The sequence below is a fragment of the Trichosurus vulpecula genome, chromosome 1 (genome assembly GCF_011100635.1).
Source record: "Trichosurus vulpecula isolate mTriVul1 chromosome 1, mTriVul1.pri, whole genome shotgun sequence".
Taxonomy (NCBI): domain Eukaryota; kingdom Metazoa; phylum Chordata; class Mammalia; order Diprotodontia; family Phalangeridae; genus Trichosurus; species Trichosurus vulpecula.
Genome location: NC_050573.1, coordinates 512,068,825 through 512,213,003, shown reverse-complemented (window position 1 = coordinate 512,213,003; position 144,179 = coordinate 512,068,825). Strand labels below are relative to the sequence as shown.

At 36.4% G+C, this 144,179-nt stretch overlaps 1 protein-coding gene across 2 annotated transcripts; it reads right to left on the bottom strand.

The window, feature by feature from the left end:
- Positions 1 to 27,666: 27,666 nt before the first annotated feature.
- SPIN1 (spindlin 1) lies at positions 27,667 to 142,294 on the bottom strand. Of its 2 annotated transcripts, none has more exons than XM_036740894.1 (6): positions 142,189 to 142,294; positions 85,125 to 85,333; positions 60,310 to 60,358; positions 42,506 to 42,759; positions 39,909 to 40,142; positions 27,667 to 31,562 (listed from the first exon to the last, which is right to left on the bottom strand). In XM_036740894.1, the coding sequence occupies exons 2-6, from the start codon at positions 85,174 to 85,176 to the stop codon at positions 31,363 to 31,365; spliced, it is 789 nt and encodes a 262-aa protein (XP_036596789.1). In that variant the 5' UTR covers positions 85,177 to 85,333; positions 142,189 to 142,294; the 3' UTR covers positions 27,667 to 31,362. The 2 variants fall into 2 exon arrangements, with proteins under 2 accessions (XP_036596789.1, XP_036596788.1); XM_036740893.1 differs by lacking the exon at positions 142,189 to 142,294 and adding an exon at positions 141,773 to 142,143.
- Positions 142,295 to 144,179: the final 1,885 nt, after the last annotated feature.

Here is a 144,179-nt window from a genome sequence, read left to right as displayed (position 1 = left end):
CATAAATGGACCAAGAAATACAGAATGGGTAGCAGAACAAGGGGATGGAAAACTATCTCAGGCCATAAGCTACTAGTAAAGAGATTGTAAGCACTTGGCTTCTGCTTTTAGATAGTATTTTTGCATATATTTTGGAGGAGTGATGCTCTTTGAGTACTTCTGGTTCGGGTTGCCAATTTTCTATTTCTGGTTCCTAAACTCCTGGTGCTGTTTTCGATTTTCCTTTGGCTCAACTGTGATCCTCCTACCAGTTTATGATCTGATGACACTATAGGCTTGTTCTGTATGTGGGAAGTGGTTGTAATTTTGCCTTTGGCAGCTGAGGTCTCCCAATCCTCAACCTTTGGTTGAGTTCCCCTTATACGTTGCTATCCTTGGGTGCTTTATGTGTTAGTACTCAGAACAGAGATCAGGATTATTTACCACTACGTATAGAATATGGTCTCTATCCAGGTGTGTCCACAAGAAAACAGAGAGCAAGGGATGGAATGTCTTAGACATTATTCTGTCCAGGTCTTGGGGCCTAACGGATTGCTAGGCTACATGGCATTAATGATTTAAAGTATACATGTAAGGTTTAGTCATGGAAACCCAGATTGGGGATAGACTAAATACACTAATTTTTGCTTTTGGGGGATAAAATTATTATAAAATTAGTAGCAAGAAGGAAAGGCTTTGGCAAATTATTCCTAAATAGGCTGTTCTTGACATGGGTGTATCCTCAAGGATGGGAACCTAGAGAGCTGCACCTGTATATCCTTGTTGAGTGCTTATCTCTGCTTTGTGTCTAAGTTTTCTCAAGTTGTTTCATTGATTCAATCTTTAGATCCTGAATCTGCATTTGGGGTTAGTGTACAACACTCTACACAACAACGGTGTACAAACAGTAAGACAAATGGCGTTTGGGGTCCCTCAGGCCAGAATAATTTCACATGGTACCAAGACGTGAGGAAATGAGGCAACCCACAAGATGCCCTGCACATGCTCTTAGCTTCCAATCTCTGGATTACTAGGCAACCCATCAAAATTCTAAAATGCAAAAACAACAAAAACATTCTGGGATAAAGCACTATAAAAGTGGAAAAAAAACCCACATACAATTTAGGTGCATTTTAATATTAAATATTTGTTTTGTGAAAGTCGAACTTTCGGAGGAAAATAATGCTTCTATTTCCTGCCTCAAATTGTTGTTTTGAAACTCAGATGAATAGTGTGTATGTATGTATATATGTATGTATGTACAGACGTATGTATATATCCCTAATTTTTAAGCAGCCTCTCTCACAAAGCTTTTCTTAAATTTTTTTTTTTCAATGAACAAAAATTTATTTTCTCTTACTTTTACTTGGGGGAGGGAAGAACTCTTGTAGCAACTACGCATAGGCAAAAAACAAATAAATTCCTAAACTGGTAGTGTCCTAAAGAAAAATCTCATTCTTCACATTGAGTCCACAACCTTTTTTGTCAAGAGGTGGGTAGGATGTTTCATTATTTGTCCTCCAGCATCATGTCGCAGAGACTTTGGAATAAAATGTTTGTAAGTTATAATTTAATTTACTATTTAGGGGAGAGTTAATGCTCATGGCTAGAGAGAGATTGTATGAGACACCCAGAGAACTGACAGAGAACTTACAGAGAACTTCTTTCCTGAGAGACTGAGTAAACTTAAGGACAAGGAGGCAGAAAAAGTATTTTGAGAGAAATGAAGTTAACTCATCCTATGGAGAAGGGTACAATATTCTGAAGAGAGTTCTTAAGACACTTCAACTACCATCCTGAGAGAAGTGAAAGGTGGGGCTATGATTCTAATGTCTATTTCCCCAGTGGTGGTGAAGTCTCTGGTTGGAATTCACAGTTAGAGGTCATTCTGGCTGTGACCTTTCTCACAGCTGTGTTGAAATATTTAAATGTCTTTATGTTATTTATTACACTGTTAATGAAATCTGTAGCCAGTCAAATTGATGTTTATTTAAACTGATGAGACAAGAAGTGATATGCTAGAAATTTACAGAAAATGAAAACAAACTATGTGGAACCTCTATTTCTGGTGGAGTAAGTGATGAAAACACAATATACCATTTTTTCTAGCATTCATTGTGACTTAAATTAGTCATCTATGCAGTCCAAGTTCTCCACAACGAAAAGTCTGCAGTACAAAGAAGAAGGGCAAATATTCTCTAAAATTTTACAGAATTCTCTCTGACCCAGGCAGATCTTCCCTCTATCATTTCAGCCTCTTTCCACCTCTAGGATCATGGTTCTTCCACAGTCTAATAAACAAGGTTATTTTTCCTCCTTGCTTAGCACTAAGGTCCTTATTTTCCCATTAGTATCTAGGAACTGAATTAGCTTAATATAACACAGTATTAAACCACAGTAACCGTGCTTTTTGCACTGTTTGAAAATGGGTTTCTGAATCAGGGCTTTCTCTGCAGGTCCCTAGATAGACTATCTCCTTCGTTTTAAATTATCTGCAAGTCCTTAAAGCCTCTGTTCTTAAATTCTCTCCAAAGTCAGAGGACCTTCCTTTGGAAACACATTTATTTTTCCCACTTAATCAATACACCCCAAATATTTCTACTTGCATCTTCACCATTGGCTAGATCAAGTAGGGTCAATCTGTTATTGAGTCACTAAGTCCCAGGGCTGTAAGTGTGCAGCCTCACTCTTTCATGAATCTTAATCACAATACATTGCAACTATGGACCCAATTACACTGGACACCAATAAGTCAGAAGTAAAAGAAACAGCATCCTTTTAGTGGTTGTTCTTTTTATTCATTTTAGTTGTAACCATACAATTTCTGCGAAATAGAATAGAGTAACACATAAGACTTCGGACAAACATTTAGTGGGGTTTTTTCTGTACATAATTCAGTCACGTCTCATTGATATTCAGCTAGCATATAACAGGAACAGATAAGAATAACAAATCAAATAGTCAAAAGTCTGAAACTTGTATATCCCTTAATTAATTTAAGGATTAAGGTGCAAAGGGAGGGAATTATCTGGATACAATGAATTTGAAACAAGGTTTCAAACTGCTGTAAGCAAGTGGAGACTTTTTTGGTTGCCTCATCTAATCCACTTCCACTAATACTTTCCTATAACTTTTATGACCTGTACAAATCGAATAACTAATTTTTAAAACATTTACATTATATTCCCAAATATGAGATAAGTACTTGAAATTTTATGTAATGATATGCTTTTCAGTTGTGTGCACAGCATACTAAAGAAGCAAAAATCTTGCAACAGAAGTGCAGTTTATGCCTTTGCATCATTTTAATCTTGAATTATACAGTTAACACAAAGGAGGCCTAACTATAGTTATAAGAAGCTGGCTGTTTCACTAACGGGACCACTGAGCACAGAGATCATTTTTATCTGAGTCCCATCACCTTCAGTGAATACCATTTTTCCTCAAATCTTCAACATATATTAAAATCCCCAAATAGTAACTTTTTTTCCATAGTGATTTTGGTTTATATCCCAGAAAAGCATATGAATGTAGAAGCATAACTTCACAGGACAAGACTATGACAGTGTGTCTCCATATGGTGCTGATGACATGGAGAAGAAAGTCATAAAATTAAAAAGATAACTGGAAGGCCTATAGAACAGCTTGAAAGATCTTGTAAAGACAGCAATTAAAGAATATTATCAAAGGTTTTCACACTGGCAAACACTGAGAAAGAAGATTAGTCTCCTTATCGCTATCTTCACTCCTCCCCTCGAGGAATAAAGACCTAAAACTAAAAACTCAAAGGGAAAATTGTGAAGAAAAAAAAATTCTACATAGCAAAAAACAATTAAACTGTGACAGTGGTCTTGAAGGGACACATGAAAGTTGCAAATTTTATTTCACAGGATTGCCCTCTTTTGGGAAACATTTCCAGATTAGTGAGGGACTAAGACAATAGTTCTCTTCCACTTTTAATTCTTGGAACTCACTTTTGTCTCTTCCCTTGCGTTTAAACATAAAACAACTTTTTCTTTTTTTGGTGTTATCCTAATTCCTCCAAGTATACATTATTATAACCCTGAAACATTTTGAGCTTTCTCCTTCACAGATTTTTTTTCCCAAGCATACTTTCATAAGATTTTTTCCTGAAACCTAACCTCCAAAATTATCTATTTCTTTTTATGCACTACAGTCCTGCTAGAGATCATTGCTGATCGTAGGTCTTCACATAAACTCATGAACACAAACATACACACAACACACACACAAAGCTCTAAAACATTTAAGTACAACATTTATCTAACTCTAGTATTCAGGTTCCTAAATCATTTTTTGTTCTCTATTTTTCACTATATGCCCTTCAAAAGAGGTGAGGAAACTGACAATTTGGGATCAAAAACAATTCCTCTATAAGCTGTGTGTCAATTCAAAGGTGGTGAAAGAACAGAATTTATAAAGATAGAAATACTGACAGTTTGATAGAAGGCCAAAGCATTAAAAAGCAAATTATCCCACAATGACACCACCTTGCTCCTGGCTCCACTGTTGCTACCATCTGAGTTAAACTCATTATCTTAGTTTTGCAATAAAGCTCTTTGGAAAAGTTTGTGGATGGTATTTCTCAAAAAATGTACAATTTGAATTTGTGCTTACACTTAAAACTACATTTTAGTGGTATCAGATGACCATTTACATAGCCTGGTCAAGAAGTCTTTAAAAATTTGTAAAATACAAGAACAAATGTCCATTCCCTACCCCCTCCCCACCACTGGCTCACTTAATGTACTGATTTATCCATATATTCCTTTGTCATTTTTGCCTCCCATTTCATAAACAGCTAGATATACTCAAGGGTCCCTCACAAACACAAAGATTCACTGAGTTTTGGAACTATTGCCCTGGGCTCAGGCTATCCTGACTGGGTAGGGCACGGGCACCAACTCACATGGGCCACTACGGTAAGTTGGCCACAGCCGTGCTTCACATCCTCACCAGCTCTCCCTTCACTCCCCTTTTCTTTCCTCTCTACTGTTTTCCACCTTTTCCTCTGGAAACGATAACCAATTAAATCAATGTTGCCATTGCTACAGGAAAGCATATGCCAATCAACTCCTTTAGCATTAATCAATAAACATTAAGTACCTGCTTTGCTTGAGGGACCGAGCTAGGTACCAGGGATACAAAACAAAAGCAAAAGTCTGCCTTCAAGCAGTTTACTTTTAATGAGGAAGGAAACATACATATATGTAGGAACATGGAAAATACATACAAAGATATAAGGGAAACTTATAGGAGGATGCACTAGAGCTGGTTGGGACATGCACGCACACATGCACACGCACATGAAAAGCCTCATGCAGAAGTTGATGTTTAAGCTAAATCATGAAGGAAACAAGGGATTCCATGACACAGAGATAAGGGACTGGACTACATTCCTCTATCCCTGGGGTATTGCCTACATGTGCTGTCTTAATTACTCCTAAGAAAGCCCCTGGAGCACAGGGACCATTCTCAATTTTATATTTATATCTCCAATACTTAGTACAGTGTTTGGCACATAGTAAACATAATAAATGCATTTCTATTAATTCATTTATGTATTCATTCTTAACAGGGACAACAGGAAGGAAAGAGCAGATGAACAATCCATAGTTACCCACATTAATTTTGGTCCAGACAACAAAACAATAAAAGGTAATTACTTTTGTAAAGAATTACTTCATTTGACAGCATCCTATGCAAGGAGAGAGGGTGAGCACATGCAAAAATAAGATTTCATTCAGGTTTATCAGTTGGTTTCTTTGTGGGTCAGGCCCATATGCCAATCAGCATGGCTGCTCTAGTAGCTTTTTAACTGTATCTAGAGTGTTCAGTGGTAAGGTTTATATCGAAGAGTTTGTCATTTCTTCAAATTCTTAGCGTCCATTTCATCTTGAACTATTTCCAGTGCTAAAACTGGGCTTAAACCAGCAAATAACAAAACCACAAAACCTCTCCACTCCTATCCATAAGATGACCAATTATCTGAGGTTACCAAACATTTTCAGTCAACCAGTTTCCTCACGTAGAACCATTTTTAAGTAGCGTGTGAGTAATGAAAGGTAAATATAAAATGATATATCTGAATGAAAACCAGCATGGCAAAATGTAAAGAAGATTGGCTTTTGAGTAACGAAGACGTGTGTTTGAGGCAGACTACCTGTCTGGGATGTGGGCAAGTCAGTCTCTCAGTGCTATAAACTGCTGAGAAGGTTCTGACCTGCTTTGATACAGGGAGATTTCTCATCTGGGACTTCCTTATAACAAGGAAACCACAGGCTCATTCCTTATTCCTATCCCTATCTTATAGCGAATATATCTGGAAGACATAATGAACCCAAACAAAAATAACCTTAACTTCTTAGGCATTAAGCTCTTGTATTCTGTATTATTTTTATTTTTACCCCATCCTAACCTCAACAAACATCAAATACAATGAGCATTTTCATTTACAAAATAGAACATAAAAGAGGATTTGTACATGAATTTTCAAACTTTTATTACATATAGCTTGCTTTTCCTTTAAAGTATGTATATATTAAATTCATCAAGTAATTTTCAAAAATGTCCTGCTTGTCTATGTTTCCTTCTACCCTTTTTCCTATTTTCAGTATTATTTTTCAAGACAGAAAAGATAAATTACAATTAAATTTTTTTCATCCTAGTGACTACATTAAACATGACTATGTGTATATACATACATATATATGTATAGACACACACATATATACTTTAATTACAATACTGTCTGTCTATAAATCTTACAGAGTTTAAAGAGACAATCAGATTAAAATGTTACACGATGCACTGTTTTTGTTAATGTAATCTACACTCTGTCAACTTGTTTGGGTTAGATTTATGTAATGTGAAAACTTTGCAAATACCTTAAAAAAACAAAAGTGAAGTGACAGAATGGTTCAGATACAAGTTTATTTATATGTACAAACCTTAAAATATTTAGCTTTTCCTACGGGGAAGTAAAAAAGACCTCATTAAGCCACAACTTGGATTCTGCCCCACTTTTCCACCTCGATTGATAAATTCACATACTAAACTGAGAAAAGACAGCAAAATTTCAAGCAATCCTATCTATTTCTATATTATGGAAGAAAATGTCTGTACTCTCTGTTTTATCCACTTATTAATATATAAGCATTCCTGTGTAGAGAAGTCCACAGTTCTGCATTTCCCTCCCATTGGAATTCTCTCATCCCCAAGCAATTTCTACTTATATTTTATAGTAATCCTGAGACAAAAGACAAAATTCCACAGGAAAATAAGAAAAAAGTTAGTAGTTTGAGTTTAGTATTTTAATTTATTTAAATATACCAATAGTAATGTAAACGCTGGTGTATCCAAAGAGGAAAAAATCTCTTTAACCACTCTCTCCTGTCAATCAGGTTTAAAGTAGATTAAACAAAAAGCCATTCCCACTTTTAGTTTGGTCTCCATAAAGAAGACAAATTCTAATAATCCTAGTTTCAGGGAATCAAGATCCCTCCCTGGAAATGATTAAGTTTTCTATACAAAGAAGACTAATTAGATTTTTGATTCAAATGAGTCCAAGGACTTCAGACTAGGACATTGTTAAAATATTATTTCTTTAGATTTTATAACACATTAAGCCCTAAGCCTTTTGCTAATGTGATTGTTTTATATCATGAATGATCCCATTGCTTCTTTCCACAGGCAGTATTTGATATGTCTAATTGAAAAAAAGATCAGACTGTTAACATGTGAGATACTTGGTTTAAAAAAAAAATACAATTAAATGATAACTTTCCGAAGATTTAGAGTTACTAACTTTTCAATGTTTGTCTACTAAACTACATTTTACACTTACCTGTAGAATACTTCTAAAATAAAAGAAATCATTATTTATTTAGTATGTCGCTCAGTATGATAGTTATTAATATTTTCAGTTGTTTGAGTTGACACTGAAGGGTTAAACAAAGTATATGTTGTTGGTGTTGGGTGTGTGTGTGTGTGCGCGTGCGCGTGTGTGTACACATAAAGAAAGCTTGTATTCTGTAATTCAATTAGCTGTGCTTATGATAAAACCACACCATAAAGCAGAATACAAATCAAAAGCAGCCGTCCCAATCCCAGGTTCTACAGTTCTCCACTGCTCTTTAATGAAGAAAACAGTCAGTGAAAATTTAAGGGAAGATTTCTCTTTTAAAGATTACATGCCTGGATTCAAAGGTTTTCCGCACTTGATCTTCTTCTCCCCTGCAGTACTCAAAGACACTGCAAGCACATCTTTCTACTACTCAGCTGATCTCACCTATGGTGGGAGGAGATTTCAAGTACTAGTTATATATAATTGAAATAAATTACAGGTGCCTACGGTCACATTACTTAAAATGCCGAAATGGTTAAGTGTTTCTTCAGTAGGCACTCTTTGTTGTCCTACTTTCTGGCCTGCTAAGTTTCTAGGATGTTCTTGTGAGTATTCCCAATTTAATAGAATCACAATTCCTCCTACCATTGTTGCTCCATCCTGTAAACTGGACTACCAAAGGTCATGCTTGGGAGGAGCTAAGTCATTGATTCTGCACGCCTTGTGACCATGTATCCTCATCTTTACTCCAACTATTTTCTGCTCTGCCACCCAATCTAGTCTTGGCACCCCCTGCCCCTTCAATCTCTTTTTCTAGCTAACTGTTATCAAATTATAGACCTTTAGAAAGGGCATGCTAATAAACTCCACTCTTGTTCCATTCACCATTTCTCAGACCAAAACTCCTTTTCTTGGCCAACATACTCTGAATGAGAATTTAAACTCTCAGAGGGCAGAGACTGTTTCATGTGCTAAAATTATGTCCCCTGTGCCTGGCACACTGCTTGGTGTAGTTTAAGCCTTTACTAAATACTTTTATTATTCATTCATTCTAAGAATTAGAAGGAATCCAACTTCATACCTGAATAAAAATTGCCTCTGCAACATACCTGACTACAGTTAGAGCTCTGTGTTCAGTTCTGTGAAATGAATTTTTAAAAGGAGAGTAATAAGCTAGAGAATATCACAGGAAAGGCAACCAAGATAGCGAAGGTCTGAAAGTTCATGCCAGAAAAAAAAAAGGGCCACATTAGGCAGATGGTAGGGTTAACCCTGGGCTGGGGGTTGTTTGTCAAGCTGCGAACAGTGATAGGAGTAGAGAAAAGGGGGACAAAAAATTAGTGGAATTGATCAACCATAAAGCTGGGCAAAGGATTCAAGTGAGGCCAGAGCAGGGGGTGATACACTGGGGGAGCAACAGGATGTTAGCATGAGGACAAAGGACTGGTTTAGAAAAAAATGTGGCAGAAAGATCAATACAACAATGAACGGTTATGATCCAAAAGAAAAATTTCAGAATTCAAGACATTCATGGGAATTGAAAACAAGGAGAGTCAATGGACTGGGAGGCTCTGGTGCTCAAAATACATGATGATGTTCCTTTGAAGGTCCTGAATATGAGGGAAGGGATTTTGGTTAAGACTCATTTCCATGACTTCATGATTTGTGAGCTATGTTCTAAACTCCCTGAAAAAGGAGAACAATTTGCAGGCCAGTAGATGACTGAAAAATATTTGACCCAAGTGATACAGATGAAATGGAGTAAACTTAAAGGGAGGGCTGATGGTTGGTGATGGTGAGCAAGATGGTCTGGAAATGGCAGTAAATAGCAATGAAGGCGCTTAGTCATTCCCCTCATCCAGGGTGCTCAGGGACGTGACAAAAGGAGCACTCAGTATCGAAGAGGTTGGTCAAGGACATAGCCAAGTTCCCCTGAACACAAGAAGGTGGAAGCAGCATAAGATGAAGAGGTCTGGAATGAAGAGGAGTTTGTTAACAATAGCACAGGAGCTTCAGGAGGCATAATAGATATGGCAGTAGAGCTGGATGTGTTCTCATTCATTCTCTCTCTCTCTCTCCATCTATATACACACACACATACATATACATATATACACACATACATATACGTATATATATGGCTATACAGAGATATCTGGGGAAAAGTTTCATTTCTATTGTATTCATGGGAAGGGTCTTAAAAGAACTAATGAAGACCAAAGAAGTATAATGCACAACTTTTGATAGTTCTTGAGTTAAAGAAAGCTAGCGAGATTAACAAATGTTGCATGTACTTTCAGTTTCTTGTAACGGACTTGCAATCAGGAAGACAACCTGAGTTCAAGTCCTGCCTCAGACACTTAGCTGTGGGAGCTTAACAATCCTTTCTGCCTCAGTTTCCTCATCTGCAAAAGCATAATAATAGCACCTTCCTTTTAAGTCTGTTGTGAGGATCAAATGAGAGATATAAAACACTTTGAAAAACTTATGGTACTATATAAATGCCTAGCTATTATCATCAATTTTTTTTTCCTTTTGGAAATCAGCTAGACGCTCTATAACTGACATTATATAAGAGTCAGCAAGAGCCCGCTCAGGATAGCTACACTGGAGAATAGTCCTCAAAATAATCCACGGTCACTGAATTCTTAAAATACTACCTTTTATGAACAAAAAGATGAGTTATGATTCAAACTAAATAAAAGTCAAAATAGGATTAGAAAACTAAACTTACTCATTTTCTGCATCTCAAGCAACGCCTTCAAAAAACAAACAGTGATAAATAGCTACTAGGAAAAATGTATAAAAGCTATCTGATGCCACCATATCTATATCTCAGGTTCTAATAGTCAGGAGTACATTTCCTCATTGCCCTAAATCAGGATAATAATCAATTACTTGATTTTCTCTCAAGACCCTTAATGTGCTGGTATACTGGGGGGTCTGGTGCACACATAAAGTACTTCTAAACAGGGCTATTTAGTAATTCTGCCCATGCATTAATTTCCTATATTAATCACTTGTCCAACATTGTATCCAAATAACTATTGGCAGAAATGACTTAGACCAAAAAATTTTAAGATCTGCACATCGATGTTAATACTATCCCATAAAGGTAAAATGGAATTATAGAAAAGAAGCCTGCTTTTACACTTTTGTATTTTGATCCCCAAGCAGTTCTGAAATATTTCATCTAGTCCTCCTGTCAATGGAACAATCAACTCTGAGCTTTCCTCCAGATCTTTATCATTTAATAATTTAAATGCATATAGCTTCTTGTTACTATATAAATTCTTTTAGTAGAAAATACTAGAAAGTCACACCAAATAAATTTTCATATATAATCATCTCTTGATTATTATCTGGTAGATTAGTTTCAAAGCAAGATTAGTATCATTCCCCCAGTTTACTTAATTAAGCACTAAGTTAACATAAATGGGATTCAGACAGGTGAAAAAGACAAAAGCCTATTAAACATGAATGAAGCCTTTGACTCTTTTGGCCTTTAGAGAAATTCCAAAATTTTAGAAATGTACATTTGTAAAATCCTTTCCTTTCTAGGTCCCATGTTTTATTACCCCTTTTGGTTTCAAGTTGAAATCATTGCTCTGAGAGTCACTCACTTTCCTCATTCAATGGACAGCCTCCTGGGTTCTTTCTACAAGCAATGCCTGAATAAAAAAGCTGTCCCATTTGTATGACTTAGTCTTTTTGGTTTCACTGAATTAAGTAACCTATCTCATTCCAAACTTCTTAGGTTCTCTTACTAAAAGTTCTGGCCTTCTTGTTTCCTTTCTCTCTCTAGAGGGCTATTATTCCAATTCCTATACATTAAAATAACTCATCGTGGCTTCTCTTTGCCCTCACCATTTTTAAGAGCCCTATGTTTTTCCACAACTCCATCTTTGGGCATCATCAGTTCACAAAACACAGGATAAAGACCTCTTTCCCTTGTTGGAGGTGTGGGAGTAATTTACTATCTGAATTTACTAATCTGAATATCATGTATTTACTAGCTGAAATACAATACACACTAGCATATTTTTGTTCTATGAAATCTGTTATTTTTATCCATTATATGTTTAAGACTGCACTTCAACCAAAATAAGCCCCAAATATACACATGAGCTACAATGATATATAAGATCACATCATACACACACACACACACACACACACACACACACACAAATTAGAAGAGCAAGAAGGTTATCTTCTGGATATGTGGACAGGGAAGAGTTTATGGCTACACAAACTGAAGAGCATCACACAGGATAAAATGGACATTTTGATTATATAAAATGTTAAAGTCTTTGCATAAACAAATCTAATTAAGTTAAAATTATAAGCAAAATAGGTAATAAAAAAACCTTTGTAGCAAGTTTCTCCGATAAAGGTCTCTCATATCTAAGATATATAAGGAACTGATTCAAAATTACAAGACTAAAAGCCATTCTCTAACGGGAAAATTATATGAATAGGTCAAAGGATATGAACAGGAATTTTTTTGAAGGAAGAAATTCTAGCGATTAACAGTCATATTTTAAAATGCTCTAAATCACTAATGACTGGGAAAATGCAAATTACAGCAACACTGAAACTCCTTTTCATACCCTTCAGACTGATAAAAATGACAAAAGAGGGAAATGACAAATATTAGAGAGGCTGTGGGAAAACAGTTACACTAGTGTGCTGTTGGTACAGCTATGAATCAGTCCATCCCTTCTGCACTTTATAAATGTCACGTAAACCTCTAGAAGCTGCCATTGTGAGTCACCCTTCAATTAAAAATCAATTTCTTTATAGGGAAGATGTTTTTGTTATAGTAACTGCAGAAGAATGCTACACAAGTACATATAAAGGAAACAATACAGTAATATTTACTTGATTTATAATTTAAAATTTTATATATAATTTTAACTGAATATATAAAAATTCTTTAAAATTCAAACTAATTTAATCAGATCCTTCACCTAATATATTTCACTACTGTCGCTACAGGATATATATTTGTTTACCCTCATATTTGCCTTTCATTTCTCTAAGTCATTTCAATATTGATTTCTGAATTACTAAATTTACCACAAACTAGAAGTCTCATGCAATGCATTAAACAACAGATTCCATTTTGGCATGATGATACAAACTAAGCTTCTAGGTTGGCTTAAAGAAAAGTAAAGTATGTAAGAGTAATAAAATGCTATTTTACTTACCATATGAAGAGATCCTGAATAAATGGTCTCTAGAGTCACAGGCTTATGGCTGTACATTACATTTTATTGAAGATTCAGTGTAGTAAGCTCAGAAAAGGCTGCAATGCACCTTTCAAAGCCTTAGATATCCAAAGTCAATTTAGTTTCTATTATGTTGCTTAGGCACCAAAGAAAAGGAGTGATTTTTCTGTGGAAAAAATTTAGCAAGTTCTAGTTATTAAAAAATAATTATTTTTTTCCCTTAAGAAATCCCTTTCAATGATTACTTACTCCATTAGATTTCGTAAAGTCAACTCCCTCAAGACGACTTAAAAAATACAGATTAATTTTCTGTGGAAATTAAACTTCTAAATTCAGATTACAAACAACAGTTTTTAGCAATGAAAAATCTAACCAAGAAACTTGGTAAACCTTATGGAATTAATAGTTCTTTCTCTACCAGGGACAAAAGAGGTATCCAGGAATGAAAAATACATTGCTGTGACCTACAGTCAATCCCATGCCATGTAGATGAAAAACACTTGGAAGGGGTAGATGGCAAAATAAGCATTCCTTCAAAGATGATGATTTCTATGGAATAGCCAGTAATCTGTGGGCTAATCACAGACACCTAGTACCAAGAAGAGCGCCTTTGGAAAACTGATGGTTTTCTATGGTGAAGCATAACCATCTTTCAAAGATACAAAATGATAACACATCTATCAAGAAATAGACTACAGCCTAGCAGGTTGATGGAGCATTTATTGCAGGACTGAAAGTGAAGAATCCTAACATGGTTCATAGCTATCATATCAATTCAATTCAACCCAACCAACATTCATTTTATCTACTGTGTTCAACAGACTGTGCTAGATAAAAATGAAACTGTCCCTGTCCTCAAAGAGCTTGCATTCTAGCAAAAAGATACAATGTGTTCATAAGGAATTAAGCATAGGATGTTCAAAGTGATTGAGAGAGGGAGAGAGAAAGAGAGAGGAAAAAGATGGGGGGAGGGAGGGAGGGAGAGAGGGAGAGAGAGAGAGAGAGAGAGAGAGAGAGAGAGAGAGAGAGAGAGTGAGTTAACAACTAGAGGAATTAGCAAAGATCTTCTGTAGAAAAGTGCCTTTGAGCTGTATTTTGAAGGAAACTAGGATTCTAAGGGATAAAGGTGAGGAGTAAATGGATCCCAGACAAGAGGGACTAATCACAGATGCGGGAAATGTAACACTGAGCACAGACAATGTAGTGAACAAGCCAACTTGACTAGACAGGAGAGTGAGTGAAGAAGCTACATGAAGTAAAACAGAAAAAAAAAGTGTGATATATTATTTTCCATGCCAGGCTGAGAATTTTATTTTTTATTCTAGAGACAACAGGGAACCATTTTTTGAGCAGTGAGATTGACATGTTCAGATCTGTGTTTTAGGAATATTAGTCTGGTAGCTGCATTGGAAGATAGATTGCTATGGGAAGAGACTAAACAACCCATTAAGAAGTTGCAATATTCCAATAGTCTAGGCAAGAAATAGTGTGTAAATGAACTAATGTAGAAGCTTTGAGTGGAAAGAGGGGACAGATGAAAGAGATTCTGTAGAAAGTGGATTGACAAGACTAGACAACTGATTACATAGAAGTTAGAAAAAGAAATCAAGGATGAATCCAAGGCTGTGACCCTGAATGACTAGAAGGCTGGCTGCTCCAATAATAGAAAGAGAAAAAGGTTTGCTAGGAAACTCTGTCTTAGATCTGCTGAGTTTGACATTCCTATCAGTCACCCTGGCAGTTATTTAGTAGGTAGTTGGTAATTCAAGATAGTAGTTTGAGATTAGAGCTAGATAAATAAATGTCATGTGCATAGAAGTAAATTAACCCAGAGGAGCAGATATCACAAAAGAAATAAGTAGGAAGGGAAAAGAGTTTTGGTATGCCCACCCTGAGTGGTTGGGAGAACAATGATAAAGCAAAAAGAGACTTAACAGGAATAATAAGGAGATCCAAGAGAAAAGTGCCACTAAAAGAAGGAAGGGAGAATATACCTTACATAAAGAGATCATAGATCTAGAGGCAGAAGGAACCTCAGAAGCCATCAGTCCAACCCTTTTCACTTTACAGATAAGGAAACAGAGGCCTAGGAAAGTTAGAGCCTTGCCCAAAGTCACATCAGAAGTAGGATTTGAACCCAGGTCCTCTAACCACAGAGTCAATGTTTTACAATTTTAAAAGATGCGAATAAGTCAGTTAGGATGAGTAAGTAAAGGAAGATTTTGCAGTTAAGTATCAAAATTACAGCTGAGAAAGAAAATACGCTACAGGCATTTATAAATGTTATTCAAATTATATGAAATGACATTGACACCATTAATATTCTATGTCTTAAATTTATTTTCCTATGATAATTCTTTAGTTGTCTGTCCTATGGCACTTCTTTTTACCCAAGTTGACAGAAAGTGAAGTAGCAGATTTAGGATTCCTAGACAGGTTGCCTGACTTCAGTGCTGTTTCAATCAAAGGATTAAAGTCTCTTCCAGTCACATTTGAAACACAGTAATTCATTGGCATAAAACAAGACCTCAATGGGTAAGTAGTCAAAGATGATGAACATACAGTTCTCCAAAGAAGTGCAAACTACTAATAACCATAGAAAAAATTATTACTAATTACTCATGCGATTAATATAATAGGAAGTAGCCTCAAATTATAATAATAGGAATAATAGGGAAAATATTAGGAAAAATAATAAGAAATGATAGAAAAAAATAATAGGAATAATAGGAAAAATGCACACAACTTTGGGGTTTCCTCTCTCACCTAGCAAACAGGCACGGACAAAAAAAGAGGGAAATAGTACTAGAAAGATCATTGAAAGATAAGGATACCAAAACAACGTTAAGAGAATTATAAATTGGTCCAACCATTCTGGAAAGCATTTTCAAACGACTCTAAGCAAATGACTAAAATATGCCTACCTATAGAACCAGAGAACTCACTGACAAGCATATACGCCAAGGAAGTGAAACTGAAAGGTCCCAGACACACCAAGATGGTCATCATAATATTTTTTTGCACTAGATAAGAACTGGAAAAGATGTGTCCATTGTTTGGGGAATGATTAATTATGATGCATGAATGAAATTGAATGTTATAACATAACAATACAGAAGCACATGAAGACAAACAGATATAATGTAAAGTAAGCAGAGGTAGAATGTAACACAGGTAAACAACAGCAAAAATGGAAACTGAACACTGTGTAATTATAATATTCAAGTTTGATCTGAAGAAGACATAAATATTCTTCCCTCTTCCCTTATTTTAGAAGGGGTAGGCTATGAGTGGGACAATGATACTGTAAGATTTTACTAATGTGTTTGTTTTACTGAACCGTTCTCTTTCCCCATATATTTTATACTTTGTTAAAAGAGATGTTTTTTGTTTGGGGAGTGGGGGAGGAAGAATATATTTGGAACTGAAGGAGATGTAAAGACAAAAACTGTTAATATATTAAGGACAAAAATCACGATTTCTTGAACCATAAGCTTCTCTTGTCCATGAAATGGTATAAAGATTGCATAAACTATCTTAGTACTTTAATGGTAAAAAAAAAAAAAAAGTTTTAGATAACTCCACCTACAGTTGACAATTGACAAAAGGGAAGCATGAATATAAAGATAAGGGTAAAATTCACTTCTGCCATAAGTTGGACTAAAGAATCATCTCCAAAAACTGGCTCTACAAAAATTTGCAGATTGTGCATGGGGCGTGTGTGGGGAACATCAATCCCCCTGTAAAGAGTGTAAAATAGTGATTAAATTTTCTAAAAAGGCTTTTGGCTTGTATAGTTCATTATTCTTGAGATCATTTGTGGAAGATGACAGAAAAAGAAATAAAGAGGCTGAAACGAAAAGTAAGTTTATGGAAGAGAAAGCAGAAAAACAAACTGGACAGAATCTCGGGGAATGCCCTCCCACAATCCAACCGCTTATTTGTGCTATAAACACTAACAATTGATTTATGCTGTAAATTTTTCTACTCTCAGAATCAAAGAATATTAGACCTGGAAGGGATTTTAGTGATTATCTAGTCCAACCCCTTCATTTTACAGATGAAGAAAATAAAGCCCAGAGAGAGCTTTCCCAAAATCATAACAACGGCAAAGCCAGGACTTAAATTGTACCCTAGATGAGTATACTGTTCTGTCTACTACTACATCATTCTTCTTCCCCAGCTGGCTTTTAAGATAATAGAAGTGGTAGATCATGAATGGCCTTCATCTCTACTCCTACTCTTTAGTTAATGAAGAAAATCGCTGATAAAAGAATTAGATCCTTTGACAATACCTAGATATGATGTGTAAGTTAAAATAACTCTGGCTTTGGTGGTTGAAAAATAAAATTTTTCTTGATGGCAATTCACATAAACACACATCTCTCAATATACCAATCCCTGATTAATTGCAAAATCTGCCAGAATATACATGAGTCTGATTGATTACCAATCCTGTTATCTCTAGTGTTGTATGTTTGGTTCTTATTTTCATTTTATGACTTTGTAAATCAGCTAAGCACCTATAGAGATACCCTGTCTGGTAACAAGGCATTGCACTTCAGAATGCTATCCCCAATCCAAGCAATTCAAATCATTTTAATTCAACAAATATATACTAAATGTCTGTTGTGCAAGGCTCTAGAGATCTTTTCAAAAGACCAAATAAGATAACATTTCCTGACCTAAAGGAGCCAATTTTACTTCCCTGTTTCTCTAAATGTTTCATTTTCTGGCATTCTTTCTGCAAGGATAATTGTACACTAGAAAGCAGCTCTTCTACTGAGATATTTTTGTAAATTTTACTACTTGTTTCTCCCAACTGTCTACAAACAACAATGTTTCAATTCCTGAAATTCCAAGGTATAGATCCTATAGAGTGATTATGTACAAGGGTGGGCAGTTGACAGAGCTATTCCAGTATTTGAAAGAGCTACTCAACATGCCAGTAAGGACGTAGAATGAGGAAAGTTTTATAATTTTTTACTATAACCTGGATTTGGATACCCTCACTATTTTTTAGGATTAGAGTTGATTTCCTTCCTAAGAGACCTTGTTAAATTCACCTGGGAGTTAAGTGATTTAATGACTAAGTTACTACTTTCAGCTCAATGAAGATTTGGTATCAAAATATAGGTCTCCATGGATAGACTGGTAGAAAACTTGCCTGATTCAAGGTTTACTGTCGAAATCAATTATAAATTGTATATATTTTTTTAAAGACAGAATAATAACTCTATAATCAGCATAGACCTAAAACTGTTTCTACAGATTTTGACAATCTCAACTGAAAAATTTTTTTGGAAGAGTGGAAATTATTAATATCCCTCCAAATTTGAATTTTTATGATCCGAACCTATAGCACGAATCAAGGCAAGCATGAAAAAAAATGCTAGACCTACTTCATAACTCTAAAACGACTACAACTCTGCAACCTCTGATCTTTAGAATGATTTTCTACAGGAGTAGAAATGAACCTTCACACTAGTTTTAAGGTAACCCCTAACAGTGTGGTGAGCATGAAAAAATAATAGTTTACAATTCAGTAGGCAGAGCCCTCCTGATCTGACAGAGCTCAAACAGATAGCCTAACTAGTATTTGCCTTGCTTTGGGGGGACAATCTTTAATACAGTAATGGATCACTTGTTCATGGATGTTTTAGACTTTAGAAACAACCTAGATATTTTCATACAAGCTTAAATATAAAGGTTCTTACATAATAATAAAAAAAAAGACAACCAAGAAGTTCACTACTTTTTGGATATTGGGAGGTACTTTTCGGATAGCTTTTTGTGAAATAATTCTCTGGTGTCTTAGAAATTCTCTCTTTAGATATATAAGCATATAATGTAGCCTGTGGTCCTGGAAAAGTTAAAATCATTTTATTTTCAAGTTTACTACTTTCAGGGAGTTTTCACTGTTGCCGTCCATATGCTCAAAACATCTCCCTCTCTAAGTCTATACCACTATCAATAATGAAAAAGACAGGTCAAAGTTTTTAATGTTCGTTTTAATGAGATTTTCAGAGGGGGGATGTCAGGGCAGTTGGGGTTAAGTGACGTGCCCAAGGTCACACAGCTAGTAAATGTCAAGTGTCTGAGGCCAGATTTGAACTCAGGTCCTCCTGACTCTAGGGCCAGTGCTCTATTCACTGTACCATCTAGCTGCCCCCATCTTAATGAGATTTTTAAAAATCTTGCTTTGCAAGAGTGCAAAAAAAAAAAAATCCAACCAACTATAAAGTCAGAATGTTGGGTAGTAAAAGCAAAACTTCTAGTTTCTTAAAGTCAATTGCTTAATTTGGCTTAGTAGATTACAAAGGTAAAAAATTTTGGTTATTATGTATATGTATGTATACATACACACAAGGATTTATTCAAAGAGATGCTAAACTTATAAAGCAAGTCTAGATATGTCTCTGATGGACTCCTTTTGCAGAATAGGTTGGCCATAATAAAAAATTATTAAAGTACCCTCTTAAAACATATAGCATTCCAAAAGTCTTAGTGCAGTTTTAAGCTTTAATAGTTTGTGTCTTTATCAATGAATTTCTAAATACTTTATAAATGATAGTCCCATTAAGGCCCCAGTAAAAAACGTAAAGACAGTTTCAACCTATTATTTAGAGGAAAAGGAAGAATTAAAACATACAGGTGATGAACTAGCTTAACTCAGAAGTCTACCAAAAAGTGAGTCAGAGTCCAAACTAAAACTTAGATCTTATGGTTACTCCAATGTTTTGCAGAGCTTTCTGACAGGGGCACATGAAAAATGATTTTAATAATAGATATTATCAAGCTCTCCAGCATTATGGGGTTCAGTCACAACAACTGGAGATTAGGGAAAAAAATTATGGGTATGTCTTACAATAACAAAAAAAATTTTAAAATCTGACCCTGAAAAGTCCAGATGGGTCAGGGGGTCAATTTACAATTTTTCAAGGAATATTAGCCACATACTCTGAGAATAAGGATATGAAAATATACAAAGACCGAGTATCTCACCAAAACTTAAAGGACTCAGCAAGTAGTATATAAATAACATATACTGGCTCAGATTCAATCTTGCTCTGTAGATTGAATCTGGCCTGCTTGTGAAAACAAGCATCACAAATGGTGAGATTTCTTAAGACTACCCACTATGGCAAATCTTTAATAAACTGTCTTTTTCTTTGGCTGAGAAAAACAAATAAATAAATAAATAACGTATGCTTTTGATTTGAGGGCAAAGAACTAAATAAACTTCTACGGTGTTTTAGAGCTTGCAAAAGTTTCTCATTTATCATTACATTTGACCTTCACAAGGCTGTCAAATACATCTTAATGCATATTAAACAGGTGAAAAAAGTGAGGTTCTGAGGGCTGATTTTTGTCACATGTCTAGCAAGTTGGAGAACCAGGATGAGGATAGATTTCTTAGACCCCCAAGTTTTTTACATGAAGCAGATTGACATTTTACTTTCTTAATACATATAATACCATTATATTTCTCTTTAAGAAAGTTTTTTCATCATTTTCATTATTTATGACAGCATGTGTTTGGGCTACCCACTTAAATCTTAATGAAGGAAAAGACAATTCTAATGACCTACATCATTTATACTTCAAAACTCACATATAGTGATCTTAAAGTTTTAGCCAATACCAGTGCTGACCTAAACTTTCTGGTAACAAATTTAATCAAAACAAACAAACAACAAAAAAAACCACTTGTCAAATCAAAATTCAAGGACTCAATCAAATATGTAAATCCTTAGCATATCCTTATTTTGGAAGGGATGGAATTCCATATTATTTAAGGAGAAAACTGAGGTATAGTGAGGCTAAAATTAATAATGGCTACTCTGCAATTTTCTAGAAAATTATAATGTAGTACTATAAAACTTCAGAACATAAATTTATCTCTTCAGAGGGCAGGAGAGTACTGAAGACGTATGCCCAGAACTACCACTTATCTGGGGGAAAAAACAGCTGGAAAACAAGAATAGGAATTTTAAAGCTTATGAGTGATTTCCAAGATAAAATTAATGCCATTTACAACCATATAAATAAGATATTTCATCACAGAAGATGGTAAGAATTACTGATTTCTGTTGTCTCTCAATTTGCATAAATCTTGAACTATACCTGGGTTCAAGAACCTACATTACAGCTTGATTTTAAGATTATTCCATTTCAGGATACTAAGTAATGAAATTCTACTCTAATGCAATTTTCTATGGAATAGTTGTAAAAGTCATCGTGGCTGCTAACATTTATTGGTTATTCACAATTTACTACATAATGTCTTTATTGGAAAATTCGAAGTGTGTACATTCTTTTTCTAATTTTCCAATGAAATTGGCAAGTTTGGGGGACAGTGGTGTCTGCACTATGGCATTTTTTCCTTAAAGAAAAAGTCTGTTTTTTAACCTGATCCAGAACTGATACCTCCACCAATGATAAAATTTCAGAACACTACCTGGAAGACTATAATACTGAATCATGTCATATATGACAATTTCTAAAGACATCTTTCTAACAGCTGTTTTGAACGTACTTTAAAAACAAGCAGTTGTTTTCCATGAATATTTTCTTAAAGGAAGTTTTCTAAAGACAAGCAAACATGAAAACTCCAATATTTTAATGTGTGTGTAAATACATACATATATACACACACACATATGTGTATATGTATACACTATGTGTTTAAATATATATGTACATGTGTATAGACACATATATTTATACATATTTAGACACACACATACATGTATGCAATACATGTATAAAAAAACAATTTGAGATATCCAATAATTAGGCTGAATTTCCTGGCTATTTTTAATAACAGCCAAAGACAACCATAGCAGTTAAGTGAAATTGTTAAACTCATAACCTAAAATGATCCTAAATTCTTTTCAGATGAGCATAAAGGATAAAAGTGTATCTTTATCAAAATAAGACCCTTCAAAGTATATTCTCCTTTGCCAGGAAAATAAAGAATTGTTAACAAATTAATAAAGAAATACGTCAATACAAATAGAAGTATAAGAAGACCTATCAACTGATGCAAAGTAAGCAGAAGAAAAATATGCATAAAAATGTAAGTGGGAAGAATAGTGACCCACTTGAACATGAATAAGAGATGTGAGACTGTATCTTGTTGCCTTTAACACTTTTGAAAAATCTAATTTCTAATAAAGTATCAGTGAAGGAATGGTAATGAACAATATGTTAACATTTATTCAGCATATAGTAAGAACCAACATACTGGATTAATTAAAACTTATTTTGACATGTGCATGATGATATTGGCTTTAAAAAGTCAAGTTTTTCAGATTTATGTAACTAATCAAATGTAGAATAAAGAAGACTTAAGGATCTGAGGCTAGAGAACTATTAATAAATGAAGAGCCAATGAGATGAAAATCAAAAATCCATCACTAAAAATATTACTAGATTCTACAAATAGTGTTTTTAAAAAAGACTACACACAAGTCACTTCGTTCAAAGCTATTAGTTTAGTTTTATATTCCAAGTTTAAAAATCCCTTGGGAAGAACTTTTTAATACTAAAATCAAACTAGAAGGAAATTAGACATGATCTAAAGAAAAATGCCAAGAAAATGCAATGTGCAGAAATAATGGATGGACCATATAATGGCCCATAAAAATGAACAGATTCATTAGTGAAGACAGAAGATGAAATTTTTGATAAACCACATAAATGGGGAATTTTATCGAAGTGTTAAATCAACAAAAATAGACAAATAAAAACTTATACAATGTTAAATGTTATACATTCTCTTGGCATCATCTTTCAAATGCCTACAAATGGTGCCATGTCATATTGGAATGCAGTTCATGGCGAGTTCTAAAATCTTTGCTATGGTAAATGCTAACTTTTCCATACTTGGAATGTATTTCTTCTTCCTCATCTCTGGGTTTAAGAATCCTTAGCTTCCTGCTCAGTTTAAGTATCACCTTGTACAGGAAGGGCCTCTATTGACACCTCTAACTGCTAGTGTCTTAGCCTTCCAATGTCACCTTAAATCCATCTTTAATCAATCAAACATTTATTAAGTAGTTATTATGTGTAGCTATGCTCAGCTGCAGGCTAACAAAAACAAACACAAAAGTCCCTGACATCAAGGAGCTTCTATTCTAACAGGGGAGATGACATGTATTCAAGGCACACAAAGCAGAAACGAGATAGGATAGGCACCCATACTCAGATGGGTCAGGAAAGGATTCCTGCAGAAGGTGGTGCTTGAACTGACTCTTGAAGTAAACCAGATGCCAGCTAGTAGAGGTAGGAAGAGAGAAGTATCCAAGCATGGGGGAAGCCAGCATATAAGCAAGGAGATGGAATATAGAGCTGTGTGAGGAACATCAAAGAGTATGGCTGGATTGGGGGTGTCGAAGGAGAAGACTGGAGAGGTAAGAAGGGCTTTAAATAAACAGGAGCCTGCATTTAATCCTTGAGTTAACAGGAAACTATTAAAGATGTTGAGAGGGCAGAAGAGACATAGATTGGTGCTTTAGGAAAATCATTTTGGCATCTTGTGTAGAAGAGAACGGGGAGACATGAGGCACAGACACCAAATTTTGTATACACTTCTATTTTTACATGCAGTCTCCCCCAGTTAAAACTGTAAGCTCCTTGAGGGCAAGGACAATTCCACTTCTATGTATCCCCCATGCTTAGTGCCTAATAGACACTTAATAAATGCTTATTTATACATTTCTGGTTAAAATTTGAACCACATTATTTGAAGGGCTTTAAACTTTCCAGGAAAAAAAAAACCCAAAACACTGACTAGCCCACCAAGACAAAAGGTTACAAGTTATCCATGGTAAAATAGCCATCATGGGGCAGAGAGAGGAACAGAATCCTAGTCTAACTCTGGTCAGCTTTCCAGCCACGACTCCACACTGCCTCCAGTGAGGTGAAAAGTGGGATTCTAAAAATGGCTACACTTCATAGACAGGTCTATAATGACAATTGCCCTTTCCTTCCTATTTTACCAAGTGAATGGATTTCTTTGGTGATAATATATAAAGGTTGAAAGAGTGAGAATGAAAAAGTGACTACCAAGTTAATGGCAAACCTCAAGTAAAATGATTAGGGTCAGGCATGGGGTACTTTTTAATATTTTAGTTATTATTCCCTATTCTTTTCTCACTTGTATATTTTCATTTGGATTTCAAGAAAATTTCCTCAAACACTTTTATTCACACATTTTCTTCACGTTGACTTTTAATTCTTTTAGTATCTTTTTCACCCATTTGAGAGCTGATCTTGAGATAGTAAGTAGTTTCCTTTTCTTCCTCTGTTGTTTCAAGTAATTCAATTTGCTCAGGGACTCTACAGTATTATAAAACTTTATAACATCCTTCTAGGTTTGCTAATTTAAAAATTTGGGGGTTGTTTTAAAAATTTTTGGTGTGGTCTTTCAGCTGTTCACTTTGATGTTTCTCTTTTTCTTGGGAATGTGTGTGTGTGTGTGTGTGTGTGTGTGTGTGTGTGTGTGTGTGTGAGAGCAAGGATACCTTTAATCTCCTTCATTCTGGATTAATACTTTTAATGATATTTTAACAGCCTCAGTTTGTGAATGCAATTATGGAAACAATGTTAAAACACAGACTGCAGTGTTAACAGTCATTTCTAAATACAAGGGTTTAAAAATTTTTTTTTCCTTAACTCTTTCCTCTTACTTACCATAGATGACAAATTCAGTTCCAACAATTCTATCGGTCATAAAATATTATTTCTGGAAAGTACTTACATCATTTACTTCAAACCTGTCATTTAGCAAATGCGAAGGGAAAAAAAAATCAGTACCATCAAAATGTGTCAAAGTTGTCAAATGACAACTCAAAAAAATAAAACACTGGATGGTAGTCAATTCACCAATATGGAAGTTATATGTCCAGGTTGGTTAAATAAATAGCGAGAGAAAAAATGCTAAGACCAAGAAACTAAAAACGCTAAAACATAGCTATATCTATCACTGATTAACAACTGGGTCCATTTATAACCAGATGACCAGCCAAAGAATGCTCTCACCATGGAAGTAACCATGGGTCGTGCAATATGCTTCATCTGTTCATTTGTTTACATGAAACAAAGACATTAAGGTAATCTTTTAATTTGCAAGTAGAAATTAAAGAATCTATTAAAGCTACAACTACTCTGACTTATTAATTGATTCAGGATTATTTAAGATTGATCCTTGAGATGGTCTCTCTCATTTATTTCATTTCTCCACTTTTTTCCCCTGAAGAAAAATCAGATTTCAAAGGAAATAACTTTGAATTTAAGATATGAGAACACTAGTATCAGACACTCTTATATTGAAAAAAAAAAAATTCCAAAACCTAAACTCTAGAACTCTTAAGATTCCATGACTCTATAGCCATTTAATCCAATACGTACCTATTCAAGAATTCTAAGAAATATCTGATGATTAATCATCCAATCACTGCTAGAAGGGACTTCACCAGATTCTAAGGTAGAAATCACAGCCAGAGACTAGAAGAACTTTTATACCACTGATAGTTTTTTTTTTTTACATGGAATCTTAATCACTTTCTGTCAACAACTGCTTTCAGTACTATAGCCCATGAAGCCAACTAGAAAATGCCTATTCTCTCTTCCACATGATAGCCTTTCAAATACTTGAAAATAGATATTATGCCTCTCTCCCACAATCCTAGGTTTTCTTTTCTCCAGGCTAAGTATTCAATAATAAACATTCAATAAATATTAACCAAGTACCTAAAATGTGTAAAGCACAGGGCTAACTGGTGGGGATGCCAAGACAAAAATGAAAAACATTTATACTGCCTATGTTCTACCAGGAAATCCCAAGTAATCTAGTCTTGCAACAACAGATTCACATAAGGTACTATCTCAAGACTCAACACTACTAAATTTCCATAGTTTCATCCTTCATAAAAAGTAGCATTCAAAAATGAACAACTTAATATACCCTAAGATCCCATTAGATTTTTTTGGCTGCTAAATCACATTGTTGGTTCATGCATCTAATCCACTAAAATTCTAAAACAAATTTTCAAACCACTATTTAAACAAGCTTGCTTTGTCATGTATTTGTGAAGCTGATTTTTAAAATGTCTAGTGTAAGACTATATTTGTTTATGTTCAATCTCATTAGATTCAAGCCTTTCAATCTTCATGTCAGGAGATCTTGACTATTTTGTTTCATGGACTCCTCTGGCAGCCTGGTAAAAAACCCCTCTCTTGGAATGTTTTTAAATGAATAAAATAAATATACAGAATTACAAAGGAAATCAATTCTATTGAAAAAGAGTTGTCAAAAAAATTTTTAAGGACTGTAAATTTTAAGAATCCCTGTTCTAGATCTGTATTAGCCATTGATTTCTAAAATTCCTGTTCATGATTTTTTAATGTGATTGAATTCTTTGTTAAGCTAGGATTAAAAATATCCCTTTTCAGGGGCAGCTAGGTGGCGCAGTGAGTGGAGCACTGGCCCTGGAGTCAGGAGAACCTGAGTTCAAATGCAGCCTCAGACACTTGACAACACTTACTAGCTGTGTGACCTTGGGCAAGTCACTTAACTTGCCTTCCTCCCTCCAAAAAAAAAAAATATCCCTTTTCAAGTGAAAAAAGAAAAAACAACAAACCTAAGAGCTACCTAATTTCCCGTGCTTTCTTTTATGAGCAATCTCTCTAGTTATCTCACTGAATCATGGAATTTTAGAGCTGGCAAAGGCCTAGAGATCAAATTCACATTTTATAGCTGAGGAAACTGGGACCCAGAGAAACTAGCTTATTTTGAAGATCCAAGGCTAGCAACAAGGCTAGGAACCGAGGTATCCTAAACTCTGTGCTCTTTCCACAAGTAAATCACATTTAAAAATCTTGTAACATAAAACTTCTAATATTTCATACAAACAAAAAAATTCATAACCATGAGCTCCTATGACAACACTGGGCAGTAAAGCTGATGTGTGGACAAAAGGATTAACTACTAAAGGCACATAAAGCCAACTCTCGATTCTGTTGACTTCATCATGGCAAAACATAGTAAGTCTAAAGTAATAACTGAAATGCAAAACTTAAGAATACACATACATGGAAAGTGCTACAATTACTTTCACTGATGCTTCTTGTCTTTACACTTATTCAGCATTTGAGAAGCACTGAACAATTTTCCCTTTTAATGTTACTGGTCAGAATTTAAGTGAGTAAAAATATTAAAGATTTATAATATTATAAATATTGATTTAAAGCAGGTATAGATGTCAATGTCTAAACATATCACTAAAGTACTGTGGAGTGTAACATCCTATTTATGTTTATTTTTAAAAGGTGAACGTTAATTTTTACATTTATGTTTATAGTTTAACTCAGATATTTCAGTATTCAATTTTTTTTTAAATGGGGAGACAGAATGGAAGATTATTTTTTACAAAGTACAAATTTAAATGCCACGCCTCCAGATCAAAAGCCAATTCCTTCCTATGCTTATATTTTTAAAAATTGACATTCATACTTGCTTGGTTAAAAAAATAAAAGGAAAATTGATTACTTGCTTCAAATAAGCAATTAATTCCAAAATATGGTACGATTATATATTGTTCAATATTAAAACCAAGTCGTACTTTAATTACAATAATTGAAGAAACTATCTTCACAGTTTTAATGTCACATTTTGCTCATGAGAACAAAATTTACAGTCATAAGTTGCACATAAAGGGTTTATTTTAAATGTTTTAAGGATAGAGTTACATAATAATTATAAAAATTACTTACAGAATTAAGTAACAGATTTAAAGTGTTTATACTTCTAAATGCAGAGAACAGGGAACTGTCTACATTGTTTAAAATAAAATGAAATTAAAAAATGAAACCAAGCTCTAAAGATGAAGTCATTTACCTAATTTTAAATGTGAACACGAAGACCTTTGAACTATACACATACCAAGAACGATCCAAATTGCACTACTGATGTAAAGTACAAAAAGCACAGCATTTCCAAGGAACCACAAACTGCTTTAATCATAATTGTTTTCCCTGAAGTAATTTAAATTATTTTACCTTAGGAGAACCTTCATTTTTAAGGACAATTAGCTTAAGAAGGCTTTGGGGCACTGCCTTTTGTGACAATGAAAAAGCTAGTTTTCTAATATGTCCATAGTTTTATTAAAAAAAAAATCTACTCTCCAGTGCACTTTAGGGTTTGGCACACAAAAGAAAAAAAAAGTAGGTTTTCTCAGATGTAACTGTGATTTTATATATGTATACATATTTTAACAATGCATGGTCCCTTCAAATGCTGCATGACACATATAACTGGAAATCACCTTCCGTTGGCACTATGCTCGCCTCACCAGTGCTTTTTTAATTCTACCAACAACCATTAAAACAGCACAGTAAGCAAATTCACACAAAACTAAAAACAAAATCAAAAAAAGAAAACAAAAAACCTAACATTTTAACATGCAACTTTTGTTTGTTACGCTGAACATTCTACTTCTAAGCATGCAAAAAGGATGGTCTGCATTTAAATTTTTTTTGTTTGTTTTTTAAAGTTTTACATGGCAGCCTGATATCACACGCACAATACAACAATACTACAGCAGGTAAATGAGAAAGGCCAATAAATTTTATACACAGATCCATTGCTTGTGTCGTCACAAGCCCCATGATAATTTTGGAAAGTAATGTTGAACCCCTAGAACAAGGAACCAACATTTTGGTTACCAGGGTAACGCAAGCACTGCATGCAGATCTGAAACATGAGCCTAAAACGAAGCCCAAAGTAGATGGGCAGGGAGTGGGATTAGTTTCAGCCTCAATAAAGGTGGTTTAAGCTACCAAAGGGGGGGAAACCCTCCCCCCCCAAACCCTAAAAGCAACAAGTGGGACAATTATTTAAAAACAGAACCATAATTTACATAGTATAGCTAGTCATCCTTAGATTGGCAGATTATATGGTATATTAAAGTGGCTTGCAGAAAAACCACAAATACAAGCCATAAGTAATGCTAAAAATGTTTCAGTAGACCCAAACGTCAACAAATATTTCAAAATGAACACTTTATTCTTCAGATGTATAGCCCCAAATTCACTGTATTACATATGTATGCACATATTCTGTGTATATTTAATACACTCATTCATTCTTGTGCCACAAATATCAACTTGGGCTCATGGAGCCAGGCTCAGCTTTGAGATTTACATGCAGGACTCTTAAGAGTCAATAGAAAAACACTTAACAGATCTGCAGGATGAAACACTGTGTTGCAAATCTGCTCACTTTGTTCAAAAACACAAAAAACATTTACGACTTAGGTACTTAGTGCTTAAGGACTGCATTGAGAAGCTATTTACTGAAAAGACAAAATAGCCTGCCTTTGGTTGCCCAAGATGAAATACTGGACAAAATGCAATTGTAGCAATGGGCAAATAATTAAGGTACTGTATTTATATGATGAGTACTTGTTACCATTCAACAGCATAATGAGGCACAAGCCTTAAGGCTAAAATATGAATCAGGCAAAAAATGGATAGAAAGGGGCTTAAACCACTGAGTCTTCAACATCGAGAATACCCACAAACAAAGGTCATCTGGACCTCTGAAATTTCGGTAGTTGAACATCACCTCTGGCCTTTCACAAACTGTAAGAATGGATTTCTGGGTATTCCTTCCCCCAAACTGATGATTGGCTTCATACACCATATTTCTAAGAAGCAGGGCTTTTCAATTTGTAAAGCTCTGCCACTATAATGTGAAATGACAATTTTGCTATTGCATTGACCATTTTTACAATTCTGATTACTCTTTAAAGCTCCACATTATAACTACCTTGGTTTTAAAACTACCTTGCAAGATTAAAACTGTGAAAGGATTCTGCTGCTATGGGCTGCTATTATTTACATCCACAATCTAATGCAGATGATTTAACCACTGAAAGACTGCCTATAGCTTTCATTAGATAGTAGTACACCACTGGCATGCAGAATTCTAGTGTCCATTGAATGGAATTCACATAAACAGCATACCTTAAGCGAGTACATACAACACCACAAAAGGCTACAACAGATTTAAGCTGTAGGCTATTTGTTAGGACATTCCTTGTGGGGGGAAAAGCCAGAAATAAAAATATTAATAAATGCCTTCTTGGACCATAATTATAACAGTAATAAAAATAATAACAATAATAGTAATAAAAATAAAGGGAATCCCAGAGAACCTATAAAGAAGGCAAGACATGCTTCTCTTTCCCTAAAACCTAAATGTCTAATAAAAAAGAACTGTGTTGTTCCAGGAACTTTTGGAAACAGCAGGTAAAATTCTTAGCCTTTTAGTACTATCAAATCCAGGCTGCTAATTTAAATGTCAAATAAAGGGCCAAATGTCACTGAAAATTAACAAGTAGTAGTATTGTGTAGCATTGGGCTATCATGGCACCAATTACTGAGGTTTGCTAAAAAGTATCAATGAATAAAAATGCCACTCGCCCTCAAAAAATGCTTAGAACTAAAGGCAGCCTTTTAGCATGTTTTGACTGGTTGCTACAACTTATAAACATGGATTAGCAATGTGTGCATTTCATTTCCAACTGTTCATTTGGTTGATTAATATCCTCTTTTGTAGCTTCAAGCCTCCAGAACAAAAAGGTGCATAAACAAACACTTGCATATTACCACTGGGTTTCTAAAATGCACATACAGAGTAATTTCCATGTGCTCTTTGTTTTACAAAAGGTAACTTTAAATAAGAAGTAGAAACACAGTAAATAGTTTGATGCAGCTGGGGTCAGGCATTCCTATTAAACTGGGAGACTCTTTAGGCCTATCTTTTAGCTTTGACCCAAACCTCAGAACAAGGACTGCCAATAGCCAAAAAATTATGTTTAATATCACAGAAGGCAATACAAAAAATACCAAACTACACTTGCATGTGAGTACGAGATTGAAGGGGAAAAATGGTTAAGACCTATTACATTTTTAGGTTATTGATTAATGATACTAGATTAATTTTTTCCACAGCCTGAATTTGTAGCTGTTCTTTCCTTTAACTCCCCCTCTACCAAATAGACTGACTTCTTACAAGGGGAGGAGTTCCTTACACAAAATGTGTCATGTTCACATAAATCTACTATTCCGAACAAAACAGTTTTTGCTGGCAGAGATTGTGGGTTCGCAGGGACATTTAAGCTTTCATTAAACTGGAAAGCAGTCAAGTCTTTGTGTCTACAAATTTTACATTTAATAGTTCCACAAATTTGGCAAAGTTCATGATGACATCTAGGATGTTTTCACCAAATCGTAGACATAAATATGGAAATCATCATCAAACTTGATGAAATAGACGGAGGGTTTGGCTTCTACTTGATGAATGACCATGCCAGTCCTTTTGGAGCCATCTTCTTTGGCATATTCCACTTGTTTGCCTACCAGGCTGTCTACAACTTCTCCTGGTTCCCGTTCAGCTGGAGGTGAATCATCTATATTTATATGGGGGGGAAAAAAGAGTTAGGAGCTTTAGGACTCTGTTCAATCAGACATTTCATATATTTTAACATTTTAAGTGAAAATCCTCAAATGCAGTGAAGTAAAAAAATACTGATTATACTAATGAAGGGCAATAGTATAAGTAATTTTTTTAAAGTAGAAGACTAAAGAAGACACCTTTAAAACAGAACCTTGGCTGATCAATCAGCTGCCATGCTGCTGAGACCAGCAACCAAGACAAGAAGGACCTAACATTTCATGCCTTGACCTGCTTCCCTGGGAAGTAACTTTTCGTTAGTGGCTGCTACAGTAGTCTAGCACATCTTAAGGCAGACTCCCACCATGCTTCACATCATTCCCTGGACATCTCAACAGTGTAATATTGCCATTTATGTCTCCTCCCCCATCTCCGCTACCACCATCCCACCCATAATCAAATTTGATTGATAATCAAATTTATCACTGACACTGGAAAGGAGGTGTCAATCCACTACCTTAGGGCTCTATCACTGCAGCTTTTCAAACTAAGGTTACCTCTGGTCATGACTATATCTCCCCCATTAGAATGGAAACTCTTTGAAGAAAGAGACAGTCTTATCTGTAACCCTAACACTTAGTACAATATTTCGCATATAGCAAGAAGTTATTAAACTATTTTTCATTTGTTTATTCATTCATATTATTGTTTGTTTGTTTGTTTGTTTTTTGGGCAGGGCAATTGGGGTTAAGTGACTCATTCATATTATTTAATGAGACTGCATTTTGGCTGAATAGTTGATAAGGTAACTCCAAAAAAGTGGCAGACAAGGAAAGAGAAACAGCCTTGAACCCAAGAAGAAAATGGTAGAGCTCCCTATATGCAAAATTACAAGTACAAAAAGCAATAACTGTGACAAAACGTTCACAGTTAAGATCAGAAGGAATGAAATTAAATACTTATCTATACCTAATATCTATACCTAATATGGTATAGATCAGAGCTGTCCAAAATGCGGCCTGCAGTGCAATTTATGCAGCCTGCCTACAAGCATAGAAATTTACATAAATGCTTTAGTAACAGAAGCCAAGCTACCGCAGAGCTCTCACTAAAATGGCAAAATATATTGTGTATTGTTTCAATAAAAACCTAAGGCCCTGGTCTAGCTCATCTCTGAAATATCCAGGGTATTACTATTAACAAGGTCAGATTTTCACTTCTATGAATAATTAATTCTACAAGCTATCTACCACTCACCAAATGCAGAGATATTTCAGTATCTCTGGGTACCAACATCAAGTAATTCATTTTTAAAATGCCTAATTCTGTGTTATTTGCATTGTAGGTAAAATGAAAATTGCTGTGTGAGATGCTATCATTCTGTCAACAATTGCCTGTACTCCTTTCAAAACATTTGAAGATGCTAATCAAACTCTGTAAACAACACACCAAACCATGCAAATAAAATTAGGAGATGCGTGAAAGAAAGGAATAAGGAGGGAGAAGGGAGACAGTGGATGTAGATCACCTCTTTATTTTTCTTACAAGGTTAAAAGTATTTGTTCCATTTCCTACTTCTCTATAAAAAGACAGTCACAGCTCCTTATAGGCTGGGAACATATTTTCACAATGTTCTCAGAATGACAGAATTTCAGAGTTGGAATAGAACACATTTAGTGTAACTCATTACCTAAAAAGGAACCTCATTATAACCTGTATGTGTAAAAAACAAAGCTGTGTATTCACTAAGAACACTGCCATATATGAAACAAATTATATTGCTAACAAGCTAGTCAAGTCAATTGTCATGTTTCATCTACAACATCCATTTGGAACTTTCTCCGTAATATCCTACGGACCAACATAATAAAACCATTCAGTGACTTATTCAACCACCATTTATCATGTAACAGAAAGAAGTTTGATCATCCAATTTTACAGATGAGAGCCTGAAATGTGAAGTGTTATGGCCAAGATAATATAGCTACTTAGGAACCACATAAGGACTAGAACCTAGATGTAGTGGTCCTCAGGTGACTGCCCTTTTCATTAAACCATGTTGCCATATTGTTTTCAAAGCAACAATCTAGACAGAGTAAGTTTTATTTAAAACATCCATTATGTGCACACACACATATTCAAAATAACTTTTAGAATTTATTATACATTTTAGTTTCTTGGTCTTGCCAGTTCGGTAAAAGTCTATTTTGTCCTAAGTGAATATGTAGATGTTTTCTTTCCTTATAAGAAATTTTGTTCAATTCATGAACATCTGTGTTAGACATATAGGATACAAAGGCAAAAATGAGATGGTGCTTGTCTTCAAGAAGGTTACATTCCATTGGAGGAGACAATGTGCACATAAGTATATTTTTTAAAAGTATATACAAAACAAAGTAATTTAGAATGGGGAAGACTGGAAGGAATCAAGAAAGGCTTCTTGTAGGAGGTAGTATCTGATCTGGATTCTGAAATACAAAAGCTTGCCATTCAAAAACTCTTTTTAAGTCCACAGAACAAATCCTCTTAATAATAGGATTTGTTCTGTAAAACTCAGATTCAGTCAAAAGGCCACACCCAAGGACCTACAAGGTCACAGGTTCCCACCCCTGGCTAGCCTCTTCCTACCTTTCCATTCTTCTTCCACCATACTCCCTACCACTTAACCTTCAACCTTCAATCTAGTGATACTGGCCTCCTGGCTGTTCCTTGAAAAAGCCACTCTACTTCTTGGTTCTGGGTGTTTTCTCTGGCTGTCTCCTATGCCTGCAATGTTGCCCCTCTTCATCTCTGCCTACTGGCTTTCCTGGCTTCCTTTAAGTCCCAACTAAAATCCCAACCTCTACAAGAAGCCTTTCCCAGCCCCTCATTGCCTTCACTCAGTTATTACCTCTTAATCTTTTATATAGCTTTATATAGTTTGTATATGTTTGTTTGTTGTCCCACCCCCACTAGATTGTGAGCTTCCAGAGAGCAGGGGCCATCTTTTGCCTCTTTTTGTATCCCCACAGTGCCTGGCACATAGGTATTTAATAAATGTTTACTGACTGACTGAAAGAAAACTGGGGGTGGGGGCGGGGTGGTATATTCCAAGCACAGATGATAGATAGCATGAAGGGCAACAGGAGATAAAGAGCAAGGAGGCCAGTCGGGCTGGACAAGAGAATGAATGAATAATGCATATTATAGGGTGGAAACGAAGGTTGAAGTCAGGTTTTGAAGGGTTTTACATTCCAGTCAGAGGAGTTTATATTGGATCCTGGAAGCAGTAAAGAACCACTGTAGTTTATTGAATAGGAGAATAATATAGTTACACAATGCATCAGGAAAATAACTTCAATCAAGCTTCATTAAGAATGGACAGCAATTGGAGAGGTGGGGAGTAAAGATGTGGTATTTAGGACTACTGAAATAGTTCAGGCTAGAGGTGATGAGGGTCAGACCTGAAGTGATGATTATGTGGGTACAGAATTTGGGACAAATGCTATAAAGACATAATCAATAAGATTTGGAAAATAGTAGAATATGTGGGGTATGAGAGAATAAAGAAGGATGACACCAAGGTTGTGGATACCTGGTAACGGTACTGATTTTGGGGGACATAAAATTACTTTCTGTTTTAGACCTGTTGAACTTAGAAATATCCAACAATGATGGGGCAGGAATAGAGCACAGGATAGAAACTAGGGCTACATGTCTGGGAGTCATCAACAAGAACACAATTAATGAACCCATGGGAACCTATGACATTAACAAAAGAGAATGCAGCAAGAGGAGAAGGTCCAGGACTGATTAGGATAAAGATTAGGATACAGTTGATGATCTGACAAAGAAGACTAAGAAGGACTGGCCAGGTAGGAAGGAAATGAAAAAAGTGAGTAGTATGTTAAAACCCAAAGAGGAAAAAGTATACAAAAGAAGGAGAGTAGTCAACAACATCAAATGCTAAAAATAACTATTTCAAAAGAGCCATCAGATTTTGATCATCGGTATCTTTGGAAATAGTAGGTTCAGTTGAGTGATGAGGTCAGAAGCCAGATTTAAAGGGTTAAAATGTAAGTGAGAGAGGAAATGGGGGCAATAATTATATACTTTGTTTTGTTTTCTAGGATTTGGGGTAAAATGGGGAATAAAGACACAGAACAGCAAAGTCTAGAAGGGAGGTAGGGTCAAATGGAGTTTTTTAGGGGGAGGTTTTGAGTATGGGGGAACAGAGAGAGATCATGGTGAATAGCTTTTTTAAAAAAAGTAACGAATGAGTGAAGTCTCTCTGATGACTGGGATGGGGAAGGCAATGGTGTGGGAGACATAAAAAAAGCAAGTTTGAAACAACCTCTTCAGGGACACAAAAATAAGTCAATCAGGGAGGAGTACAAGGATTGCCTTGCTGAAGTGAAGGATCCAGTGACCATGGTTTCATGACTCTCTAAAGCATCTTTAATAGCACGTATAAACTGAGGAGACGGGTGATGAGAGAAATTCAGGATCTGACAAGGCATGACAAACAGAAAGGGAGCAAGCAATTCAATAGAGAACAGTATAAAATGATCTGGCTAACTACAGAGTCAAGAGTGGGAAGAGAGGAAGAGCCAAGTGAAGCCGCAACAAAGGTGGTGACAGGGGATGTCCTAGGTGAGTAGTGAGAGGGTGGAGGGATTAGGGGACACAACAAGAACAAGGAATAAGTTTAGGAAGAACGATGACTAGGAAGGGGTGGAATAATAGGTTATCCGAGATAAAGGAATTTTAGAATTTTTGATCATGGCAGTATAATACCTGTGGATGATGGTTAGATTCAAGGGTACGATGGTCCCTGTGGCTAAGGTAGAATGAGAGAGCAGGTCATGAGAGATTAAGGAGGGAGAAAGAGCTGGTGGCCAAGAGTTTTTCTGCCACTAGAATATGAATTAGGCGATACATCTTGATAGAGTGAAAAACAAAGAAGGAAAAGGTTGGTGACTAAATGAAGTAGAGAGAAGTTTGGAAAGTTTTAATAGTAAAAAGGAGCACACTGATTCCACCAATTGCCTTTAGAGCTAGTATGTTTTTTGAAAGAAGGTGTAAATTGTACCGGAAAGAATGAACATAGATACAGTCAGACAAGTTAGAGGCTGAAAAATGTTTTGGTGAAATGACTGCACCTGTTAAATGTTACTTATGCAAAGGGTATTTAGCATGACAGGATCAGCATGTACCATCAATCTGGTCACTATCATGCTGGGTTTGGAGTAAGAAGATCTAGGTTCAAACCCTACTTCTGATATTTACCAGCTATGTGATCATGGGGAAGTAATAACCACAGACTCAGTTTTCTCATCTAAAAATAGGAATTAACACCACCTTACGTAACTATCTTAGGTTTGTTGAGGGACTCAAATGAGAATGGTAAAAGTTCTCTATAGAACACCTTAAAACTATGTCAGTTATTGTTATTATGACAAACAATCTAGCTTATTGTTAGAACTAGGTCACTCCTGAATCTGATCATCATTAAATTCAATCTCAGCCTCAAGTTCAGAATAGTGATTTAATTTTTCCAAAGGAAATCACTATACCTTAAAATAAGAAATTCAAAATAGAAGAAATGAATATATTATCAGAGAATCATAAGATTTAGAGTTGGAAGGTTAGACATCATTTAATTAAATAACCTCATAAAACAGATCAGGAACAGAGAAGGGATTTGCTCAAGGTCATACAGCTGGTAAGTCAAAAGGGCTAGGATTTTAACTCAGGTGCTCTGACTTCAAATCCAGCATTCTTTCTGTTAGGTCATGTGGCCTCCACTCATCAAATTCCCAGCAACTTCATTTTTCTTGACTTTCTATTTTTTGTTACTTAAGGAAATGATTGTTTAAATTAGCATGATTTCCCATAAGCTAGCTAGACAGACAGATAGCTATATATGGGATACAGAGAGATATGGGCTACAGATACAGCTATAGAAATAACAGCCCACACATTTTTTAAAAAGAGATGGTTCTCTCTAATAGTCAAAGGTTACAAACAGGCAGTTCTCCAGGGAAAGAATCAAAACTACCTACAGATGTAAAAAAAAATGCTCCAAAATACTAATAATTAGAGAAATGAAAATTAAAGAAACTCAAAAGATTCTATTTCATATCCATCAGATACAATTTGACAAAAAAGAAATATGACAAACGCTGGAGGCATTTTGGGAAAACTGGCACACTGATGCTCTATTGGTAGAGATGTGAATTGGTCCAGTCATTCTGGAAAACAATTGGGAAGCATGTCCAAGAAGATACTACACTATGTATATCCTTACCCAGAGTTATCACACTACTAGATCTATAGTTCAAAGAAATCAAAGAAAGAGGAAAAAGTCCTATATATATAAAAATATTTATAACAGCTCTTTCTGTGGTGGCAAATTGCTGGAAACTAAGGGGGTAGCCATCAATTGAAGTATAGCTGCATAAATTATGATATGAATGTGATGGAATATGAACGTGATATATAAAGAAATATAGACATAATTGCAGAAAAACCTGGGAAGAATTATATGAGCTGGTACTATAATATCAACATTGTAAAAACGAACAATTTTCAAAGACTTAAGAACTCTGATCAATGCAATTAGTCAACCATGATTTCAAAAGACCAATGTTGAAAAAAACTACCTATCTCATGACAGAGTGGTGAGAGATCTCCCAGTGAGGAAAGCAGGAGATAGGAGGAAAAAAATTAAATTTAAAAAAAAGAGGGAGAGAGAAATTCTTAAATTACATAAAGTGGGAACCAATGGCAGAATTTTGTAGTATCTCGCTGAATACTCATTTTGCCACCAAACTGGTAATGAAAGCTTTGAGTAAACAGTTCTGGAAATGATTGTTGCCTAACCTGGAACACTGCAAGAGTCCACAGGTTAGAAGATGACACTTTGGAAAGCATGGAGAGATCACAGACTACAGCTGTAGTCTGCTAAGAAGTGGACTTATTTTACCATAGGTTCATAGATCTGGAGCTGGACTCTCAGGGGACATCTAGTGCAACCTTCATTTTAAAAATGAAAAAACTGAGGCCCAAGAACTATAAATGACTTGTTTAAGATCACACAGGTATGAAGTGATAGAAACAGTATATATGAGACAAAAATTAAAGGGATATCTTCTGACTAACTGGCTGGACATAAAAGAACAAAAATGTATCGAAAAAAGGGAATACTCCAAGTTTAATCAGATGCCAATAGGAAGATTTAGCCAACAAAAAAAAAGGTTTAAATGTTACTTTAAAACATTAGCCCTTATTTTACTTCAGAAATCTGGTAAAGTTTAAATATAGAATTCTAGTTCTTTTCCAGTAGCTATGACATTATTTGGCCAAAGGCTACTAATTTATCATTAGCTGTGCTGGCTGGAAGAATTTTCTATTTCATGCCTTTAACTATTAACCTGTGCTCCACTGCTGGCTCAGAATGTTTGAAAAGAAAACAATCCTTTCCCCTTCTTCCCCAAACAAAGCCTCAGGGACCTGGCCCTGAGATGAGATTTCGATATACGATTAGGGAAAAAGCAGGGGTGACTTAGGAGAAAGGCCATTTCCCAACAGTCAGGCACACAATGGTGGGTGGGTGGGTGTGTGTGTGTGTGTGTGTGTGTGTGTGTGTGTGTGTGTGTGTGTGTGTCTGTCTGTCTGTCTGTCTGTCTGTCTTTTCTTTCTATCATTTATCTCCTCTGGGTATAATCCAGGAGTAAGATCTCTGGATCAAAGGGAATGGACAATTTAATAACTTTAAAACTTGATTTTTATTTGGATTTAGCTGACACATTTCCTAATTTTATATGAATTATTTTCCTAGTTTATTAATAAATTTTGATAGCCAGGGCTTTTAGATCTATCTGGTTTTGGGGAAACAAAAAAAAATCTGCAAATCATGTGAATGTCACAGCAAGGAAAGATTTATTGTAGGAAACCTTGCTATCTCACTGTTCAAAACACCATTAAATAATAAGGGGTCATCCTTTGAGCCTTGGGTCACAATGGCCACAAATATTATATGATTTCATTCAGTTAGCCTTTCTCATAAGCTACCCAATAGACATTGCTGGCATCATACTATCAAAATTAAAGCACAGTCCTTTTTGTTAGTAATCTTTAAATTACAAAAGTCAAAAGTGACAATGTGTAATCAGCAACAATCATGTTATTAAGTTTTGTTTAAATGTTTTGTATAATGTACCTTTTATACAGCAGTGGTTGGAAAGTCTTTATCCTTTCAAAACAAAACATAACTGATACCCAAATTGATTATTTTTTAATCTTATTTTAATAACATTTCTTTTTTTTCTTAACCTGAATCAAGAAAAACAAACACATCCCCCAACCCTAAGATACTTACTAGAATCTGGCATGATACGGAGGTCACCTTCTTTATAGTCATCTAAAAGCTGGTACATGTACAAGACAGGATCTTTCTCATAGGTAATATAAAACCACGTGTTCATTATAGGAGCTCTAGCTAAGACCATTCCCCTCCATTCGTCCTTTGAGCCATCCTCTGTTTCAAACATATGTTCCACTGCTTTTCCAATCATTGTATCTGCCAAATGGGCATCACTGATTCGAGAAGATGCTGAAAAAAAAAATCAGTATTTTATAATGTATGTTTAATGAATGCTTTTTGAGTGTCTTATTAAGAGTTTACCTGACACTGAATGTTTTCTCTATTCAGTTCTGAATTTCAAACATTCTTTCAGCCACAGATCCAACTCTTAAAAACAGCACTTAGTTTAAAATAATATTTCAAATACTTCCAATTTAAAATTACTTGGCAGATCAACTGCTTTCAATAGTGTTAAAACAATGCAAATGAAGGATTTTAAGGATTTTTAAGTTTACATGTTACTAAAAAACAATCTAATTCTATTCTCCCAGTGGCTTGAAATGCTAGATCCTAGAATGCCTAATTCCTTTTCTCTTGATTGTGTTGGCGTTAATTTTAACATAGTAGCTTAGGAAGATACATTTCCTCCTCTTCCTTTTCCCCTTCCCAAATTATAATGTATTCCACAGATCAATGTGAGCAATTTGCAACAATATATAACCTACGTGACTATTCCTTCATCGACTGCAAAGAACTGACAATTCGTTGTACTTTTTGAATTACAGATTTAATATAAGTGCTAAGATCTTCAAATAATGATCAAAGAATTAAGACAGTATATTTTAATCTGTATAAGACAGATTTATGTTCTTTGTGTTTATGTGATTATAAAGTAATAAGACTCATATAAAGCTTCTACAAGCAAAAGGATGAGTAATCACAGCAGGCATCATCTGAACCACAGATCTTACGTTGTGGCAGTATTTTCAGTCAGTCTTGTGCTAGCAGCCTGGGTGAACAGAAATACATACTCTTTCTTGTCAGCGAAAATAGTGACTATTATCTAGTGTGAAGAATGTCACATTTATTATAAAGTCAGAAAAATAAAGTCAAAAATAGATTAAATTGAGATTATGAGAACGAGGTAAGGTCAACTCTTGACAAGTGTTTTTAACTAATGTACAAGGAACCAAGGAAGACAGTCTGCAATAATATACAAACTACATTTCTGACAAAGTAGTTAAGGAACATGGAATTTCCAAGTTGTTTTGAAAAATCTCCTCAAAGTCTTCAGCAGTAGGAGTCTTAGAAATAATAATTCAAATTTATCAAATCTTTTAAGCACTTTACCACCCAGTAAGTTAGAGAAGTAGGTGTGACTACCAAAGTAAAAAAGCTGTTAAGTCTACGTTCAGGAGAGGTTACATATCAAAAGAAAGAACCAAATGGGGCTTCCCTAGAAATTCTGCCTGTTTAATACCTGCACAATATCAAAGGAGTTACTTTCAGCAATGCCCTGACTTTCTGGAAATAATTTAATTAAAAATGCTATTACCCATCTTTCTTATTTAGCAGACTTAGAACTGAATGACTTTGTTTCCAATCAAACCCAATAATAAAGATTTATTATCACTTTAAGTTCGAAAGAATAAAGCATAGCTACTACAGAACAAGTGACTTATTCTAAAGGAAATGATGCTCATTTTAAGGTGTATGTTGTATTGGTTAACAAACCAGTCATTACTTTACAGATTTTATTCTGTTGATTTTGGAAGGCTTTTGGAAAAGTCATAATAAAATATTTTTCTCTATTAGGTTATCGCAAAAGGGCTTTTATTTTATATAAACACACCACACAAACCTTAAATCTAATTTTCTAAATACTTTACCTGTCAATTATCAATTATTTTTAAGCAAAAACCTATTAAATACAAAAAGATGCAATTCTCAAAAATACCAAAATAAACAGTAAAGACAATCTCTTTAGATGTTGACTATTCTCTAACACAGAGACTAACATTAAATGAGCAGATGACAGAATCATCCATTAGATTAAATAAACTAAGTTTTGAACAATTCATCAAAATCTAATTGTAAAGCAGTTAAAAAAAGACTCTTGGAAATTCTTCAAAACTAAATATTACTTTAGTCTGGAATAATTGTTCTTTTCTAGCCTCAAATCCAGTAAAAAAGCAAGTTCTTTTGTGTGCTGAGATTGTTTTTAGTTGTTCATTGCATCTCTAAAACATTTTATAATGTCTTACAGATTAGTAGGTACTTAATAAATATCTGAAGTTTTTTTTATTGGATTCATTCAACAAATACTCCTTTACTGTTGAATTGGTCATTTTTTAAATGACCTGAAGATTCTAATTAAATTGCTCACAGCATTCATTATACTAAGGATTACAGGAAAATAAAAAGCAAGGTTGAAACCAGGGACTTGCCCTAAAAGGATTATGATTTAACTGAGGAAATAACAGGAGTGCTTCATTTTTTAAAAAGTTCAAGGAGTAAGGATGCATAAGTATACTTGGAGGTATACTCCTCAAATTATTTACCTAAATGTCCACTTTCAAAGTATACCACATACACACAACAAAAAAACTTACCAACTCTGTCAGGAAGAACTTCAAGTGCTGAAACTCGTTCATCTTTGTGAAGTTCTAGTCCATAAACACAGTCAAATCCATCATATTTTATAAGATAGAGAGAAGGATTTACAGGAACCTGATCCAGAACTGTCCCTTTCCACTGAGTTACAGGTCCACTCCCTTCCTTCCATCCATGTTGAATTCTACATCCTACAATGTTTCTCCGGGGCTGAGAAATAGGTTTGCTGGGTCCCACGTTGCTTCGATGTTTTCTGTATACATATACACACACATATATACACATAATATACCACTTCAGGAATATGCATTTTTATACAGCCAAGTTTTTATAACATGCCCCCTCAAGGCAGCGACATGCACAGTCTACACAGATAAGTTTCACCAATTTAATTTATTCACATGGCATGAAAAATTTTAATGTCTTACAACAGCTAATACTTTAAGTATAATTTTTCAAGCTTTTATAGTTGCTAGCTTAGCTTCAACTGGGTTGAGGAGGTGCTCAAATATTTTGACATAAAGAAACTATTCATTTCAGCGTGTCTATTCAGTTGTTTCAGTCCCATTTAATTCTTTGCAATCTCACCTGGTCTTGGCAAAGACACTGGAGTGGTTTGCCATTTCCTTCTCCAGCTCATTTTACAGATGAGGAAACTGAGGCAAACAAGGTTAAGTTACTTGCCCAGGGTTACAAAGCCAGTGTGTCTGAGGTTGAATTTAAACCCAAGCCTTCCTGACTCCAGGCCCTGCACTCTACTGTGCCACACCTAGCTTCCGCTTATTTCAGAGTGCTCTGCAGAACTGGTAACGATGTAAGGTAGTTCACTGTATTCAATTTTATACATATATGTATATGTGTACACACACACACACACACACACACATCAAGAGAAAGACAGAGACGGGGGTAGGGGAGTGGGGAGAAACAGTTTAGCAGTGAATAAAGCATTGGATAAGGAGTTAGAGACACACGAGTTCTCAGATAATTATTGCCTATGTGACCCGGAGCAAGGCACTTAAATTTCTCTCAGCCTTAGTTTTCTCATCTATTAAAAAAGGGATAATAATAGCACTTACCTTACAGAGTTGTTGCAAGGATCAAATGAGATAATATATGTAAAGAACTCTACAAACCTTACATCAAGCTCAAAATTACATTAAAATGTAGAATTCCATTTTTTTCCTGCCTGCCCTCAAGGATCATACATTTTAATGGGAATACAGTTGGTTCACAATTTTTATGTGTAAATACCTTAATAATATAACATTTCTCCCATAAATGTTAGTGCACACTCCCACAAGTACATATATACTTAGAAGGAAGAATGGACTTTCATAGAAATTAACTACGGAACACCAACACATGTGAACACATGGGATTTGATGTGTGACAGGAAGGCAAATAAAGGAAATGTGTGTGACCAGAGGACCGGGGGGCCATTCTCCCTCTGACCTGCTTGCCGCCGATCTTGCTTTCTATTGCTCCCCAATCAGTGTATCTTTTCCACTTTTCCTTGCCATGTATTTTGCTCAGTGATGTATCCCTACCAGGCACGCTCATCACTCTTGTTGGTTGATCAGGAACTCTCATTATTTTTAGACTTAACTAATGCCCTCCAACAATATCCAATAAGTACATTGTGGTCACGGTTCTCTCCCCTGCTCTCGATCAGTCATCTTCCACATCCACTGAGTGGTACTGTGGTTGAAAAGTCTCTTCCCTGAAGAGGACAGGCTATCCACCTGCTTTATCTATCCCCTGTTAATGTGTTATCTTCAGACTCACCTCCGTTTACTGGAGGTGCTGCGATTAGTAAGTCTTTCCCCTACAGGGAAGTCTAAAGCGATCATTAATCAGAATCCTCAGTCTACGAATATTGCTTTGGCCATCTCAACCAGGGTTCTCAATCAATAATTGGGAAGCCCTGTTCTCTTCCTCCACTTTACACACTGGGGTGGAGACTTGCTTTTTCAAGTCTCTTTAAACTTCTTTTGTTAACTGCTTCTCTTCTTATAAACTCTTCTACGAAATGATTGTATATGTTTGTCTCACCAGGGCCTCTCAGTTCAACTGAGAGGGCAGACAGGTGGAACAGCGGACAGAGCCCTGGACCTGGAGTCCTGGAGGAAGACTTGAGTTAGAATTCTGCCTCAGACTAGCTGTATGACCCTGGGCAATTTTCTTTTATTTTTCTTTTAAATTAATATATTTTTAGTTTACGACACTCAGTTCCACAAGCTTTTGCGTTCCAAAATTTCTCCCCCTTCTTCCCCCCCACCCAAGCAATCTGATATAGGCTCTACATATACATTCAAAATGTAGGAACTCTTAAGAAGGGAAAGGCAATGAAACCCAAACAGAATTGAAAGAATCGTGAGATTGCCTGTATTTTCATTGCAGAATGTACCATCTCCCTAAAACACTTACACAAAGTACTCCTCATGCTCCTCTGTTTGGTGGACAGGAGTAAGAGTAGGATCAAGGAAGGAGATAGAGTAAAAGACAAGATTGGGGGGTAGGGGGAGAGATCCCTGAGTTTTAATATAAAAACAGAAAAGAGTAACAAAGCAACAAGGAACTGGGAAGAAATGTGAAGGCATTTATATTTTCTCCGGAGTCACTTAAAATAGTGATAACAACAGCTGATACTTATAATGCTGGAAGATTTGGCAAAACACTGTGCATAAATTATCTGATTTGAGTAATCACAACAACCCTATGAGGCAGATGATGCAAGCATTATTATTCCTATTTTATAGTTGATATAAAAATCCCAGAGGGGGCCATGGCCTACCCATAGCGAAAGATATGAAGTGCCAGAGTTGAGATCTGAGTCCAGGTTTTGCTGACTCCAAGCTTTACTGACACCACTACACTTGAGAATATAAGACCAGTTATATATTGTATTTGCACCAGACATTTAATATGAAAAATCTAACGGCTAAACATATGTGGGCCCATACATACACAACTGCTAGAGGGAAAAATGAACTAAAATGTTAGAAAATCATTCACAGCCTAAGGCAAGACCTAGTAACTTCTAATGTCTCCACAAACCTAAGAATCTTTATAGCAGTTGTCTAATTCAGGCTTCAGTTTCAAGCTGCAAAAATAACTTTGCATCTAACACAGCAGGAAAACCTTCTTCTATCTTTACATGACTAAAGCTCCTCTCTGGAGATGCTTCTCTGAATAAAAGATACTAGAGCATAAAATATGTAGTAATGAACAATATAAATTTTACATAAATTATTTTACTACAAAATAACTTTTTAAAACCCAGAAGTATTGGGATAAAAGTACTAAGTATCTCTGTATAGGATTACTTTTCCCCAGACCTACTATAAGGTAAACACAGTGGGGTGTTTTTTTCCTAATATCAATAAATGCTAGCAAAACCTGAAAACTAAGCAGCATGTCTTAAAGAATCCCTTTAATGAGAAGTAATTAATATACTATTAAAACTCAATGAGCCTTAGATGAAAACTAAGTTTTATATGATGCTGACTAAAAGGTATACCAACTGAAACAGATGAAATAGTGAACAGTGAAATAGTTATTCTAGCTCAACAACTTGGCTACTATGGAAGTTTAGACAAATAGTTCAAGGCCATTTATTCAACTCCTGTAACGCATTCTAAGGTTTTATTAATATAGGCAAGCAGTCACAGGAAAATCCTTAGGACAAATGGCTATTAAATTAACTCTATTACCTCCTTAGAAATGACTCTTGGAATATTCAAAAGTATTTACTTTTGTTCTTACCAAACTTGGCATAAGTAAAATACATTCTGAAACTCTTGACCCACAGCAAATCTGCCATTGTTCATCAAGAACTGCTACTTTGTAAGATTAGTCTTTAAAGAATCAATCTGATTCCCAAAACCAGTGTGAAAAGGGCAAACTTTACAAATGGAGGTACTCAAATCAACTGCTGCCAAAACTTTATGAGAATAAAGGAATCAATTAACTGTTTGCTCACCTAATGTGGAAGGTAACCATACTTTAAAAAGATCAAATTAAAAGATGTTTTTTATTATTTATAAATTTATAAATATTATGATTATAAATATTATAATTCTGTATAAAATGCAAAATTCCTGAGGGGAAAAAAAAAACCTTTTTTTTTTTTTTTGCAAATTATCTCAGGGTGTTCCTTGCTTCATTGTCTTGGGTAATAAATATTTTGTAAAATAAAATTAGGAAGCTTATAACGGAAAACAAATTTTTATCACCTAGAAGTATAATAGTACATTTTCCAAAGTACAAATTTATAATACAAGTCCCAGTATTCTGAGGGAGACAATCTACTTCACTATCAAAGAGCTGGTAAAACTAATATAAACAGTCTTTTTTAAAAGTCAAAGAATGTGTATAAGCATACTAATATATGTTAAAGATACTTCTTAAATTTACATTGAATTGTTTTAATTAGACCCAATGTGATGCTTACTGTTCAATGTACCTCAGTAATTAAAGTCTCAGCATCACTTCAATTTGTGAGCTTAAGAAACTTTGTAACATATATTTAAACACTGATTTTTTTAAAATTAAAGTATAAGTTAGGAAAATAAAAGAATTGTTTTAGCTCTTTGGGTGATTTAAGGAAATAAAGAAACAGTTATGGGGAGTTGAGATTGCCACCACAAATTTTTGAATATGTGCTAACTAGAAACAGGGGACCCTGAGGGAAAATTAGATTAAAATACAGCCATTAGTAATTGTAAATCAAGAATGACTAGGTTGAAAATTTTGTTTTGCAACTGGGACATTATCCCCATAAAAAAGACAGATTTTGGTATAATACAGGATTTAATCAATCTTCTTTGTGTGTAAAGTGGTAAAAATAATAGCACCTACCTGCCAGGATAGTTGAAGGTGAAGGAATTAAATGATTCCAAAGTACTTACAGAGTAAGCACAGTAAAAATATAGACTATGGGGTTTGGATGAAATAACATATGAAAGATAACACAAATGATTTTCTAAGAATGATAAATTAAAATTTCACCTAGCTGAATTTATGAAATTTTATTTGAGAAGAACTGGAGAAGTCTGATGTTATGTTTTTAAAAAACAAACATGATGTCCTTTAGATTTCTAGGTTTTCTTATATTGTGGAATTTTGAAGAATATTAAACATGATTAGAAATGAGACTTCTCTTTTAATTAAGAGAATATGCCTTTAAATATATATGAAATGTCACATGAAATTTTTCTAAAATATTGTAAAGTGCTGTTAGAAAAGCCCCTTCCCTATTTTGAGTTATGGAAATGAATGTGATAAGTCTTCAAAAAAACTGTGATGATGTGCCTTTTGCCTTAAATTCTTATAATTTAATAAGAGGTTTAAGGACCCCGCCCCCAACCAGAGTTGTGTTTTAAATTTGTAACTGCTTGGATACCATTACTTTGAAATGGACTCAATTGATATCCTTTGGCTAAAATAAGTTTATTATCTTATGAATTGGACGGCTAAAAAAAAAAGGCAAGATTGTTTTAAAAAACTATTAAATATTGAATGGGTTATATTTTCCTCTAAACTAGCCTCCTAAAGGGAAAGACTGCCTTATAATGTAACTTAGCAAGTAGCTCACGTAATAACTGAAAAATCAAAAACTAAACATTCTCAAGTACGGTACTTGAAAGTACAGAAAGCAGACCTCTGAAATTCTTTAAAGTAATCTTTAAGAACTAGAAAAAAGTCTGGCATGTGGTAAACACTGTATCAAGGAATCACTATTGCCTCTTTAATTGACTGTAATTACTCCACAATGAATAAATTCTATACTGGGTTTTAAATGTCACTGGATGTGATTAATACCAAAGGAGACAGGATGAATGATTTTCTCTGTAACATAATTTTAAAATACATTCTACTGAACTTTTTTTCTTTTGTATTATAAAATCTAAGAAAAGCTATTAGGGCAGGTTACTTCCCCTTTTGTTCAGAAGGCTGTTAGATCAAGAAATGTATCTCTTATAGAATGTGACAAAATGTTTAAAAACTGTTAATATTTAATAAGGTATATTTTAAATTAAAATAAAAATGATAAATGACTTACTTCTGAGAGAAAAGCATGGCAAAATTCTCTTTAAGAGAACTTTGTTTGTGAAGTTCCTTAGGACTTCCTACTTGAGCTAAATCAGGAGATCTTACCAGCCTGGCTTAGTGTGTTGTCAAACACTGAAGGACTGCAGTTTAGGGAAATATCATCTCTCTCAGCCAAAGTAGGGAAATTTCTAAGATAAATTTTAAATGATAAGTGAGCTTCGTTTGAGATCATTTAAAAAACCATGAAATTCTATCTGTTAATAATCAGGATGTGGCAAAGTTACAGCTTTGAACCAACTATTCACTGTCCATAATGTTTACTGTACTCATGTAAAACTCCAGAATGTAGTATTTCTACTGCCTATCCAACTTATATTATTATAATATATAATATATAAACATATATATATGTTTGTATATGTATATGTGTGCATGTATGTGTGTACACACATACACACAGTCTCTAACCAGCTTGCCTCTCCAGCATTTCCTATGGTAGTTGCCCGTAATATTGGCACGTTGATTTTATGTGTCTGCTTAAAATTGGTCACTATAAAGTCTTTCTTCTACTTACTCTGAGAGTTAATGCTTCTTCTAGAACTTAGAACTCCAATTAGCAAACTCACCTTAAGTGGCCAGATGTACTTTCCCTTCCCTTATCCTATCTACAAGAGCAGATCAAGGATAAGTTGCATATCTAAATATTAAAACCTAGCAATGCTTATTTAGATATACTTTAGAACATTATGTGCATATGGTGAATTTTGTCTCCAATAAACTATAATGAACACATGAAAATTTCTGTTAGTGAACACTGTATAAATTTGAACCAACACTGTTAATGATTATTGTCACATGAACACAATAACTATACCCTGCCCTAACATATGATTAATGAAGGTTTGATATCAAAGGCAAAATCTTGTGGGTGGGACATTAATTTGATATACTTTAGAGTTTTTTTTATTTCTGGTATACTTATAAGATTTTAAAGCCAATTATCCAACGTTCCAGGGGCTGCCATGTCCTATGGTCTGAAGACTGCTACAGCTGGATGTCTGTCCTTGGGAGAAAGTTGAGAGGGAGACCTTAAGGTAAAGGTAGGTAAAGGTAGGATTCTCTTGATTTAGTTCCCCATGGAGCTACTCTGTTTCTCAACAGGAAATTTTCCCTCCTAGATAATTCTGAACCTGGCTTTGGATACCTTGTGAACAAAGTAGAGCTTTAATTAGCTCTTAACTATCCCTTTTGCCTTGAATAAAACAGAGCTAAAGGAGTGTTTCTCTTGTTATAGCATTTCTGTATCATCATAACCATGTTTCCTAATTTCTCAAATCTAAGTTACCCTGTTTAACTCTGTGTTCAATTAACATTTTGATCATACTTACCACAGTAACAGGACATTTCAGTTAGCATAATACTCCCTTGATGGACAGACTGAACGATGTGGTGTCTTAACCAATTAGATAAATAGACTACTGAACGTCCCTCCTCCAAATGCCCCAATAAGTTCCCAATATACCTACAACTTGAATGTTGGCAATAGTGACAAATTACATCCACACTGTTCCAGGATGTACCTAGCCTAACTGCAAATCAAATGATCTGTCTCATCCAATCGAAATATAATCAAAATAAGTTTCTCAAGATTTTGTAGATTCTTAGTTCTTGTTTTACTACTAAAAAAAGCTCTGTAAAACCCTTATTTGTCTCTGACTCTTGAGGAGTCAGATGACCTGATTTGTTGGCAACTGCTAGTCATACAAGTAAATCACTCTGTTTGGGATTTTGAGCCTCAGTTTCTCTTTGCTTAAGATTCTACAGTCACACCCACTTCTGAAAAAAGGGACAAAGGTAGATTTTTTTTCATCTCTTTTCTGAGACCAACTTTAGTCAAAGTTGCCATAAACAATGTAAGAAAGCATTGAGGTTCATTTTTGTATGGTTCTTTTCACTCATATTTGTTGTTACTGTGCATGTTATTTTCATGGTTTTGTTTATTTCACAATGAACTTCATTAAGAAGAGACATGTGGAAAAGAGCAATGGCTCTGTTGTCTGAGGACCTGGGTTCAAACCTCATCTGTCATGTGTACTACCTGTATCACCTTGGATAAATCATTTAACTTCCCTGGCCTCAGCTTCATGAAGGGAATAGAGAGGATTGGAAGGTCTTTCTGACCTTATGATGTTATGCTATTCTGCCCCGCGCCCCATCTTTAAATTCTTCATAGTAATCAATTCTTATGGTATGCTGATATTCCAATATATTTCTGTACCACAATTTACAAAACTTCCTTCCAATCTTAATCATTTTTATTGGAAGTCTTTCTAAAATGTATTACGTATTTCCCTACCTTCTCAAGCCGTATATTAAAATTAATTTAATAATTCCTTGGTAATGTTTAATAGCATCAATCTGAAATGTAAAAATGATGACCCCAAGGATTATAGCTATACAAAACTGCCTCCAGACTACAGGTCCGTTTAACTGCCTTTTTTTTTTTTTTTTGGTCTTTTCCTGTTTACGTTTTCTTCTCTTACCCTCAGCTTCTTGATATTATCAATGTGCCTATGTCTCAAAATCCCATGTTATCCACTCCCCCAATACCTTGCTTCTTATCTGTTACAGGCTGGGGAGCCAGATAATCAAATTTATCAAAAATAATATATAAAACATTAAATAAGTTCTGAAGGAAGGTATGAGTAACTCTAGACACTCCAAGGGCTTTACCTTTGGGATACCAATCTTGGCAGCTTAGTGGCTTATTTTACTCACTTTTTCATTGTCACATATTCAAAATGACAGCTGATGGTGCCAGTTAAGTGACATCTGGCAATTCAAAAATAGCAAAAGGAATTTTCCAATAAAGTTTGCAATTCACATTTTAACCTTCTACTCTTTTTCATAATTAACTATACTTTCTAACAATACGAACAAAGATATATTATTCAGAATTTTTTTAAGAATCCTAACACAAGATTTTAACGCTTACTCTATAAATGCTTTTCTCAAGGTTCATATTGATTCATAGACAAATGTGCCTCTCTTGAAGAGTGTCTTTTGTGTATTAGAGTAACTAAACAAACATCCTGAGTTTAAGAACCAACTCTACATTAAGAATTGTTGAAATATAACTGGTCTCAGAGTAAACCTGTACCTGGTGTTTAAGAATTGGACTTAAGAAAAGTTTCTTCATGGATAACTGACAATATTGCCAGATCATAACATTTTCTAGAAATCTCATTTTTTAAACTAAGAAAATTAAGACAAATATTCAATTTTATCAGAAATTCTTCCAAAATGCAGATTCAAACATGAACAAGATTTGAAAAATTCTTCATATCAACATTTATATGAATCACTTCAGCACTGGAATAACCTAAAGTTGTTCCTCAAAAACTAAAAATCAGGGTGAAATTGGCTACCTGAAGTTATCAAAAGGTTTAAGAAACCAGATGGTAAGTTACTACAAAAGGTATTCTCTTATGACAGAACAGAGCTAAACTAGACCAACTAACTCCTATCCCCCAATCAGAATTACGCATAGTCACTTATTTCACCTTATGGTACTATGTAGTCACAAGTATAAGAGAAAAGGAGAGAAATGAGGGAGGCCTACAACAACTCTATGATGAGAGCTCTGATATATAGTTATTTAATTTTAAGATAGGCAAAGATGTTATGTAAATATACTTAAACCTTGAAAGTTCTCACCGTATACCTTAATACTCTTACTTTCCACATGCTGAATAGCTAAAACCAATGATGTCAAAAAAAAAAGGTCTTACTTATACAGATGACAAAAACAAATAAATGTTAACTATTATGTTATTAACTATATACATTCACATATACATTCACATGAGTATATTTGTATTTTAAATTTTAAATTTTTTTCAATGACAGAAAATCCACCTTTTCTTGTATCCACCCCCAATTTAAAAAAAAGGCAAAACCAATGTAACAAATATGCATAATCAAAACAAATTCATGCATTCAATTCAACTGCAGTTCCAACTGCAATTCAAAATATGTCTCAATCTCCACCCTGAGTCCATCATGTGGACAGCACGCTTAATAAAGAACCCTTTGAAATTATAAGTATTTCATTCTCTCAAGTCTTTCAAAATGTTTATCTTCACAATATTGCTGTTGTACAATTGTTTTCCTTGTTCTACTTAATTTGCTCTCCATCTGTTCATACAAGTCTTCCCAAGTTTTTCTGAAAACATTCCCTTCATCATCTTTTTTTAATAGCACAAAAGTATTCTATCACATTATATGTGATTATCTGCTCAACCATTCCCCAATTGGTGGGCATCCTCTTAGTTTTCGAGTCTTTGCCTCCATAAAAAGAACTGCTATATATTTTCGTACATATAGATCCTTTTCCTCTTTGAAGTATAGATCTAGTAGTGGTACACTAGGGTCAGTGAGTATGTACAGTTTAGTAACCTTGGGGGAATAATTCAAAATTGCTTTCCAGATGACCACTACCAAAGCATTAATGTCATTTTTTCTAACTACCCCTTTCAGAGTTTGTCACTTTTATTAATTTATTTTTTTGGTCAACTTTGCCAGTCTGACAGGTGTGAGGTGGAAACTCAGAACTCCTTTAATTTGTATTTCTCTAATTACTAAAGACTTGGAGTTTTCTATGTGTGTGTTTTTAACGTGGCTACAGAGAGATTAGATTACTTTCTCTCAAAAGCGCTTGGTATATCCTTTGACTATCGATTAGGGAATGGTTCTTATTGTTATACAGTTGAATGAGTTCCCTATAAATCTTAGAAATGAGACTTTATCAGAGCAACTTGTTACAAAGATTTTGGCAAGTTTTCTATTTCTCTTCAAATTTCATAAACTAGATTTGTTTTGCAAAAACTTTATATAATTAAAACTGTTCATTCTACCTTCTCTGATTCTCTTTTAATATCTGCTCATGAACTCTTTGTCTACTCAGATTTGAAAGATAATTTGTCCATTGCTCTTCTAATTTGTTTGAGATGCCATCCCTTTATGTCAGTCACATTTCTATTTGGAGCTTATCTTTTTACGTGGTATGAGATGTTGGTCTTGTCAGACTGCATTCCCATTTCCCCCTGCAGTTTTTCCAGAATAGCAAAATTTTATACAAACAAGGGTTAGAATTTTTGGATTTATCAAGCACTAGGCTACTGTGCTCATTTGCTTCTGTATATAATGTACCGAATGTATTCCGTTCTTAACCAGTACCAAACTGGTTGTTTTTTTTTTTTTGGAGGGGGCAAGGCGGAGGCCAGGGCAGGGTAAGTACCCAAAGTCACATAAGTGTGTCAAGTGTCCGTGGCCGGATTTGGGATTTGAACTCAGGTCCTCCTGACTCCAGGGCCAGTGCTCTACTCACTGTGCCATCTAGCTGCCCCCAGTACCAAACTGTTTCAATGATTTCTGCTTTTCACATTAATGTCAGATCTGGTACTCCTAGGACCCGTTCCTTCCCAACTTTTTCCCATTAAGTTCCCTTGAAGAATCATGACTTTTTGCTGCTCTAAATGAATCATTTTTACCCCTAGCTCTATACTTGTATTTTGACAGAAATGGAACTAAGTAAATTTAGGAACATTATATTGGTTCAACCTCCCCAGGAACAATTAACATTTCTCCAATTATTAGGTCTCTTTATATGTATAATGAATGATTTATAATTTTTTTCTTATAATCTTTTTGAGTATGTACTGATAGGCAGACTCAAGTATTTACTTTCTGTATTATTTTAAATCCAATTTTTCTCTTCCTAATGGATTATATTGGTAATATTTTTAAATGCTGATAATATATATGATCTTACTTTATGTCCTGCAACTTTGCTGAAGTTATTGTTTCAATTAATTTTTTAGCTGACTCTAGGATTCTCTAAGTACAACATCATATATCATCTGCAAATGTGATAATGTTTGTTTCCTCTTTGTCAATCAACGCTTAATCCCTAATTCCTCTTTCACGTCTTACCACATTTCTAGTACCGAATCAAATAACAACAGAGATTACGGACATTGGTGCTTTATCCCTGATGGCTTCTAGTTTATCACTATGATATATAATGCTGGCTCTTGGTTTTAGATACTTGTAACCATTAAGGAAATGATCCATCTATTCCTATGCTTTCTAGTGTTTTATTATCGACTCATTACCTTTGTCCTGCTGTAGTTGAGACTCTCATGCCTATTCTCTCTTAGTTCAGATTTGATATTAGGACAAAATGAGACACTTGCAAGTCACTGAACACACTGCCCTAACACAGCAAGGATTTATTAAGTGGCATTTAGTTTCTCAGGACCAACACCCTTCCTCTACATATGGAAATATACCCAGTCAGCAGGGCAGGGTGACTCCTGTGGGCTTCAGAAATCCATGTCTAGGCAGCCTACATTCTACACAGTGGGGATTTTTTATGCCTTAGATGAACAGGGAACTGTGTCAGACATGCCAGAGCCAATGATGCCCCAGAGTTAGCTTTGTTCTACCCTATGTTGCTAAGAGGTGAAGTGGATAGTGAGAAGGTTTTGGAGAAGGAAATTACACCAGGGAAGCCAGGGCCAATCAGGTACTAGGGACAGCTTTGTTTTCTTTCAGGTAAAACCTCTCCACATTGTGGGTGGGAAGAAAGAAGCTGGGTCAGGGATACCCCAAACCCCTCTTACTATCAAGAGTACCACACAACCCTTCTAGTCACCTTGGCTCACAACCTAGATGTCATTTTCAAATCCTTACTTTCTCATTCTTTCATATCCAATCGATTGTCAAGTCCTGTTGTTTCTATCTTTGTCATCTCTCTCGTACACTTCCCTCCTCTGACTCTGCCACCATCTTGGTTTAGGGGTGGGGAACCTGCAGCCTCAAGGCCACATGTGGTCCTCTAGGTCCCAAAGTGTAGCCTTTTGACTAAATCCAAACTTCACAGGTTAAAGGGCACACTTAAGGACCTAGAGGGCCACATGTGGCCTCAAGGCTGCAGATTCCCCACTCTTGGTTTAGGCCCTTGTCAACTCATACTCATGCCTGGACTTTTGCAATGGTCTGAAGGCTGGTCACCCTACCTTGTGTCTCCCTACTCCAATCTATTTTTCACTCAGCTGTCACACTGATCTTCCTAAAGTACAGATCTGATCATATCACTTCTCTATTCAACAAACTCTTGTGGCTCTCCAGAAAAAAGGATCAGATATAAAATCCTGTGTCTGGCTTTTAAAGCCCTTTATAACCTAGTTCTTACCTAGCTTTCCAGTCACCTCATATCTCATTCCCTGCTTCCCTTACTCCCCAGGATACTCTGTGATGCAGTGACATTGGCCTCCTTGCTGTTCCTTGCCCAAAATAATCCACCATCTAATTCCAAGCATTGTCACTGGCTGTGTCCATGCCTGGAACATACTCTGTCTGTATCCTCATCTCTATGCCCTACCTTCCTTGGTTTCCTCTAAGCCTCAGCTAAAGTTTTACTTTCTGCAAGAAGCCTGTCCTAGACCTTAAGTGCCTTCCCTCTGAGACTGCCTCCAATTTATTCTGTATATAAGCTTGTTCTTACATTATTTGTTTACATGTTTCCCCCACTAGACTGTGAGCTCCGAGGGCCAGGGCTATTTTTTGCCTTTCTTTGTATCACCAGTGCTTAGCATAGTATCTAAGACACAGTAGATACTTAACAAATGCTAAATGACTAGAAGTAGAAAGGTTTGCCTTGGCAGGAAAAAGGGCTACATATCTTCATGTGAAACAGAGCAAAGGAAGAGATATGGAAGATTTCTGAGTGATGTCAGCTGAGGGTAGGTGGTAAAGGGTTCAGAATGAGAGCTCTCAGCAAATCATCTAAATTTTTCCTATGAAGTACTATGTAAAGTCCTTAAGTGAGAGAGTGAGGAGGAGGGTATTGTGAAGAAGAATGTGACGATGTGCTTCTGTAATGAGCCAGCAGATTTCCTGGTTGTAGTGGAAAAGTTGAGACTATGCACAAATACAGATTAGTTTTAGCCTGGACTGATGATTTCTTCAAACTCAATTCAGCAGTATGTAAACCTACTGATCGTGTTGACTTGAGCCTCTGCTCCCTACTGCCACTTTCAAATTGTTTCCTTACCAAACTCACTCATAGCAACCTCTTCTCCTCTGAGGTCCTTGGAGAGGTAAATGGTGAAAGAATTACAAGACCAAGTTTTGGCAAGGTATGACTGGCCAAAGGAGAAAGAAACAAGGGATTTAAGAGAAGAGAATGGTGTAAAGTTGAAGTGAGTCACCAAAAGGTTAATGCAGGAAGGGGGAACAAGATGAAACTGTTCATAGGGTGACAGTCAGGAAAACAATGGATAGGTGAAGGACTAGAAGTCACAGTGAAGAACAGTTAGTGGTCATAAGGCAAAGGAAAGATGGAATGAAAGGTTATGATCAGTTAAAGAACTTTGGAATTTGTAAATATGGAAGTGGAACACTTAGGAAAGATGGCAAGATCAAGAGTATGACCATCTCTAAGGTTCAGTGGAAGAGTCAAGCAAGAGAAAGTATTAGTAAAACTGAATTGCCCCCTCCCCCCTCCCCTGTCTTGCATTCTTCAAGGATCAGGTTACTCATTCTACCATTCATACACTACCATTCACCAGAAGGAAAAAGCATTCTTAAAATAAGGAAAAAGGAAAACTAATTTCCTTATTTTAGGCTCATAGTTGCAGGAATATGAAATTCAGTAGTGATTCAAAGAGGATGTTCCTATAAACAGGTTAATTAACACTTGTTTACTTGTTTATTATGGAACAGACCTATTAATCTGGAGCTAATTGGCAGCTAACTGAAGTGGATGTGCCCTTTCCTCTGAGACAGCTGCCAATCAGCGGGCATTGAGTCTTCCTGGCAGGCTTGGAAATTATTGCAAGGAGGCAATGATTTCATGTGTATACTAACCACTGGTGTTCTTCTATTTCACTAATAAAACATGCAGTGTGATTCAACATAAATAACTATACCTCCTATATAATGAATGTCTTACATAACAGGGTATTACTGTTTTTGAAATATGCTGCCAGTAATAAAATACAAATTCAAAATCATAGTAATTACTTCAGAAAAACATTTTCTAGTATTATAGATATAAAGCTAAATAGTAATGACATGAACTTAAGACAGTCCCTTAAAAAGTTATACATGCTATAAACGCACTTGTGCATAAATTCTTCACGATAAAATTTGATTTGTTTTTTTTTTTTTGGCCAGCAACAAGTAAAAACTGCATCAGTGAAACAATGAATAAATTTTAAAAATACATTTTATACTTGACAAACATAGTTATTTATATGCCTGTTTTATGTCGCCCTAGTAGACTCTAATTACTTAAGGATGGGAACTATGTCTTAACATATTTATATCCTTCCTAAAACCTAGCACAGCACATCACAGATCACTAGATTTTACACATACGTGTAGAGAAGTGAGATTTATGGGCTATTCTGAAATTAAAGTGAAGTGCTCGAACAATCAAGGAGAGCTTATACCTGAAACTAGATGGTGAACCAGGTTGTCAATGGAAAAGGGATGAGACAGATGAATAGGAACAAATATAATTGACCTCACTGCTATTTTGTAACCTCAGAAGCCCCTAGCACAGGGCCTTGTACTCAGAATTTATGGACTGACTGAAAAAAAAAAAAGAAAATAAAGGAAATCTCCCTTGAAGTTCTTATAGAGCAGAGGCCTAGTTTTCTCCAAGTTAACTTTAATCACACCTCACCACTTTGCTCTGTGTGTCATCTTGGGTTTCAGTTTTCTCATTGGTAACACAGCAGACTAGATGGCTGCCTCTGAGGTCCTTTCCAGTTCTAAATCTATGATCCTAGGTGAAGTATACCTTCAAATTCATAACCATAATATGATAAAGGCATTTCATTTTCAGACTGTTTGAAATCTTTCTACCAAAACAAAAACATAATTCTTGCTGTATAATCATAATAACCTCAAAGAAGAGATAAAAATCTGCACTTTACTCCCTTCTTTACAATGGTTGGGGAATACATGGGAGCATGACATATATTATGCCTGTTAAGACTCTTATCATACATTGGTTAATCTTGCTGAACTGCTTTTTCCCCTCTTTTTGATTCACTGTTGGACTACATAAGTAGAGGGGAACTAGTTGTCCAAAAAAAAAAAAAAGTATCATTGAAGCATTTTTAAAATGCACAGAAGAGAACAAAAGGAATAGTAGAGCAGGACAGCTTTGAAAGGTATACTGAATTGATTATATACTTGTAATGGTGATGTAAATTTGAAGATCTGTCCATCCATTAACAGGCCCTTGTGACCTGCTTAAGTCACATGGAAAACCTAAGTCACATGAAGCCTGTGGTGGGAGGAGCTTGCTGAACAGATGGAACATAAGGGAAGAAGTTAGAGCAGTTAGAGCTGAGGGAGGGAGAGAAAGCAGCTAGCTGTGAGCTTTTGTTTGTGGGAAGACCCCAGCAGGGAGAAGGCTTTGGGATGGTGGTGCCCCTTGCATTGTTATTGTGTGTGGATTTCTTTGTTGCTGTGATGGATTTGGCTTTCTGGTCTTTGAATAAATGTTTTGGTTCTGTCTTCCACAAAAGAGTCTGCTATATTTTGTGATTCAGAACTACGCCATCATTTTCACAGTCACTTTCAATGCTGTGAATATTGCATTGGCGATATAAACACTTTAAAAGAAAAATAAGCTATACATGAGAGAGTCACAGTTTCATGTATAAAGCTCTGTTCTACAATATATGTAGAAGTACTCATTTTAGTTAAGTTGAGAATAAAAAAATTTAAATAAAGGGAAATGGCATTAAACATAAACTAAATTATAAAATGGTAAAATGTGAACAAAAATATCAAAGGAATAAGCAACATAAAATATGAAAAAATAATTCCAGGGGAATAGAAATGACAAGAGATTATAAAGTTAAGAAATTCTATTGTACATGTATATTTTGATTCCTATATATTTTCTATGTCTAGCACACAATATAAACCTACAAAAAAAACCCCACAAAAACAAAAAAGAAATATAATAGCATTAGAATTTTTATGAACAAAAATATTAAGATATGAATATTACTAGCATTTTAAATACAGATAAAGTACAAAATAAAGTCTCAAACTTTGTTATAAAAAGAATATTCTTCCAACACAATAAGTGAAGTTAAACTTTATCTCACCTATGAAAAAGATTAGCACAACATGTAATATGTTAAGTATAATTGTGCCTCATAGTCTTCCTGAGTATCTATGAGACTTCCACATCATAAAGTACTTATGGGATTTTAATAACTAAACCCTCATGTCAAATTTAGCTCCATGGGTGAAACTCTAATATTTAAAGTCAATGTAACACTTTCTCTTAGTAATTTAAAAATAATTCTAGTAAAGAAGTTTAATCATCTGGTTAACCTGCAACATCCCCGTGAAACAGGAAGCAGATAACACCAAAAGAAAAAGGCTGGTACCTTGCCCACTGTCATTAAGAAAATCAGAGGCAATATCCGAAAATTAATTCTGGTGTTATGGTTCTATGTTCAACATATTAGGGCATACATGTGACTTTTGTACCATTCTTGTAAAAGTGAATAGATATTTGAATGTTCCTGAACAAAATGGAATGGAAATATATGCTATAAGCAGCAGCATGTACCATATATGTAATACCTAAAGGGGTTATTTGAAATAACATAAAAATAAAAATCAAGTTTTATAAAATGCTTACTTGTGGGAAGTCCTTTTCTTCATCATGCTGGCAGATACACCTGCATGTCCTGCAAAGACATATATAAAGGAAATGAGAAATGACTAAACAGCGTGAGGAGCTAAAACTAATTCACAAGTTAAACTACAAATAAAAGCACAAAACTTAATTCTCCAAGAGTTGATAAAAATGATTTGATAGCTAAATGTAATATGAAATGATTTATTTTCTCATTTCTTAAAAGTAATATATCCACACTAAAGATGAAGGAGAGAAGTGGTAAGAAAGAAAAGCAGCCATAAGTAAAAGGGAGTAATTAAAAGCTATATTAAACCTGTAACTTTGGGAAAGTATATTCTGATACAGAGAATATCTTAAAAGTAAAGTTTTACTGGCAAAAAATTTAGTATAACTAGGGGTTGTAGGGAGATAGTGAAAAAATAAGCCCCTGAAATATGTTGTCATACAGAATAAGATATGGATCACAACTGTTTCTGAAGAACTAAAAAATGAGTGACTCCAAGTGAAAAAATAAGCACCTGAAATATGTTGTTATATGGAATCAGACACGGATTACAACTGTTTAAAGGTACATAGTTCAAATGCAAAGGCTACCTCATAAAACCCATGAGAAACTCTGCTGAAGTAGGAGTAAAAGATGACGAGCTAGTCACATGGCAAAGGCAGACTGCTCATAGGTGCCCTCCAAATGTCAGGAGAAAGGAAAGAAAATAAAAAGTTCATATAGTGCCTACTATGTGCCAGGCATTGTGCTAAGTAATTTTAACAAATATTTCATTTGATTCTCACAATCACTCTACGAAATAGGTGTTATTATCCCTATTTTAGAATTGAGGAAAATAAGATGTTTACCTCACTTATAAATATCACTTCTAATGATTTGCCCAAGGTCACACTGACTAGTATGATACCAGATTTGAATACAGGTCTTCCAGACTACAGGACCAGTGCTCTATCCACTAAACTACCAGTTGGTGTAAAGTGAGGATGGTTTCCAGTTAACAAGATAAACCCTTTACAGAGACATTATGGGTCTCTATAAGACACGGACAATGGCAGCATAGGATGGACAGACATTGATGGCCTGTGATCTACTTCACTGGAATGAAGTTCCAAATTACTAAGATCACAGATCCATTTAAGTATTGAGTCTGAGAGCAACATTTTAAAAACCATAATCTACATAACAGATTTTGATGAGGTCCAGACAATTAACTTTAGAAAAATGGCCAAAATATTTTTAAAAGTTTCTAAAAGTTATTCGAGATATTATTTTTGCTTTAAAAAAAAGAAAATCTTCTGAGGGTACATGAACTAGGTTGTCAAAAGCAAAATAAGAATGGAGAGAGGTTATAGAAACTTAGAATGATGATTATTTCAAAAAACCAAAGAATGATAAACAGCAGGTAGTAATGCAGAAATACCTACCCCCGTCTCTAACAATAAACAATCTAAGACAGAGGAATTACACAAAAGAAACAACCACAAAAGAAAACTATCATTAAAAGTCCGAGGAAGATGATACTAACACCAGAGTAGATATATTTTAGTTACAAAAGGAATATGATTCATTTATAAAGATGAAGGAATATCTCACTTTCTTCTTGTCGTGAAACTAGTAAATACTGATTATAAAAGTTGCCATCCCATACAATTTCCAACTTAAGTCATTCCTCTTATTCTTACACTGATGTCATAATCCAATGCTGCTTTGTTACCATGGAAACTGTCATGACAAATTCAATGTTACAGTTCCTAACAAGATCAAAACTTTTAAAGGAAGGTAGTCATAAGGCAACTGAGTCAAGAAACTCTCAAAAGGACATTTTGTTTTTAAGATGAAAAGGTAAACAGATGTTATCTCTGTTCTCCACAACACAGCAATAAACTTTTAATATTCTATTTGGATTATACTTTGTGTCCAGTTCTTCACTGCCTAAAGTTTAACTTCCATTATCACCACCCTGTAGAAATTACTTTTTCAAGTCACCAAGGATCTTTTTATTGACAAATAATATAGCCATTTCTCAATTATCAATTCTTTTACCTTTCTGCAGCATTCAACACTGATGACCTGCCTGCCTTTCCCTTTCCTTCTTAAAATTCCCTGCCCCTTTGACTTTGTGACACTACAGAATCACTATTCTTTCCTTCAAACTCCTTGAACATTGCTTTGTTGGCTCTTTCTAATGCTAAATACTTGTGTATCCTAATGGTTCACTCCTTTGACATCTATTTTCCTCTTTATATATAATAACTTCTTCCCATAGAGATCACAAATCCATGGCTTCAATTATTACTTTTATTTATGTTATACCCAAATTTCAATTAGTATCATAGGATGGTAGCTTAGAAGCTAGAGTTAGAAAGAACCTTAAAAGTCATTTAGTCTAAACCTTCCATTTTACAGATGAGGAACTAACATCAAGTAACTTGCCTGAGGGCCTCAGAGGTAGTAAGTAGGGGAGCTACTTGACAAAATATTTTAGGCACAGTCATCAGTATGTCCCCCCAACCTTGTTAACTGTAGTAACTAAGTAGTAATTAAGGTGGGATTTTTTTTTTACTCTTTTCTCTTTTGGAGCATTGTTGTAAACAAATGCCTTTGATGAGTCTCGCCTTTATTTCTTTGATTAAACAGGAGTCTTTGATGATCCGCTTAGAAAGCCTAGTTCACATATGTTTGAGTCACACGGTTGTGACGCCCTTTGACCCTGAACAGGGTATGTAAATTCAGAGGTTAGTCTTTTGTTTGGGGCTCTCACTCTCTGGAAGAGTGTTGTGTGATTTGACTAGACGAGACTCTGGGTAGCTGTTGTTAAGGAGCCCCCTGGCTTTGAAGACCCAGGTGTTGGTGCTTCTCTCTCTGGTAATTATATGTTTTGCTGTGGACAGATAGAAGCCTATCTAATGATTTGTGTTTTATATAATGTATGTTTGTAATTTCTGTTTGTATTCTCTCTGAAGTTCAGGATGCTGGCTTTTCCCCCTGAAACAAGTGAATGATATATGTGTGTTTAATTAAAGTGAGATTGTTAACTCCTTAAAGTTGCTTTCCTCAGAAAAGCAGATCAAAGAACCTGTGCTAATAGCCCTTCTGTGTGCTAGTGTTACTGGCCTTACATACCTCCACAGCAGCTGCAAGCAACATTGCTGTTAAACTGTCACAAGCTCCATTAAAGAAAAATGAGGGAGGGTTTGTCCTTACGACCTCTCCCAGTTCTTCTATTACTTCTATTTGTGTTTCCTACTGTCATTTAAAACTGAAATGTCTAAAATCTAACTTATCATCATTTATACAAATCTTTACATATCCCTTTATACATCCTTCCACTGAGGTGGTACCATTAGAATCATCACTGTTTCTTCCTTGTCTCAACCTTCCATATCCATGTCTTTGTATCTCTCAGCGCCTAATACAATGACTGACACACGTTAATTACTTAATAAATGTCTGCCGAATTGAACTGAAAGTCCCAGAAGAAGGATGTGTAGAAAACCTAGGTCTAACGCTGTCACACCCTTAGTCATTAAGCTTCAATGGCACCTTCTTAACTCTAGGATAAAATATTAACTTCTCTATTTGGCATTTAAAGGTTTTTATGATCTGGCTCCAACCAAGCTTTCCAACTTTCTTTTCTGCTACAAGCCCTATGTGAATGTTCTTTAGTGCTTACCTTATTCATTTCTATCATTGTTCCTTGACTTTTATCATTTCCCCCTTCCAGTATCAAATCTTCCAGGAAGCTTCTCAATCACTCCAGACCATAATTATATTTCCTTCCTTTGAACCTCTATCCCAGATTTTGCTTCTATAATCCTTTGACACTTTTTATATACAATGTTGCTAGTGTAGGCCAAATAAGACTTGTTTTCAAATGGTAACTTTGTATTTACTTGGTCCTGGGTAGTAGAGTGATTTATAATGGCAAGAAGGGCTTGTTATTAGGTGATAACTGCTTGCTACTAAACAGTGTTGATTCAATTTACAGGAAAAGCTTGGATTACCTGAAAGATTATCTATTCTGAGAAGACACTTTTGCAGACAGCTGAACTATAAAACTTTTAAGTTACAAACATATTTTAATTACTGTGGGTAAATAGCTTTCAAAAGTTAGTGTCTGTTTCTTTAACAAATAAACCAAACACAATTTTTTCATATTTTTTTTTAAATTTAAAACAATTTTTATTCAAAGATGCATTTGAAGGGACAATTTTAAGGCTTCACAGAAGTGTGCAGGCTTATTTTTTTCCTAATCTCAGATTGCTGTATTATTAAATTTTGTGTCTGCTTTTTATATTTTCCTGTTCTTGTCTTTGCTGCAAGGCACTTCCCTGTCATCAGTGTGCTTACTTTCACTATATTTACTGCTTCAAGTGTGCATCATATATGGTACAGGAAAACAGATTCTTGAAGAAAGGGAAGGTATTAATAACAAATACACATTTCTCCTTAAATATATTTTTAAAAAATCCCTAGCTACAGCAAATACAAGTTTTATAAGAAAAATCTGGAAAATGCACTCTCCAAGTAACAACGTAACAAACATATATTTCGTATCTCAATATATACGCTTACTGAATTATATAGAGATAGTTTGCTTTGGTTAGTTTCAGTTTTTTACAAAATAGGATTGAGTTTCCTAGTAAGGTTGCAATATTAATCTGAAAAAAAATCCAAATGAGTCACTATTGCTAACTAAGGTTTATTTTGTCCCAATCCATTGATAGGTGCTATGGAGATAAAGAAGCAATATATAAAATGCGGTGCTTGAAATCAAGACCAGGGTTCCAATACTTCAATTTCCATGTAAGTTGTTTCACCTCAATTCACCTAATATAAACAGGAAAGGTCAGCGTTAAGTGGAAGGAATTAACATGATGGAGCTCTTTAACTAAGCATGCTTTGCACACTAGCTATGTATAAGATATCCCTACACTTAAGGAGTTTCTACTCTATATGAAAATAAACAAGATTCAAAACATCAGAGGAGGAAAGAAAAGCATGAAAGCTGTCCCAGTAGAGGCTACTCACAGGGAACTGACTTAGAACATCACCTTGGCCACCTGGAAACAATGAGATCTAGACGAAGCTACTTTAAACTATCTGTAATTCAATTGTCTCATCTGCAAAGTAAGGAGGTAGTAGAACTAGAAAATTCCCTAGATTTTTCCCTGGTCTAGACCCCAAATCTCAATGATTTTTGCTACTGAAAAAGTGAGCAGAAGTCTGTTTACACTAAAGCAGCATTTGCTAAAGCAGTAAATTGAAGAAGAAGAAAAAAACAACCCTTTTTCTATTTGGCCTTGAAACGATTTTGTGTAAACATATATACATATCTGAAGGTGAGGAATTCTTTTCGAAGAAAAAGGACACATGCACACACAGATACATGATCTAGACTTGGAATTCTGGCTCTGCCACTTATTATTACTCTATAACCTCAGACAAGTCATTTAATTTCTTACCATCGCTTAAGTCTGAGCTCATAATTCTGACCAAGGCTTTTTAATGCCCCTATCTTTATAGCACTTCAAATCCTCCCTTGCAATAATACTGCATACTAGAATGCACTGATGTAGGATATACATGCCCTTGACCTGTGTCAGGCTTCCAAAGGAAAATTAAATATATTGAGTTTTAGCTTTCACAAAACTCCCCTCTAAAAGTCAGACCTGAAATTACACTTGCTAGACCGGTGTTTTTCAAACATTTTTCTAGTTATGGCACAGCATTATTTTATTCCTTTCTTCTAAAAAATCTATTTAATTATTATTGAGAGTAAGCTGACTTTTTAATCTTAATTTTTTATTCAATATTTTTAGTTTTCAACATTGATTTCCACAAGATTTTGAGTTACAATTTTCTCCCCATTTCTACCCTCCCCCCACCCTAAGATGGCATAAATTCTGACTGTCCCTTTCCCCAGTCTGCCTTCCCTTCTATCACCCCACTCCCCACCCCCTTATCCCCTTTTCCCCTTACTTTCTTGTAGGGGGCAAGATAGATTTTTATACCCCATTGCCTGTATATCTTATTTCCCAATTGCATGTAAAAACAACTTTTTGTTTTTAAAAAAAAAATTTGTTTTTAGAACTTTGAGTTCCAAGTTCTCTCCCTTCTTCTCTCCCCTCCTACCCTCCTAGAGAAGGCAAGCAATTCAACATAGGCCACACATCTATAGATATACAAAACACTTCCGTAATAGTCATGTTGTGAAAGACTAACTAAATTTCCCTCCATCCTATCCTCTCCCCCTATATTCACTTTTCTCCCTTTTTAAAAGGGTTTGCTTTTGACTGTCTCCTCCCCCAGTCTTCCCTCCCTTCTATCACTCCCTCCCTTATCCCCTCCCCACTACTTTCCTGTAGGTTAAGATACCCAATTGAGCGTATATGTTATTGTGTATGTATGTTCTTCCCTCCTTAAGTCAAATCCGATGACAGCAAGATTCACTCATTCCCTTTCACCTGCCCCCTCTTTTCCCTTCCATCATAGCTGCTTTTTCTTGCCACTTTTATTTGAGATAATTTACACCCTTTTATCTCTGCCTTTCTCCTTCACCCAATATAATATTCCTCTCTCACCCTTTTTTTAAAGATAACATCCCTTCATGTTCAACTCACCCTGTGCCCTCTGTCTATATATATGTATATTCCCTTCAACTACCCTAATAGTGAGAAAGTAAGTTGACTTTTTTAAAATACAAAATTCTGGATTAAACATCTACCCTAATAGAAAGAGAAGGGGGAAAAGGTTTTGAAAAAGGTACTTCACCAATATTAAGGAATTTCCAATATTAAGAAAGTTTACCAATTAATGAACAGATTCATGTTCTAGAAAAGAGTTGGCTACCTTGACACTCAACGGTCATGTATACATGGCCCACAATTATGGCACAGAACCAGATTAAAATGTATTTAGGAAATATTTAACAAAACAAAGAAATACAATAAAATGTTAACATGTGGTTTTCTAAGTCAATGAGGCCTACAAGGATCTTTATGTATAGTTTAGTGACCCTGTTTCTATTTAACTTTGACATCACTGTCCAGAGGATACCTGAGTTTATCTATACAGTATTATTTCTCTACGCTACTATTCTTTGCATGATGAATTATTGGAGTCCTAGTCACGTCCATGCATGTCCAGGCAGGTAGAAGTTCCATAAAATTGGAACTTAGTAGCACATCTAGTTGAAACTGGGTACACATATTGAGGACCACTGAATTATCCCCAGGTCACAGAACAATCCTCCTTAGAATTAAGAATTGATGGTCCTATATAAAAATGTATAGCCTTAAGTTTCTTAAAGGCAGGACTTGTGCCTTTTACTTCTCCTATATCACTACATGACTGTTGTCAAATCGCAATCTTTCCTTAACTCACTTTCCTCATCTCTAAAAGCATAGGGTCAGATTACTTCATCCTTTGAGTCTCTTCCTGGTCCACGATTTTATGGGGATTCTATGACACAGTGTCACTGCCAAAAAGCTAGATGAAGTAAGTAAAAGAAGGATGACTAACAGAACAAAGAGCAGAAGACAGGCAGTTGTGACGTAAAAGGCAAGCTTCTATCGTATTACTAGATTTGGAGTTGAAAGGGACCTTGAAAGTTGAAAGGATCATCTGTTCCAACCTCCTCATTTTGTACTTAGCTTTGAGGCTGGAACACAGGAAATAGAGTAAATTTAATATTTATAAAGAGTTTTTAAGTGCTATTTGCAAAAACCCTGGGGGGGGGGGACTAAGCATTTATTAGGTATCTACTATGTGCAAGGCACTGCGCTAAGCATTTTACAAATATTATCTCATATCTTCCCATCAACCCTGGGAGTTGTTATTTTTTTATCCCCATTTTATAGTTGAGGAAACTGAGGTGGAGAGATTAAATCATTTTCCCTGGGGCACACAGCTAATAAATCGTATGAGGCCAGATCTGATCCAGCGCTCTTGCTACAGTTCCACCTAGCTAACTCCTCTGTGAGAAATACTGCACAAAGACAGTTATCTTCCCTTTTAAAGGTGAAGGAAATGAAGCTCAGAGTTAAGTGATCTGTCCAGAATTGTAATCTACATGTTGAAGCTGGAAATCAATCCCAGCTGTTCTGACTTAGCACTTCACTGTGCTGCCTCTGCAATAAATCATAGTTTGTTTACACACATGTCCACCGTTTCCTATTTAAGCAGCAAGCAAAGCTAACAAACTATGAAAAAATGTCCTGGCTTTAAAATAAAAAAGGCATATCAACAAACATTACAGATGGGTCAAATACTGGATTTTAGCTAGATATTCACTGATCTCTATTTCACTTTATCCTTTCCACTTCATCGTAACAGCTGTATTCCTAATATTTCAAGCTGCCTTTTTGTTTTATAAAAAAAGTAATCAAGTCATTTCATCAACTAACATTAACAACCTACTGTATGTATAGCTTACACTTTCCAATCTGGTCTAGTCTTCCTAAAATCTCACTGCTTTCATAATATCAAATACTGCTATAATCTCACCTCTGAATCTTCAGCATGATTCAGATAGTATTAGTTTTGCTTTTTAAACCTACTCTCAATTAATACAGATTTATTCTTTAATTACTTCAATATTCATTAGTATGAGTTAATCCCTTGACAAACACAGGATCCTGTTCACTCCACAGCATGTGTGATGAGATTCTGTGAGCAGTTCCAGCCCCTCCCAACAACAACAGGTTAGTGGTCAAACAACAGACAGTATCTGAAGATGTGGCCAGACCCATAGTCACACCCTATTTTGCTTAAGAAGACCATCAATACCTACTCATAGTGTTAGTGAATTATTCCAACCTTTACTAAATGCCTACCCTAGTGATGGCATGGATGCTGTTCTCAAGCTACACAAAATAGTAATGTACCAAAACAAAAGCAGAAAATACAAATCAATGATAGACTTTTTTGTTGTTCTTCTTGAGTCGTGTCCAACTCTTTGTGACTCCATCTGGGGTTTTCTTGGCAGATACTGGAGCGGTTTGCCACTTCCTTCTCCAGCTAATTTTACTGATAAGGAAACTGAGGCAAACAGGGTTTTAAGTGACTTGCCCAGGGTCACACACCTAGTAATCTGAAGTCAGATTTGATCTCAGGAAGATGAGGGTTCATGACTCCAGGCCCAGTACTCTACCAACTGCACCATAACTAAAACTACTCTAAAGTGTAATAGACTGCATTACAGACTGCAAGAATAGTAACTCAGTCAAAAAGTAGGTTCTCCCTCACTGAAAATCTTTAAGCAAAGACTATTTAGCCACTAGATAGGTCACTAACACATACTGAAGAAAAAGATTCTTGCTCAGGTTCAGATTAAACTAGATAGAATCTAAGGTCAATTCTACCTTTTCAGTTACGTTTTAACTGAAAAATTGTTAATAGTAAGTTACTCTTTTAAAATGTAAATATCTCTTGGGAAAGCCTTTGACAAAACATAGCACTCATTTAATACTGAAAATCCTAAAGAAAAAAATAAGCATGGAAAGGTCCTTTTACAATACTGATCAAAAGCATATATTTAAAATCAAAATACAGAATTTTAAGCAACAGAGAAATATGAGGAGCATCACCACTATAAATAGGATGTAAAGCACACTGTCCTAATTTTTTTTGATATAGCCCTAGAAATTCTAGTTATAGCAATGAGACCAAATAAAGAGCAGTACATAGACAAAACAATCTCTACTTGTGAATGGTATCACGTTTGTTTCTGTGTCTACATTATAAATATGTAACAAAAAGTAAAACTCCCATAACAAAGTAAAACAATTAAGTAAAATAAACAACATAGCAATATCATCTGGAAGTATACACTTCCACTGGAAGTATACCTTTTTAATAAAAATCTATTTTCTTTCCCCATTGAAGAAAAAGAAAAAAAAGAAAAAGAAATTCCTCGTAACAAAACAAATTGTGTGTGTGTGTGTGTGTGCTCAGTCACCTTTATAAGGAAGTGGATCTTACATTTCATCATTGGTCCTCTGGAATCATGGTACACTATATTGATAATAGAATATACAGTTTTCAAAGTTGTCTTTACAGTGTTGTTACTATATATTCCCTTGTTTCTGCTCATTTCATCCTCCATCAGTTTTGTGATAAGAAAATTTAAGAATTTAGCTGAGACAGCAAACTTGAACTCAGGTGCTTAAGTGGTCAGTGATAAGAGAACTTCTGGTTCATCTCTGTTACCTCTATTTACTTAAAATGAGCATGTTAAAAAACTAGCTGTGGCTAAGCATCAATGGTTAGTGTGAAAATTCCAGAGATATGCCTAGGGTTTGCTAATCAGTTCATCATTTTACCTGATGTAGGTCACCCCCTTCTGTTATCTGTTGTTTGATGTGTAAATCTTTACCTTGCCCTTCTGCAGAATTACGTTGTAGCAACCATTCCAGGTAACTAAGACCTCCAGAATCTTGTAGAAACTACTGCTCAGGACCCCCTGGTTTTTGTATATCATGGGTCTGTGCTCTGAGCATCGAATAAACTAGTTTCTACATTTGTCTATGAATTAACAGTGTGAGTACTCCTTGGACAATTTTTATTATCAGTTTATAAGCATCTTTTCAATTGTTCATTTTTATAATATTGATGTTATAATATAAATTGTCCCTCTGACTCTGCCTACTGCATTTTGCATCGAGTTCATAAGTCTTTCCACATAAGCAGCTAGGCAACATAATGGATACAGTACAGGTTTGGAGTTACAAAGACTTAAGCTCAAATCTATCCTCAGATACTTTCTAGTTGTGTGGATTGGGATAAGTCACATAACTCCTCTGCATGCTTTACTTACCTCAAAAGCAATAGGGACAAATAACAGCACCTACCCCTCAACAAGGCTGTAGGTGAATATCAAATGAGATAATTTATGTAATGCACTTAGCATAGTGCCTGGCACATAGTCGGCACTCAATTCTTTTTCTCTTCTTCCCCATGTCTCTTTAAAATTTCCTCATTTCTCACATTCGTATACTACAACTTAGCCATTTCTCAATTAGTAAGTATCCCTTTAGCTTCTAATTTTTTGCCACCAAAAAATGAACTGCTATAATATTTTGTGCATATTGGACATTTTCCTATTTCTTTGATCTCTTTTAAGTATAGACCTAGCGGTGGTATAATTGGTATAAAATTACTGTTTAGTAACATTTTATGTACAATGCCAAATTTCTTTCCAGAATGGTTCTATTCATTCACAAGTTCACTAGGAGTGTACAGGGTACCTGTTTTCCCTCTATTCCTACAACATTTATTATTTTCCTTCTTCTGTCATCTTTCTCAATCTCATGGGTGTGCAATCTCAGAATTGTTTTAATTTGTAACTTAATTTCTTTACTTGTGATTTTTAGAATTGTAATAGTTACAGATAGTTTGGATTTCTTCCTCTGAAAACTACCTGGTTATACCTTTGACCATGTATCTACTGGAGAAGGGATAAGCTTATCCTGGCATAAGGTAGAAGGTATTGGTCTAAATCTAATTTCTTCTATACCGTTCTCCAGTTTTCCCAGCAGTTTTTGTCATATAGTTGTCATACAGTGAGTTCTTACCCAGTATCTGGGATGTTATTTTTACTGAATACTAGAGTACTAAACAGATTTTGCTTCTGCATGTTGTATAGTCAATCTGTTCTACTTTCCAATCTCTATTTTTAAAAGAATACTAAATTTTTTTGGGAATTACTGCTTAGAATATAATGTGAGATCCTCTTCCTTCTTATTTTTAAAAAATTATCTACCATTAGACTCTTTACCTTTTCAATGGTAAAGATGAAATGTAAGTTACCATACCACATGAATTTCATAATTTTTTCTCCTAATTTTATAAAGTAATTCTCTGGCATTTTGACTGGCATACAAACCCAATTACAAAATATTCTTTATGGAAATAAAAGCGAAACAAATATTCAAACTCATACCAATACAATTAAAAATAAATTAATTTTCACTGAATGAATAAGTTTAGGTTGTACTTTCATTATACTGACTCATCCTATATATGAACAATTAAAATATTTTTAATTATTTAGGACTGTATTTCTATAAAGAGTAGTTTGTAGTTGTCATTATATAATTCTTGTCTAAATCGTGATAGGTGAATTTCCAAGTATTTTGTACCTTCTGAAGTTATTTTTAGAGAAATTCTCTTTCTATTTCTTCCTGCTGGGTTTTATTGGTATTATATAGAAATGCTGAATCAGAAAAACTAACTGAAATCATTAATATTTAACTTAAGAAATACAAAATAATAAATCTACAAACATCAGCATTTCTGTAGTAGTAACAAAAACTAGGAAGAAAAATTCTATTCAAGATACAGAAATACGCTACAATACAGAAAATATCTGGAAGTTAACCCACTAAGACAAATAAAATACCACACTATTTAATTTGCAGGTTTATTACTATACCAAATTAATCAGAAGATATTTTTTAAAACTAGGCAAAAAAATAAAATAAAATTCACCAGCAAAAAACAAGTCTCGAATCTCAAGGGAATTAATGAGGGGAAAATACCACTGAAGGGAGTATTTTAATATTATAAGTTTCAAATTATACCATAAAGTAGCAGCCATTAGAAGCAGAACAAACTAGATAAGAAAGCATTAGAAGCAATCAAAAACAGGAATCCAGTCAGCGTTTAATATAATCAAGACCATAAATTGTTAGGAGAAATTCCTGGCAGAAGGATTCCCTTTTTTGAAAGAACCGCAAGGAAAACTAGAATGCAGTTTTGTAGAAAGTAGGTTTAGATTAATATCTAAACAGTATGCCCAAAACAGGTTCAAAATGTGTTTTGAAACCTGAATATAAAATGTCATCCCATTTTAAAAAATTAGACGAGAACAAGCTTATGTACCATTCCCAACCATGTCTAGAATTCTTAACACAAGACAAATGAGATCATAAAAGATAAAACAGATAGCATGACTACAAAAGAAGGTTGTGCACAAATAAAATCAATGAATGCAAAATTAGAAGAAAAATGTTAAGAATGGGAAAAAGATTTCATCAAGTACCATCACCAATTAAAGTCTGATACCCCAAATACACAGGGAGGGAACTGACACACAAATATCTAACTCCAAGAACCATGCTTCAATAGAAAACTGTCAAAAGATATGAACAAGATTTTTCTAAAGACTAGTAAACTAAGAATGACCACATGAAAACGCAATCCAAATGACTAAGAGGAAAAATTCAAATTTTAAAAACTGAGGTTTTATCTCATTCCACTTAAATGGGTAAACGTGTGGGGGGTGGAGGTGGTAGCAGTCAACATTAGAGAAGATGTGGGAAGAAAAGCACAATGAAACACTACTGGCAGAGTTGTGAAGTATTCTGACAATTCTGGATTTCAATTTGGAAATATGCAAGAATTCAACTCTCTATCCTTTGATCCAGTAAAGCCACTACTGGGCACATATCCCAAAATCAAATATTTAGCAAAGTATTCATAATAGTTTATTTGTGGTTAACAGTCAACTATAAATAGAGGAAACAGCTGAAAATACTATATGAAAGGAATAAAATATTATTGTGCTAAGAAATGGAGACTTTAAGAATTCAAAAAACCAAAATAAGATAAGCATGAATTGATGATGGATTGTGAAATAAATAGGTCATTAAAAGCAAACTGAATTGGGGTGACAGGGAAGATCAATGAAGGCGCCAAAGAAAAAAATAATGGAAGATACCTCCAATGTCACACCAGAGAGGTAGAGATTACTAGAAGAAAATGTAGTACATGTTGTCGGTCTCTACTGCAAATGTTCTTGCTCATTTATTACACTTTCTCACAAAGTTCTATATGTACTTAACATGTCAGATACTGTGCTAAACACTGGAGATACAAAGTCCCTGCTTTCATGTAGCTCACATTTTAACATGGAGATAATATACAAGCAACTATGTACGAACTATATACAAGATGAATTGGAAATAATCAACAGGGAAAGGGACTAGCATTAAGGGAGATCTAGAAAGGCCAAGAAGAAAAGATAAGAGCATTCCAGACATGGAAGAAAGCCAGTGAAAATGCCTGGGATCTGGAGATGGAATGAATAAGGCAGCCAGTGTCCCTGGATCACTGAGTATAAGGGAGGGATATAAAGTAAGAAAAGACTAGAAAGGTATGGGGAGTGGGGGGACAAGGGGTTTGGAGGCAGGTTATGAAGAAATTTGAAAGTCAAACAGGATTTTACATTTGATCTTGAAAGTGACAGGGGGCCACTGGAGTTTATTGAGTAGGGAGGTATCATGGTTTGACTGACATTTTAGGAAAATCACTGGCAGCTGGAGGATAAACTGGAGTGAGGGCAGACAGACCCACCAGAGGCTACTGTAATAGTTCAGGAATGAGGTGACAAAGGCCTACACCAGGGTGGTGGCAGTGTCAGGACACCAAAGGACAAATATGAGATGTTATGAAGGTAAAATTGACAGAACTTAACCATAGATTAGATATGGAAGGCGAGAAAGAGTGAGAAATCAAGAGCGACACCTGGTGGGCTGGGAGAATAACTGCAGCCCCAACAGTAATTAAGAGCGAAGTTAAGAAAGAGGAGACAGGGTTTAATTAGGAGGATAGATTCTGTTTTGGACACGTTCTGTTTTGGACACGTTGAGTTTTAATGAGTTCATCCAATTCAAGATGTCCAACAACTGGATGTAGAATGACTAGAGGTCAGCAGAGGCAGACTTGAATAAGTAGATTTGAGAATCATCAGCATTGAGATAATAATCGAATCCATGGGGGCTGAAGTCAACAAGTGCAACAGCTTAGAGGGAGAGAGAAGAGGGCCTAGAACAAAGCTCTATGGTTAGAGGTCATGACCTTGATGAAGATCCAGCAGAGGAAACAGAAAGAGAAGTCAAATTGGTAAGAGGAGAACCAGGAAAGAGCAATTCATGAAAACACAGAGATGATATCAAAAACAAGGTCATCAACAGTGTCAAAGGCTAAAGAGACATCAAGAAAGATGAGGATTGAGAAAAAGCCATTAGCTATGGCAATGATGAGATCATCAATAACTTGGGAGGGAGAAATTTTGGTTGAATGATTAGGTCAGAAGTCAGAATTAAGCGTGAGGAGAGAAAAGTGGAGGCACCTACTGTAGACAGCCTTCTCAAGGACTTTAGCCACTAAAGGCAGAAGAGATATGGGGCAAAACTTATTGGGGATGGATGGGTCAAGTGAGATTTTTTGGATAGGGAAGATACAATCATGTTCACAGGCAGTAGGGAAGCAGCCAGTAGACAGAGACTGAAGATTGGTGAAACAGTGGGGATGATAGGGGAAAATGTGGAGAAGATGTGATAGAATAGGATCATTTGTACATATAGAGAGATTTGCCTTGGCAAAAAGAAGGGTCAACTCTTAATGTGGGAAAGAGGTGAAGTAGAATATAATGACAGAAAGCATCAAGAGTGATATGATATGAGGAGCAAGGAAGTAGTTCTCATTGAATAGTCTCAAGTTTTTTTTTCCCCCAGTAAAATATGAGGCAAGGTTTCCAACTCAGCAGGTGGGGAAGAAGAGAGGGGCCACAGGATGTTTGGGAAAGGATAAAAAATTTTGGAAGTGCCACTGTAGTGAGTAGGATAAGTTAGTTAGGGAAAAGCAGAAGGACTGCATAGCAGCATCAAGGGCCCAGCTGAGGTTCTGCAACATAAATTTGTAGTGGACCCAGTCAGAACAGTTGTACAGTTTACTCTACCTTTGTGCAGCAGCACGTATAAAGGAACAAAGGCAGGTGATGGGAGTGAGCCAAGCTAAGGCTTTGCAGGGCACAATCAACAATATAAAGGGGTAAGGGATTTGGAAGTCAAAATGGGGGAAAGGAGGATGTAGTTTTGTAGGAGTGATGGCTGGGAAGAGAAATGAAGGGTCAAGGGATTGGAGGTAATGGTGTGAGCCTTTGGTATTACAAGGCATAAGGAATGGTGGAAAGCCAATAGATTATGATCTGATAACAGAATTTCAGAGTTTATAAACACGGGAGTGGTACATTTGCGGGTGACGGCAAATTCAAGGGCAATTATGTTCATCTCGGTGTGTGGCTGAGGTGTGGCAGAGGTCAGGGTTGGGTATTTGAGGGAATAACAATATGTATGCTCAAGTCCCCTGATATGAGTGCAGAAATTGAAGAAAAGAGGAACTCAAAGAAGAAAGGAGTGTTCTGGAAGATGATGGACAACAGGTACCAGAATTTTGATTGAGTGGTAGATGTGCAAATAGCAAAGGGCAGCAAGAAACATTCTCACTCTGCCCCCTCATTATCAGTTAGGGGGAATGAAAGATCAGCCAGAAATGAACATGAAGTCCAGTAAGATGATGTCATCATTGAGAAGCAAAATATAGAAGGAATGGTTAAGGAAAAGATTTAAGATGAAAGTAAATGTGTTACCCATCCAGCAACTGTTCCAGACATGAGAGTGGAAAGGGTAAATAGCTTTAGAATGGCACCCTGAGGTTGGGGGTTGGGTTTAAATAACGAAAATAAGTAATAAGGCAGTGGGAAACAAGATATCAGGATCTGGATGATAATAGCTGGATGTTTAGTCATTAGAATAGAGAGAAGATTACTAAGGAGGAGCTAATTAAGGATAACTAACTTTTGAATTCCAGTCCAGAAGCAGTTTGTATGAGGGAGGTGGAGTGGCAGGGAAGGGCATGTAGGGAAGAGAAAGGTGTCATATGAAAGGGCTCCATCTTGTCCTAAGGGATAGGTAATCAAATGAAAATATCAACACTATCTTAGCCCACAATGCACTACCCTGTAACTTCAGTAGACCTGTACTCCTGAGTAGTATGCTGACTAAAAGCTTACTTCTCTGAGCATCATTCCTGGCTCCCTCATACCTACCCATCTGGTGTCCCTATCGCATCTCCCCTACCCTTCCAGTATGCCTTCTGGAGCCTTTAATTGAACTCTATTGTTAAGAAGCTACCTTTCATCTTATACCTTTCTCTGTAAATTGTTCTGTATACATTTTGTATTTACTTATATATGCACGTGTTGTTCCCTCCATGCCCTTCCCTGACACTCCAAATTCCCCCATATAATCTGCTTCAGACAGGAATTATTTCATTTTGGCTTTGTATTCCCACCATCTAGCAAAATCCCAGACACATTCTTAATAAATGCTTGTTTAATTGAACTGAAGGCATTAAAACCAAATTAACTTGCTTTGTAACTTTCTCTTTAACCATACTAAATGTTCAAAGGATTTCTAAGTCAATGTTACTATAGATAGCAAAGGGAAATTATCTGAACAGTTAACGAGTCACATGTACATAATAGCACCTTAAAGTTTAAAAAGGGCTTTCCTTGTATCTATCAATAAACATTAAAGTAGCTACTATGTGCCAGCACTGTATAAAAACCCTAGGGATACAATGATCAAAAACTGAAAAAAATCCTGCCCTCATAACAAATCATATTCTGTTGAGGGAGATATATATGTATGTGTATATAAACATATACATGCATGTATATATGTGTGTACATATGTATATGTACACACATATATATATACACACACACACACACCTATAAACACAAAATAATTATATATGGAGCTAGGAGAGGCACTAGGAACGCAGCTAAATTAGGAAAGGTTTCATACAGAGAAGGTGGCTTAGAGGATGTTACTAATGATATTGCTGTTTTACAGATGGGTAAACTGAAGTTCTGAGTACTTAACTCACTTAACCAGGGTCACCTAGGCAATCTTCAAACCCAGGTTCCAGGTCTGATGACTCCCAACTGCTAAAACAACTTTTTGTGACAGAATTTGGTATGGAAGGGGGCTGTTAGTTTGCTGACTCTTTAAAGTCTATAATAAAGTTAACATTCTTGAGACAAGTTAACATTTATTAATACCCCTATAAATGGTCCCCCCAAATATGAAGCAGAAGCAGATTTCTTCAAAAAGATGAAATTATTTTGGAAGTGTGACATAATTTCTGGGTATTTTGGTCATTTCATTAATAATGCCAACATTATAATAAAAGGATGGTCATATAAACCTCTCTCTTTTAGACAATGCTGGGTGTGGCTTAAGGCTTATATGTTCTTTTGGAAGAAGAGTATTAAAAAGGATAGCAATTAATTTTGGCTAACAATTAATGAGAGGTGTGGGCTTACTCCAATTAGGGGCTGAGAGTGACATCATGTCACCCTTGGACTGAAAGACTATCTCTATACCCAGACTACCCCCAGCCTTGGGCAATTTAGACAAAAGGGTCTGTCTCCACCTAAGCTTGACTGAATGGAATTAACCTTAGACTAGACATTCCTAGTAAGGCTGAGTGGGGTTGGATAGAAGAGGTTAATTCAACCTTCAGAGACTGAGGTCTTAAAATGATAAAGGGGAACTCTGAATCTCTCAAATCATTAGCTATTATTAATCATTTCTCTCATTTATTATTATTAACAATACACATTTTAACATCCAGGAAATTAGAACATTTCATTAAAAGAGATTTAACAAATAATAATCACCAATTGCATAAAATGCTTGTCCTTTTGACTATGTGGAAACATCTTTTGTTGCTCCAAGGTAAATCAAATGATAATTCATTTTACAGATGAAAAAACCAAATTACACAAAAGCCAGGTGATAATTTCTAAGATTCCAGGGCAGATTAGAAAGAAAATAAAACTACTTAGGTCTATTAGTGTGACATACTAAATGATTCTGCCAGCAGCTCTTAATGTCTCAGTCCTCTTTGAATGGTTTCCCTAAATGCCTTAAAGAGTCATTTTCCTTTGATACTAGCATCCCATAAAGAACACAAATACACAGGATCCATCATAATTATTTTAACAGTTGTAACTGCACTTCAACTTGAGAAAGGCAGAAAGGGAGCAAAAAGTCCCCTTTCCAGATATACCCCAAAAAAATGATTCTCAATATACACAATAAAAAACACGGATTTAGAGCTGTTAGGACCCTCCCTTGCAAGAGATGGGCAACCACAAAGTGTTAATAGACATGTACTCTCTCCTAAATCTCTCCCTAGGGCCAACAAATTTTCCTATCTGAAAGTTCCTAGCATTTGTGACTATAATAGGAGCAGCATGTACAACAGCAATAATCAAAGAGATAATTAAGACCCACTCTAGATATTTTACTAAAACTAATTTAACTTCCTTGAGTTGATGCCAGATTCATGAAATAACTTTGAAAAAAAAAACCCAAATATACAACATTTCCCTTACTTAATTATTTCCAAGAATCCTTTGGACCTTGCTTGACTTTTTGATATTGACAACCTGATACAAACCTAATCTCTAGGCAAGCCCCACAATTCAATTCTTCTTCTATTTCTAGGGCTTCTGAATACTTCTGGACAAAGTGATCTCAACTACTACAAATTATGGTACATAGGGTCAACTGCTTCCTGAACATGGTACTCAGTGGAGACACTGATGGACTTGGGAATCATAAGACCTAGGTTCCCACCCCAGGTCAGACACTTACTAGCTGTGTAACCACAACCTCTCTGAATTTCAGTTTCCACATAATGTAAAATGGAAATACAACATATGGCACCTTCCTCAAAGGGTTTTAGAAGGCTCAAATGAAATCACATGTAAAAGCTATGCAAACCTTTTATATGTGTGAATATGCATGCAAATTATATGTCATCCCAGTATGCCCCCTCAAATCCTCTACCTTCATGTTAATAGCTAATTAGGCTATAAAATCTAAACTGTAGTCTTAAACAAAAGTTCCTTTACTGGAGGAAAAAAAAAACACCTACTTCTCACAAGTATTAGAAGACCATTATTGCAAATTAATGCAAATTTATCCCTAATATCTGCACTTACTAAAGTAAGCTCTTTAGTTCTTGCTTTTCTTATTAGGTCCCCTGGAGAACTGCTGTGGCAAGTTTCTTTTGATATCTTCCACTATTGCAAGTAAGCTCCTGAAGGAAGTGGGATAACTTTCATCCCTATATTTTTATCTCTCCCACCTTAGTGCATTGCCTAGAATACAGCAGATGCTTAACAAACACTTGAGTTAAACTGAAATTCAGCCTCTAAGTTATCTTGTCTTTTATACCTCTTTAGGACTTGTCTCCTAGACTTCCACACCCATTTTCCTTTTCCTACTCTTACACTAACTTTGTATCTCATCCTAGCACCTACTACCTCCTCTTCCCAGAGCTTCAGCTCTGACCTTGATGATGCTCCTCCCTCCAGTACAGAGATCAATTTCTTGTTATTCTTCCCCTCAGTTCCATCTCTGACCGTGGCACCCCCAATCCTCCTGCTCCTATTACTTAGTTTCTTGCTGTGGCCCAGGCTTTCTTGATTCTCCCCCTCAGCTCTCTGCCTTCTCCTACTTCTCTGTTATTCTCTTAGCACTAGCTCTAACCCTTCTTCAGAAGATTCTCTTCACTTCCTTCAGCTTATCATCAATTCCTCCCAGATTTTCTCTCCAAAATTCAACCTCTAGTTTTCTTCTAAAACCCTTCAAATCATTTCCACATACATTTGTCCTTTCTCAGCTCCAGTCCCACTCTTGCTCCTTCTCCAACAAAATCCAGAAGAATTGATAAGCTAAACAGTATCTAGAAGAGAGTAATTAAGATGGTGAAGTCACTAGTTAATGTCATACAAGTATGAGTTGAAGGAACCAGGCATGTTTCATATGGAGAAGAAATTGAGTGATACATGATAACTATCTCTAATCCTCAGAAAAGGGATTACTTTTTTTTTTTTGCTCAGACCTAAAAGGCAGAACTAGGATTAACTGATAAGAGGCAGCAAAGAGGCAAATTTAAGTTGATAAAAGAAAAAACAACTTTGAGAGACCACATGACATATACCAGTCTGGAGAAGTAAGTTAAAATTCCATTTCTGATAGTAATTAGTGGAATGGACCTAAACAAGTCATAAAGCTATTATAATTTGTACAGCAGGTACCAGCCTGAATGTATGGAGGTTTCATCATCCGGTAAGAAAGAAATCTCAGGTCTGGTCCAACAAAGTCCCCCAGGCAAAGTAAGGATGACCACATGCTCTAGAAGAGAGATTCTCTCTTGAGATATAGGTTGGATAATTCTGAGACAGGAGAACCCAAAGTGATACACTGAGAACTATCTGTCACTAGTAAAAAGGAGTTTACAGTCTATGAAGATATAAAGGCTAAGGGAGAGGAGATTATTTGTCCAAGGTCATACAAACGAATCCTCTGACTCCAGATCCAATACTCGCACTATTACAACAAACAGCCAGTAGCCAAACCTTTGTTTCCCAAAGTTAAACAGCATCTTCTGAAACTGTCTCCATTTTTGCGAAAGACACGGAATCAGTATATGGAAAGAATATGTAGTCTAGAACAGTGGTGGTCAAAAGCAAAAAGAGAAATGGATCCCTGTGGGAGTACACTGCCTTAGAAAACCACAAATTAACATCATGTATGTTGTATTGCTTATTTATTTTGTTAAACATTTCCCAATTACATTTTAATCTGGTTTAGACTTCACTTTAAGGTTGAGAGTTCTACCCACATTCATGACGGCCTTGAGGGTCATGAGTTTGACCAATATATTCTAGAGCACTCTACAGCCCAATCTTAACAATCAAAACAAAACAAAAAAAGTGAAGTATGTAGCTGCTATATGCTTCAATTGTGACAATTACTGAAGTATACAGTACACTTCACTTTTCTATAAAAACAGTTTACACTCAAAAGGTTAGTCACAAATGTCAAATCTACTGATTTACTTAACATTGTGACTTTGCTCAAAGTAAAAGAAAAAATGTGATGCACTCCAGCAAGAGAAGTGCTAAGATTAAGTTTATTTCATAGGCTTCCCCAAAAGATTTGATGTGGTAAATGAACTCAATGAGCTTCAAAGAAAGATGATACTTAGAATTTTTGAGGTTCCTTAGGGATTATCTAGTTCAACCCCTTCATTTACAGTTACAGACTTGGAAGTCTTCATATCACAGACTGGGGGGGTGGGGGGGGAAGGAGAACGGGAAGAAAATTTGACCAGAGGCAAAGAATAAAAGTGAACAAAGAAGAAAAGGGAAAAATGATGCTCTGAAAATTTTTCTGTATGTTGGTTTTTACTGTTTATGTGTGTTTTTATAAAGGATTCTTTATGCACCCTTGTGTCTGGAGAAATATCCTAACCACTCCCTCCATTCAGGTTAATCTAGTTTTTCCTTAGTCATTCCTGGAGACTTGGTTGGCTCAGGGAACTGAGGGCTCAGACAACTGATATCATCACTTCCCATCAGCTGAGTTCAAAATTGCCACAAAGAGCTGGAAGGATCCTCAGATACTTGGCTAGTGGATCAAGAAGGAAATTTAACATGGCTGAATTAATTTGAGCTATTCTCAATGCCTATCCATGCTGATTATTCCTCTCCTGTTAAGGCTAAGTAAATCTCTTTTTGATAACAGTGGAATCAAAACTATTATCTCATTTTGTTCCAATATCAAAACTGAACTACCAGGGTCTAGGTCAGGCCTGAGTCTGGGCCAGCCCAGAACAACTGGCATCAACAAGTTCTGAACATAGTAAGCTCTTTGAAGTAGAAGAGCAAGGCAACGGAAGGTGAGCCTTTGAGATTGCTTTTAATATTTCTGTGGCACTTTTGATGATGTTTCTGAGATGCAGTGAATAGGGCTAGAACTGAAGTCAGGAAGACTTCGATCCAAATTCTACATTACATATTAGCTATGTGAACCTAGATTTAAGACCAAATATTTGATTTTCTATTTTATATCTGATTCCATTCCATAATTGATTCTATTTAGTAACTGCCTAAAATATGTTTCTTTGCCTCTGAGTTAAGTTCAAAATTTCGGTTTTCCCTCTGAGTTTGTTTAAAATTCAATTGTTCTATAAATTACCTTAACTCAAAGAAATATGTTATCTCTAAACAACCTTGCATACCCACACACAATTAAGTGAGATCTTTTATCCTACTAAAAAGCCTTCCATTCAGAATGCAGGTGGCGCCAAGAAGTCTGTTAACTCTGCTCAACTAATCAGTAAGATATTGCCTGTATCAATCAACCTTTCAGGACAATAGGATGGAAGGAGAGGTTGCTGTCAGCTCCAATTATATTGTTTTCGTGGTCTATGATGCTTCAGACTCTGTCACCAATCACACTGTTTGCCTGCCATGTGTAATGCTTCCTGTTCTTTGTTCTCTTGTACTTCCTGAAACTATATGAAGATTATGTGAAGCCCCACCTCAGGGTCTTGGCTTGCTGAGAAGTCCAAGACCCATTTTGTTGTTGACTGCTAGTCTCACCAATGAAATAAACATGCTCAGAACTTTATTGCCTCAGTTCACCTTAATTTCCAAACATAGCAATTTGATCTCTCTAAACCTCAGTTACTTCATCTATAAAATGAGAACAATAGCAACTTTCTCACCACAAGGATAAAACAAAATATTTGTAAAGAGCTTTGTAAACCTTAAAGCACTATAGAAATGCTAGTGATTAGCAATTATTAATGTAACACCTCCCAATCCTGGAAAATTAAAAATTGCCAGTAATTACTCAACAAGAAGGTGAATATGTTCTACATCTTTAAAACACTGTACTTAGATAGACAGAAGATAACTGTGGTAAACTGTTTTAGCTTTATTAGGCACTCTAGGCTTGGAATTTAAACCTCCAAGGTTTATTTGGGGGTAAGCCTCTTCAGAACTCAGCTTACCTTTAAAGCAGTCTGGAGACACTAACTGAAGTCAGGAACAAATGGAGAAAGAAATGTTCCACCTTCATTAGAAAATGAAAAACTAACAAGAGGACTAGTTGCTCAGCCCTAGCTGGGAGACCTGATACCTTTGTACTGCTATTGGTCACCATCACCTAGCTGCCTTGGGGGAAGGAAAGAGAGGACCTCCTTAAAAAGGCCCCCTCAGCTTTAAGGAAATCATATTTGTATAAATTGTTAAGGTTTTGAATGGTATTTTGGAAATGAAAATCCAACTGAAGCAGCTATGTCCTATGATTTTATATGGACACAGCCAGCTACCGAAAGGCGGCAAGAGAGACCTCAACAATGAGAGTACACAAATCAAGGAACCTTGAAGAGATTCCAAAGGAAATGGCTACTGTATGCACGTGGAAAAGACAGACCAAGGATTTTTGACCTGTGTGTGTGTTTCTTTGTGTTCTTCCCCGAGAAGACGAGGGTACAGTTATTTCCCACCAACACGAGGAATTTATCACGCAAAGGTAATCAAACATATATTCCCTCACCATATTCCAACAACCATCTTGGGCTAATTACCCCCACTTTATTTTGTTCCCAAACTTCTGAGTCACTGAATTTCAATTATTTTATTCCACACTAACCCACTGTACACCTCCCACTCCATTTCTACAGTCTCTCTGTTACCCAAAAGCAACAATGACACTGTACCTTTGGTTACTTCATTCAAGTACATATTAAGTACTTACTATGTGAATAGCAGTATGTAAGGTTCTAAAGGGATTGTAAAAGAAATATGACACAATTCTATGTTCCATGGACTACCTGGACTACTTTAAGGTCCCCCTAAACTTTATCACTAGCATGGTGGTAACAATGATTACTGGTTGAGTCACATCTGGAAGATTATATTTCTGACTTATTCTGAAATTCAAGAACGAAAACAGCTCAATGGGTAATTTTAAACTGACGATTCCGTTAAGATTGAAGACGTATGAGAATCTGATTAGCCATAAATAAAGTATATCATGTGTAGCACTCAATGCAACTCAGAGACCATAAACACAAATTTTCTTACCTGCATCAGCTCTGGATCGCTGACCTGCTGTTTTTCCAAATGGGGTCTTCATTCATCTGTGTTTAAGTGAGCAGCGAAGCTGCCAGACTAGGGTGAAAATCCAATACTTGGTAATTTTTTTCTCCTGAATTTCAATGTTCTTGTTAATCCACCATCCAAGCGTGAATTTCTTCTCCAAGCTCAGAAGAAATACTTGAAACTATAACACTCTGTAAAACAATGAAAGAGCGATTCATTACCCAAAGCCAAAGAGGTATAAAAAACGCAAGACAAATAATCCAAAAAATATTAACATCGAATTTAAAATAAAATTATGTAATTTTTCCTAAAAGCACAATTTTCATGTTTTTCAAAAAATATTCCTAAGCCTCCAGAACCTGGGCACATGATGGGTTATTAGGGTGAAATAAGCAGCGTGTATTGTGTATAGGCATACTTTGTTTTCCTGCATTTTGCAGATATTGTGTGTGTGATTGTGTATGTGTGTTTAAAACAAACTGAAGGTTTGTGGCAGCCCTGAACTGGGCACATCTCAGTACCATTTCATGTGCTCATACCATGTCTCTGTGTCACATTTTGATAATTCCCGCAATATTCAAACTTTTTCATTATAGATCTATTAAGTAATATGTGATCAGTAATCTTTGATGTTACAATTATAATTGTTTTGGAGCTCCACAAACCTATATAAGGTGAGGAACCTCATAAACATTGTGGGTGTTCTGACTGCTCCACTAGCCAGCTGTTCCCCTGTCTCTCCCCCTTCTCATCAGGCTTCTCTATTCCCTGAAATACAACAATACTGAAGAGGAACATTACATAAACAGCAGCAGTGTTTGAGAGGACTGACTGCAATTTTGAAAGAAGTTACTGTGGGTAAAATGCTATCAAACACCCCAAGTTGAGTCTTTGGGATTTTCCAAGTATGTCGTCATATCTTCTGCAAAAAGAGATGATCTTATTACTTCATTCCTTTTTCTGATTCCTTCTATATCTTTTCCTTGGGTTATTGCTATGATTTCCAAGACAATATTGAATAATAATGGTGACAGGGGGCATCATTGTTTTACACCTGATCTTACTGGGAAGGCTTCTAAATTATCCCCATTATGAATAATTCTAGCTGATGGTTTCATATAATTTTTTTTAAATCAACCAATATTTTGAAGTATTTTTAACAGAAATGGTTATTGTACTTTATCAAAAGCTTTTTCTAAATCTACTAATAAATCTTTCTTTTAAACTATCCCTGCATTCCTGGTATAAATCCTACTTGATGGCAAAGTAGTTTTTGTAATATATTGTTGTAATCTCTTAGCCAATACTTTAACATTTCTACATCCCTATTCATTAATGAAAGCAGTCTAAATTTTCTTCCTCTTGTTTTTACTCTTTTTGGTTTAGGTATCACTATCATATTTGTTTCATGAAAGGACTTTGGTAGGATACGTCCTTTGCTAGTATTCCAAATATCTTACTTAACATTAGAATTAGTTGATCTCTACATGCTTGATAGAATTCACTTGAAAATCCATCTGGGTCCTGGTGCTTTTTTCTTAGAAAGCTCATTTATGGTCTGTTCAATTTCTTTTTCTAAAATAGGTCTACTTAGAGATCCTATTTCTTCTTCTGCTAATCTAGGCAGTATATATTTTTTATAAATATTCCATTTCACTTAAATTGCTAAAATTATTGTCATATAATTGAGCATTTTTGTTCATCATAATTGCTATAACTGCTTTAATTTCATCTTCATTGGTGGTATATTCACCTTTTTCATTTTTAATACTATTAATTTGGTTTTCTTTTTTAATCAAATTAACCAATTATTTATCTACTTTATTTATCTTTAAAAAAACTAGTTTTATTTATTAATTCAATAGGTTTGTTTACATTCAATTCTAATTCAACTTTAATTTTTAGAATTTCCAATTTAGTGTTTACTTAAAACAAAAAGTTTGTTCTCTTTCTAGTTTCTTAAAATTTCATACCCAATTCATTAGTCTGCAATTTCTCTATTTTACCGATGTAAACATTTAGAGATATAAGATCACTACTTTTGATGTATCCAATAGGTTTTGATGTTGTCCCATGATTGTCATTCGTCTTAAAGAAATTATTGATTGTTTATATGATTTATTCTTTAACTCACTCATTCTTTAAGATTAGATTGTTTAATCTCCAATTAGTTTTAAATCTGTGTTTCTGTGATCCCCTAAATATAATATTTATTGCAGTGTGATCTGAAAAAGATACTTTTCTTTTAAAAATTGAGATGCTATAGTATTTGGTGCATATAGGTTCAGAATTGATATTGCTTCATTATCTACTATAAATTTCATTTTGATGATGTTTCAACAATTCAGCTAGCAGCTACTGTGGCTGCGTAAAACCAACAACAACCAGCACACAGAACACTGCAAGCCCAGGTTCTTTTGATCTGCTTTACTAAGGAAAGCAACATTAAGGGGTTAACAACCTTACTTTAATCCAGCATACAAATATCATTCACTTAGTTCAGGGGGAAAAAGCTAGCACCCTGAACTTCAGAGCAAATAACAAACAAATTACAAACATCAACAGACAGACCTTGTCTGATTCAAATCTCAATGCATAGTTGCCAGAGTTTAACAAAGTCAGACCACCTGGTTTACAAGCTGGAGGGCTCTTAACTACAGCTGCCCAGAGTCTCCACATTAGCACACCACCAAGAAGGAGAGGCCTAAGCAAATAGCTCTGTTCTCTCTTTTTATGCACTCTTTAGCGGTCATCAAAGGTCATCTGATCCACCAGAACTTAAGCTCTTACTATTGGCTCTGGTCTTAGCAACTCTCCTTAGGACCCTGGGGGCTTCACGCCCACATCAGCTTAGCATCTGGTAGCTAGGGATCTTGGGCCTACTTGAAAGCAAGATATAATCAGACCTCCCCTCGTTGGCCCCACCTGGAGCCCCACCTTAGTTACCAATGCAGATGAAAAAAAAATGCTATCAAAATAGCATCTCCTGCTCCAGAGAGCAGGAAGGAAGGAAAGGAAGGTGAGGAATCTTGAAAGGAAGACTCAAATGATGTGGCAAACTTAACTGCTGTATTTTAAGAAATTATCACAGTCACTCCAACCTTCAACAATCACTACCCTTGTTGATCAGCAACCATCAACGTCATGACACAATCCTCCACCAGCAAAAAGATTATAATTCACTGAAAGCTAAGATGGTTAACTTTTTTTAAGCAATAAGAGTATTTTTAAATTAAGGCATGTACATTTTTTTAGATATAATACTACTGAATACTTACTACAGTATAGCATAAATATAACTTTTATCTGCACTGGAAACCAAAAAGTTCATGTGATTCGCTTTACTGCAGTGGTCTGGAACCAAGCCTGCAATATCTCTGAGGTATGCCTGTACATTCTGCCCAAGAAGATAACACTGGTAAAACGACTGAAATTTCTAGCAGTAGAAGAAGTTGGCTAAGACAGTCCTACAATGTCCCAATTTTCTAGGGCTGATACGGGAATACTGTGTACATAAGTGGAAGGGATTTAAGAGTTTCAGGCTAGGAAAACCCAAGGTTACCTGGGCCTCAGATCACAGACTTCATATGAAATAAAGCCAAGCTGAAATGAGTGGAACATCTGCCACCACCAAGCCGGGAAGAGACCAGAGGGTAGGTACCCTTAATGTTCTCTTTCTGAAGCAGATGAGAATAGCCAGTGTCTTTTTAAAGACACATTGAGTGGTTGCCTAGTTAAGCCAATTCTTTTAGTGATTTACAGGAATTTCTTAGCTTTTATGCCTCATTACCATACTAGAAAATAAAAATTTACTGTGTAATTTGTCACTCTTATCTTTTGTGTTATTTAATAACAAAATTAAACTGTTTAATCTAGCTGAAATATAGTTGAAAATTTGGCAATGCCACAGCCTCTTCTTCTTTACTTTCCTCTTAATATTCTATGAAGTATACTTTTCGGTAGTTTGATTACAATAGCACCTAAATCTACAGATTAATTTGATAATATTTTTACAGAGACTTGGCAAGTCTTGGTTAATAAAGTACTGAACTTGAATTTAAAAAGAGATCCAGGTTTAAATCCCACCTGGGACACTTACTTAGTTTTGCGCCCACAGACAAATCTCTCACTGCCTTTCTGAGGCTGAAGAAATTCTCTAATGCTTATTGGACAAATTTCCACCTTTCACATTGGAAGGAGCTCCCATGCCTAAAAAACAACAGCAGCAGCGGCTAACATTTATGTGGTGCCTACTATATGGCAGGCACTTTTAAATCATTATCTCATTTGATCATCACAACAATCCTATGAGATAGATGCTATTAGCATCCCAATTTTGCAATTTCAGAAACTGGGGCAAACAGGTTTAAATGACTTGCTCAAGGTCACACACAGCTAGTAAATGTCTGAGGCCACATTTGAACTCAGGTCCTCACTGCAAGCCTGAAGCTCTATCCACTGCACCACCTGGCTGCCTTATTCATATAGCTACCACTTTTTCTATATTGGTATTACCCAGCCATGAATACTGAATCTTTTTAATTAATGACTCTTCTTACTTCAATTAAAAAACTGTTTTGTAGTTACATTTATAAGTCCTATTTGTGTTGGTATATAAACTCCTAAATATTTCATTTTGCTATCTTAAATGCAACCTTTCTAGAAACGATATGCAGCTGTTATTATTCAAGAACCCCAAGGACTCTATCCAATAAGAACAAAAGCTCAAAGACGGGGGAAAAAAAAATCGGTTAAGATCAGCATCTTAAACTGTAGTGAGCAAAAACGAGACAATGGCGAACAGAGGTACATTTTCTCTGAGCAAGAGAATAGTTTATTTACAGTGAGATGTATCACTATTAACAAAGTGGGTCACTCTGACCACTTCAGGAAAGTCAAGGACCCTCATGAGAAGGAAAAGACCAATTTTTATTGAGATGCAGGAAAGGAGAAGGTGACTAGTTGGGAGGGTCAAAATTGGTTACAGCTAGAAAAGGTAGGTTGGCCTTTCAAGTATGGATGATCACTGCCCCCAAGGCTAAGGAATGTTCATGGCTTTATGGGCCTCAACTGCCTTTAATTATCTTGGCTAGAAATTCAGAACCACCTAAATCAGACCACATCGTTAGTCATCCCCTTGGGAGCAATTAAACCACCCCTAACTTCACAAGGAGAGACAAGGGCAGAAGAAATGTTTTTTGGGAAGGGGTATCAACCAAAGCTGGTTTTTGCTTATAGATAACAAGACAGGTTTGTCCCTGGAGCCAGTAAAAAGGAATGATAACATCATTCCCCTTCAACAAGGCCTGTAAGAAAACCTGAATTGCATTTTTTAGCTTAAGTGAGAAACAGGGCTTGACAAAATGAGGAATGGGGTCAATTAGAGTAGAATCAAGTATTAAATAATACAGCATAATTTTAATTTCTTCAACACCATATATCCCAATAAATTCCAATTAGATAAAAACCTAAATAGAAAATTGTTGCACCATGAAAAAAGATTTAAGAGGAAGTATGAAAGGTTCAACTTTCACAATTTTGGATGGGAGCGCAATTCAATAAACAGACACAACATAGAAGAACAAAATAGAAAATCCATCAGCAACTTTATAAAGTGATCAAGATATCTAATGATCAGAAAATGAAAATTAAAACAACCCTAAGGCACCATACACACCAAGTTAGCAGAGATGGGAAAGGATAGGATAATTTATTGTAGGAGGAAAAGAAGGAAAGAAAGCTCCCTAATCCACTGTGAGATGCAGCTATGAGCTGGTTCAACTGCTCTGGCAAATAATTTGGCATTGTGTATGAAGTTATTAAACTCTTCATACCTTTGGACCCAGAGATCCATTACTGGGTCTATACCCAAAGAAAGTTATATCAGGAGCAAAGAAAGGCCTAATATACAAAAATGTAAATAGCAGCATTATCTGTAACAAAAAAAAAAAAAAGCTGAACAAAAGTGTCCCCAATGATCAATGCAATATTACTGCTTCATAAGAACGAATGTAAATAAAATCATCAGAAAGACAACTATGGTCAAATACAATGGTCAAAGTCTGCACCACACTATCAAAATTAAAGGACGCAGACTTTCTTTGTTCTAGCAATAAGCCCACAAAAGTATATAATTGCATCAGCTAATAATCACAATCATTTTGGGTAGTTCTACTTAACCCTTTTCTGGAAATGAAGCTCTGGGCCTTTGATAGTGCAGTCTTATGTCAAAAAAAAATAAACAGATTTTTTTTTAAATGAAGCTATTAAGTTATCTCAAAATTCACTATATATACATAGCCTGGTGATCTATTCAAAATGTTTTTTAAAAGTTACAGACTTTTTTTTTTGCAGTTTAGCTCATTTAAAAAAAAATAACAAAGTATAAATGTTAAGAATGAAAAGTCAAAATATGACTAAGAATTGCTTTAACTCTTTGCAGCTGTACTCTTCCATTACTTTCTTTCTGCTGTATTCAGAAGGTGAAGCATAGCCATGAATGAACTGAACCACACACAGTGAGAATTTCCCTTCCCCTGCCTCTTCCCTCTTTTTCACATTGGCTCTACTCCAAGAAATGGTTTCTATTTTTTGTCCTCCTCAGTTTCATGTGCAAGTGCCAGAGGCAATTCTTACTCCAAGGACCCAACAGTTTGAGCCAACCTTAGAAGCAAGATTTCAATCAGAGTGGTACTGCCAGTCAACCTGGCAAGGATGCCCTGAGAAGCCAGGATTGAGTCCAAGGGAGGGGTTTGCACTTAGACCTGGCCAAGCTGAGCTATAAATCTCATCTTCTTTCTCTCTCCAGAAACTGAGGTGGTACAGGGGAGGACTATGTCTCCCATATTTAGGGGGGAATATTTTCTATATTTGTGATTATAGCTCCCGAAGTATATTTCTGTTAAAAGTTTTTCTTTTTTATATTAAGTCATGAGAAGAGGGAAAGGAGAAACTCTCAGCTATGCAATACTTTAAAACATCCAAGATTCACATTTCCACAGGAGCAGCATAGGCCCTTTCTCCACTCTATTAAACAGGCTTAAGAAGATAGTATATCTGAAAAAAATTCAATAGGTAAGCCTCTCCTAATCCAAGTTGGGCGACATAGTCTGATACTGAGTTTGACAGTTCTAAGACAAACAACACTAGCACATAGGAGGACTGCTAGCACAGGTTCACTCTTGATCTGGTCAAATAGGAAAGATAGCTTAGAAGGGGTTAAAAATCTTACTTTATTCTAGTCTAAGTTTTCTCAGAAGACAGCTGCTGATAATGGAAGCACCAGCTCCTATAGAATTCCCTAATCAAGCCTTCTCATAGAGGCCCAGCAAGAAGGAGAGCAATTAACTACCCCTACAACTCCATGGGACCAATCGAGACAGGCATAGCTTGTGTATTCCCCTAAATCTCAAGCCTCAATGGGGAGCAGTTGAAGCAAACACAGATTCCCTCCCACCCCAGCCTTGATGCGAGCCAATCAAGGCACACGCTTGTGCATTCAATCCTAAGGGTTCCCCATTCACTGACCAGTGCCCACCTGCTTTATATGGCACCAGACAAAGAAGGCATATTGCCAGCAATAGCCTCACAAGTTTATATCACCTCATCCCTATCTCTCACTGTGAAGTTGCAGTAGATATTTACAATTTATAAATGTTTATATTATTTATCATTACATAATGATAAATATATAAAATATAAATATAAACATAATGCTGCACAAGCACAGTGGAGATGTTTTAAACCATAATTGTGAGAGCTTAAGGAGGAAATGGCAAACCATATCTAAAACCTGGGAACAAGAGACTGTTATGGCTATGGATCCTGGTAAACTGAACTCTAAGAAATAACAACAAAAATCCACTTTACACACACTGAAATCCACCTTACTTACGACAGTATCCATCATATATTCTAAAAGGCATCAGGAACGTTTCTGCAAAGACAGCTATAAAATAGAAATAAATATAGATTTGTTTTCTAGCAAAATAGTACTGATGGCATACTTACTAAGTGACAGCCCAAAATAACCTTACAATCCAGTTGCAAAGATAAACAAATTCCAAAAAAAAATTACAAAAAAAAAAGTACTAAAATAAGTGTCCTGAGAGAATAACTTATATCAAAGGTGTCAAATCCTGGACTGCTTAAGTGCAACCCAAACCAGATTAAAATATAACTGAGAAATGTTTAACAAAATTAAAAAAAAAAGATAATTGCTAATTTCTGATTTTCTAAGTCAATATCAGAGAACCTATTTCAGTTTGATACCACTGCTGAGCATTATTAATAGTCAAAATGAATAGCAAACACAATGAGTGCTAGAGGAGTTCACAAGACAGCAAAATCAGGTATTCATAATACATGGATAGGGTCAGACTGAGAGGGGAAAAAAATTTTTAAAGGGGGGGAGGATCACATCATCAGTTTCGAGCTTAAAGATCCTGAGATATCATCTAGCCCAATGATTCTCAAAGAATGGCCCACAAAGCACTGGGGATGCCCTAGATCCACAAAATCAAAATGATTGTCATAACAGTATTGAGGCATTATTTGCCTTTATCCCTCTCATCATTTCACATTTGTACATTGGAGTTTTCCAGAGGCTGTATGACCTATGAAAATAAAGATTCAGCTCAAACATGAATATGAGGTTAATACTTTCCAAATGATCAGTGTGTATGATATTACAAAACAATGCCTGGGTAAGACTCATTCAAGTGCAAGATAAATGAATAGATTATACTGTAACAGAGTGCAAAAAGGTCACTGATAGAATTTCAGATTCCATACTGGAATTAACCCTAAAGAAACTACCATGTCAAGTATCACTGTAGTATCAAAGAAGACTATCCATAATTATTTGAAAAAGCTATTAAAATCTCCCTTTCCAACTACATTACCTGTGTGAGGCTAGATTTTGTTCTTACACTTCAATCAAAGCAACATATTGCAACAGATCAAATACAGAAGCAACCATGACAATCCAGCTGGCTTCTAAGGCAGATATCAAAGATTTAAAAGTAAAGCAATGCCTCTTTTTTTTCACTAATTTTTTTTTGTTTTGGAAAAGTTATTTTCACTAAAAAATGTTCTTTACATTAACATGTAATGGATTTTTAATTTTAAATTAATAAGTACATACTTTAAAACTTTACCATTTTTAATAAATAAAAGCTCTTTGAGTTCCTCAATAATTTTTTAGAGTACAAATGGTTCCTGAGACAAACACTGGAGAACTAATAACCCAATCCTTTCAAATCAGAGGTAAGCAAAATGAATCCAAAAGGGTAAATGATTAGTTAGGGCACACAAGTAGTATATAAAAATAAGAATTCATGCCCCAGGTCTTCTGACTTGAGACTCATAACTCCTTACAGAAATAGTAATCTCCAAGACATAAGAAATGCAAAGAGTGGGTGGAGGATTGCATACACCCTCAGTCACTTAGTTTTGCTTAGCTGTTTTTCCTGTTATGAAACCTCACAGAGGGTGGGGAGGAAAGGAGTAGATATATGAAAATGACTATGATGTTGAAACAAAGGCATCCATAAAATTTACTTATAAAAGTTTGACACAGGAATAGAACATATACATACACTAACTTGCTTCTTGTTCAGTCATGTTTGGCTCTTCCTGACCCCATTTTGGGATTTTCTTGGTAAAAATACTAAAGTGGTTTGTTTCGTCCTTCTCCAGCTCATTTTACAGATGATTTGGAATTGGGGCAAACAGGGTTAAGTAACTTGCCCCGGTTCTGAGGCCTTATTTGAATTCATTGAAGATGAGTCTTCCTGATTCCAAGCTTTATCCACTTCACCACCTAGCAGCACTCACATATGCTAACTAGACATATATAAAAGGAAAAAGACACAAAGCTGAAGGAATAGAAGGAATAGCAAAACATATCATCACCTTTGCCATGCCTGACATTTGTTTCATATTCTGTACCTAATAGTCCACTACCTCTCTTCTGAGATAAAGGAGGCATACTTCACCATCAGTCCTGGAAATTTACAACTGGCCATTGCATAGAAAAGATTTTTTTGATGTCTTTCATGTTACTTTTCCTTCACAACATTGTGACTGCTGGTAAAATGGCTTCTTGGTTCTGCTTGGTTCACTCTGTGTCATTTCATAATTTCACCTTCATTAGATCTGAATTTTACCATATTGTTTATGTAGTATCATTACAGTCAAAAACTACCAATTGTTCAGACATATGCTCTTCACTTAGGTTTGTTTTTCTTTTAGTTCTTTACTATCACAAACACTCAAAATGCTGCTATAAATGGGATCTTTCCCTTTTTATGACTTCTTTAAGAAATCTGTACAATAGTGGTACTCCTGAGTCAAAAGCTATATGTTTGAGTTAGTGATTTTTCTAATATAATTCTAATTTGTTTTCTAGAATCAGTGGACCAATACACAACTCCACTAAAAGTCTTTCCATAGTTTGACAGTGGCCTTTCAACTTTTGACATCTTCATAAATTTAATGAAAGCAAAGTAAAAGATCAGAATTCTTTTAATGTACATTTATCTTAATCATTTTAATTTAAAAATGTAAATATTAAGTTTATTAATTATTCATGATGTGAATGATTCTATCAGTGTCAACAATTTGCATTTCCTCTTTTGAAAATTGCTTGTTTATATCCTTTGAAGGATAGTTTATCTTTCACATCAATTACATATTTTTAAAATTCTGTTACCTGTCATTTGATATAGACTTTTTCCTACTCAACAGTTTCTCTCCCAATTATAGTTTCATTTTATCTCTGCAAAAGCTTTTGAACTTAATATAATCAATATTATCTATTGTAGAAGCCAATTTATCCTATATTTCCATTTTGAAAAGTGTTCTCCATCACACTTGAAACAGTGGAGCCTTTTTCCTCACCTGCATCCCTAACTGCAAGCAGCTCCATTTTTTGGTAGTCGTCATAGGTTGCTGAGAGATTCTGCCCAATTACAAGAGCTAACTTAATTTAAGTGACCTTTAAGTGCCTGATTTAGCGATTTTTCATGTACTGAAGCAATGGCAAGATAGAGAAAACATGTATTAAGCACTTACTATATGGCAGTGAAGGTGCTAAGCCCTGGGAATACAAAAGACACAAAAAGAAAGATAACTCTGGCCTCCAAGGAGTTCTAACGAAGTAAGACAAAACATAAAAGAGAACTGAAAGAATGAGAAGGGGAAAACCATAGTACCACACCCCCACAGCAGAGATTCAGAAACTAGGCTGAAGTCTGAGTATGGCAGGGTGTGGAGACCACAGGGGTGGTCTCCAGAAGGCTGCTGGGAAAGAAGTAGAAGGGCAGTCCAAGGAGTCAGGGGTTGGAAGACATCCCCACTTCTATACTCAAGGGGTCTGACTTCTAAACATCTTGCTGTTCCCCCATACCCCTTTCTGACTTTACAGTACCAGAACAACTCCGGCAGTTTTGTAGAAGTGGCTTCCCAACCAGTCAGCTAGTTGTGTAATAAAAACTTTGCCAACAAGAGAGTAGTCTTCACTCTAAAACAGTATTTGGACTTTTTTATGATTATTGTACCCATTCTTTGGTTAAGAATTCCTCCCTGAAGCCATTGCTATAAAATAAGGTACATCCATCCATTCTTCCCTAATGAAAGTGACAAGTAATGGTGAAGACTTCACAGGGTATAATACAGGGGTTACACTCTTCTCATATTTCTGAAATAGGGAATGTCTAAGGGAGAGGGGGAGGTTTGGGAACTGGCCTTGTGGTAACTCTGGAAGGTCTGGGCCTGGAGCTGTGGGTGTGCCCTTCCCCCTCTCTCAGCACCAAATAGGAAGATAACGGACTACCTGTGAGCTATTTGTTCTCTGCTCCAGGAAGGTCTCTCTCCCCCTCCCCCCACCTCATTTCTTCTCCTAGACTTTCAGACTCCACCCCCAGCAGTTGAGTTCCAGATAGGGAAAACCTGAACAGACCAGATCAACCTTGGTCCTCTGTCTAGTTTTGGCGCCTGGACTGTAAGCCTGCCTCCCAGCCAATGGTGAGAAAGGATAGAGGTGGGCAGGAATCTTTTCATTAAGAGTATAAATTAAGGCAGTGGTCCCTTTTGCCCCGCCTCCTCCATTATGCAAGTGTGCCCAAATCTTGCAAGGTTTGTAAAATAAATTCACTTTGCTTTTCCTAAAGATGTCCCTATTATTTGTAAATTCTGTCCCATACACTAATTTATAATATGACCTGTAACTCTTTGTAGTTGTCTCACAAATTTTTACCAAACAGTCAATCAGGATCCCAGAAGTTTGTGTCTTTAAATTGAATTTCTAGCTGTTATATTCAATTGCTTTTGCATCTTAGCTAGTTTATTTTTTTTAAATGTTTAACTACAACCAGGGAGTTTCAATTATACTACATTCTGAGACATGGGAATGTTGAGTCCCTTCATTACTTTTTCCATTGTTTTTCTTTAGATGTTTGACCTTTTTGATTCTTTTAATTTTATTTTTATTCACTCAAGTACTATAAATAAGTGTGGTTGAATTAGTATGGTAGTATTTATAACAGGTAGTAGTATCACTTGTATTATAATATCATGGCCCCAAAATGATCAATAAATCTCCAATTAAATCTGTCTTTACTCCTGTAATAATTGTTGAACTGATATAAATCTTGAATATATAGCTGGTGATACCAATACCATGTTTTTGGTGAAGATTCATTCATTTTTTGTCATCTTTTTTGTTGATCTTTTCTTTTAACAGGGTAATGTCTTGTTATGGTAATTATGGTAGGACTTTTTTTGTTTTGTCTTTTAGAATGCCAAGGTAATGAAGTACCTTTGCTGAGTCTTGCCTTTCAAATGTAATGGCAAAGAAAGTGGACTTTTTGTTGTCTTTTGTTTCTTTGAATCAAGAGTCTTTGACCTGCTTAAGAAACAAGAAAGCCTAGTTCACATAGGTCTGATTCTCATGGTTGTGACACCCTCTGACCCTGAGAAGGCGGAGGTAGCCATTTTGTTTTGGGGCTCTCACTGACTGGAAGAGTATCCTGTGATCTGACTAGAGGAGACTCTGGGTAGCCATTGTTAAGAGCCCCAGGGCTTTGAAAAACCCAAATGTTGGTGCTTCTCTGGTAACTATTGTGATTTGGTCACAGAAATCGGTCTGTTGATCTGTTTATAATGTACGCTTGTAATTTCTGTTTGTATTTCCTCTGAAGTTCAGGGTGCTGGCTTTTCTCCCTGAACTAAGTGAATGGTGTATGTATGCTTAATTAAAGTGAGACTGTTAAGCCCTTAAAGTTGCTTTCCTTAGAAAAGCAGATCAAAGAAACTTATCCTGGAAGCCCTCCTGTGTGCTCTTGTTGTTTGTCTTACACAGCTGCAGTAGCAGCAAGCAGCATTGTTGTTACATTTCTTATTGTTCTTAAGCTGATTTTATAGAGTTGGATCTAATCTTTCATGTTATCATATTATTCCTTTAATCAGGAAAGTTAAACATGAACAGAAAAAAATTTATTCTATTAATTACCTCATCATTGCATTAACTTAATTTTTCCTCAACTTTCTTTAAAGGAGGTAGCAATATATAATGTATCCTAAATGTCAGTCAGTCAGTGGCATTTATTAAACACCTACTATGTACCAGGCACTGTGCTAAGTGCCTGGGGTACAAAGAAAGGCAAAAGACTGTTCCTAAGCTTGAGGAGCTCATAAACTAATCAGGGAGATGTGAAGTAAACAAATATGTGCAAACAAGCTACATACAGGTTTAAAATTAACAGAGAGAAAGCACTCAAATTGGGGAGGGGCAGAGGAGGAACAGATTGGGTTGTTGAAGAATTTGAATGTCAAATAGGGGGTTTTATATTTGAACCTAGAGATTAGAGGGAGTCTAGTCTGAGTGGAGTAGAGGAGGGGTTGACATGGTCAGACTTGCAGTTTAGGAAAATTACTTTGGTGACTGAATGGAAGATAGATTGGAGTGGGCCAACCGGGACAGCCCAAGAATGAGGTGAAGAGGGCCTTCACCAAGGTGGTAGCATTATCAAAGAGGAGAGAGGGGGAGGGGCATGTATTTGAGAGATGTTACAAAGGTGAAATATACAGGACTTGGCAACAGATTTGCTAAGGAGGATAAGAAAGGAGTTGAGGATAACTCCTAGGTTGTGAGCCTGAAAAACTGTGAGGATGGTAGTACAGCGTTAATAAAGAAGTTTGGAAATGGAGAGAGTTTAGAGGGAAAGAAAATGAGTTCAGTTTGGGGCATGCTGAGTGTAGATATCCAAGGCAAAGGTGTTTGAGAGGCAGCTGGAAGTCTGAGAGCCTGGAAGTCAGCAGAGAGTTTGAGGCTGGACAGACAGATCTGAAGAATCATCAGCACACAGATGATAACTGAATCCACAGGAACTGAAAACATCACCAAGACAAGTAGAACAGAGAAGGTAGCCCAGGACAGAGTCCTCCTTGGAGGATGTGACCTTGAGGAAGATCCTCGCAACGGAGACAGGAAATAGAGATAGTAGTGATGGGGTGCTCGCATGCTTCTGGAAGCTTCTTTCTTAGGAGGCCCCTCTCCCATGAGAAAATTTTCTCTTGTTGCAGAACATATTCTCTTATCAGAACAGACAGAGGGGGTTCCTGGTCCAAGGATTTTTGTCTCTGGCTGGTCCGAGGACTCCTCCTCCTGCCAGATCCCCAAGGTCCATGCCTCTGACAACTCCCTCAATGTCTGGTATACTCCCTACACTTTCCCACCCATAACTCCCAAAGACACCTGGACCTTTAGATTACCTAATTAGTACCCCTGTCATTCTTTTCCCATGCCCCTTTTCCATATAAACCCCAGCACCATCCCCAGTCTCTCACAGGGTTACATAAGGACCCCTGACCGCTTTTGCAGGATTGAGTGTGTAAATTCATTCCAGGCAACTAACTGCATTGGCATTCTCAGGGTTCCAGCACCCCAAAACTTCATCAGGAAAACCTACAAATTTGTCTATGTATAGCACATATTAATGCTCCCTAGAAGAAAAAAGTAAACTTTCTCTTTGCTGTTTGAATGTTTAAATTTTTATTAATCATAAAATTATTATTTTTAATTTTATTATTCATTAATGGCAGGACAACTGTCATCAGCAGCATTTTCTTCCCCCTTAAGTTTGAGGCAATTTAAAACCAAGTTTGGCTGATTCCAGCTACCAGTGTGTACCATATAAGCCTTCAGATTTTACCAGGTATCAAAAGGTACCTGGTAATTAGTAGCAATGGCTTAATACTCTAGTACTGACAGAAATACATAAATTGCTTTCAAAGCGGGCATGACTCTGAATAATGTTTAGCATTTCTTTATAAATTATAAAAATAAGTAAATAGGTAGTAAACCCACAGGAATCTACCATTTATAGAAACAACTTGGAAAATTCCTGGAGATAGGAATAATATATGGGGTTTTTTTGGTCAGGAGGGACATCATGGTATATAGTATAGTGGATAGAGAACTGGCCTCAGCAATAGGAAGACCAGGTCAGCTTTTTGACCCTAGAGCAAGTCACATTCTCAGTTTCCTGGTTAACCCCCTAAGACTAACCACATTACAGAACAGTCACTCATCTGCATAGGAAGAGGAAGTTTCTTACCCAGAGCTTCCTATATAGATGAAACCACAGATCAGGGTTTCTTCTTTTTTTAAGTGTATACAAAATTTTATCTATAATGTTGTTTTCTTTTTCAATGACATTATGATCAATTTCAAATACCAACAAAATTCACTAAACATAGTTCAAAACTGTATCTCATTAAGGTGAATTATCAGTTAGCCAGGAAACACTTAACTTCTGTGTCAAAAGGAATTGACAGCAGCCAAAGGCAGCACGCACTCAGAATACAGGCTATTTTGTAAAGCAATTTTCAATAAAATCCTAGCAAGAAAACTAAAGCAATATATTCAGAAAATTCACTAAGGCCTAGTAGGAACCACACCAAGAATGTAAAAATGCTTCAAATCTGAAAAACAATTAGCATAACTAATCACATAAATATCAAATAACATAATTATTTTAATAGCCACAAATAGGCTTTAAAAAGTAAAATTTTTTTTCATTTGTTAAAAACCCTAAAAATAACAGGCATAAAAAAAATCCCTCTTTAACATAGAATATAAAAGGCTGAATACACACACACACACACACACACACACACACGCGCGCGCACACACAGCTGAAATGATCTTTACAACTTAGAACAAGAATAAGCATTATTTGCAATGGAGAAAGTGAAAATTTCCTCAATACAAATATAAAGCAAGGATCATCCCTCCTCCTGTCATTTTACATAACTCTTAAAACACTAGCCAGAGCAACAAGAAAGTAACATCAAAGGTAAATACATTGGCAAAGATGAGACAAAATTATCTTTCTATACAAGTCAACATAATTGTTTGCTTAGAAAACCCAAAATAATCAGCAAAGAAAGCGAGACAGAGCAGCACAATGGATGGAGAGATGGTCTTATGAGTCAGGAAAAGCTAGGTGCAAGTCCAGCCTCTGATACATACTGGCTATATGACCCTGGCAAGTCACTTAATCTTTCAGGGCCTCCAGGCAACTGTACAAGACTAAGTTGCAAAGCAACTACAAATGTTCATTGGTAGAAAGGATGCTCTATACCAATCTCTCAACTCCAATGCAATCTTCTCCCATCCCACCCACAAAAGATAGCAAGATAAAATAAATAAATAAATCTGCAAAAGTCATCAGGATTTCTATTCAGGTCTAAAATAAACTCAAGTAGAAAATGTAAGAGAAATTCCTTTCAAAAGACTCCAAAAGTCATACAAGTCCATTCATGGGAATTAACCTACTAAGACCAATGCAAGAATTATATGTAGAAGGCATTAACAACTACTGAGTAAAACCGCCCTTTGACAATACACAAAACATTCCAAATGTAACAGTATGTATTTAGACTCCCACTTCATCATCTCTTTGTTCACCAGGATAAAGATCTGTCCTTATATCTGGGAATTCTTTGTTTTAATCTTTTCGTTTATATCATTTTTAGTCACTGTGTAGATTGTCTAAAGTTCTGATTACTTCACTGTACAGCAATTCATAAAACTCTTCCCATATTTCTCTGAATTCTTCATATTTGTCATTTCTTATTGATGCCTTTTGTATTCATAGAAGAATAATTTCTCAATTTCTCAACATTACCACACCTCACCTTAAATGAGTCCTCTCTCATAAGAAAAACAGCCAAGCAAAACCAAAAGACACAGTGACTCATTTGGTAGCATACGCAATACTGTTCACCTGAAGTCCCTCACCTCTCTACCAAAAGGAAAGATGCCTCTTTACATCTTTTAGCCACACAAACTATTATTATCACAACAGATAAGGACTACATCCATGAATTCACTGATATAAGGAAATCCCTGGTGACTCATGATGGAACATCAATAGAAACAAAGCTGAGGATCAAAAAGTAGCAATGGGTATTAGGATTGCAATCAAGTAGTTTTGTAGAAGTGGTATTTGTGGGTTCCCTGTTGGTGAAAGCTACATAGTGAAAGCCATAACAAGGATACAGCAGCCCCCACACCAGCGTGTATGTCTGCCCATCTACCCAACAGCACTGGCTTTGACACCTAGGGTTCTGGGTCTCGAGCCCAGTACTAAGCAGTAAATCAAAACATTAAACTGCGATGACATATGTAATGATGCTTTATAGCTCCGCCTCCCTTTGTCTTCTATAATTACTACAGCCCTCTTTCCGGGTCTTTGCAAGGATCCAATCTTTTGTCTGGCTGCCACCCCAGACCGAGGAATAGTAAACTCTTGGTGGGGATGCACCATTACCTCTGGCCACTGCCCCTAATGTAAGTAAGCCATAGGATTATTAAACTTCTCATACAATCATTATGGAGCTCCTGGCCTCTTTCTTTGGTGTCAATGTTGCCCCACTCTTGGGCAGGTGACTGTGAATATCTCCAGGCAGGGGAATTCTGGATCCTACAGGTATAAATAATTTCATCAAAAAAAGGTGATGGATTGTGAGAGTGAGGGAGGAACAGACCACTGAAAGAGCCTGGGTGTTCCACTGGTAACCAGAAGATGTAAAGTGGTAAACGACTTACTTGGTCAGCTCCCCCGGGGGGGGGGGGGGGGGGGGGAATTATTGGAGGATATAAATGAATGAAATTAGTCACAAGATATCACATGCCTAATTTTTTACCTTTAAAATTATAAAAGACAATGTGTTTCACCTTTCAATCTACGGATCAAAAAGTATTTATTAAGTATCAATGTTACAGATCTTATTCTAGACGGGGGTGGGGGGGAAGAGGGAAGGAAGGAGGGAGGTGGGGAAAGGAAGGAAGGAAGGAAGGAATCCTATCTCAAGAATGGAAAACAAATACATATTAAAATTAAAAATTAATGATCCTTATCAAGAGAAGAAGACAACAGGGACATATGTAAGAACATAGAGGAAAGAGGTAGAGAATGAACCCATGATTTTACTGATAAGAGGTAACTCCCAGATGAGGAAACTCCCTACGCCCACTCATTCAGGGAACAAATAACTACAATATTACATAAACTGACTGCAACCTGAAAAGGGGATCCTACAAAAACCTTTCTATGGAACAAGTATGGTATCGGTATCTAAAAAGCAGGGAGAAAGTAGAAAAGGAAAACTATACATCAATCCTTAGTGATTACTGACCAAAAAAAAAGTTAAATGAAACAGATTGGATTTATACAAAGAATATCAGATTGACTTAATACAAAGAAAATGATAAACAGTCTTTTAATAACCCTTCTAAAAAAAAAAAAGACACACCATCACATCAATAGATGCTGAAAAACTGTTTAACAAAACCTAACTCCCATTTCTGTTAAAAAAAAAAACATTAAAAACACTGGAAGAAAACTGACCATTTCTTAATATGGCAAATTGTATTTATTTATCTAAAAACCAAGAAAGGCAACTAGGTGGCACAGTGGATAGAGAAACCAGGCATGAAATTAGGAAAACTCAGTTTAAAACTGGTCACAGACACTTACTAGCTCTATGTGAGCCTGGACATTACTTAACCTTATTTGCCTCAGTTCATCTGTAAAATGAGCTGGAGAAGGAAATAGCAAGCCACTCCAGTATCTTGGCCAAGAAAAACGCAAATAAGATCTCAAAGTCTGAAACAACTGAACAACGAAAACCAGGAGCCAACATCCTAGTGCAGAAAAACTGTGTTAGGGTACCTTCCAAAAGGATCCAGGTAGCACAAGGGTCCCCATTATCATCAATGTTGTTTAACAAAATATTAAAAAGTAGGTCCAAAAAGAAAAAATAAGAAATTGAGGAAATATGGATAGGTAAAGAGGACAAAATTGTCATTTTCTGTACATGACAGTCTATTTAGAGAACCCTAAAGACTCAACTAAAAATTAAGTTAAGCAAGAAACTCGGCCAAGTAAAAGGCTACAAAATAAACCTCATGAATTGTATACCATCAACAAAACTCAGCAAGAGATATAAATTGAAATTCAATAGAAAATAACTAAAAAGGAATAAAAATATATTGGCACTTACTGACCAAAATGCACAAAGGAACTATATACATTACAGAAATAAACCTAAGTTATAAAAAAAAAATATCTAGACCATGCCAACATAATAAAAAATGACAATATTCTCTAATCTAATCTTTTTCAATGACTTAGCAATCAAAATGCTAAAGGACTGATTACAGGACTGTTATGGGTATAAAAATCCATCTGTGAAAACAAAAAGTTCAAGAATATGAAGCAAACAAACAGTAGCAGAGTTTTCAATAAACCCAAAGAACCTCCATTACTGGGATAAGACAAAAATATTGGGAAACCTACAACACAGTAGAACAAAAATAGGTTTAGACTACTATTTCATTCCATATAACAAATCCAACTCCAAAGGCATACATAACTTAGCTATAAAAGATCACAATTAGAAATAGGGAATGAGAAGCCTTTCCCAACTATGGACAAGTTCAAGATGAATCCTCCACTAAATAACAGTTATAAAGGATTCCAGATGATATAATAAACAATTATGATTATATAAAATTTAAATATTTCTTCAGAAAAAAATTCATTGAAGGAAAAATTAGAAGGAAAACAAGGTAAGAAGAAATTTGTGCAGTAAATTTCTCAAATACTTATCAGTCTATTAAATCTAAGAGAACTGGTTCAAACATGTAAGAGTGAGAAAAGAAAATTCTCAAAGGAAGAATCCAAACTATTAATGGTCATGTAAAAATGCTGCAAATCACTATTCAAGAGAAATGCAGACTAAAACAACTCTTGAGGTTCTACCTCACAAGTGTTGGCAAAGTTGATTAAAAAAAAAAAGAAAATGGTCATTATTAGAGCAAATGTGGCAGGAAAAGCATACCAATGCAAACATTCATGGAACAAAGTCTGGCTATTCTGGAAGCTTTTTGGAACTACTCCCCAGAGGTCATTAAATCATGACCCAATATCAACTATTAGATTTATACCCCAAAGAGATCAAAGACAAAAGGAAAGACACGCACAAAAACCCTCTTAACCACATTTTTTGATGTAGCAAAGAACTAGAAAACAAGGGAGTAGCCATTATCTGATGAATAACTAGAATATTAATGTAAGAAAGAAGAGATGAATTCAAGAAACATGGGAAGACTTTAATGGACTAATATCCAGGGAAATGAGGTAACATTTAGGAAAAAGAACTCTGAAAGAATAAATAATAAATTCACAATTCCTCTGAAACTCACTTTCCTTATCCATTAAACAAGGTTAAGACTAGATAACTTTGATGGAATCTTCTGCTTTGTTTTATTCTGGTCAGACATTATGTATTATAATTAGTTGTGGGCATCACATTTTAGGAAGGACACTGGTAAGCTAGAAATCAGGTAAGTGATAATCAGGATGGAAAGAGGTTCAATTACATTCCATGAGAATTGATTGAAGAAGTTGGGATATTAAAGCCTGGAAAAGACTTAACAAGGTACTATCATTAAATAGACTTACTTTGCCCTACAGGGGCCAAATCAGAAGCAATGAGAAGTTCCAAAAAAGGTAGATTTCCCCTAGTCTTAAGGAAAAACTTCCTAACAATCAGAGCTATAAAAAAGTAAACTGAGTTGCTGGGAAGAAGTGGGTCCCCCCAGAAGTGCCATACCAATCAAATTATCAAAGAACTATTTCCAGAGTTAGAAAAAATTATAAAAATTTATCTGGAAAAAACAAATGGTCAAGAATAAGGGAATCAATGAAAATGAATGTGAAGGAAGGCAGCTTAGGAGCACCAGATTCCAAACTGTATTGCAAAGTGGTAGTCACCAAAAACAATCCAGTACTGGCTAAGAAATAGAGTGGCTAATATACGGAATAGATTACATACATAATGCACAGCAGTAAATGACCACAGTATCTAGTGCCTGATAAACACCAAGATCCAACATTTGGGAGCAAGAACTCACTATCTGACAAAAATTGCTGGGCAAACTAGAAAGCAGTCTAGCAGAAACTAGGCACAGGCCAATATCTCACATCATATACCAAGAAAAGCTCAAAATGGGTACATGATTTAGACACAAAGGATGTTATCATAAGCCAAGTCTGGAGAGCATGGAAAACTTTGTCTATAGGACCTATGGAAAAGGGAAGAGTTTGCAACCAAACAAGAGAAAAAAAATCACAGACAGCAAAATGGGCAATTCTGATTACATGAAATTTAAAAGTTTTTGCACAAAAAAAATCAATGTAGCCAAAATTAGAAGGTAAGTAGGAAATGGGGCAGGGGATAGATTTTTTTTAAGCAAGTTTTTCAGATAAAGACCACATTTCTCAAAATCTGTAATGAACTGAGCCAACTTTATAAAAAGCAAGAGCCATTCCAAAATTGATAAAATGATCAAATGATCTGAACAGGCAGCTTTCAGAAGAAATCAAAAAGGCTCTAATCAATAATTAGAAAAATGCAAAATAAAATAACTCTGCAGTAGCACCTCACACCCCGTCAGATTAGCTATACACTGAATGAAAAGCCCAAGAGAGTTTTTGGATAATAATTTATTAATTAGGCTAGCAAATAATAAATTGATGGTCAAAGGGTCTCTCTCAGTAACCAAAGACAAAGGCACAGAGATCACTGCATGCTTAAATACCTTTGGAAAAGGGGTTGCCACTGTTAACCTGAAAGTTTGGTTAAAGGAGGCAAACAAAGCTAGGTGACAGAAAAATTCATATTATTTATTTATTCCCTTAAGCATAGCGGACCGACATGATCATGGAGTCAGACAAAAGTCTAACTGCTGAACAAAGAGATGAGAGACTCAGCATGACTGTATTACCTCACTTTTATGATCCCCATGTACGTTTAACCATGATACAAGACAAGGATTTTCCTTAATGGAATAGGTTGTAAATACAGTAAGTCAGGACAGTTGACAAAGTGTCAATTGGAATTACAACACAGGATCTCTGTGTTTAATTTGCATTAACATTCCTTAACATAGTATATGCCCATAAAATATTAAGATAAGAAAAAGTCACATAATTCAAGACAGTGTCTGGGGTCAAGGTTCTCACCCTTAATGGCCACGGACAGAGGAAGGAATGCCCCATCTGGTCATCTTGACTTAAGAAGAGGCATTTTCTGAGTTACTCAGAGAACAAAGAAGCTGTTAGGTCCAGACTCTTCCTCTGTTTGATTAGCTCAGGCTCTGGGTCTTATTGAAATTGAAAAATGATATAAAATGGGATTAAATTTCCTCACCACTAACAAGTGAAAATCAACCCTGATTAGTTAATATTAATGGGTGGATGGATTTTTTCTAATGAGGGTATCAGCTAAAAGCCCTCAGCTCCACCCTGCTGAGGGGACTGGGCTACCCTTAGCACTCCAGACAAAACAATCTACACCTAGACCACTCCTGCCTCAGGCAATATAGACAAAAGAATCACTTCTCCACACAGATCACTCAATGAGGGGTGGGTGGGGGGGGTGTAGGGGTTGGTGAGCCTATAATATTTTTAGGGCTAGAACTCACCTAGATTAGATTATCTGGGTGGGGATGATTCCAGGGCAATCTCCCAAATCAGAAATATTCTTCAGAAACTGACCCACAGGGGCTGGGCTTTGAATGAAGGGAAAATAACCTGGATCCCAATAATTGGTTATTAATATAATAGAGAAAAAAATCTCTCCTCTCAGCTAAAATGACAGATGAAGAAAATGACAACTGCTGGAGGGGATGTGGAAAGATAGAAACACTAATGCATTGTTGATGAGTCATGAACTGGTCCAACCATTCTGGAAAGGAATTTGGAACTATATCCACAGGGCTATCAAAGGTTATGTGCATAACCTTTGACCCAGCAATACCACTACTAGGTCTGTAACCCAAAGAGATCAAAGGGAAAAAGGATGTATACGTATAAAAATATTTATAGCAGCTCTTTTGGTGATGGCAAAGAACTGGAAAACAAGGGGATGCCCATTTATTGAGGAATAGTTGAACACATTGTGGTCTATGATTATAATAAAATATTACCATGGTATAAGAAATGATAAGCAGGCTGGTCTCAGAAGACCCTGAGAAGATTTATATGAACTGATGCAAAGTGAAGTAAACAAAAATAAGTCAGTACTGCAACAGCAATATTGTAATGATAACCAACTGTGAAAGTCTTAGCTACTCTAATCAATACAACGATCCAAGACAATTCCAAAGGATTCACAAAGAAAAATGCTATCTAGATCTAGAGAGAAAAGCATATTGAGGCATACTTTTTTCACTTTATTTTTCTTGACTCTTTTTTTATTTTGCAACATGGCTAATATGGAAATATGTCTTGCATGACTTCACAACTATAATAGGTATCATACTGCTATTCTTATCAATTGGTGGGGGAGAGGCTGAAGGAAGGAGGAGAATTGGGAACTCAAAATTTTTTAAAATGAGCATTAAAATACAGTATCTTTAAAAAAAGAAACAATGAATATAATTTGGAGAACCATGAAAACACAAACTGAGACAAAGTAAAGTAAGCAAGATTAAGAAAATAAAACATGACTATAATAATATAAATGAAAATACAAATGCATTATTTAGTATAGTAATGGCAAGCATTGACCCAGGAGGAGATGAGGAAGCACCCCTCTACTTCTGCTTTTGCTGAACAGTTTACGTTGTTACAAAAAAAAATTTATTTGGGGTAGGGACTAGTAGCCCCAAACTGTGTTATAAAAACAATATGCATCAATAAAACTTTCTTTTACCAAACTAACTTATATTGAATAAAAATCCATTATTTAAAAATATCATAAAAATATCCCTGGAATTCAGTCTTTTCATCCTTCCTTTTCTGACATCGCTCCATCAACCTAAAGTCTAAAACTTCAGGGATAGAGAGCTCTTTCAGAATGAAGTAAAAAACGAATTTTAGAAAGATGAGATTTTCCATCTTTCATATGAGACTGCTTATGAAACTTGTTAAAAACTTATTTAAATGCTAATAAAAGATGCTGGTAAACAAATTAGTTATTTATTTTACTGATTAAAAAAACTATTCCTTTTATCAGTTCATTGTACAGCATGGTGTAGTGGAAATGTAAGGCTAGCCTTGGAATCACAATGACCTATATTCAAACCTTGCCTCAGACACATGCTAGCTATGTGATCCCTGGGCTAGTCACTCTACCTGTCAGTGCTCTAGACAAACTGATGATGATGATAATGATGTCAGGGAGACCTGAGTTTAACTCTAGCCTCAGACACTTCCTAGCTGTGTAATCCGGGGCAAACAATTCACTTCATGTGAAAAGGATCCACTGGAGGAGGAAATAGCAAATCACTCCAGTATCCTGCCAAGAAAACCCCATGGTCCATGGGGTCCCAAAGAATTAGACACAACTGAATGACTGAACAACAAAAATAATCACGATAGCCAACACTTGTAAAATGCTTTTACATGTATCATCTCACTGATCTCCACATCAACTCAGTGAGAAAGGTGCTATTATCTCATTTTACAGATTAAAGAAACTGAAGCCAAAAGAAGCTTGGTGACTTGCCCACCCAGGGTCACACAGTTAGTACGGTCTCCTAAAGCCGAATTCAAAACCCATATCCTCCTGAATCAAAGTTCAGCACTCTTATCAAATGTACCACATACCTGCCTCTAAAACTTTTAATTTGCAGGAAAGGTACTAGGAGAGGATGCATGCTTATTTGGGACAGATCCAGTCTCTTTCTTGTGCTTATTAAGTCAACAAGCATTTAAGCTCCTACTATGCCCTAGGCAATACACTAAGTGTTCTCAAAAAGTTCAATCAAATGGATGAGAGATAGCGTTCAAAGAACTAAGTACAAACAAGAAATATACAGCATTAAACTGGAGATAATTTCACAGGTAAGGCACCAAGACTAAAGTTGACTTAGAAAGACTTCTTGCAGAAGGTAAGGCTTTAACAAGAGTCTTGAAGAAAGCCAGGGAAGCCAGGAGAGTTCCAGGCATGAAATTCAGCCACTGAAAATAACTGTAGTTGGATGACATAAATTGTTTGCATGAACAGTCAAAGGGATCCTACTGATCTCTTTTTTTGAGACAAATATGTCCCTGAACAACTTGTACCTTCCACCAAGGATGCAAGGTTTATCTAATATTAGGAAAACAATAAACGTATCAGACCATATTAACAAAATAATAAAAATCATGATACCAATAGATATAAACAAACTGCTTTTGACATTTAACCAACATAAGAAACAGAGGAATGAACATGCCTGTCACCTCTGTTCTTGGGGAGACTAACGCTGGTGGATCTCTTGAGTTTAGGAGTTCTTAGCTTCAGTAGGGCTAGAATTCATTGGGTGTACCCACTAAGCACAGCCTCAATATATTGACCTCACAAGGAGGGGTGAACTGGTCCCAGGTCAGAAAAACAGAGCAGAGAACACCAGTAGTGCATAATTATTCTGAAAATAGAAAGAACTGAGAATCATACATTCTACTCTGCTACCCTTACCAGTTCATCAGTACAACTTCTCAAAATATTTAAAATCAACTATATCAAACCATAAGGAATAAATTCCTCCCCAACATTCTCCCCACCAAAAACAAAACAAAAGCTTTTATGCAATGAAACTTCACTAATTAAAACCTGATATCTAGGGGGCTTTGAATTAAAGAAGGAAAAAGTATGAATCTCTGTTTGAAGATGAGAAAACTACTGAAACCTCCTTCCTCAAGAAAATTAAAAGAGAGAAGATTTAACAAGTACTAAGGAAAGTAGAAAAAGGAAAAAAGATTTTTGCAAACTCATATTTTGACCTCCACTGACAAAACAGAATGTTTCAAACACACAATTTCTTTCATAGTTCTTCCTCTGAATTGATTCATTCCTGAAAAGTCCATGAGAACATTCAAAACTTCTAATCATATGAACCCTACAAATTAGTCAATTGTTAATTACTTTTATTCTCCTCTCTTCTGCTCTCAAGTGGTCAAATCCCAAGACTTTCTTTGTACCATTTACAAACAACTTATCCAAATTTAGTAATGCCAGGGAAATAACTACTAGAAGTTAGGAGAGGAAAAGTTGGGAGAGTAAGTAGGCCATATACTTCTTTGCTCTCAGACGTAATAATGTTGATATCTGAATTTTGAAACTCGAATGTGAAGAGAATATTCACCCAGGCAAAGGGGAAGCACATACTAATTGCTGGATACTGAATCCCGTTCTCTAACTAATTTCAATTATAAAATCAGAGATATGAATTTCTCAAAAAAAAAAAACACGCCAGAGACCCCACATCTTTACAAGCCTTTTATAAGAAAATCATTCTCAAAATACCACCAGAAAAAAAATATGTAAATACAAAGTAAGTTGGCTTATTTGAATCAAACTGAATATAATTATCTAAGAAAAAATACAAACACCAAATGCACTAAAATTCTCCATTACTGCCTTCTAATAACAGGTTATTAAGGACTAAAACAATAGGGTTTGCAAACTCTGAAAGATGCTATCCAATCAACAGGTGCACTGATGACTGAAACGGAGGGTCTTAAAACTCAGGGCCGCCCAATTCAGTTAGTAAATGCTCCTCACCAGAAGGTCAGGTACCCAGTGATGAATTCTTTTTTGGTCACAGAAACCTAAGTAATAGTTAGTGGTATTGGTGGTTAGCAGTAATAATAGTAATACACATTTCTATAGTGCTTCAAGGTTTGCACAGTTTTATGTATCTTCTCATTTGGTCCTCACAAACCTGTGAGGGAGGTGTTACTATTTACAGATAGGAAACAGGCTGAGTAGACTACTAAGGTGTGAAGAGTTTGTTAGTGTGAATATTCTTCTTACCTAACATGACAAATTTTATCTTTATTGCAAGGGAAACAGTAGCAAGGAATAACAGAAAGAGGGCTGGGCATGGAATCAGATGGCTTGGGTTCAGATTGGTTCTGCACTCAAGTTACCAAGCCTTGTTTTCCTTTTCTATAAAATAAAAGGAAGGATTCAAAAGAAATATAAAACTATAAAGATAGAGATAATGTGCATCACTACAGAGCAAAGTTACATCTTTATAACCTGACTGAAGTCAAAGTGCTAAAAAAAAAAAAAAAAAAAAGCAAAATGCATGTGAATGCACATTTAATGATCATTTTATGTATTATTTAGTGGATTTCAATGGTATTTACTAAATAGTTCAGTTTTTGCTACCTACACATTAGCCAAGAGATGTAAATACTTTTGAATAGAAAAGCGAGTACACTGTAAAGTACTGCTATCTATAGGTACTCCATTTCAATGTGTGCAGCATATTTCTAAAATGCCAGGTTTCACCATGCAGGTGATAAAAGGTAGTTCATATGCTATTTAAGGGCAAAAGGCGTGTGCCCATTCACTAAGCACGTTCTTTGACAGATAGTAAAATGTTCCATCTCTGTATTTGTCACTGCATTTTAGATGGGAACTAGAGAACTGGAGACAAAATGTAAAAGAAACTGCTGCTGTAAGTTATTTCTTTTAGCATGATTCAAACTAAAAAAAAAAAAAAAATAAAAGGACTGCAATGGATATCTGAGGCTCCTTCCAACTCAATGTATTTAAGTAAACTTTAATAAATATATCATAAAGTAGATTAAGTTTAATGTACAGTAAATATACTTGATTTCTGAGCTACACTTTCATTGGCAGCTTTTATAGTTATCTTCAATTTAGAAATAATTGATCTAAAACAAAAGAGAAATAAAAAGCAATAGGGTATTTTCACTGAAACATAGTCTAGAGGAATTATAAAATCATTCTATATAAACCCATGTTTCTAAGTCTGAAGAAAGCAAATTTGCATAGTTACTAAGGGCCTTGTTTTCCTTCTACTGATCAGCCAGGAATGTTATCGTCCTTTAAATCAGCAAATAATTTACTGAGCGCAAGGAGGGTCTCTAAGGTTATACTTTCCCACTAGGTTCAAAGCACTTAGCAGGAACTTGCCAAATGGTCAGATATATTCTGGGATCATATGAAGGAAAAAGATGCTGTGGCTAACTAAAAGTTAACAACTTGGAATCCAATTTATGAAAACAACATATTGATTTGTTCTTTAGTAGTCATATCCTAAAAGCCCACAAGATGGAGCTGTTTCACACTAAAGTATACCTTGTGAATTCTAAAAAAACGATCGTAGCTTCTTCCAGGAAGTTGGGATTTTTCTCAGTTAAAAATGAAAGAGGCAGAAATCACATACTGACATTGTTTTCCTGGTGAGGATACATTTTATGTGAATCAGACATCCGGTATAAGATACTTTTAGCAATCCTTATTTAGATTTTTTAAATAGATAATCCTCATCTATTTAACATCTCAGTTAATGATACCTTTTGAATCTAATAAAAGTATCTGTATTTGGGGAAAGCTACTGGACCTGGGAGTCAGGAACACTTGAGTTCAAATCGTGTTTCAGACACTTATTAGTCATATGCAAACGGGTTAACCTGTTTGCCTCATTTTCCTCATCTGTAAAATGGGGATAACACCACCTTTTAGTGTCACGTAATTGTTATTACAATAAAAGGAGCTAATATTTGTTAAGTATTTTGCAAACCTTAAGGAGCTACATAATATACCAGCTACTAAAAGTTAATATTATAAACAAGAAAAATGAAATCCTGAGGTTAGTTCAAGTGATATGTTACAAAACTAGTTAGAAGTGGAATTATAACAATACCTCAGTGTACGTTTCCATTATAAAAGAAAAAGTAAAATAGAGGAAGATGTCACAAATGACTCAAAACTTTTAAGACTGAGTCACCTACAATAGCACGTGAATAAAGGAAATAAAGATACACTGACTTATACAATAAACCTCACAATTTTTCATATCTTTAAAAACTTTTAATGTGCAATGTCTTTTTGCTAGACAGCTATGTGGTGCAGTGGATAGAGCACTGGCCTTGGCAGTCAGGAGGGCCCAAGTTCAAATTCAGCCTCCAACACTTACTAGCTATGTGACTCACTCAGGGCAAGTCTCTTAACTCTGTTTACCTCAGTTCCTCATGTGTAAAACGAGGGAGGGGAGGGGGGTAAATGGCAAACCACTCCAGCATCTTTACCAAGAAGCCCTCAAATGGGGTCACAGAGATTCGGACACAACTGAAACAACTAAGCAACAGCAAATGTCCTTTTCTGAAAACAATTGTTTCATACATTTTGGCACTAAGTTCACAGGACATATTCTTTAATTCTTCATTATGAAACCACTTTTATCTGAAGCTCTTTGCTTGGACTATTTACAGCAAGCATTGATAGACCAGTTCGTCACAAATTCCCCCTTTACTTTGTGCTTCAGTAAAACCCATCCTATTTCATCTTGGGTTTGAATGAATCTAGAAATGCTTAATTTCCCCAACACCTAGCAGCCATTAAAGTAAGCTCTTTAAAAGCTATTACACATTTCCTAGGAGTAGTATCTATTCTTAAAAATGAGAACAAAAAAAGAACAATGAACATGAAATAGAATGGGGATGGCACAAAATCCACTAAGAGCAACTTAACAAGAGAATTAACTAAAGGTGGGGAAATCAGTTCAGTATGCTTTAAAATGGTCAAAAGTCAGATTTCTGAGTCTTGCCAACATCAGTACAAGTAAACATGCAGGACCACTGCCGTCACAAAATAAAACAATATTAAAATTCTTATCATCCCAAGCAATTAACACATTCCTGATGTTACCATCGTGGGAATGGCAGGAGACAGGGCACAGAGCATGAAGAAGGTGAAATCAGAAATAAAGATGAATAGTTTATAAGTGTGATTAAAAATGTAATTCTTAGATTAATGATAACTAAGTATGAGAAAACAATCTGCGAGTAGTAGGAGCTGACCTCCTGGAGACCCAACTGGCCAGTTCCCGTTGGGCAATGCTGCTATTTTCTCCTCCTCCTCCTACCAGTCTTTTCTCTTCCTCTTCTCCCTCTGTCCATGTGGGGATGTCATACCTTTACATGGCTCTGTCCAAAGGAATATAAATTTTGATTGTGTGTACTTCTTAAGATATTTTGGGGTTTGGGGGATAGATTGTTTTCCCCTATTGTACCATTTTTCCCCCTGAAAAATGGAAATGTAGTTTTCATTTATGATTTCTTGAAAAATAGCTCTGAAACACCAGGCTTTGAAGCTCACTGGGATTCAAACGGAGCTACCTAAGCCTTTAAACCCAAATCGTTCTGGTTATTGCTAAATGGCCAATAATAAGTCCCAGCCCAAGCCTGATTTTGACAGATGATTTATTATGAATAACTTCTGGCAGTACTGGTTAATAATGGCAGCTCAGGTTTATTAGCATTACACACTTTTACATACATTATTAATTCACTTGATCTTCACAACAACCCTGTAAATGTGCCAAATCCTCTGATTTTATTGATGAAAAAAACTGACTCAGGTTAAATTACTTGCCCACAGCCACACAGGTATTCAAAAGTCAGATTTCTGACTTATGTAATAATACTGAGAGGCCCACAACCAAAAGGCTGGCCATCAAATGATTTCACTTGTTTTTTTTTTTGTTTTGCCTCAGCAACTCATGGAAAATTGTCTAATAAGGGTTAGAATCTGCACTGGATCAAGTAGCTACACCAATAAAATGAAATATAAACTCTTCTGTTTTACATTCAAATCTCTTCACATTCTAACTCCAACCTATCTTTAATAAACTGATTTCACATTTCCCCTTTGTACTCTAAGCTCTGGCCAAACTGGCTTGCTTACTAGCTGTTTCCCCATTTATAAATAGTCCATTGTCCTGTCCCTCTTTGCCTTTGCATATGCTATCTTCACCACTATCACACCTAGAATGCATCTTTTCACATCCAAATCTAAATATGACAATCCCTAGCTTCAAGTTAAGGCATCATCTTTTACATGAGGGTCTTTCTCAGTTCTCCCAGTTGTTCTGTTTTTATTTTGTATTTACATTTTCTGTCCTTTCCTCATTCCTACTCTTCTTTCCTCTTGGTCCTTTAAAAGGGCTAGCAGTGGTTCCCACTTACTGGTTCTCCAACCCCAAAGGAGGGAGATGATGGTACAAGAGAATGCTAAAAATTCTTTAACATACCTTAAGCAGTAAATAACTGAAAATTTTACTTTACAAATATATTTTTCTGGTGTCATAACAAGCATGTGTAATGTTTTAAACATTATAGGTTTGTTTCTACAGCAATTCTAAACTGTCATGATCACGTACACAACCATTTTGGTGTTCATGCAGTGATTACATCAAAGTGATGCTTCGAAATAAGTTCTTGCAGTTTCTCAACCTGTCATCAAATTTTCTCTCAACCTAGATGAATGTGAATACCCCCACTTTTGTTTTATACCCTACACAGAATAGCTCCCTTACTTTCCTCTGTTACCCTGTACTAATAGTACCTCATCCACTGTGTAATCATGAGATAAAGACTGTAAGAACAGTTCTTGCAGCACAAATGTCAGATTGTCTGAAAACCAAGGTCACTGAGTGTGTGCATTACAAGCCATCTCAAAACCATTATGGACCATCACAAACATTCTGCAGAAACAAACATTAAGTTGTCTCTCATCGAAGTATTAAGGCTGTTCTCTCATTTAAACCTATCTTCCACTTACATTACTATTCTTCAATTTGGCAGATTTCCAAATGAGCTGTTTGGCAACTCTGGTCAGTTGCCCAGGAGTTTCTGTTAAGAGTGTAGCCAGTGTGCCAATGGTAGCCAAGAACATCCATCTCAACAGATTCTTTCCTTACAGAGGTGCATGTGAACATTGTTAAAAGTGAAGTAACAGATATAATTGTATTTTAAGTACATGTATCATTTTACATAGCTTGTCATTAGCCAGTAGAAAAGTAAATAATTTGGGGCAGCTAGGTGGCGCAGTGAGTAGAGCACCAGCCCTGGAGTCAGGAGGACCTGAGTTCAAATCCAGCTTCAGACACTTGACACACTTACTAGCTGTGTGACCCTGGGCAAGTCACTTAACCCCAATTGCCCTGCTCAGGAAAAAAAAAAAAGAAAAGTAAATAATTCACACTGCAACTAATTATTTAATCACCTGGTTTAAGTGGCTAAAAATTTAAAAATGAAACTTTCATATCTCAGCAAGAGAACCTGTAAAATTTCCCTACAACTTTCTACCACATGAGAGCAAGTATTTTCACTTTATTTTTGTTTTAAATCAAATTACAGAAATAAATTCAATGCACAACCAGATTTAAGACTGTCTGGTATTGAGTCAAATATTGCAAAACGTTTGTTCAAATTAAAAAGTCCAACATTGAAATTAAGTTTATATACAATTATATTATGTTAAACATCTTGCAAGCTTATCTCACGAACAATAATAATAATTGTAACCAAAATTTACGCGGCACCCCCCAAGTTCCAGACGTAAAGCTAAGCACTTTACAAATGCCTTGTTTGATCCTCAACAATCTTGGCAAGTAGGTGCTATTGTTTTCCCCTTTTAATAGACAAGGGAACTGAGACAGAGGTTAAATGACTTGCCCAAGGTCACAGGGCTAGTAAGAGTCTGAGGTCACATCTGCATTCAGGTCTTCCTGATTCTGGCAGATAGGTGGATAGAGCACAAGGCCCGTGGAGTCAAGAAGCCTTATCGTTCTGAGTGTGCTAGGAGACCAATTAGAAGGCTACTACAACAGCTCAGGATAGAGGTAATGAGGTCTAACTTGAATTATGGTTTTATGGTATAAGTAGAAGAGAAGGAAAGGATGCAAGAGATGCTAAGAAGATACCAATAAACAAGATAGGGCAACTGATTGGATATGGGGGCGGGGGAGGGGGCGGGCGCGGCAGCCGGGAGGGGAGGGGGGTGGGGTGGGGTGGGGGGAACCTGAAGAATCAAGAGTCAAGGATAACTCCTAAGTTCCAAACCTGGGTGAGTGGAAGAACTATGGTGAGAAAGAAATAGATAAATTAAGAGGCACAGTAGATTTGAAAAAAAGATGATGAATACTATTTTGGATGTTTTGAATCCGAGATGACTATGGGACATCTATGTTGAGATACCAAGAAGGCAACTGGAGTTGAAGAACTAGAGAGAAATATGAAGATTTGGAAGTCATCTGCATAAACAATGATAGTAAAAAAAAATGATATAAATAATAAGAACAAAAAAACTCACCCTGAAATAATTCTTGGAAATAACACAGCCAAGCTTGGTACCAAAGAAGCAATGGGAATGAACCTCCTTTTTTTCTTTGCAAAAGTAGGGGACAAGAGGGTAGAATACAACATATGATGTTATGTCGATGTTACTTACTTAGTATTGCTAAATAGCTTTTTCCCCCTTATCTTTTTATTCCTTTTCATAAGGGATAGCACTCTGGGAAGAAAGGAGAAAGAAGAGATTGGGAAATGCAGTTGATAGAAAAACAAAACATTTTTTTTTAAAGAGACAACTGAATGGAAGCTTTTGAAATAACAGAGTGTGGAGAGAAAAGGCCCAGGACACAGTTCTGGAATATGCCCACAAATAGGGGGCAGGATATAGATGAACCTTCAGAAGAGCCTAAAAGGTGTCTGTCCAATAGTTTGGAAGAGAATCACAAAAGAGTAGAATCACAAAACCCCAGAAAAGAGAGACTATTCAGCCTGAGGGAATAGCCAATAGTGTCAAACAGTACAGAGAAGAAAGGTCAGAAATGAAGATGACTTTAAAAAAAAAGTGATAGGATTTATCAATAAAGAGATTACTGGTGACTTTGCCAAGAGTAGTTCCTGTCCAATAGAGGGGACAAGAAGCCAGACTATAAGGAATCTAGCTAAGGAAAGCAATGTGTTGTAGTGGAAAAGGCACAGAATTTGGAGACAAGTGACCCCCAAAGATTCAAATGCCAGCTCTGTCACTGCCTTTTGGGCTAGTCAATTAACCTCTCTTGGTCTCAAGTTTGCTCATCTAGAAAGTGAGAGAATTAAATTCAATGACCTTTAAGGATTCTTCTAGCTCTAAATCTTTTAAGCCTAGCTGAAAAATGAGGGAGGTGATAAAATGGAATATAGATATAGATCTTTTCCAAGAGACTGTCTGTGAAAGAGAATAGGAGGGGAGGTTCTTTGGTTTTAAAAAGAGGGGATGGTAGCTTCAAGTGAAGGTTTTTTGAGGATAAAAATCTGGAAATGTTCTTAGCTACCAGTGAAAGGAGTCAGAGCAAACAATAGGGAGAGAAAGGGGATAACTGAAAGGGAAAGCTAATGGATGAACACAGAGGACAAGAGATGAATGAAAGGCACAAGTAGAGAGAAAAGAGAAAGGAAAAGAGAGAGGCCATTTTTCCCCTCAAGAACAGAACAAAGAGTAAAGGACGAGAGAGCATGCTGAGGTGATCTGAAGTGCAGAACTGAATTTTTAAAAATTAGACCCATGTAATTAAATGGAAGCCTTCAACTAGAAGGCTTCTTTAAATACTGGAGTCACCTTGAATTTTCTTCCAACGTAACTGTTATATCAAGCAAGGTATATTTGTATGCTGTTCAAAAGAATTTAGTAACCATTTAAACAGGTGATCTAAGAATACTGATGGATAATCCTTGTTCACGAAACAAATTAAAAATAAATAGTCCTTCACCCTTCATGAAGACTACAATTAATTCAAATTGGCAGTCCAGGAAACAAATCCGTTATAATAGTATAAAAGTTTCTTATGTTCATGTTTAACTTGCCTCACTAAAGGAATAAAGGGGAAAAATATGGCAACATGAAAGGTTAGACCTGACTCTCTAAAACCAGCTTAAGAACAGTAAGAAATTGTCCTATTGAAACAAAAGATCAAAAAACAAGAGATGACAAAAAATTTACAGTAAAATAAGTCTTCACCAAAAATAATTTAAAAGGACATAGGCCTTAATGATATTAGGATCAACAACTATGTATATATATATATATATATATATATATATATATATACATACATATATATATATATACATACATATATATATATACACACACACACACACACAAGATTTATATGAATTCAACATTTTTTACAGAAATTAAAACAGACTGAAATGGAAAAGATTCATTAATCATTTTGGGGCCATTCGTTCATTTTACGGAATTTCACCTTGAATCAACTATCAATATTACTCATCAAATCAGATCAAACTCAGGATAATTTTACTATACTGAATGTTTTAGGGATGGTATGTAATTTTTTGAATGAGGTGAATGAAGACAGGTAGAAATTAAGGAGGACGCCCAGGCCAGCCAGGTCTTCATCCCTCTCCAGTCTACACTGCCTGACTCCCTGGACTTTCTCTACCATGCATGCCACAGATACCTCTTTACCCTACAAATTCACTCCACCCTTGGGCTTCATATGATTGAAGTGCCCTCTGTCCTGTAGCCTCTTCCTCTGATTGAATGCTGGTTCCTCTAACAATCTACAATTTAAGGAGGATGCCCTCATGTCTTCCTTCCTCTCTGGGCTGCCCTCCTGATGCTCCAGATGTTCTCCACCATCTTGCCCCCCATAACTTTCAGCTTCTTTTTATCTGTCATCTTCCCCTATTAGAATGTAAACTCCTTAAGGGCCAAGAAGGTCTTTCTTTCTGCTTCTACTTATATTTTTGGCACTTATAATAGGTGTTTAACAAATGCTCGTAAACAAATTACATGATGATTTTATTTTAGAAACCAAAAATTTTATTATAAGACTCTAATCTGTAGTTACATATTAACATACCAGAAAAATAACCAAATTTTGCTGAATCTCAGGAACCAATTTTGCTAGAAAGAGACTTCAGAAGCCACCCTGACCATCTGGTATAAGAATCCAACCAACAACAAAAGGTCTATCAGTCTTCGCTTGGAGATCTCTAGTCAGGAGGAACCTATCACTTCCTGAGGCAGCTCATTCCACTTTTGAATATCTCTAATTGTTAAGAAGTCTTTCCTTATGTAGAACTAAAGAAGAAATAGTCTAATCCCGGATTCCATGCCATCCTGGGAGGGAGGGAGGGGGAGGCAAGAGAAGAAAATCTAGAACTCAAAATTACATAGAACCAAGCGAGTGTTGTAAACTAAAAATAAAAAATAAAAATAAAAAGAAATAGTATAATCTTCTTCCACAAAACAAACCTTCAAATACAGGCATACCTCAAAGATACTGCAGGTTCAGTTCAAAATCACCACAATAAAGTAAGTATGGTGATAAAGCGAGTCACACCAATTTTTTTCGGTTTCCCAGTGTATATAAAAGTTATGCTATGCTATAGTGTATTAAATGTGAAATAGTATTGTCTAAAAAAAGCGCATACTTTAATGTAAAAGAATAGCTTATTGTTAAAAAAAAATGCTGTCATTTAAGCCTTCATTGAGTCATAATCTTTTTGCTGGTAGAGGGTCTTGCCTCAATGTTGATAGCTGCCGACCATGGTTGGTGGTGGTTGCTGAAAACTACGTGACTGTGGCAATTTCTTAAAATAAGACAACAAGGAAATCTGCTTCATAAACTGACTCTTCCATTCGCTTGAACACTTGTTGAGGCTATTATAGGGTTATAAATTGGCCTAATTTCAATTATTATTGTGTCTCAGGAAATAGAGAGGCCAAGGAGAGGGAAAGAGACAGGGAAAAGCTGGTCAGTAGAGCAATCAGAACACACAACATTTAGCGATTAAGTTTACCATCTTACATGGGCACAGTTCATGGTACCCCAGAACAATTACAATAGTAACATCAAAAATCATTGGTTGCAGATCACTATAACAAATATAATTATGTTGAAAAAGTCTGAAATGTTGTGAGAATTACCATAACATGACCCACAGACATGATATGAGCATATGCTCTTGGAAAAATGGTGCCAATAGACTTCTAAAATGGCAACAATAAGAGTTGCTTGACACAGGGCTGCGACAAACCTTCCATCTGTAAAAAATACAGTATCTGCAAAGATTAATAAAGCAAAGTGCAATAAAAAGAGGCATGTTTGTACTTAATGACAACTATCATACTCCCTACTCCAGCTAAATAGCCTCAGTTCCTTCAATTGATCCTCATACAAAAATGTGAAGGTCTTTGAACATCATTCCAATTAAGAGTAAATAATGAGGGGAGGTTCTTTGGTTTTAAAAAGAAAACAAAGCCAAAAAACTTGATTCATTAATCCTAATAATCAAAGCATGCTATTAGACAGAAGAAATCAAGTGGATCATTAACCTTTTCCCTCATTTTTAGAAAATCCTTGATCTATGATTTTAGATACAAAACAGAACGAATGAAAAAGCACTTATTAAGTATTTTAATATGTACAAAGCACTGTGCCAAACACTAGAGATAAGCAGAATGATTCCTGCTTTCAAAGAGCTCAGAGAGGAAACAACATATAGGCAAGTTCAACCGCAAGTCACAAGGCAGAAGGTAGCACAGCTGTGAAATCAGTTCCAGGGATAAAACCTTTTGCATTTCTGATGGTGAGCCAGTTCAATTGAGAGGAGAAAAGCTGAAAGGTAAAAACACGCATAATGAAACAAAACAAATTCTCACATTGGCTATGTCAGGCAATGTACGTTTCATCCTGCAACTTGAGTCCATTCCTTCTGTCAGGAGGTGGGCATTACTGTCCTTTAGAATTGCTGGTCACTGCAGTGATCAAGTTAGGCTTTCAAAGTTTTTTGTCTTTATAATGTTGTTTTTATTGTATAAATGTTCTCCTGGTTCTAATTTCACTTTGCATCAGTTCATACAGGTCTTTCATGTTTCTCTGAAACTATCTCATGTCTTTTCTTATGGCACCAAAATATTTCATTACACTCATGTAACTTCTTTAGCCACTCCCTAATTGATGAACACCCCCTTGGCTTCCAGTTCTCTGCTATAACAAAGGGAATTCCCATAAATATTTCTATGCACAGGAGTACTTCTTAAAAAATTCTTCCAGGTAATGATATCTACTGAGTAAAGGTAAGCACACTTAAGTGACTTTGGGGGCACAGAGAGCCTTTTGACAGTGCCAAGGATTACAGCAGTACAAACTTTCGTTTCTAGATCTTTAGCAGCTGCTGAGGAGGCAAGGACTGTAGCACCTACAAAAGTAGTTGGGCCAGGTCATGCATGCTCCACAAGGGTTGCTCCTGTGAATGGCTTTAAGTATCAGGCTATAGCACAGAACTGGAAGTCAGAAGTACTGCAATTCCCAGGACTCTTGGATACAGGGTCCTACATTCCCTCTATGAGGGTGAGGAACAAAGGGGGGAATTGAGTAGTGGTTTAGTCTAACTAGCACATTGCTGCTTTGGCTAGTATGACCTCTCTGCTTTTCTATGGAAGGAGATCAGGGGTTGGTTCTGGAGATGGCTGGGACGTCAAGAATTGCTCCACTGGAGGATGGCTGTAAGGTCTGGGCTAAAAGCAGGGATAGTGGTCTGAAGGTATGCTAAAATCCTGCTATTCCAGGGCTCTTGGCTTTACCTATCAGTCTCACTTATTAAAGGAACATGTATAAAACAATTCTACAAGAATCTAAAATCTTCCAGAAACAGTTCTTACTACATAAAAATAAATGTTACTCTAACTAATGTTCATCAAAAGAATTCAATTGAGCCATTCATCCAACAAATATTGATTAAGTGCATACTATGAGCAAGGCACTGTGCTAGACATTGATTTTGATGAGAATGCAAAGATATTAAAGGCATGGCACAAGCCCTGAGAGAGCTTACAGTATAGTGGATTGACAAGTAACAGAGAAACATTTATTTTCAAACCACACTCTAATGAGTACCTATTTGTCTATTTTTTTCAGATATGTCTTTCACTATTCTCAGCTGGGGGAGGGGGAAGGAAAGGAGTAAACAATAAGTTCACTTTTTAAAAAATTTACCTTTGAGATATTTGGGAGGAAATATGTATATATAAAAATACAAATGTGTGTGTGTATATATATATATATATATATACACACACACACACACACACACACACACACACACACACACATTACATACATACAAACATACACAGCAGAAAGAAAGATGGCCTCAAACCCAGGAAGACCTAGGTTCAAGTCCTACAACTGTGACTTTGAGTAAATTACTTAGACTCTCAATGCTCTAAACTTTAAGTAGCGAAGAAGGTGCCAATCTGCATTAGCAGGCTCCCTATGGTAACGGAACCATGGAACCATAGGACCAGTCCCTATGTCTATTTGAAATTTTATAAATTTTACCCAAATTTTTACTAAACTCAATAAAGTTTATCTTCAGACTTTCATTTCTGAACTTTAACGACCACCAACAAAAGTTCAATTCCACATTTATTAAGTGACTACTCTATGTATGCAAGGCATTGCACTAAGCCAAGGCCCTGGGTTTACAAAGATGAAAAATAAGTCAAAAACAAGTAGTAAGCCTGTCACAAGAGAAATCTAAACAAACTGTAACTCACATTCGCGTAGCAAACTGAAAATCTCAACCACCCTCTAAGATACGCATTGAAAATATTATCCCATTTTACAGCTAAACAAAGTGACAAACATGGGGCAGCTAGGTGGCGCAGTGAGTAGAGCATTGGCCCTGGAGTCAGGAGGACCTGAGTTCAAATGCGGCCTCAGACACCTGACACACTTACTTAGCTGTGTGACCCTGGACAAGTCACTTAACCCCAATTGCCCTGCCTTCCCCCCTCCAAAAAAAAAAGTGACAAAGCAATTAAACGATTTACCCATGATCACAAACTAAGGATCAGAGTCAGGATTCCGACCCATCTGCTGCCTCCATATGTGGTATACATGCATATACTATAGACTATACCCCATACAATTCAGGCTCTCTAATATATCAGAGTTCCTTCACAACTAGTAAGAAAAAAGGGAAGCAAACAGAACAGGTTTAGGAGAGGGAAATCAGGGGAAAATTTTTGACCCCAAAGATCCAACTATTGGAATAGACTCTATGAAGATCAAAGATAGAAAAATGTCCCACATATACCAACAGCAAAAAAAAAAAAAAAAAAATGCAACAAAGTAACCATTAATTAGGAAATGGTTTAACAAATTATGGTACATTAATGAATCAGAATGTTATTGCTCATGATATAATGAATATGAAGAATTCAGAAAAATAGGGAAGACCTATACGAACTGAGAAGTAAAGAGAACCAGGAAAACAACATGCATGACCGCAACAATATAAACGGGAAGAACAATAAAACAAAGCTGAATGCTGTATGACTGACTGTATGAACAAGCTTGACGCCGGGTGTGGAACAATCCTACACTGTCAGATTTGGTTGATATGTTAACTTGGCTAAGCTAAATTGTTCTTCTCCTTTTTCCTATTTTATTCTTTGTTACATGGCATGTGAAGGGATATACTAAAAAATTAAAGTGACATAAAAAGTTGTCGACAATTTATAAAAGATAGGTGCCGTCAATCATGTGTAAAATTTGCTCAAGAATACTGCATACTCAACTACGTATACAATCAACTATTAGTAAATTTGTAGATGTGGGGCTGTAGGGAGAGGATACTCCACCTGATGGCTATTTTTTCAAGTTATCATCCTGTGTGGGACAAACCACAGGCTCAAAATAAACAAAAACAGGGGTGTCTCGGTTTTCTCAAGGTAGAAACAAAACAGAAGCTTTATTTGATCAAGTCTCGCGAGAATTGGGCATCTCCCACTACCAGGGTGGGATGGTAGTGCAGAGAGGCAAGGGGGAGAAGGCAAGCAAGGGGATATATAACCTTGTACAAACAATTCTAAGAAATTCCACCCCTAGAGGCTGGACCCCTGTCCCTATTTGCTGGGACAGGTGGCCTCACAATCTATCCCAGAATAAGTTTATCCAATACTAGCACAGAAACTACAGAATTACCTTATAGGGAAATCTCAATGTTAAGATGACGGCATGCGAGTAGGCTAGGGGAGGGGGAGAGGGGGAGACCACCTGATTTCCCCGAAATCATATGATTTACAGGAAAACGAAACTTAGGCCTAGTGAGGTCTACATCCTAACTAAATTTGTACTGAGTATTACCTTGCTTGATTTATTCATGGGAAGCTTTCACAAACAGTCTTGTATCCCACACAATCCTATCTCTCTTCTCACTTTTATAGACAAATTTCTAGAATTTTCTACACTCATCATCACTATATTCCTCACCCACCACCCACTTCCCAATCCCTTACCATCTTTGCTTCTGACCCCACCACTACCTTACGAGCATTCTCTGAACAATTAAAAATGAGCTGATGACCTTATTCTTTTTGATGTCTCTGCAGACAATGTCAATCAATCCCCTCCTCTTGAAAACACTATTAAATCCCTAGGCTTCCAATGACACTATTCCCTTAGTTCTCCTCCTATCTATCCAGTTACTTTTCAGTCTTCTTTACTGGATCATTCCGTAGGCATAGAGCAGGTCCTAGTGAGTCTTTTTCTCTTTACACTCTCACCCTTGGTGATTTCGTTAGCTCCCATGGGTTCACTTATAATCTGTGTAAACCATTCTCAAATCAATATAACTAGTTCTAATTTTTCCCCTGAATTTCAATCTTATATTATCAACACATGCCAGATAGCTCAACTTGGAAATCCTGTAGACCTCAATCTGCTCAAAGACATAAACCCATATTTATCCAAAAAATGCATTCCTCTTCCAAAACGTGCTTATTTCTCGAGTGCACCATCATCCTCCCAGTCAGCTGGATCGAAAAAATCAAAACCTTTTTAGTGTCTTCCCTCTCCATCCAGTCTTCTAGAAAAATTATTCCTCCATTATCGCCACTTACTAATATTCATTCTCTCCCTATCCATATTGGCTACTTCTCTACTGTCTACATAACATGCCAATATTTCCCCCAACCTCAAAAAAAAAAAAAAAAGAAAAAAAACCCCTCACCTGATCCATCCATTCGTGATATCTATCATTCTTATTATTTTCCCTCCCATTCATGACTAAACTTCTCTAAAGAAGGCTTTTACAATAGGTGCCTTCACTCGTTATTTCTCAGTCTTAGCTCTCTACAATCTGGCTTCTTCATCATTCAACCAAAAGTGCTCTCTCCAAAAGCTTCCAATAATCTCTTAATTGCCAAATCTAAAGGCATTTTCTCAATAGTCAATCCTCTTGCAGTTTTCTGTAGCCTTACACTGGAGATTACTCCCTTCTCCTTTATGTTTTCTTTTTTCTAGTTCAACACCGTTCCCTCATGGTTCCTCCTCCTACCTGTCAGACTGCTCCTCAGTCTCCTTTGCTTGATCTTCATCCACCTCAGAGTGTCCCATAGTGTGCTGGTCCAGCTTGCATTTCTCTTCCTTGTAGTATTTCACTTGGTGCTCTCATCAGCATCCATAGAGATCAGCTGCATAGATCTGATCAATTCTCATCAGCTGATTACTAATCATCTCTATGCAGATGAATCTCAGATCTCATTGTCCAGCCCTAACATGTCTCCTTACTTCCAGTCCTCACATCTCCAACTTGGACATTTCAAACTGGAAGTCCTGTGGACATCTTAAACTCAATGTGACCCAAAACGAACTCATTATCTTTCCCCTAAACCTCTCCCTACTTCCTAATTTCCCTATTATCACTAAAGGTGCCACTCTCCTCCCAGACATCCAGACTTGAAACCTAGGTGTCATCCTCAATTTCTCACCCTCTCTCATGTCCCCATATCTAATCAGTTGTCAAGTCCTGTCACTTTTACCTTCATAACCTCTCTTATAAAGTCCCCTTTTCTCTTCTGACACTGTCACAACCCTAGTGCATGGCCTGTGGCCTTCATCACCCCATTCCTGGACTACTGCCTGTTAGCTGGTCTCCCTGCTTCTAATCTCTCTTCACTCCAGAGCCAGATAGAGCTTCTGTTCATGAAGACCCAGGCTCAGGCATACAAGGCACTGGAGGAGCTGGACCAGAGTACCACCTTCTCTGTGAATAGCTGGGAGAGAAAAGACGGGCTAATTAAGAAAGCTAATTCTTCATGGGCTATTTTAAAATGATCTTTGGTCTAAATGCCTTAAAAGAGCTAATCTAGGTTTGGGGTCAAGGTCTTACCTCTATTTTCTCAAATTTAAGCACAAGGAGAGAAGACCTAAAGACAGTAGATGGTATTACTCTACTTTTCCTCACTTCACAGTGAGTGACTACAGTCAAATAGTAAACAGAACAGAACATCTGAAAGTGCTAAAGAAGTGATTCACCTTGCAAAATTAGCAAAAGATAAATCCGAAAATGAAAATATCTTATGACTATCATCAGAAAACTTATTACTAAATAAGGACAAAAATGACATAGGAAATGTTAAGGATGCACTGAATGGTCAGTCAAGTATCACTAAAGTTCTATTAAGATAACATTATACATATTAATTTTCTTGTTGCTGTTCCCAGTAAGGCCTCTACCTCTACTATGGACATGCTCCTCTATACTGGCAGGATTTGACAGTAGCTCCTGTGGCTGCAGATTATTGGAATGAACACTAGCTTGGGAGTCAGGGAAGACCAGGGTTCAAATTCCAAGATTTACCAGCTGTGTGACACTGGTAAGTCATTTAATATAGGAACACAGATATAGAGCTAGAAAAGCCATCAGGAGTTATCTGGTCCTTTCTGAGTTTCAATTTCCTCATCTGCAAAATGGAGAAAATACTTGCTACCAACTAGTTGTGAGGAAAATATTTTTGAAATACTACACAAATATGAATTGCTGGGTCTAATATAAAAAATATTATACACAAGAAATAATAGAAATGCACATAAGACCAAAAGCCATCATAAAATGTATGATGTAAAAGGATATAAACAAATGAGACTCAAAAGAACTATAATGAAAAAACATGAAAAACTGCTTCAAAACACTAATTTTTTAAAAATGCAAATCAAAGTAACACTGAGGTTTCTCCTCAAAAACCCAGCTTTCACCCAAAATCAAGACTACAGTTGATGCAATATTTTAAATTCCTTGTCTTCTCATCTTTCCTACAAGAAAGGGGAAGCTGGGTAGAAAACGGAGTAAGAACATGTTTGGTAACAAAAAGGATCAATTTTTAAATATAAGTTACTATTAACTAATTTCAAAGTCTGCTTTTTAAAAGCAACAAACAGCAATTTGTCTACTATTGAACTCTACAATTCACTGCTAATAACATAATGTAATTTGTAAAGCTTTGGGTTTTTTTTTTTAAGTTACCAACTTTATTTGAAAAGACCTCAGCTTCTATTTCCAAAAGGATTACTTAAAGTATTTTCAAGTGACAAAAAAAAAAATTCCACAGGGCCATTTTTGTTTAGAATTTTCCTGTTAAAGATACTGGAGTGGTTTACTCTTTCCTTCTTCAGCTCATTTTACAGATGAGGAACTAAGACAAACAGAGTTAAGTGACTGGCCCAGAGTCACATAACAAATATGTGTCTGGGGCCAAATTTGAACTCAGAAAGATGAGACTTCCTGACATCAGGCCTGGCACTATCCCCTGAGCCAAAGTATTCTAGAAAGTAGCAATTTTCTACTCCAATATAAAGAAACAAGTTGTACATGAATGCAACAATATATATCAATCCTCCATTTACATGTAATATTAGCTACCATCTAAAACAAGCTTCATTTAGAGACAGACTAGAAAAATAAGGCATTATAAAAATACAAAAGTAACCCTCTAATACCATGTCACTTTAACCTGAAACAAAGCCTCTGAAATAGACCTAGATGTTAGGTACTAAAAACATAGATTAAAACATCACGCCCTACCCTCAAGCAAGAAAATTTTTGCCTGATTCCAAATCCACTTCAGAGGCTTACTGCAAGTCACTGAACCTCTCCTGGGCCTCAAGCTTCCTCCCCAATAAAAGTGTTGTCCTGAGGCTAGTAAGAACGTATATGTAAATATTTGCAAACATTAAAAGTATACATGTCAATTATTAGTAGTCTATTTTAATGGATAGATTATGTGGCACTTTTATAGCTATAAATTAAACATTCCACACCAAAATTTTGGAAGACTTATAATCATAAATGGTCCAAGGGGCCACAGAAAGACGACCGGTAGGCACAGGAAAATATAGTGTATTTTCAATGATGGCTTTATACATAAAAAGTGGTATACAAGGACAATGCTGAGATTTATGAACAGAGGTAGTCTTGTCATGCAGCAAAAATGAGAGACAATAGAAAAGACAAATACTACAGCAATAACACCAAGATGCTAAAAGAACCAGAGAAAAGCCTCAATCATATTGAATAGACCCTCTACTATAAATTTATATAAAGACCTGAATAAGAATAACACAAGATGTGAAAGAATGGGAGGGTTACATCTGTCAAGGGAATAACTTACATTCATGAGGTCATAGATCCAAAATATTATCATCTACATACAGTAAAGACATTTTTACACTAATAAGACTAATATGTTCAAAACCACACTTTAGAACAAATGTGACTTTTGGGCCACTTCATTTCAAAGTACTTAGTATAATCTCTAGGAGTCATTCTTACACAAGCTTTTCAACTAGCTACAAAACACAAGATACACACAACAGAAAAACATTTCTTAGGTAGAGATGGGATTTTAACCAGTTGCATGAACAATTTTTTGAAAATTGTTATGGTTTTGAAATAGACACTTTTCAACATTCAAACTGAACTACAAAGAACATCACTGGAAAAGAGTCTATTATTAAGAGAAATGGGGGCAGCTAGGTGCACAGTGAGTAGAGCACCCGCCCTGGAGTCAGGAGGACCTGAGTTCAAATGTGACCTCAGACACGTGACACACTAGCTGTGTGACTTTGGGCAAGTAACTTAACCCCAATTGCCCTGCCTTCCCCCCTCAAAAAAAAAGAGAAACCATGTGCCTTTTATTTTATTAAGGTTTACCATCCTTTTCCCACCTCCCACACATATTCCCATGAACCAGCTCCTATAAAATGAAAGCAAAACTGACCAAAAAAAGGATTAGATCTGACAGCAAATATAAGCTTCGACCTCTGCTCTTTGAGACCAAGATTAGTCCAGGAAACTACCCTGAGTTAGGCTGCCATTTAATGCTGTTTTTAATCACATTTATAAGTTATATATGTGCATATCTATACATATATATTATTATTATTCCATTTAAGCAACTAGGTGGCACACTACATAGATCATCGGACCTGGAGTGAGGAAGACCCGAATTCAAATCCAGCCTCAGCCACTTTACTAGATGGATGAACCTGGGCAAGTCACTTAATCAGTCTGCATCAGTTTCCTCAACTGTAAAATGGGGACAATAACAGTACACACTTCCCAGGGTTGTTGTGAAGATCAAATGAGTTAATATTTATCAAGCACTTAGCACAGTGTCTGGCACATAGTAGGCACTTAATAAATGCTTGTTCCCTTGCTTCACTCTGTATCTCATAGGAGTCTTCCAAAGTTTCTCTGAATTCCTGCAAAAATTTTTTTTAATTTTTTTTAATTTAGTATTTTTCCACATTTACACACAACAGAACTTTTAACATTAGTTCCTATAAAATATTACCCCATTACATTCCTATTCTAAGTTGCCCAGACATTCTTCAACTATCAAGTGTTCATTTTGTTTCCAATAAAATACAAACGGTGATACAATGAATATTTTCACCTATTTGGAATATAAAACCAGTAAATTCTAAATTGTTTTCCAGAATGGTTACAATTTCACAAGTACAAAAAGCACAGACAAAAAGGATATATCCTTTAATTTTGATATACTGTACATGGACCACTGTATTTAATGACAGGTATCTTCTTCCTCTGTGTAATGATTTTATCTACACTGTTGCAGTCACTGTGTACATTGTTCTTTTGGTTCTGATCCCACATCCCCTTCCTTCTTTCCCCCACACTGCTTCATTTCAAACAAATAGGGGAATAGTCTGACTCAGAAGAAATACCACTGGACTTGGGAGTGAGAGAACATGGATTTAAATCTTAGATCTAGTACATACCAATGGAGATAATTGGCAAATCCCTTCTCTCTAAGCCTCAGGTTTTTTAATATACAAAATGATGGGGTTGGACTAAGATGATTTCCAACTTCTCTTCCAGATCTGAACCTTTTCTCTTATGATCTCATGATTCTTTGAATCCTTCATATTCATCTTTGCTTATACTGTAGTGATAGTCCATTATCTTCATACCATAGTATGTTCAGCCATCCTTCAGTAAATGACATGATTTTGTTTCCCACTTTTTATTATCAAAAATATTATGGAAGCACTTATCTCTTCTTGCAATCAATAACTATTAGTCTCTTCTAGCCATATTGATGTTCTAGCCAATCTTTGTTGAGACTGTAAATTCCACCAGTAGAATACCTAAATTAAGAGGTTATGAATAATTTTACAATTTCACCTGCAACAAATTAGCAAACTTGTCTTCCCACAACCTCTTCAATCCAGTCAACAAGCATTTATTAAGCACCTCCTCGTACCAGGCGCTGTGCTCTGTGTGGGAGATGCAAAGAAAGGCACCAGACAGTTCCTGCTTTCAGTTGGTTCAGTCTAATGGGAAAGACAACATGCAAATAACTGTACAAACAAGCTATAAAAAGGATAAACTAGAGGTAATGAGTAGAATAAACACATTAGCATTAAAGATGAGGAAAGGCTTCTTTAAAACATAAGATTTTAGCTGGGACTTGAAAGAAGCCAGGAGACAGAGATGAGGATGGAGAACATTCTAGGCATGAGGGGCAGCCTATGAAACTGTGGAGTCAGATGATGGAGTGTATTATTTAAGCACCAGCAATGAGACCAGTGTCATTGGATTATAGAATGTAGAGAGGAATCAGGCATAAGACACTGGAAAAGCAGGAGGGGGCCAGATCTGAATGTCAAACAGGATTCTAGATATTTGATCCTGGGGGTGAAAGAAGGTCACTGCAGTGTACAGAACAAAAGACGACATGATCAGATCTGCACCTTTGGAAGATCTATTTGATAGCTTATTGGATAGACCCAAGTGGAAAGAGATTTGAGGCAGGGAGAGAGCAGGCAGTCTATCGAAATAGTCTGGGTATAGATAATGAGGGCCTTTGAAAGAGCAGTGGCAGCAGTGTCAGAGAAAAGAAGGGGGCATATGAGAGATGTTACAAAGGTAAAACTGACAAGACTGGCAACAGATTGAATGGGGGAAGGGACGAGGAACAGGGAGTGATGAATGAAGGATGACCTGAGTGAGTGAGAGGATGGCAGTAGTAAAAGACAATAATAGAGAAGCTTAGGAAAGGAGATGGCTTGGAGAAAAAGATAATGAGTTCAGTTTTGGACATGCTGAATCTAACATATCTATAGGATATCTAGTTTAAGTTGTCTCAAAAATAGGCAATTGCAGATGTGAATCTGGAGATTAGGAAAGAAGTTAAGGCTGGATAAGTGGATCTGAGAATCATTAGAATTAGAAATGCCATGAGTTCAATTGAGATCAAGTGAAATGCAGGTGAAAAACTTTTTGTTTGGGGTTTTTTTGAAGGAGGGAAGGCAGGGCAATTGGGGTTAAGTGATTTGCCCAAGGTCACACAGCTAGTAAGTGTGTCAAGTGTCTGAGGTCACATTTGAACTCAGGTACTCCTGATTCCAGGGACGGTGCTCTACTCACTGTGCCATCTAGCTGCCCCCAGAGGTGTAAAACTTGAGGCCCAAATCATATTAAAAAGTAACTAAGAAATGTTTAACAAAATACAACATAGATAATGTTAATTTGTGGTTTTCTAAGTTAATATATGGCTGCAGAGATCGGTTTCTATTTGAGATTGACACCACCAGTAAGAAGAGAAAAGGTCCCAGGACAGAAACCTTAAGGGGCAGTTTTCCCATCTTTGCTAATTTGATAGTTATACTAGCTTAGGATTGCTTTGATTTTTATTTCTGATTAGTGATTGTGGATATTTTTCAGGTGCTTAATCATGGATTGGTTCTTCTTTTGCAAATTATTAGATTGGAAGGATGTGGTTCTGAATCTTATAGGTCTGTCAATCCCTTCTAGGTTCTCAATGCCAGACATTTATAGTTGTTAATGCAAAATTTCTTCCCAAATCCTACTTTTTCTTGTACTTCTAACTGTGCTAATTTGATTTATGCAAAACATTTTTATTTTATGTAATCAACATTATGTTTAACTGTGACAGTTAAACTACTCTCTAAAATTTTTATGACATTCCTGCCTATCTGGTCTACAATTCACTTTCATAATTCTACGTATTGTATTTTATGCGCTTAAAAAAATTCTAAGTCTATATGCATCACCAGACTACCAAAAGAGTTTATAAACACTGTCAATTCCTTATAGATTTTGAATGCCAGATATTTACTAGTTATTTAATGCAAAGTTTACCCCCAAATCCCCAAAAAGTTAAGTTCCCCTGGTCTAGAAAACCTTGTGTGTAAAAACTCTCATAAAATATACATGTACCCAGAAACATAAAGCTTGGTTGAATTTTACAAATTTAAAAAAAAAAAACATTCCATGTGGATGAACTAAGAGACTCTTAAACTAGAAAAAATTCTGAAGAACAGATTTAAGAGAGCTCTGACAGGTAAACGATGTTAAAATTAAAGGAGGTGGAAGAGTCAAAGGAAGTGTCCTGAGACAAGAGGTATGGTCCTAACATGCTCTACTTCAGGTTACTAACACCTTGAGTACCACAATGAAGGTCAAGTGGCTATAAAACAAAATACCTTAATGTGATTTCTTGACAGAAACAGCTGTAAAACAGTAGATTACACATAGTAGGTACTTAATAAATGTTTACTTACGTGGCAAACAGCAGAAACTTTTTAAGTGGGCATGAAATTAGTAGTATTTAGAAACACATAAAAAAGTACCCAAGTGCTTGACAAAGATATTTGTTACAGTCATGGAAGAAGGCCGAGGCCTACACAAGGTCCAAATTAAAGATGGATTCCCAATGTGAGGTCCACCCTCCAGCTACCAATTGAAACTGATATTAACTGTTCAAGTCCTGGAATGTTGCAGATTCTCCTTTCAAACAGCTCAGTCTGACCTAACTATCCACACAGGGAAAACAGAGTGTACTGTGACTTACAGTTATTGAGACTGTGATATAAAATTGGATAAACAATAAACTTCATCCAGAATTGAAAAAGAGGAAGAGAACTGGCTTGACTTCATTTGGAATGTTTTCAATAGGCACAATCTTATCGCTTCTCAACTTCAATGTATTTCCAATGATACTTTGATACTACAAATCATGAAACACCACAATCTTCAAGAAATAAAAAGTGTGTTACCCAAAGGGCAATGAAGGGATTACATGGTGGGCATAAGGACACCACGGAATCTTACTGTACACTAAAAGCACAGTGAACAGGAAAAGTGGATGCCAAAGTAAGGTAGGACAAATTAGGATTTATTGGAGTTAGAAGGAAAAATAGTTTGTACCCATGGTGAAGGATGGTGAAGAAAAGAACAAAGAAAGATATCAGACTGGAAGACAGAAAGAACTCACTAGAGGTAGACATAATCTGTAAGGGGAGGTGAAATAAATATAGCTTACATTTATGTAAGACTTTATGGATTGTCAAAAATAACCTTACAAATACTATTTAATTTGAATCTATTAATTATTCCCAGCTTTAGTTCTCTAGTGTTACGTGACTTGCCCAAGGTCATACAACTAATAAGTGGTAGTGTCAATATTAGAAGCTATTCAATTCAGTAAGTACTTATTAAGTACCTACCATGTGCCAGGTACTGGGGCTAAGCCTAAGAATCTGAATGGTCTGACTCCAAGTCCAGTAATACGCTACCTCTCTTACATTAATTATCACAATTTCAGTATGAGAGTTTCTTCTAAGGAGGGAGTTTAAAGAGGCAAACCAAAAGGTACCATTAGAAAAATGACCACAAGGATAGATATGTTAATCAAACAACTGGCTAGCATCTATTAAACACCTACTATGTGCTATCTACTGTTTAAGCACTAGACACACAAAGACAAAGGTGAAACAGCCTCTGCTCTCAAGGAGCTTACATTCTAATGGAGGTGATAACATGTTCAAAAAAATGTAAATACACAGGGTAGATTTGGGAAGGAGTGCACTCCTGGGGGATCAGGAAAGGATTTATGTAGAAGGTGGTAATGAAACTTAATTTTGAAGGAAATCAGGGATTCCGAGGAGGGAGGAAGAAAAGGAGCTAGGGAGAAGCATTTCAAAAATGGAAGCTAGGCAATGAAAAAGGCTGTAGACAAGGAAAACATCTGATTCTATAAAACCAGGGTGATGATAGGATCACTCAAGATTATTCTAATTTGCATTACTCTAGCTCTAGAATCCTTGCAAGAAGGATGTAAAGATAAGAAGGGATCTAGCAGGGAAGGGCCCAACAGAAGAGCTTTCCGTCCTAGAGATAAGAGGAGATATTACCATTTATTAAATGGGGTTGGATAACATGGTCAGACCTACACTTTAAGAAAATAGCTTTGGCAGCTAGATGGAGGATAGATTGGAACAGAGAGACTTAAGCTAGGAAGACTAAATAAGAGGCTATTCCAATATCCCCAGCCAGAGGTTATGAGGGCTATATAAGCATGGAGATGGAGATGCTGTGGAGATTGAAAACAAAATTAGGCAATTGACTGGATACGTATGGTATGTAGAAGATAACTCTGAAGCTTCAAACCTGGGTAACTGGATGGACGCTAACATTCTTGAAAGCAAAGAGGAAACAGAGAAGAGTAGGTTTGATACAAAAGATGAGTAACGTTTTAGACATACTGAGTTTGAGTTACCAGTGGAACATTCAAGTAGAAATGAAAGCCTAAAGCTCAGAAGAGAGACTAAGGCTACCTAAGGAGATTCAGGTGTTAGTCACAGAGATTGAACCCATGAGAGCTAAACATACACTCTATCTCATCCTTCCAAACACAGTGTCTGTGTCTCTGACCTGGATGTTGTAGCAGCCTGGGCCCTGTTGGGTCCAGGAATCTCCCAGATTGACGAGAGGTAAGAGGTAAGCAGGAGAGTTGTCTCCTCTCCTACTTGAGGATCACTGTAGAAAAACCGGCAAAAGTGAATTTAAAAGGCCTGCTTTATAAAGTCAAAGATAGCTGTGGCTTAGTCTAAGTGCTTTAAATGCCATTCTATTTGTTCCCATCAGTGGAAATTTAATGACAGCCTGTGGGAAAAATTATTTTGTCCACACTTTTGACATATTTCAGCATCAAGATAACACCAGATCGCAATGTAATGGGGGAAAAAGTTATAAATAAGGAAAAACAAAGATTGATATGTAGTACTCATATTATTATCCCTATCTTTTAGACGGGAAAGTGAGATTCAGAAAGGTTAAGTGACCAGCACCCAACAACATGTTTAATAAATGCCAGAGCTGGGACTTGAACTCAAATCTTCTAAGTCCAAGTCAAGTATAACAGTCCCTCACTGCTATTCTATCTCTGCTGCTCTATGATGTAAGTTTGACCAATCTCATACCCAAGTTCAGCTTCATGAGATGCCTAAGAAACCTAACCACCATTTATATGGCTTCCAAGAAGAAATTCATTCCTTTTTACAACCAACTTACAAAGGAACTTGTAGAACACAACCTATTGCCAATATGAACATGACAGACAGTATTATTTCTTAAGACTGTCAGGCGCTCATCAGATCAATCTGATCCAAACTTCAACAGTTCATTTCAGCAAAGAGCCAGATCAGGAGCAATCTCCATAAATTTCCAAAACGCACCATCAGTGAAGCCTCAATTTTTCAAAGTACAGAAGCAGCCTAGACAACCAAAAATTTAGTTAATATGCAAGGACACAAAGTACTAATATTTTCTTATCAACTGGCATTAAAAACATTATGTGAAACAGACTCGCTACATTCCAGAACTGTAAGGTCTAAAGAAATAGCTTTAAATGTGGTGAATTTAGTTACTTCTACCTTAATTTTGTCTAGCTATTTCTGTTCCAGACATTTAATTATTATGAGTAATAGTAACACTACCAGTGTACTCTGTCTATATTTCCATAGCACTTTAGGTTTGTTTATATGGCGTTTCCTTTCAGCCATCACTGCTCAAAAGGGCAACTGGTAGAAGTAATAGCAAAGAATCAAAAGTCAAAAATTTAACTTTAAGACCTAAATAAGTATTAATGAGGAATGACCTAACTTGACATATATCCTTTTACTAGGATAAAATGATCACCATATTGGGTAATGAAAATTCTACTATGAATTACTATTTTTGTCCATTTTGAAATACCCACGCAAGCTAAATATTTTATGACCTCTTTGTGAAACTTTACAACCTTTAAGTGAGTACTTATAAACACTGTATCTAAATGTTAACCCCAAAGCCAAGATCGGTGTTTATCAATAACAAAAGCTTTGCAAAAACCAATTACAGAACTCTCATCTGTCCCGATATAAAAAACATAGTTCCTTCTAGAAACTTCTAACAAAAAAGTTACATAGTATTTCATTTATTTTTTTGATAGCTCATGTACTACCACACAAAGAAATTTTAGACTACATTTATATCAAATGGTAAAGTGAGGCAATCTTTTGGAGTGACAGCTTCTAATGATATTTTTCAGCCTTATTACCCAAACTCTTAAAACATTCATGATGGCATTTATTGCCAGCTTTACAATTCACTTTACGTTATTTTATTATTTATAATATTAAATGGACAAATAGAGAAGTAGATATTAGTAGCTAAGACATAAGTGAATTCAGAGTCAGTCTCAAAGTTAGATAAACTTGGGTCCAAGTCTGACCTCCAATGTCATCCTAAGCAATTCTCTAAAACAGGGATTCTTAACCTTCTTTGTGTGTCATGAACATCTGAAATAAAACACACAGGATTACAAAGGAAACCAATTATATCAGCATGTAGTTATTTTTTAAACCTAAGTTCACAGACCCCAGGTTAAGTAAGAACTAAGACCAAGTTAGAAAGCAGGTACCAATCTGTTTCCTCATGGGGAATTTCCTGTGTCAATAAAATCACAGGTCCAGCCTCTTCTCCCCCTTAAAACACACACACACACACACACACACACACACACACACACACACACTCTCTCTCTCTCTCTCTCAGCAAAATATGCTCAAGGTCATTTTAAATCAGATAAGTGTATACAAAAAAGAAATTTACTTTAACCACCATTAACGTAGTAGTAAAAAGAGCAAAGGGACTGCTTCCGTCTTAGTAAAACCAGGAGAGGGTGCTATCAATGCCCAATGCTCTGAGAGCAAGAGATACATGCTAGTCTATTTTATTGGAAGCAACAGAAAACATGCCTTTGCTAGTTACACTTAACAATCTTACTGGGGTGGAGGCCTCGAAATGTGATTAACTAACAATACATCTTGGATTTGATGTAATAATAGTCACAAGAGTAGGTCCATCCATAAAAAAGTCGACACTGAAAAACAGACTTTGCTGAGATTTAAAATCGATCCCTGAATAATATGGTCCTGACAGCCCCTTAAACAGTGAAGACACAGTATTAGGGAGGGGAAAAAACAGATATACTGGAAGAGTCGTCGTAATTTTATCCCACAAACACTTATGATGGAATTGATAGTTATTTTTGCTACTGAAATCTTGCAATGAATGAGTCGCATCCTGAAAAGAAAAATGGCCCCACGGTATTTTGCAATACTAGAATATTTTATCTTTGCCAACAATTTTGGTGCATCATTCTCCACCCTCTCCTCCCCCCCCCCCAAAAAATACGCAGACAGCAATCTACCCTCAATTACAGAGCTCACCCCATAACCCACTGCTTCCGTAGCCTTTCACACAATCCAAAGCCCCTTTCGTTTCTGATTTATTTTGTTTGCAAACAAGCGAAAGGCGAATGCTCCAAAGCAAGGACCTTACCCTTGAAATCCCGCCATGCACGCAATAAAGAGGGCGAATCTCCTTCCTCCTGGAAAGGGGGGAGGAGAGCAGAGGGGGAGGAGATGCTAGACGAAAGGAAGTAGGAAAAGGAAACAAAAGCAGGAGGGAATGGAGCCTAAGAAGCTGAGACAGAGGGAGGCGTCGAGGCTGTCGGAGTCCAGGGAACCGCGTCAGCCATGTTGTGTGTGTGTGTGTGTGTGTGTGTGTGTGTGTGTGTGTGTGTGTGTGTGTGTGTTGGTCCAGTATTTACAAAGCTCCGGCTGCAATAGCGCTTTCGAGTCTTGATACAGGAAAGGGGGAGTTGGGGGCCGGCGGGGGGGAGAGGGGGGGGGGGCGGAGAGAGAAGAGATGGGCTGAGGGGAGGGGAAGGGGAGGGGGTGCAGACAAGAGGGAGAAGGAAAGAAGGGGACAGTGGAGAAGCAGCAGCAGACAAAGGAACCCAGCAATGCCTGCCTGCCTCTCCCCACACACACACACACACACACACACTCACACACGCACCTCCCCCTCCCCCTTTGCTCCAGCAACTTCAAGCCCCGCAATCAGTGTATGTGAACTCCAGAGTCGGGAACAGCGTCAACACCAGCTCCCTCTCCAGTCTCAACCTCTCACTAGCACCAACGCCACAGCTCCGACAACGCACAACACCCCGCCCCTGCTGCAATGCAGCCCCATTCTGCCAGATCCGCCTGCCGTCCCCCCCAAAAAAATCCCACTCCCCTCCCCCCCACCCCGACTTCCAGGGGAAAGAAAAGACGACAAACACAAATTCTTCATATCTGCCCCCCTCCCCCAGCCCGAACCAATCCCCCGCAGGGGCCTAAGACCAGGGGAGCTAGAGCATCACCACAAGGGGGAGATGGTGAGGTGCAGGTAAGGGGGAGGAAAGAAGAGAAAGATTGGGGCGGAGTGTGTGGGACAAAGAACCGAGACCCGGACAAGGAGGGGGGTGGGGGTGCCTCGGCACAGCGCAGGAGAACAGAGGAGGCGGCGGGGCAGAGAGGTCCCCGAGGCGTGGGGGTAGGGGGGGGGGGTGGAGGAGGCAGGACAGCGCCTCCCTCCGGGCGCAGGAGGTGGAACAACGACACCGCTGCTCCCTCCGGAACTGTTCCCCAGGCTACGGAGGAGCAGCCCCCGGGGCTGCCGCGGTCTCCACCCCGGCTCGCTCCCGCCCTCCCCCGAGGCCGCCTCCTTGCTTACCTGGGCCGGTGCGGGTTGGAGGAGCGAGTCCCCCCGAGTTGGGTCTCCGTCCTCGGTGCGGGAAGAGCCGGGCTAGGAGCGGCTGCAGCTTTACAAACTGCCCCCCCGAGGCTGCCCAGGGACGGTTTGGGGGGGCTTCCCGCCTGCGCCCCCGGACGCCGCCGCCGCTGCCCTCACCCACCCCTGCTCCCGGGGTTTCAAACTTCCCAACTCGGCCTCTTAGCCGCTGCTGCTCCTGCTGCTGCTGCTGCCTGTCCGCGGCGGCGGCGATGGTGGCGGCGGCTCCAGCTCGCTTCTCGCCCCCCCTCCGCCTCCGTCTCCACGGCGGCTTCTCTGCCACATTTGGATCCCCACCCCACCCACCCCCCTCCTCCTCCTCCTCCTCCTCCTCCTCCTCCCCTCCTTCCGTGTCTTACTCTCCGCTCTGGCGTCCCTGCCAGGATAGAGGCCTCACCTTCCTGCCAAATAGTGAGCCGCCCGCATCGAGCTGTTCAAAACACGCTCACCCATACCCACGGCCCCTCCTCCCCTTCCCAAAAACCAAAGCCAGACACCCAGCTTTCCCCTCCCCCACCTTCTACTTCCCACACACGGCTCCCCTCCCCCCTCCCTCCCCAGTCGCCAGCCTCCTAGAGCGCAGGCGCATTCAGCCCACCGAAATGCGACAGGGAGAGCGTAGGAAACCAACAGCCTCGCCAGTCTGGCCGGGATCGAGCTGCGCAGCCGCAAAGAGAAAGCAGCAGGATTTTTTTTTTTTCCTTCCATGCCCTTGCTACCTGGTGGGAGGAGGGAGTGGCCGAAGGAATTAGAGGGAAACTGGAAGATGGGGGAGGAGTGACATCGCTGCGGCGAACTAGAGGAATGTCATTCATGCTCCAGGGCTTTAGGAGGTGAAGGAATCGTGGAGGCAGGTTTTCCTAAAATCCAATGGCTAGTCGGAAGGCGATTTGCAGATGTTCCCTTTAAATCCAAAATTTAAAAAGATTCTGGTCTCTGTTGTTTTAATTCGCGTATAAACCTCTACCAAATCAGAATACAAAGGTAATTGCATTTCTGAAACTCTGGCTAGGATTGTAAGAAGATGAACCTTCCATGGCAGAGAACAGATCTGCTCTGTGCTACTCAATTTAAGCTTCGTTCTCGGAGGATTTTAATCTACGAAATATCTGATTGCTGAAGTCGGCCTTATAAGCTATTAAGTATTCCCACTAAGGTGGACCATTCCAACTATTCCATTCTAAGGTGCTCACCAAAACATTCTTTTCTCCCCCCCCCCCCCCCCCCCCCGCCCCGGGCATACACTCCCTCCCCTTCACAATTTTGGAATCTAGCACTTTCACATTAAGCCTAGGAGGTGTTTTTTTTTTGTTTTTTTTTTTTACTGAAACAATCTCTGGCTTTAAGACCAACCCTGAAAGCATTAGACAACTTAGGTTTGTAATCATGTTTTATTTTACAACTATTGTACTATTACTATCCTCTACAAAACTATCCTATCAGTCAAACAAGAAATAGTTCTTATTCTCTTCTCTGTTCCTCCTTCTCCATCAGCTTCCAGTAGTTTAACTGTCCTCTCTATGCAGATGACTTATCTACATAACTCATATCTTCATATTACATCTCAGTATCTCCTCTGAGTTTCAGTCTTGCCTCAATGCCTATTGGACATTTCAAACTGGATGCTCTGAAGACATCTGAAACTCATTATGTCTAAAACTTAACTCATTATATTTCCCCTAAACCTTCCCTTCCAGGCTTATTTCTGTCTAGGGCGGAGCCATCCTGAAAGTCTCCCAGTTTTGTAATGTTGTGGTCTCTGATTCTGAACCCCTGTAGGCCATCATCCAAACCCCATTCCTCACCCTTCCACCCTAAAGTCTCAACCCAGTGCTACCTACCCTTCTACCAGTGCTATTCCACCCTCTGGAATGCATGCTCCATAGGGGAAAAAAATCCTTTCATCCTAAATTTTTTCCTCTCCCTCTCCTTCCATTTTTTAGCAATCAAAGAAACCTGGTTCCCCACTAATGGCATGGCCTCCCTGGTCATCCTTTCCAGTACTTGCTTAATTTTCACTCATTCCCCTCATTCAAGATGGAGGAATTGGAATACTCCTTGCAGCCAATTTCCACTTCCAATTTCTCCTATTTCCTTCACCCAGTAAACCCTCCTACCTTGAAGTTCATGTAATCCATATCTACCAGCCAATTAAAATCCTGGTAGTGGTTGTCTACAGCCCGCCATGTCACTCACCCCTTAAGACATTCTTCAGTGAGCTCAGTACCTAGCTCATAGTTTTTTTTCTTACCAAGCTCCTGCCCTCATACTAAGGGACTTCAACATGCGTATTGACTTCCCTACCTTAACCACTCAATTCCTCAATCTTCTCACTTCCTATGACCTATTC

What these genes read in the sequence shown, in the direction of transcription:
- SPIN1 (XM_036740894.1), bottom strand. Translation starts at nt 85,176, where the DNA reads ATGAAGACCCCATTTGGAAAAACAGCAGGTCAGCGATCCAGAGCTGAT. An exon ending in AAGAAAAGGACTTCCCACAA is followed by an intron (nt 42,760 to 60,309) that starts GTAAGCATTTTA and finishes ATATGTATACAG; the next exon opens with AAAACATCGAAGCAACGTGG. An exon ending in AGTTCTTCCTGACAGAGTTG is followed by an intron (nt 40,143 to 42,505) that starts GTAAGTTTTTTT and finishes TTTTTTTTTCAG; the next exon opens with CATCTTCTCGAATCAGTGAT.